Raw genomic sequence first — 144,179 nt, forward strand, 5'->3', positions numbered from 1 at the left:
AGCTGGGTGATTTTTTTAATATATGTAAAAAATAGACGTGAAAGGTTTTTTTTAATGAAAGGAATCATGTTTTGTATTGTTTACCTCCTTGGTCTTCATTTAAAATGCCTGCCCTGAGCGTTTCAGTTCAAACTACTGAGATCAAACTGCAGATCAAACCTGCCCCTCTTGCAAATGCATATACTGACTTCAATACCTCAAATTACTCACAAATTTACTCTCAATCCAAGAAATAAAAGGACTGGCACAAACATCCAAAAGATTCCTCCCAACCCGAAATGTATAGTCTCACACAGAGTATCTATGGTGGGACACATGAAAAGGTTATTTTTAAATTAATTAATTAATCTTTTCTGTAGAAACATTCGCATTTTGACCCCTGCACCGGATTATTAAACCTCCCCCTCTTACTGAGTAAGTGGATTTTTATCATTCTGCATTCTTTATAGTTGACTAATGTTCCTTGAAGACAGTCACCAGTTGCAACTATCAGTTGAGTATTTGCATTACATTGCAAAAATATACCTGCCTCCCCCACAGACACATAGACACACTCACACAAACAGCTCCCCTGAAGTTGAACTCATCAATTCGAGTCATCCGTTGATAAGCTACGTTTGCATATTAACCAGCTAATCACAGCCCTGGTGCTACACGCAGTGTACTTTGACATTTGCTACATTTCGGTTTCATCTGTAAAAACTCAAAGCTGTACTATGATATCACACACACACACTCGCACACACACACACGCACACGCACAACAAATAGGAATTTGGGGAATCAATGGACACACATGTAATTATTCATTATTTGTACATACAGGGGTGTCAAATGGGGAGGGAGTTGGGATGATTCAATGAAATTGTCTTATCCCACACCAGCAAGTCCTGCTGGTCCACAGAGTACCCAAAATGTCTTCCTGTGACTGGTGTGCACGTGTGTGTGTGAGAGAAAGAGAGAGAGGGAGAGAGAGAGAGAGAGAGAACCTGACTTCACCTGTGGCCCTGTAGACTTCCAATGACCAAAGCATCGATGTGAGCATGATCAGACACTGTGACATCGGAGAGGAAAAAGTGCAAAGAGTACAAAAAATTAATCGAATTTCCTTCCTACTTCCTACTGATCGACTTCTGAACTGTGCTTTTATTTTGGCGTTCTCTTTTCTCCCGTACTGTCGGAATAGATGCAGGTCTTTCCCTGGCTGTCTACGGTGAGTCGGCATTTTCTCTAAGCACAGACTTTCCGGTAGGTCCTTCGGGGTGACGTGCGGACAGGCATTCCCTGGTACGTGTTGGTTTAATGAAGGAAGGGGTCAAGGTTCACGCTGGTCCCGGCCTACTGATGAAGATATCTTGCGCATTCCGCCACAGTCTTTACGACTCTGTCGGGATGCGTCCAACTCACCCGGGGTCCACAGGAACGGGGTCAAACTCCTGAAAGGCTTACGAAGCAGCTTCTACGTCATTTGTTGTTAAATGTGTTCGCGGCTGTCTTTGGCCGGGTCTACTTTGAAAATGACACAAATTTCAATGTTTGTTTTTTTTTTTCTTCTTCTTTCTGAGACAGTAAAGGTCGTGTAAACAGAGCACTGGAAGCTAGGCTGTCGCCAGGGCCGGCGTAAATTCAAACATTTTTGTTTATAGCGCGAAGCCTTATCGCCGAACATCGCCAGAACTAATCAATGAGTCGTCCGAGGAATTTCGACGAATCACGGCGTAGTGCCCTCTTGGAATCTGCCAGCGCACAGTCTGTGCGTAACTGTGCAGAGGGGGTAGAACAGCCCCGGGAAAACTCCCCCCCCCCGAGCGTCCTCATTGCTCGCACGGTCGTCTGCCTGGTTGCACAACCTGCGCAGCGTCTGCAAACGTTTAACAAACAGTACAGGAAGGTGGGCAGACACTTCCGGCCCCCCTGCAATTTAGGACCTCAGTTGGGGCCGGATAAAAGGCCATGTGTTTGGTTGTAAGGTGCGCATATAACATCCATAAGGAATACTTGTTATAGTTGGTTTTGCTTTGGTCAGCTACTGGATACGAAATGGTCCTATCTACCTTTGAAGACTTTGTCGTTATGACGTCGGTCGTGCCAACGTACTGTTATTTGACGAGTACGGTTGACACGTACTTGAGATAAGTTACGAGTCATGGACATCCTGCGGTGTCACTGTTGGGAGGGCTCTTCCTGCTAAAAGCCTAAAGGATTAGCCCGTGTCAGGCATCGAGTCGCGCCCGCGGCAGTGCCGAATCCAGGCGCGGCAGTGCCGAATCCAGGCGCGGCAGTGCCGAATCCAGGCGCGGCCTTTGTCCGTCGGAGTGCAGCCTGCACTGGGGCACAATACCGGGATTACAACCGCCAAGTCCACTCAGATAAAATCTGAATTCATTTATGTGGCGCATTTCACAAGGAACTGTCACTATACGATTTACAGATAACCCTGGCCTAACCCCCCACAGGAGCAAGCCCAAGGCAAACAGTGGCATGCGCTCTGTGTGCGTGTGTGTGTGTTTGTGTGTGTGCGTGTGCGTGTGCGTGTGTGTGTGTTTGTGTGTGTGTGTGTGTGTGTGTGTGTGTGTGTGTGTGTGTGTTTGTGTGTGTGTGTGTGTGTGTGTGTGTGTGTGTGTGTTGTGTGTGTTTGTGTGTGTGTGTGTGTGTGTGTGTGTGTGTGAGTGTGTGTGTGTGAGTGTGTTTGTGTCTGTGTGTGTGTGTGCAGGGGATATAGTCATGGTCTCCCATCACAGAATTTAAACTCTTTTTTTGGATGGTTTCTTCGGTGAAGGCATAACATCCCTCTGACAGAGAAAGGAAGAAATAAAGTCCAGTGTGACTGCAGCCAGTCCTAACCCAAGCTCACCTGGTTGTTTCCCAGGAAATGCTCCAGACACTGCCCTTAGAGAAATCTGTCCATTTCTGACTCGTCTGTCAAAAGTTTCTGTTTCACCGGGAAACTCAACACAGAGGCTGCGGCAAATGAGGTGACGTAGTTCTTAATGGCCAGTAGCAGAAGTGGCTGGCCGTCGTTTCAAGCCATGGTCTAAACCTCATGCGAGCTTTTCAGCAATTCTCACGGAACGCATGTACGGATAAGATCAACGTTGTAATTAATGTTACAATCGCATCAGAGACATCCACAGTTATGCAACCAGAGGCAGCCTCACTGATTTTGTCCCCTTTACATTCAAGAGCCTAATGTGGAAAATACTTTTTTTTTTTGTACAAGGCCGCGGTTCAGTGGAATACACTTCCCTCTGAACTGAAATCACGTGCATCAGAGAATAATTTTAAGTTATCCTTAAAAAGATGGATGTTAAATTCTGTGTAATCATCATTGTTTTTATAATATAATCTGCTAATCTACCAGTATGCTGCTGTCGTGCGGTGAATGTATTGTTCTGTCATATCTGTTTGTATTGCATTAACCATATTGTATTGGATGTTTTGTCATGTCTATGTTTGAATGTTAGAGGACCACAAAGCCTGCTGGCTTTCTTGTGTTTCTATCCTCGACAATTCTTAAAGGATTGCTGTCTGCTATGCAATCTTACGGAATTTATTTTTTTAATAGTCAAATAAATTAATTAATTCATTAAATTATTAAGCAAAACAAAATGTTTTGTGTCTATGTGTTCCGTGGCACTGTTGAATGTCTTCAATATTCGTAAATGAGAAAATAAGTACATAGACGCTAAGATACATAGGATGCTCCATAGTGCTTTTAACATGATACGTAAGAAGTCTTCTGGAATTAGGGAATGAACAGTTCGTAGCCGAAACCGTTAGGGTGTAATTATGATATTTCTCGATGTCCAGAAAGAAGTACGGAGGAAATTTCGGCTTCATTACTACGAGGCGCCTGCCACCTAGTGTGCGATCAGCGTCACTGCTGTCTGATGGCGGCGTTTAGCGTCAGACGGCTGAAAAACCTTGAATTAAAAAGGAAGAAAATCTACGCATGACTTTTAGACTTGTGCCAAGTTTCAAGTATATGAAGACAATAAACAGTTTATGTTATGGAAGAAAATGTGCGGTTGACATGGTAACTTGGCGAATTTACTTTCCACGCAACGGACTGTTTGAAAACATGAGGAGAGCGAGGACTGTCGGAATGAAACGCTTGTAGCCTACTGTGTTTGCTGTGTATCCTAGATTTAAAAATACTGGGCGTTACGAAATCATTTAAAAAGTGAAATGTCTCCATTTCAAAACTTAAAATACCGAGTTACACTTCCTGGAAAAATCAAACAAATTTGGGGACAATTTGGGAATTAATGGAATCGATGGACACACACACGCACGCATGTACACACACACACACGCATGCACACACGCACGCACACACACACACACACAGCATATTGCCTATTAAAAGCCATATTGTATAATAGACTAGGCTACACGTTGAAAATTGCATATTGGAATCAAATGTATGCTTAGCAATTATTTTTTATTGGAAAAATAATTTGTAAATGGGTCTTTACCTTTATTAACCCTCCTGTTATGTTGCGGGTCAAATTGACCCTTTTTAAAGTTTGAAATCTAGGAAAAACTTAAATATTTTTCAGTATGAAATTCTTTACTGGCCTAATGTGTAATCAACATTTAATGAAATGTTCATTCATGTATTTGCAACCCCTGTATGGATTGACCGGAACATTTTGCTGTACTAAATGAACGAACAGGAGGTTAACCTAATGTATAAGGTTTACTATGAGCATGCATAAATATTATGACCAATTTTAACAACTGACATATTATGTGGATGAAGAGCATAGGACATAAGCATTATGACACTAAAGACATAATACATGCCACATTTTATGAGCACATTTGGTGTATATTTAAGTATCCTTGTGAGTGTGCATTATTTTGCACAGGTACAATTATTATGAACGAGGCTCTCTTCAGATACATCTGGCGTACATTTAAATGCCTTCGCGCAGTCGCAGTGTTCTGGAATGAATAGCTTATGAAATTGACGCTGTTTAGGGTAAATTGTGCGCAATGTTGCCCGTGCGAAATGGTTTTTTTTTCATTTAGACAGATTAAGTTTAATGTGGTAATCCAAAAGAAGAAAGAAAAAAAAAACATCAATTCAGGCTATTCCTGATTACGCCTAACGCGTCAACGTATAATCATCTTAAATAAGTGAAAGATTGACCACGATTTGGCGGTTAGTTATGCGCTGCCGCGAGGCTCTGTGGGTCCAGGTGTTGTTCAGCTGTGCGTGACTTTCATACTTTCTCCTGTTTAATATTTTTCTTCAACTGATCGGACGAATTTCCTCTTTCGCCAAAGCTTGGAATTCTCCGCCCACACAGCGAGATTGACAGGCAGACGGTCTAATCTTCACGAAGTCTAACGGGATTGGCAGAGATTCTACACCAGTGTCGGGAGAATCCCCGTTATTTTTTTAATTACCCTCGTCTGAACTCCTGTGCGTTTTGTTGGGTCCTGCCTTGTTCTTTTCATTTCGCTTCATAAACTTTTTTCTTCCCCCTCCCCGTTATCCGCTACACGTAGCTAGGTTTCTTTTAGCGTCTTCGTTTCCACCGAGATTTTTTTCTTCCAGAAAACAATGGAGTCCATACGCCCACAACGTCTTCAGCCTGGCATCGGATTTGGAGCCGGATCGACTGGGACGCTTCGGTCTTCTCTCCGACCGGGGGTTACCGTCCCCACCGCTCCGCCGCAGCCGCCGTCGGCCTGTCTGTCCGCCTCGTCGGGGCCGCCGCCGCCCCCGCCGCCGCTTCAGCTGCACAGCCTCGGGGTCGGCGTGATGGGAAACGCCGGGATGGGGACCGCGGGGATGGCCGGGCTCGGGCTGTGTAATCCGGGGAATCCGACGGTGCTGCGCGAGGCGGTGGAGGCTGTCGTGAGGAGCTTCGCGAAGCATACCCAGGGATATGGCAGAGGTAAGCTAAACGGTACAATCCAATCCAAGTTGTTAGTCCCGTCACAAGACATTCTGTTGTCTTTTTCCCTACGCTTAGATTTTTAATGTTGCAAAATATTTTGACAATAGGCGAGAATGCTCAACTTGTTTCCCCACAACCACAAAGGTAATTCTTTAGCTAGTCAGTTCGCAGTAGCCTATCAAAATGAACGTAGCCTACTGTAAACGCACATTGTTTATCAGCTATTGTACATTTCACCGTTGCATGTTTTGCAGTTTACATTACAAACAGTGTATCCTTAACTAATGCGCACACATTGTTATTGTCCAGGTTGTTTGGCAGACGGGTGTCAAACAGCGTTTTACGAGCCACGCGAAGGCGTGGCGTGCGTTATTGATTTGAAAAGTTTGCAGATGTGCAGATGAGGTAATAAAAACAAAAAGGAGCTTAAAACAAGCGTCGCTGATTTGTTTCTAACGCCTATGCAACACATGGTCTATAGCAACAATATTAGTAATAATAATATTAATTATATAGCTAGAAATAATCATTCGATCGCAAAAGGCCCATAATCTGCAGAAATAAATAATAGTTTATCTTAAAAGGGGAACAACGTCTTGAGCGCATGCGGTGTCATCTTTCATAGACTGCTCAACACAGCCATAGGAAGACGGTGCTATTTTGGGTGGTCTCCCCTTCCCCTCTCTTAATGGCATTTCAAAAAAACGTCTCACAAATGTCTACGACCCCAAATACAGGAAAACAACGCGTGGCTTTGTTTGCGTTAACATGCGTGGATTTGGCTGTAACGCGACTCGCTAAATCCTGCGGGTTTTCAGCTCGCGCAGATCTGCTTCTGGCGCGAGGAACAAGGACACCGATTGTGAATTCATTGCTCTCAGCATTCGCCCGGTCTATTAACATGAAACTGGCACGTGGACCATGACAAGTTTGCTAAGCATTTAAATAATGATGTTGAAATCAAGTACATTGAACGTAAACATTGTTGTAAATAAGTGAAAACGCCAGAGGAGTCTTTTCTTATTAACAAAGGCCCTCATCTCCAACTACATTAATGTAATGCATCATTAAAACACTGAGCTTGTGATGTAGTGTTGTCCAATGTTGGAGAACGTGGAGACAGCAGTTTTGCCTTAAACGTTTAGTGCCTGGAAACTGTTTGCCATCGCATTTTGACTTTTAAAAATATTTTTTAACTACGTGAATTTTTATATTCGGTGGAGGAGCGACAGTTTCCATTTCTCTGGCGACCGTCAAATGAAGAGACTTTCCTCACCTGCTGTCAGTGTTCACCGAAGTGGCGATTAGAGGCCAAAAAGGCTGACTGAGTGACCACTGCGGTGGCGGGGGCCAGGGCGAACGCCCCGATTCAGCAGAGCAATCACGGGGTGTCCCGACAAAATGAGAACCGTTTTGGCCGTTTGACTGGAACACCCTTAACAAGTTTTACTGAGGGGTTGGGGGGCAGGGAAAGGGGGTTGGGGTGGGGGGGCCACATGCCACTGTTACTGAAAACTGTGAGCAGGGACGGCGGTCGGCCAAAAGTGTGTGTGTGTGTGTGTGTGTGTGTGTGTGTGTGTGGGGAGTTTATCTGAAACAAAATGGCCACCGTGCTGCCCCAGGTGGGTGCCACATATGGGCGGTGGCTGGGGCGGGGGAGGGTCATCCCCCGTCGTGAAGTTCCATGAACGGCTGGCGCTGCAGAACCCCCAGCCCCTGATTATCAAATTATCCCGCCTCCCGCAGCACAGTGTCCCCAAAACTCCATGTTATTAGGTCATCAGTGTCTAGTACAGTGTGTGGGTAACTTTTTCCCTCCCCAGTCTTTTTCAAACCCCCTGTCTGTACCTTTCTGTAACTTGACCTGTGCCTTCTCATTGTCAATAAGCTACCCTGGTGGACCACCACCCTGGGACCATCTCTGTCTCTCTCTCTCTCTCTGTCTTCCTCTCTGTCTATCTCTCTGTCTCTGTTGCTGTGGTTACAGCAGTCTCATCGCCGCGGCGATGAAGCTGACTTTTTTTTTGCCCAACTGGTCATTGTGGCTTGTGGGTTCGAAAAAAAACATCCGGCCATTTTAAACGTTTTGCCTGCCCACGTTACCTTTTCACAAATAAGACACGACCTGATTGGTTAACTGCCAACGTGGCTTCTAGGGTGGCCAATTTTACCGGCCGCAGTCAACACTTTGCCAGCGTTTGGCTGGTGGCTGGTGTTGATGTCACACCCTGGCAGGCCAACATCTTCATCATCATCTTCATCACGGTGGTGACGTGGTTCTTCTCCGTCCTCCCCGGGGTGGGGGTCTCGGTGGGGCAGTGAACGTGGTGGAGGCGCTGCAGGAGTTCTGGCAGATGAAACAGTCCCGGGGGGCGGACCTTCGAAACGGCGCGCTGGTGGTGTACGAGATGGTGCCCTCCAACAACCCCCCCTACGTCTGCTACGTCAGCCTGCCCGGGGGCAGCTGCTTCGGGAGCTTCCAGGTGAGCCCCGCCCCCGGCCACGCCCCCTCAGCCATTTCACCGAGCACCTTACTTAACTTAACCTGGCAAGTGAACCGTTATTTTTTGCCAGTTAAAAGATCAGAGCTCATTAGTATTTTTAAGTCAAAGTCAGACTTTATTGTTCCATCTGAGGAAATTTGGTTTAAGAACAACACGTATTCTAGCTTAGACGGCATCACACGACACAAGCACAAGATAAATTGCAAAAGATAAGTTGTTCAGGTCAGGCCAACTGGGTTTGGTCTTAATTGGGGTTGCTGTAAACAAGCATGCGTGTTCAGTCAACCTACCCTGTATAAATAAAGGTTAATAATAAAGACTAAAATAATTCATTAAAACAGAAAAAATCCAAACCTAACTGTTGAGGACCGAAGAGCAGCATTCTGGGTAAATAGGTCGTGGTTAACTTCTAGAGAGGTCTGTAGCAAAATGAGAGAGAGACAAAGAGAGAGAGAGAGAGGGGGTGAGAGAGTGAGAGAGAGAACGGGAGAGAGAGGGAGAGCGGGAGAGGGAGGGAGAGAGAGAGAGAGGATTCTAGGTATTTCTGGCACAAGCTTGGGTACACCAGGCTACCCGCAGCTTGTGAATGAGAGGAGAGATTTGGCTCACCGTACAAACCGCAAAAAAACAATTCTCTTTTGGGGGGGGGGGGGGGGATTTTTGCAGGTTTGGGATTGGTGGGTTAGGGAGACAGGGGGAGGGGTTCTTTATTTTGGCGCGTGGCTCCCTGGTGATGAATGCTTTTTCAGGGAGCAGACCCAGCTAGCGGCTGCTGGCTGCAGGAAGGCCTGAGCCCCCCCCCCACCCCCAAATCCTCCCCAATCACCCCCCCCCCCCGTCCCCCAGGTTTCAGTCGGGGGGGGGGTTGCGGTTATGTCTGGAAGTCATCGGGAAAGAGCGAGGGGGGAGACAGCCAGCAGGGAGGGGCAGGGGGTGGGGGACGAGGGGCGAGGGAGGGGGGTACATACGGGGACCTGTTTTCAGCCAGTCGAGCTGGGATATCAAACTCCAGTCCTGCTGGGTTTACAGTGTCTGCAGCTCTGCTTTGCTGTTTCAGTTCAGTCACCAACGGCCAGTGTATCAATAAATCAGTCAGTCAATCAGACACTCAGTCAGTCAGTCAGTCAGTCAGTCAATTAGTCAGTCAATCAGTTAGTCAGTCAGTCAGTCCGTCAATCAATAAATCATTCAGCCGATCAATCAGTCTGTCAGTCAGTAAATCAGTCAATCAGTCAATCAATCAATCAATGCAGTGCCCAATCATGTGCCATGAAGGGCTGAGGGTACGCAGGTCTTCATTCCAACCAATCACTTCACCTGCTGATTTCACTAATTCCCTCCTCTCTGATGGAAGGTGTGTTAATTAGGGAAATGAACAGGTGAAGTGATTAGGCACCACTGCAATATAGTCTAGCTTTTAAGGAACTGGTCTTGTGATGTTTTGGGTTTAAATCCCATGTGGGGAACTGTCATTGCACACTTGGACAAAGGGACTGAACCTGCATCAGCTGCTATAGCAAAAAATATCCAGCAGTAGGAATGGATTATAGTTAGCTCTGTGATAAGCGTAGGTGATGAGCTGGTTAATGTGATAATGGATATGATGGATTATGTAACAATGGATGTGCTAGATTATGTGATAATGGATATGCTAGATAATGTGATAATGGATAAGATGGATAATGTGATAATGGATGCACTGGATAGTGTGATAATGGATAAGCCGTATAATGTGATAATGGATATGGTAGATAATGTGATAATGGATACACTGGATAGTGGGATACTGGATAAGCTGGATAATTTGATAATGGATAAACAGGATAATGTGATAATGGATAAGCAGGATAATGTGATAATGGATATGCTGGATAATGTGATAATAGATAAGCTGGATAATGTGATAATGGGCAAGTTGGATAATGTGATAATACATGTGCTGGATAATGTGATAATGGGCAAGCTGGATAATGCGATAATGCATGTGCTGGATAATGTGATAATGGGCAAGCTGGATAATGTGATAATGCATGTGCTGGATAATGTGATAATGGATATGCTGTTGCATTCCTCTTGGCTGGTTACGGGATCTGTGTTGCTTGTTATGTTTACATTTTATCCGTTTAACAGACATCCTTGTCCAGAGTGCCCTTTCGCATGCAAACCGCTGGATTTTTTACTGAAGCAGTTTAGGTGAAGTACCTTAATCAAGGGTACAATGGCAATGCCCCAACTGGGAATCAAACCTGCAAGCCCAATTCCCTAACCGTGCTGCACTGCAGTGCTACACTGCTTCCCTCTTAGATGGAAAAGGGCTGTGCAGCTGGGCTGTCCCGTGGGACGATATGAATAAATGTCTGGGCCCCACGGTCGTCCTTTCCAAAGCCGTCATTATTTGGTTGCTAGGCTGCGTCCCTCCGTTGTGCAGTGCATACGGAACAAATCAGCAATCTTCTGCATCCTGTCTTCCTTCCAGAAAGACCAAAGAAAGAGGATGAAATAGCACACAGAGCAAAGAATCTCCTGTTTCCTTCACATGTTGAAAGGACATTTTTTCCACCGTGCTTTCCAGAAAGCCACCCCTTCTGTGTTACACTTCAGATCGAGGTGTGTGTGTGTGTGTGTGTGAGAGAGTGTGTGTGAGTGTGAGTGTGTCTGTGTGAGGGTGTGTGTGTGTGTGCACGTGTGTGTTTGTTTGTGTGCGAGTGTGTGTGTGTCTGTGTGTGCGTTTGTGTGCGTGTGTGTGTGTCTGTGTGAGTGTGTGGGTCTATGTGTGTGTGTGTGCACGTGTATGTGTGTGTGTGTGTGTGTGTGTGTTTGTGTGCGAGTGTGTGTTTGGTGCAGAAGTGAATACCTGAATGACCCAGAGCCTGGCTGCTTTAGACACAACGTCCTGGGACGCTTCCGACAGGGTGTTGGATGGGATTGGGTTTATTCCAGTGCCATCATGAGAAGTGTATTCTTTATGATGTAAAACAAAGTACCTCTTTGAATGGAATCTGAACATCTTCCTGGCAGTTTTCCTGTGTTGACCACTGTGTGTATATTTCTGTGTATGCATGTGTGTATGTATGTGTGTGTGTGTGTGAGTGTGAAAGATAGATTTTAGTGTGTATGTGTTTGTGTTTTCTTTGTTTCCATGTAGTCCTCACTTTTTTGGAACCAAGTACTTTTGTAAAGAAAAGATGTAAAAATAAATAGATTATTTTCATAATAGCTTGAATTGGCATGACACGCTGAGCGCACTGCGGTTGTAAATTCATATGGTGGCTCTTCTGTTTGTGATTAGAGTTCAAATGGAAGAGACGGGTCTGCCAACAACCTCATTCCCCCCCCCCCCCCCAAAAAAATTAAACATAACAAAACAGCGTTTTTTTTCTCATCTACTGTGTGTTCACAAGGAATGGTTTTTATGATCGAATGTGGTTGTCACATCATGAGAGGCAAGGGCAATTCCACACTTATAATTGGCTGAATGAAGACCCGCCGCACTCTAATTGGCTGAATAAAGACCCGCCCCTCTCCTCCTCAGCCTATGAGATGAGAGTATTCTGGTAGGAAACGTGTAAGTGCAGTCAAGGTTGAGCGTGCGAGGCCTAAAAGAAAAGGCCTTCGAAACTTTCAGTGGTTTCAATGTGGAAATTCAGTGGTAAATTTTTAACCGAAAATTATGAACACAGTCCATTATTATTTTTATTGTTGTCGCTATAGTTACTGGGAGCTTTGTGGTTGGGGCGTGTCTATCTCCTTCACTGTAAAATGCTGTGTTATTGTTGTATTCTGTTGTTGTTGTGACTATTGTAATAAGCTAGATGTGAAAAGATACGACTATGGCATTGAGTTCGGTGAGAGACGGGATCATTGTTTTGGGGGGAGGGGGTTGTTTCGTGTGCCACTGTCCTCGTCTGACGGGACGTCCCCCTGTTTCTTCGGCGCAGTTCTGCCCCACGAAGGCAGAGGCGAGGCGGAGCGCGGCCAAAATCGCCCTGATGAACTCGGTCTTCAACGAGCACCCGTCACGCCGCATCACCGACGAGTTCATCGAGAAGAGCGTGAGCGAGGCGCTGGCCTCCTTCAACGTGAGCTCTCCGCCTCCTCCTCTTCCTCCTCTTCGCAGCTTCTCACTGGCTCTATAACCTGATGATGAAAGTGATGGTGAAGGTGGTGATGATGGTGATGATGATGAGGATCATAGTGGTAATGATATTGATGGTGATGATGATGATGATGGTGATAGTGGTGATGATGATTAGGCTGACGATGACGATAGTGAGAATGATGATGGTGGAAGTGGTGATGATACTGATGATTGTTATGGAGGTATTGGTGATTATGAAATTGATGATGATGATATTGATGATGTTGATGATGGTGGTGGTAGTGGTGATGAGGATGATAGTGGTGATGGTATTGATGATGATGATGATGAGGATGATAGTGGTGGTAGTGGTGGTGATGATATTGATGATGATGATGATGATAGTGGTAGTGGTGATGATGATGATGAGGATGAAAGTGGTGATGATGTTTATGATGATGAGCTCATGAATGTTTGTAGAGACATGAGAGGAGAGCGGATAACTGACAGGATCGGGGCTCGATGTCAGTGGAACAATAGAGGGGAAACCATGCATGGAGTTTCAGGCTGCCCTCACTGGATCCAAAGAACCATCTAGTCGACTGCCCACACCAGTCCCGACACCAGACCTCCCTGCCCCACACCGTCCCGACACCAGACCTCCCTGCCCCACACTCCCACACCAGACCTCCCTGCCCCACACGTATCCCAACACCAGACCTCCCTGCCCCACACTATCCCAACACCAGACCTCCCTGCACCACACCGTCCCGACACCAGACCTCCCTGCCCCACACCGTCCCGACACCAGACCTCCCTGCCCCACACTATCCCAACACCAGACCTCCCTGCCCCACACTATCCCAACACCAGACCTCCCTGCCCCACACTCCCAACACCAGACCTCCCTGCCCACACTATCCAACACCAGACTCCCTGCCCCACACTCCACACCAGACATCCCTGCCCCACACTATCCCACAACCGGACTCCCTGCCCACACCGTCCCACACCAGACTCCCTGCCCCACACCGTCCCAACACCAGACATCCCTGCCCACACTCCCGACACCGGACATCCCTGCCCCACACTGTCCCAACACCGGACATCCCTGCCCCACACCGTCCCAACACCAGACATCCCTGCCCCACACCGTCCCAACACCAGACCTCCCTGCCCCACACCGTCCCAACACCAGACCTCCCTGCACCACACCGTCCTGACACCGGACATCCCTGCCCCACACTATCCCAACACCGGACCTCCCTGCACCACACCGTCCCAACACCAGACTCCCTGCCCCACACCGTCCCAACACCAGACCTCCCTGCACCACACCGTCCTGACACCGGACATCCCTGCCCCACACTATCCCAACACCGGACATCCCTGCCCCACACCGTCCCAACACCAGACATCCCTGCCCCACACCGTCCCAACACCGGACATCCCTGCACCACACCGTCCTGACACCGGACATCCCTGCCCCACACTATCCCAACACCAGACCTCCCTGCCCCACACTGTCCCGACGCCGGACCTCCCTGCCCCACACCGTCCCAACACCAGACCTCCCTGCACCACACCGTCCCGACGCCGGACCTCCCTGCCCCACACTATCCCAACACCAGACCTCCCTGCACCACACCGTCCCAACACCAGACCTCCCTGCCCCACACCGTCCCAACACCAGACCTCCCTGCACCACACCGTCCCGACGCCGGACATCTCGTTCAGGAACGAGCCTGGTTTCTGATTGGCTGCCTCTTTCAGGAGCTGATGACGGTCTTCCAGCTGCTGCACTGGAACGGCAGCCTGAAGGCGATGAGGGAACGCCAGTGCTCCCGCCAGGTGAGGTCCCGCCACACAGGTACCGCGGGCGGCCTGCCGCGCACCTCCGCCGTTCAGCTCGTCGCTGAAGACACAGTCCGCGGGAGCCTGATCCTGGACCTGCTCTCCCTCTGTGAGACGCTCCAAAAAACATGGGCTCTGATCTGAGACCAGTTCAGCCTTTCAGCTCGTGACGGTCACGGCTGGGAGGCGGTCGAGGGACAGCTGATCCCACATCAGCGCTCTGAGGTGCTTTATGAAAACAGGCCCCTATCAACAGTCGGTTTTTGGGCTTCTAGCTTTTCAGCTCTAAAAAATTTGACAGGAAGGCAGGCGCATGCAAAATGGCGGTGAAGTATCCTTTGACCGTCCAAAAAATGGTTTGATCTCAGGCATTGCCGGCCGCTTGAGGACAGTGTTGATGGTTAGGTGGCCCCTCCCTGCCGGCCTCTAACTGTACCCCCAGCCGGCAGAACGGCCATATTGGGGGACGGGTGACGCTGATCCAGGAAATAGCAGAAGTCTGGATTAATGAATCATGGGAGGGGTTGGCTGCATTTCAAAATCGGGAAATAAACCCTGAACTGAAAACCCTGTTCCATAGCCAGTGGAAAAGCTAATGTTCCCACCCTAAATGAGTCTTTTCAGAAGAGTCTGTTTTATGATTTCCATTGATCCAATATAGTGAATTAATTTACTGGGTTATTGTATATACTATATGCTGAGAATTATCTTTTTTTTTTGGACTAAGTGACTCCCAGAAATCTGCCAAAATAGTCCTTCCTATTATTTCTGGATGAAAAATATAACTTATTTGGCTAAAATGGATCATATTTAATTTGAACTGGTTGAGGTTTAAAAAAGAAATACTGTAGAAGATCTGCTAGGGCTGGATGAGAAGTGTTGTTGCTGTGTTGCGGGAATATGTTAGTCATGATTTGTTGCCATGGTGAGGGAACGTGCCAGTCATGAGTTTGGTTGTGCACTCTCAGGAAGGATGCCCTAATATCCAACACACTTTTTGTGTTACTACTTTTGTGATACTTTCAACACGTTTTGTGTCCAAGTTACAAGTTTTGTGGTACAAATGTGCAATGTATGCGCTACTGAGGGAGCCTTTTTTTTTTATTTTGAACACTTGTGTTTTGAGAGTGTTTTTAGGCGTGAGCTGTTTCAGATGAGAGCCGCGCTTGAAGCGCAGAGAAGCCTTCGTTACCCGCCCCTCCTTTCACGACCGCGAAGAATTATCGCGCTCGGCGCGAGGCTAGCAGCAGCATTCTGTAAACGTACTGGAGTATCTTTTGCCGTAACTATGGACTGAAGCACGTACGGCTTGTGATGCAACCGTGTATAATAAGGAAATCACAGGATCGTCTGGAGCTCTGCGTGGGATTCGATACAGCGTCAAGCTTTTTATTTTGAACACCACATGATGGTTTCAAGATTTTTTTTTCCCCCAGCTGGTCGAAAAGTTCAGCCTGGTGTTTACTGGCGTGTGCTTGTTCGCTCCGCGTCTGCATGGCACCGCGTCCAAAAGCTTTTTTTTTTTCAATCGACACGTGACGGACTGCAGATTGCGAGTCAACATACGTGACTGTTTAGTTTTGACTTCATAACTTGACAATTTTGGTCAGGCGTTTTGGGTGGATGCCCAAATTGGGCTAAGCACCCGATCATTCACAGGAATTGTATATCTAAGGAGAGGACAGTGTTTTTTTCTTTTCTTGCTATTTTCTTTGCCAGAACAGACAGGTTCAGCCTCGGTTTGGAGATCTTTTTCTCTCTGTTTTTTTTCAGTTGTTTGTTTTAGTTTTGATGTTATGTTGTTTTGCAGAACTGTCAGAGAGCTGTCATTAACACCCAGTCTGATTAGCTACTTGCTTTCATGTGGCCCGTTAGCTTCCATCTGTAATTGGTTGGGGAGGGCTGGCAGCCCGATCAGAGCCCTCTGGGGTAGAGGGGGGAGGAGCTTAGAACTTTACATTCTGCGGTCCCCAGAATGCCCCAACATAGACACACAGACCTAATTCCGTCACCTGGGTTCGAAGTTTTTTTCTTTTTTAGCTTCTCGTTCAAAACCTCCGTTGGGCTGAGAAGGAAAATGACACCCTTGTCTCATGATAGAGCGGCAATGCAAATCAGGAAAACACTTCACACTAGATCCGGTTATAAGGGTCTTTATTTCTGCAGATAGAGTTTTCCTGCTGACTGAGACACCACCATACTAAAAAAAAAAAAGTATGATTTACAGTGATCCTTTGTACCCTGTAAGAGAGGCTGTGCGACTGTGCGTGTGTCAGTACCAAGGACAACCGTCTCGTAATGTAAAAAAAAAAGAATGTAAAACTACATTTCCCACCATTCAGCTGCAACCGCCCTTCTTGCTTTTTGCTGACGGCCTGTAGGATTTGAGCATTGGGCCCTGGCCTGTGATATATTCGTGTCTGACTCACACTGTCACTCAGTCGTCCCTCGTCGTATTGAAGATAACAAGTAATGGTTACTAGGACGGGATGCATTGTTTTATATAACCTGTAATACTAAAATATATTGACATCTTGGATGCAAATGCCCTGCGATAGATTGGCGGCCTGACCAGGGTGTATTCCTGCCTCTCGCCCAATGCATGCTGGGATAGGCTCCACCACCCCCCGCAATCCTGCCCAGGATAAGCGGGTATAAATAATGGATGGATGGATGCAAACATGTTAACCCTTCACTTGAAAACTGCTGTAGTCATCAGGCTCTGTGAAATGCTGAAAGTCGACTTAAGTGGTGCAACACAAATGCTTGATTGTTTCGTTTTTATTTCTTTTCTTTTTTTTCTCGAATCAGGAAGTCCTGGCTCACTACTCGCACCGGGCGCTGGACGACGACATGCGCACCCAGATGGCGGCCGATTGGGTGAACCGGGAGCAGGGCGTGGCCGGGACCATCTCGCGGGAGCTGGCGGCGACCGAGCGGGAGCTGGAGCAGGCCAGGATGGCGGGAAGGGAGCTCCGCTTCCACAAGGAGAAGAAGGACATCCTGATGCTGGCCGTGGGGCAGCTGGGGAACGCCAACGCCGCCACCCTGCCCTCCAGCTGCTAGGCCCGCGGTGGGGGTGGGGGTGGGGGGCGGAGCTAAGGGAGGGTGGGCAGCGGCTGTGGGAGGAGCCTCGCACTGGCTCCGCCCTCAATTCACGATTGTACGGGACATCGCTGCAGCGATTAAGCCGATCCACAACACCAGAGGTCATGCTTAAAAAAACGACCGTCACAGGGTTCGCTAGTGTCTGAAAACCTAAAGAAAAAAGAACAAAAATGTATGTGTTATTTTGCTTCTTTAAAAAATGAAAAAAAAAAAGAATTCTGACCTTTCAGATCCACTGACTGTACGTCTTTTTGGGTTCTATGGAGGTTCCCGCCTATGTGGAAAATGGGCTGATGGGAAGGCGTGTAAAAGCTTATCTCAAATGCTGTATCTCTCAAATGCTGTTTTCTGTCTCAGAATTAAATGCCTGCCTTAGATCTAAAGGGATCCAGACTTAACCGCACCAAACTCAGGTGGGCGTCACAGAGACTAGCCACGCCCCCTTTTTTCTCTCAGCAGGGTACAGGAAGTGCTGTGTTAATTCGGGTGGAATTAATGCAGCTCAATGCCTTTCATTTTTTTTAAAACACCCACCAGGAACCTCCAGCAGGTCTGACTGCCTGCCTGCCTCTGCATTTTCCTGCCCCCCCTCCCTACCTCCCCTCCCCCACCCCCCCCCACGGAACTGCCAGCCACAAATCTAATGAAATCCATTCATAAAAATGTACCGCCGGCAAAAGAACAGTTGACGTATTTTCCAAATGAGGCCTCAATCTGGCACACAACTGGAAAGAGCAAAAAGACAAAAAGAGAGCCGCCCCCCCACCCCCACTCACCACAAAATCCCACCTCCAAGTCCTGTATTCACAGGGCCTTTAGGGCTCAACCAAATAAAAACAAGACAAAAGAACACTAATCTCCCCCTGAAGCAGGAACTTGCAGCCTTTTGTAAGATGTTTTCAACCAGTCGAGTATAATCGCTATGAAACTTAAAAAAAAAAAAATAAATAAAATAAAAAAACGTTCCGGCAGCCTCATGGAAAGGTATTGTGTGTAAAAATGTAAAATCCAAAATTCAAGGGGTATATCTTGCATATGTATTGAACTGTACTCCATACATGTGAAATATGTCATAGCCCTTATGATAAACTTATATTAGGAAAATGCTTCAGTTATTGCCTTTTTATATCTGTAGGAGTAGGTGTTGTATATTGCACAACTGCACCATTGCAATGTACAGGACATATGTAAGTTTACAATGTACAATGTATGTACTTTTAATGCATAATTTAGTATTATGTCTATATGCATAACATTGTATATGTGAAAGTGGCAATCCATATATTTTGTAGTTATATGCATTGTGCATAGATATGTATTTGGATAATATTCCTCATGTTTTGGATCTTGTATTCAAATGGGCCGTGTGTTGGAATGTACTTTTTCTTCGTGAAGGAACATTTGACTGGTTTCTGGGATTTTATTTTCAGAGAATCATTTTGTCAACCGATAACCAATGTGACTTTCAAAATGGTTTTAATCTTTACTATCTCCTCTCTCTCTCTCTCCATTTGTCTTTCGCTCTATCTTTCTATTATTTGACTTTGAAAACATGATGCGTTAACAGAATTACAAAACGGTATGACTATGAAATTAATTGTAACTGTTTAAGGGTTGGGATAAGGATGGAAGCTGCCTTGGTATGTTTCTGCAACTGTTATTACCAAGCAGTTCATGAGGCCAGACAATGAATGGATGGATGTCATCCTATTGTCTCTATACCATGTGATACAAAGAAAACGGATGGATGGATGTCATCCTGATGTCTCTATGCCATGTGATACAAAGAAAATGGATGGATGGATGTCATCCTGTTGTCTCTGTACCATGTGATTCAAAGAAAATGGATGGATGGATGGATGTCATTCTGCTCTCTCTGTGCCATGTGATACAAAAAGCCATATTGACAAAGTGCAATCAGTAGTGTAGATTTTAGCCTGGGAGAGTACAGCCTGGTATCAGGCTCTTTTTTTACACACATGTATGATTTTGTAATTGCTATCTTTATTATGATTAGTATGTTATGTTAAGTGTATAATTATGACAATGTACTTACTATGTACTTAATATTTTTTTGTATTTTTATTTCAGTACCTTTTTAATGCATTCCCCTGGTCCGACACATGAAAGGTTTTTTGGTGCGCAGTTTTTTAGCACTTGAGTTTTCGTAGGAAATACTCTTTTTACGATTCAAAATACACGTTTTTCAGTTGTGCAGCATGCTTTTATAAGCCGCACACCTTAATCGTTTGTACAAACACAGTTTGTCATCAGGTTCTTTTATCCCCAAAATAATGATTTATGAACTAACAATCCATGCTTAACTGAGTAAAATGCATTTTTATGAAAGTTCTACAGTATATACCGCAGAATGTTTTTTTGTTTTGTTTTTGTTTTATACATTTGTTATATGTATTTTCTATGACCGATTTTTAAGTATTACTTTTTTTTTTTACTCAACATAGGTTTGTATTTCAATTTTTAAAAAATGAAAATAAAACGGTGATAAGGTTTGTGGAGTTGTGGTTTCCTTTGGCTATGGGACACGTCGACAGTGTTCGACTGGCTATGTATATGATCTTCTTTACTTTCCGTAACAAACCCCTTGTTGGGTTTTATGCCATATGATAGGAACACATATTTTTAATATAATATCAGTCCTGGTGAAATGCAGCCATACATAGGGTGCATGGGACCTAGGTCTCTGTGTATCAGGGTTCTCCAAAATGCCATGCAGAAGTGTCTCTTTCTGTTAAAACCAGGTCAATGCCTCAATCAGCGCACTTGGCTACTATTGGGCATACAAGTTGTATACAACTTGGATATGTAATCAATCAGTCATCTTTATTGTCCCCTTTGGGAAATCCGGTTTGCAGCCAGGTACAAATACAACACCAATGATTCACACTCACCGTAAATGAAACAATGCAATAAATATGACCATTTAAAACTATACCTAAGACCAATGTACCTAAAAGACATATAAAACAAATGTCAGAGACACAATAATAAAAGAGTAGGCAAGTGTGGACGTAGCTTATGTGTTTATAGGAATAGATGAAATACAGAAGAAAAAAATTCAAATTTTTTGATCTACACATCTTAAAGAGATATTTCAGGTTGAACTTTGATTGGGCATGGTGACAAACATTGATTATTTCTGCACATTTCAGAAGGGTGTTGCTAAACTGTTTGCAGTATCTAGAAAAAAATGGTAAATATTTGTACTTGAAACACTATCAGATTATCTTGATGCAGAAATTTCTAAATATATATTCATATAAAATATTCAGCCACAAACGCCTGGTTACGTTTGAGTGACGGGCCGAGTCATTGAGATGTCGTAGCCCTCCGGGGCTGTCTGTGGCAGTATAGCACGGTGTTAGCACATTTATTTAGATTCCGATAGGCCTATTTCACAAGATGGCGACCAAAACCGGACGTAGGGATACTTTGTTTTCGGTTACCGTTGCTACGGACGCAAGTCCATTTCTGACAGCGAAAAATTGAGCCTAAACAGCGACGTGTGTTCTCACAGTCCCTGATAGCTCTGCCAAAGTTCACTGTCCGATGTTATCCGCATTGTCGAAGCATTGCCAGTGAACGTTAAGCGGTCTAAAGTGGACAAGGGCTATAAATTCTTTTTTGAGAAGTTTATATTCGGTTATGAAGGTAAGTATAACGTTAGCTCTGGTTCACAAGAAAGCTAAATAGCTAGCTTGCTAACCACATCAAGTTAGCCGATTAAAGAGATGTTTCACTTCGACATAACAAATTATTTTCTGGAGGCGACTCCATTGTGTTTTCGTAGCGTGAAGCAACATCTTCTGTCCGTTAACAGCGTCTCTGTTCCTCTTGGTTGTCCCGAAAATGAATGAATAGGGAGCCTGACAACTGTGAGGAAAAGCGATTCTGTTAACATTGACGGTCAACAGGGGAGGCAAATGCTATGTACAATGTTAGGCTCCACAAAATTACTTGTTATTATACCGAAGTGAAATATCTCTGAACTAAGTTTTGTACTACCGTTACTATTTTGTGACATGTTGTTTGTGCTGTACTTGTTCTAATAAAGATTTATATTGCTTGTCAGATCGCCTGTGTAATGGTGTTCAGTTCACTACCGAGCTGTTTGTTTTCATCGCTGATAAAAACTACCCACACATTTTTAAATCAGCTGATATATCTTAAGTAGGCTTGTCGCGATGTCCGTCAATACATTTTGTAATTACAATTAACAACTAAAATAAACGTGCATCTGCAGTTTCAACATTGAATATCCAAATGTGCTTGCTAACAAGCTATCTGTCTAAAATGTAATTTGCTAATCATAACAAACATATAGCTCGCTAACTGATTTTATGACATTCCAAGTTCCAGCGCACACCAAACTACGGAGGAAGAGGTCTGCATGCTATTTCGCCGAGGCTCTCAACCAGGCGAACGTTTCCTGCTCCTGTTTACAACCTGAGCACTTCTCCAAAGCGCGCAAAGAGTACAGATGAGCTGCTTAAACTCTGAATAACTCGCGATGTCGGTGTTTGAGGTGCTTGGCTAAGTTAGCTAGCTAGATGCGTTTCCTCTTTCAGTTTGAAATGAGCAATGACAGTGTTTCCAAACGCGTTTTTGACAATGTTGTCTTGATTATATAACCATTTCTGAATATATAAATTCAATCGATTTATACAATTCCCCGTATATATTAATATTACAATTTTCCTTCTGAATATATAACATTGATATATAATTCAATTCTGGATATATAAGTACAATTCCCGAATATATAATTCAATTCGAATATATAACTTCAATTCTGGATATATAAGTACAACGATATATAATTCAATTCGAATATTTCAATTCTGAATATATAAATTACAATTCTGATATATAATAATTCCGAATATATAATCAATTCGAATATATAATTCAATTCTGATTATATTAATTCGAATATATAAATTCACAATATCTCACTGGATATATAAGTACAATTCCCGAATATATAAATTCAATTTCCGAATATATAACTTCAATTCTGAATATATAAATTACAATTCTGAATATATAAATTCAATTCTGGATATATAAGTACAATTCCCGAATATATAAATTCAATTTCCGAATATATAACTTCAATTCTGGATATATAATTACAATTCCCGAATATATATAAATTCAATTTCCGAATATATAACTTCAATTCTGGATATATAAGTACAATTCCCGAATATATATAAATTCAATTTCCGAATATATAACTTCAATTCTGAATATATAAATTACAATTCTGAATATATAAATTCAATTCTGGATATATAAGTACAATTCCCGAATATATAAATTCAATTTCCGAATATATAACTTCAATTCTGAATATATAAATTACAATTCCGAATATATATATAACTCGGTTTATAATCAGGCATATCACAAGACAGCCGTTTTTACTTTTTGGATAATTTCTTTTTTTTTCTTCATGGGCTACTGAGTGAGAAAAACAAGTTTAACATTAGCTTCAGTAAAATTTGACAGTACAATCAAGGATAAGCAAACAAAAACGTTAAATAATTAAAATTTGAATGAGGCAATAATTCGGACTTCATTAAGGGGTCCTTATTTTCTTGGTATTAGGACCTTTCAAGTAGGGGCACCAAATTTCACAGGGAATGGCCCAAAGAGCTAGAGAAATAGAAAATAATCTCTTAACCAGCGAGAGTTTCATAGAAACTCTTGCTGCAGCATGCGACAGAATACCGTGTTATGGCTCAATGGCAAGCTCCAGCGCACACCAAACTACGGAGGAAGAGGTCTGCACGCTATTTCGCCGAGGCTCTCAACCAGGCGAACGTTTCCCTGCTCCTGTTTACAACCTGAGGCAATTCTCCAAACCGCGCAAAGAGTACAAAGTACAAATCAAAATCAAACAGGCCTAGTGATTGTAACAGTTCTAGTTTTTTCCATTTTCGTACCGCACTCTAGTCTGAGTTGGCCTGCTTGAGAACGGCTAAAAACAGGTAAAGATGGCTAGCGGCAGTGCGCCTGCCATGACAGTTCCACCAAACATAGGCCCTACCACTCTTTGAGAAACAAAAAAATTATAATTCATGTGTATGAATAGTTTGCCCTTGGTTATATAATCAAGACAACATTGTCAAAAACGCGTTTGGAAACACTCATTGCTCATTTCAAACTGAATGAGGAAACGCATCTAGCTAGCTAACTTAGCCAAGCACCTCAAACACCGACATCGCGAGTTATTCAGAGTTTAAGCAGCTCATCTGTCCTCTTTGCGCGGTTTGGAGAAGTGTCTCAGGTTGTAAACAGGAGCAGGGAAACGTTCGCCTGGTTGAGAGCCTCGGCGAAATAGCATGCAGACCTCTTCCTCCGTAGTTTGGTGTGCGCTGGAACTTGGAATGTCATAAAATCAGTTAGCGAGCTATATGTTATGTTATGATTAGCAAATTACGTTTTAGCCAGCTAGCTTGTTAGCAAGCACATATCTGGATATTCAATGTTGAAACTGCAGATGCACGTTTATTTTAGTTGTTAATTGTAATTACAAAATGTATTGACGGACATCGCGACAAGCCTACTTAAGATATATCAGCTGATTTAAAAATGTGTGGGTAGTTTTTATCAGCGATGAAAACAAACAGCTCGGTAGTGAACTGAACACCATTACACAGGCGATCTGACAAGCAATATAAATCTTTATTAGAACAAGTACAGCACAAACAACATGTCACAAAATAGTAACGGTAGTACAAAACTTAGTTCAGAGATATTTCACTTCGGTATAATAACAAGTAATTTTGTGGAGCCTGACATTGTACTTACATAGCATTTGCCTCCCCTGTTGACCGTCAATGTTAACAGAATCACTTTTCCTCACAGTTGTCAGGCTCCCTATTCATTCATTTTCGGGACAACCAAGAGGAACAGAGACGCTGTTAACGGACAGCAGATGTTGCTTCACGCTACGAAAACACAATGGAGTCGCCTCTAGAAAAGAATTTGTTATGTCGAAGTTAAACATCTCTTTAATCGGCTAACTTGATGTGGTTAGCAAGCTAGCTATTTAGCTTTCTGGTGAACCAGAGCTAACGTTATACTTACCTTCATAACCGAATATAAACTTCTCAAAAAAGAATTTATAGCCCTTGTCCAGTTTAGACCGCTTAACGTTCACTGGCAATGCTTCGACAATGCGGATAACATCGGACAGTGAAAGTTGGCAGAGCTATCAGGGACTGTGAGAACACACGTCGCTGTTTAGGCTCAATTTTTCGCTGTCAGAAATGGACTTGCGTCCGTAGCAACGGTAACCGAAAACAAAGTATCCCTACATCCGGTTTTGGTCGCCATCTTGTGAAATAGGCCTATAGAAAAAGAAATGCTTCTACAATATCCCATAATTCCTCGAATTTCTACGCAAACCAGCGAACCAACAACACAAGGCGGACATCATGGCGGACGTACTGGACCTACACGAAGCGGGAGGCGAGGATTTTCCTATGGATGAGGATGGTGATGGTAAACTTTAATATGGGTGTTACTGATCGTGGTGGTGGGATTCCGTTGATTTGCTTTGCTATGCCCTGCGCCGTTTTGAACCGTTCTGTTTGTCTTTGTAAAGCACGTTCTTTGGCCTGTAAATGGAAGCTATGCTAACCCATCCTAGCTAGCCTATCTGATGTGACTCACTTGTTATGAATGGAACGTCATTATCAAAGCAAAGTTCTGTGTATCAAACGTTAGTATGGATGTTATATTTGTGGCGTTTACTGGTAAAGTTTATAAATATGGGTAGTTATTCCAAACTCGTTAAATTTTGCCATGCTAGCTCGTTAGCTCAGTGTCTGGAAAGCACCGGTAGCTTGCTAGTCATGTAGCCCAGCAAACTATCGTTAGTCCAATTTTCCATTCGTCGAATGTTCGTTTTAAATAACGTTAGCCTGTGTGCATAATAAAAGTTTGCTAGCCTATTGAGCTGATGGTTTAGATAACAGCAAGTCTTTTGATGTTGAGAGTTTGAGCGTCGTCATACGCGTAGACCGATGGCAAACTTGCCTTGCTAACTTTAACCAACAGGTTTGCCATTGTTAGCTTGTGGCTAACGTTTCACTCTTTAACGTCCCCTTTTTTTAACTCTGCTCTCTGTCTTGCAGAGAGCATCCACAAATTGAAAGAAAAGGCAAAGCGGAGAAAGGGACGAGGATTTGGATCGGGTAAGTCTGAATTTTGTTCGCACCCACTGACTGTAGACTGACAGACTAACTGACTGAAGTAATTTAACGTTTTTGGTGGGCTTTTCCCTAGACGACGCGGCCCGGTCACGAGTGCGTGAGGATTACGACACAGTAGAACAGGACGGCGATGAGCCTGGGCCACAGCGATGTGAGTATCAACGGTTTCGGCTGATATACTGTATATAATGTCTTGATGTGATGTATTGCCTGAAACTCGTCCACATATCACAGCAGCAAGGAAAGTAATTGTTGCATTAAGGAGAGCAGTCACTGGGAATTAAACGAGAGTGTAAATGAGAATTGGAAACCTGGACTGAAGTAGGATGGATTCCTACAGCCTAGCTTCCTGTTTTCTCATTTTCTGTTGTTATGGCAGCGGTGGAGGGCTGGATCCTCTTTGTGACCGGGGTGCACGAGGAGGCCACTGAAGAGGACATCCATGACAAATTTGCAGAGTTCGGGGAGATCAAGAACCTGCACCTGAACCTGGACCGGAGAACAGGCTACCTGAAGGTCAGACCCCCCCCCCCACATCTGAATGACAGGACCCTATCGGTCATGAGCACAGCTGGAAGGTCCAGGGGTGAGAAAGTAGGAGTCCTGCCATGTGTGTCTCCCGCCCACGAACTCAGCCAGCTTATTTCACAGATGAGCTGAAGAATTCTGCTAATTAGCAAACCCAGGTAATTGGGACAAAATACTGGGGAGGACTTTCACTTTCTGTACCTGGATTTCCCACCTCTGATCATAAAACCATTTAAATAATCCCTGCTGCAGTTGTGCCGACTGACTTTGTGGTTCAGGTGCGTAATGAGAATGAATAAAGAAGACTGTAAATAATCTTGTCGCTTAATGGAGATGGAAATACATGGTGTTTCCTCCAGGCAAGTCTTCCTGCTGGCTTGTACTGGTTTGCTCCAGTTTGTTCTGGTTCTGGCCGGTTTGTGCTGAGCGCGTTATGTCTTCTCAGGGATACGCGCTGGTGGAGTACGAGACCTACAAGGAGGCCCAGGCGGCCATGGAGGGGCTGAATGGACAGGACATGATGGGGCAGCCAATCAGCGTGGACTGGGGCTTTGTTAGGGGCCCGCCCAAGAGCAAGAGGAGGTGAGCGCCGTGACCTACGACCCCTTTCCCCCCGAGACGTGGACCAACCGCGGCTTCCCATTGGTGAAGAAGCCGTGATTGGTGAAGCCTTGGGGAATGGTCACTATTTTTGTGTGTCTGGAAAAAGGTCCTGCATGCAGTCTTGCATAATATGTGTTTTGAGTCCTAAACTCTATAAATGTTGTGTCTGAGGTGATCTTCAAGCTATTTCTTCTGTCAGGATGGGACTGTTCTTCCAGACAGTGCTGGTTTGTTGTAAAATTGACTTCTTTTTTTTTTTTAGCAGATTATCTTAAGATTTATGATCTCCAAAAGTGTGTGCAGTTCTGCTTTTTGCCCCTGATGCGTTCATGTTCTGAAATGCTGCTGAACTGCATGCAGTGTTGAAATGTTTTGTTTGAACGGTTGCCGTTTTCATGTGCGTTTTTCTCCCATGACTAGGGGTGGGCGGAGACGCAGCAGAAGCCCTGACAGGAGGCGGCGCTGATTCCCGCCATCCGCTCTGCTATTGGCCGAAACAGTGTCGCTGAACCCTTCCTCATCCAATCGGAGAGAGCGACACAACCAATTTTGCATTTTTAAGTCGACGATTGTGAATTCACCACTTAACAGTGAAATTTGGCGTTTTCATGCCTTTCATTTTTTTTTCTTTATTGTTTTTCTAGATCTTACCGATATGTAGCATGTCATACACCTTTTTTTAATGTTCCATTTCTAAAGCGGATATACCGTGCTTCGTGTACCTAGCAGAGCTGTGTGAGTACCTCGTCCTCTATACTCAATACTGAAGAGCAGTATATAAGTATATATCACAGTGGGTCTAACTGGTGTGTGTGCTGTATGCCATCTTTCCTCAAACCAACATGACAGTAGTTTGTTTTGGACCAAAGCGACAAGTACCTGAATTTATCCAAAAAGAAAAACAAGTCAGCTTTTGTACGAGGAAAACAATGGGGGGAAGTGTAGGATTTGTAGTTCCTTTGTTTATTCCCATTTGTAGGCCACTTGTTAACAGTGGCTGTTTCTGTGTAACTTAGCTGAATTTTGTTTTGAGGCTGAACTTTTTTTTTTTTTTCCGCAAGTCTGTAAGTTTTGTAAGTGTAAGTAAATGGTTTTGTTTAACTTTTGACATGCTGAATTAAATGTCCTTGAAATCCACAAGCTTCCTTTGTCTTTGCAGCTGCTGTTTATGTCTTTTGGCGTAATGTATTCCGCCCGCGTTTTTGCATCGCAGAAATCATAAGACCTTGAAGGAGCGATGACTGAAAATGGTGACGCCATTGACTTTATCCCCTTGTCACAACAAAATGTTGTGTATTGATTTTTATGGCAGTGCATCCAATAATTTCATATGTGAAAGAGAAAGAGGTCATTGACCTTTCCCTGGGGCTGCACTGGGGTTGTTTCTGCTCATATTCTTTAACCTTTTGGGGTGTAGGTTTTTTGGAATGTTTTTCCAGATTTTTATGTCAAGTTCTGCTTTCTGTTACAAGTAGTGATTGTTACATCAGCATTAGCATATTCAGTTACAGAACATTCTAATCACGTATTTGTGATCTCACACATTTGTGTTAATGGGTGCTGGAGGCAAAAGTATTGCTTTTTATATAGAGTGTTTGCACACAAGGTCCCACCGCAATGCCCATCCATCCATTCTCTGTGCACTCATCCTGGGCAGGGTCGCGGTGGTGCTGGAGCTTATCCCAGTGTGCACTGGGCAAGAGGCAGGAACATTCCCTGGACAGGCTGCCAATCTATCACAGGGCACACACACCATTCACTCACACGCTCATACTTATGGGCAATTTCAAGTCTCCAGTTAGCCTAACCTGCATGTCTTTGGACTGTGGGAGGAAACTGGAGTTTCCAGGACCTTCTTGCTGTGAGGCGACAGTGCTACCCACTGCACCACCATGCCGCCCGCCTGCAAATATGGAGGGAAGGCCAGGGAGCGTGGGAGCTACTCCGGAACTTTATGAGGACACGGCTTGAACAATGCATGCTGGGACAAATGACAGTCTGGACCATGATAATTGCCTGGTAAAGAAAGGGGTTTTTACAGGGTCGTTTACAAAATGGATGACCCTTGATGCTTCAGTCACAGGATTCCCAGGGTAGCAAAATAACTTGCTGTCAGAGGTGTAAAGTCTAGGGGTCAGAAAGTTTAGTCCTGCCATGTTTTTCTTCCATCCATGAACTCAGCCAGCTGATTTCAATAATTCTAACTCCTGTCAGAAGAAGTGTGTTAATTAGCATATCCAGGTGATTTGGAACAAAATACAGGTGAGGACTTCTTTCAGAACCTGGACTTCTCCACCTCTGGTTACTGTTAAAATCTATCATAATCGTAGTACTGAAACTACACCCTTTTTTTACTTGTCCAACAGGGGGCGCCTGCGTCCATTTGTATTCATACCAATGCGCGTTTATTACTAAGGTGTTAAATACCAGGAGCGCTAAAGATGTACTCATTCAGTGGCTTAGCGCTTATTGACAGGTAGTCCATATAGAGCGCCCAATTCTTTAGACACGCTAGGCACACTTACATAATGCATATGACACTTGTGACAACACCAAGAACAATAGTGGACTTGGATTGAAATGGCGTTCACAAGACAATCCTAATTCCTAATAAGTAAATACATTTTTGAAACGAACCACGAACGGGGAGATGTATTGATTGGACCAGAGACGCTTGTACGATTTGCAGCCGACAAAGAAATTATGTGTAGTTGTGTTGCGGTTTTACAAAATTGACTTGAACTTGACTAGAATTGGAAAACAGTATCGGAAACAAGCTGCTCACATGCCGATATTTCAAGCAATCCATGTTTTAATTTTACGATATATTAGGCTGATATTGCGGTTTTTCTACCTACTGCGGCGACTCGTAAATAATGCTCACTAAAACAGCTTGCTCGCCCAAACACCCTGTCCTATGGAAGGCCTTCCATACTGTCCACTGTCCTGGTAGTGACATCATCCTCTTACAAGAAGCTTTCGCACAAAATGTCACTCAAGCGCACAGTCTAGCGACTGGGTTCTGGAATCCACGATTACGTCATTGTGTGTTTGTAGCCAATTGCTGTATTAAAGTGTAACCACTCTTCCACTGCGATTGGATGATTTTTTTATTTGGGAAGGTCAAGTAGACTTCAAATTCAACGCCTACCCATATCGCTTCATTGTTATTGGTCTAGAACTGTCCCATGTACTGTGTAGACCAAAGGGGGTTGTGAACGTTGAGTAACCGCTTAAAAAATTCTCGCGTACCTTGTCATCGACCTCGTCCCAACCAATTCACTGCCCATCAGCTAGACATGATTCTAGGATTGGATACTTTTTAGTCAGTAGGCTACCAATCCGTAAACGCAAAGCTCACCTGTGCTCAAGGACTATTGGCACATCCCTATGGCAGTCAGGTCTTTGCGTTGATTGGTGAACGAGAAACGGTTGGGTCCCTTCAGGTGGGCGGGCCTAAGTAGCGCCTGGTTGACATTGTTGTTGTTATGAGTAAGTGAGAAGCTCATATTAGGATTGAATTTTCTTTTCCCCACGCTTTTTGTATATTAGCGGCGATCGGAACTGGTGATCTCTAAAGTGTGGACGTTACAACTGAGAGACAAACTGCTGGAAAAACGGTCTAGGGGAGATGAGAGACCGAGGCCGCTCAGGGTAAGCATCGGTGTCTATACTCACATTATCTTTAGAGTTGTGTCAGTTTTCTAATGTGGCCTATATTAAACACCAAAATTGTTGCCGATACGGACTTCTGGTCTTTTACATCGCAGTTCCTAAAATAAACCGAACGGGTTGTTTGGATATGCCTGTAATACATCGATGTTTGCCCCTTCAGGATATGTTAGCTGGCTTGCTAGGTAGCTAGACGGTGCAAAGTGACTGATTGTAATGGGCTCGATTAGCTGGTTAGCCGTGCTGTTGCTGGTTAGCTAGCTTGCAACTTAGCAATGGATCTGTTCCTTGTACAAGCTAGCTGGAGCTTTCGTGGTCTTCAGACGATTATTTTGTTTTACACAAGTAAAAATATAAATTGGAACAATTTGTGGGTTAGTTGCACGGATTTTTGAACGGCCAGCCACAAAAGTAACGCTGATATTAAACAGCTTGCTAAGTTAGCCAACGAACTTTTTTTATTTTTTTTTTCTACAGATATAATTTGTAGGTCAATTTTCCCCTTACTGGCTTGCGTTAGTTTGTTAGTCAACTTTCAGTAAGTTGTTAGCCCGGGTGACAAAAGTCATTCTATGAAAATTAGGAAAACTGGTACGCGGGTGGGGGACTTGGTGTTCAGGCTTGCTAGAAAGCCATCTCGGCTTTGTGCCTTATCATTCTGGTCCGGGTCTCTCGAAGTGGATATGTATTTGGCATTATCCAGACAGCAAGCAAGTCTGTTTAGAAAAGATGTAATTATTGTGTAATACTAACTACCCTAGCTCTGCTTATCTGCTGATTTTGATAGCCAGCGTTAGTCAGACTTCGGCTGTGATATTCTTAGCTGGTTAGTCAGGTAAAATAACGTCCCAGTTATGCGTATGCAGTATGAGATGGTCTCTGTCGGATATTGGGTCTGTTTATTCATGTGATGTCTGAGTAAACAGCTAACATTTGGCTGATGGCGTAAAGTCACACGATTCATTCTTGTCAGCGAAAGTGCTGCAGAGCCTGCAATTGATTGCTAGCCGAAGTTAACCAGATTGTTAGCATATCCCTTCTCTCTTTAACAGTGGCTACCGGTATGCTCCCCGATCTACTGCAAGTTATTCAGCTGTGAAAAGCGTCTTCAGTATGCGTAACCTGGAGAAATCACAACACAGATCAGGACAAAGTCGTTGTTTGCTTTGTAACTGCAGAAAGAACAATCTGTATGCTTGTAAAGGGACGGTGCCATACGCGTACTTGCTGGGTTTGCATTTTTCACTTGTACAACTTAATACTTTGACGTGTTCCTGTGAAGATGGACACATGCGTTTTAGTTCATAAATGTTCATTTGTAACCTAACAAGAAGTGAGTGACGAATCAGGACTAGCTAGACACGATGGGCTTTTGTTCTGAATAATTTCGTGCGGAGTATCTTTGGATCGGAGGCTGACGGTGTTGTCTGGCCTCTTGTTCGTCTTCCTTCTCTTCCAATCAACTTGACAAAAACTGGTATTTATATTATCACGATATATAAATACAGTTAAGGCTTAAAAGTGTAGAGTTTATGTCAAGAAGGATAAGTGTTTTTCAGTTGCTTATGGAAGACTCGGGCGTAATGTTACCCCGTGACAAAGATACATTTTTACCGGAGCATGTGATTACGTATCGTCGGGGAAATGAATTATTCTGGAATTTCGTTATCCAGATCACGCCTATGTCCGTAATGCGATGTTCTTAGCTGCAACATATTTTCAGACAATCAAAGAAATTAAACTCGGTGTTCATTAAGGGAGTTATCACCCTGTGTCTGACAGTTGAGTTTAAATGCTTGCAGTGGAGCTGAATACGAATGCTAGCTTTTTACCCATTTATACCTTTGCAGGCAACAGTTTTATAGTTTTATAGTTTAATGCACATGTTATATTTGGAAAAGAGATGACGCTGAGGTAATTGCAGGGGAAGTGTTTCTGCCGGAGAAAGTATACACTGTAAGTTACCGTGAATCAACAGAAGGACAGCCAAAACCACAGCAATGCTGGTGCTCTGAATCTGGAAAACATGAAGTGCATGTACGTGCACACTCACACACACACACACACACACACACACTCACGTACACACTCACACACACACACACACACACACACACTCTCGCGTACACACTCACACACGTACACACACACACACCCTCAAACATGCAGAAGCCGCCTCTTTACACTTCCCCATGCCCAGGACGAGGGTCAGGGGTGTTGGGTCAGTTAACTGCTCAATTATTAAACCCTGTCGTCAGCTGGGCTTTTGTTAACCCGGGAGCGCACGCTGTCAGCCATTCTGAAAGGAGAAACTGGGTCCGAAAACTGAGCTCTTCAATGACTGCCCGCTTTCTGTGTGTGTGTGTAGGTGTGTAGGTGTGTAGGTGTGTAGGTGGGTGCGTGAAAATGAGGGAGAGACTACAAATGAGCGTCGTGTGTGTGAGAGACAGACAGAAAGTTTTGAGTGTGTCTTGGAGATAATTGTGTGTGTATTTGTGTGAGAGTGTCTTCAAGAGTATTTTGTGTGTGTGTGTGTGTGTTTGAGAGAGACAGAGTACTGGGCGTGTGTTTGTCAGGGAGAGGGAGAATCGGGTATGCGTGTGAGAGACGGTCCGTGTTGTCCAGTAACCATGCCTACACAAATGGGAGTTTTGAGTGATTCACGTGTTTGCCGCGGATGACCTCGTAACGTCCTGCCCCAGTTCAGCTCGGGGAAGAGCTGCCCTGGGCACAGTGTGGCTGGGAGTGCCTCTGCGGACAGAAGGCACCGATGCAGCACCATAAAACCATAAAACCATAAAACCCGCTCAGGAAGCTGCAGACCGCGGCAGCGCGGTTTCAGAGTCCCGAGTGCCCGAGCTTAACGGACCCGGTGAGCGCCCCGGTCCGAAACGCGCCAGCGAGGACCGGACTGAGCGCGCTCTCCGATCCCGAGTGACTCGCGCAGCTCGCGTTTTTGACCGGGCACTCTGGTTTCCTCCCACACCGAAAGCAAAGACGTGCGTGCCATGTTAGGTACACTCCTGCCGTTGCCTGTGACCAAGGCACCGGCCTCAGAACTGGAGCTGGTCCCCGGGCGCTGCACTGTGGCTGCCCACTGCTCCTAAGTAACTAGGATGGGTCACATGCAGAGGACAAATTACCCCACGGGGTTCAGATAAGATAAGATAAGAGAAGTGCATCTTATCTTATCTTGTGGCTCTGTCCTGTGCAGGAAACGGCCACTGCATCATCCTCTGAGTGACAGAACCGGAGTACTGCTGTCGCTAGAGCGGGCCTCCAGCTGCTTTAGCTGTTCCCACTGTTCCTGCTTCTCCCACTGCTTCAGCTGTTCCCACTGTTCCCGCTGTTCCCACTTCTTCAGCTGTTCCCACTATTCCCGCTGTTCCCACTGCTTCAGCTGTTCCCGCTGTTCCCACTGCTTCAGCTGTTCCCACTATTCCCGCTGTTCCCACTGCTTCAGCTGTTCCCACTGTTCCTGCTGCTCCCACTGCTTCAGCTGTTCCCACTGTTCCTGCTGCTCCCACTGGTTCAGCTGTTCCCACTGTTCCTGCTGCTCCCACTGCTTCAGCTGTTCCCGCTGTTCCCACTGCTTCAGCTGTTCCTGCTATTCCCGCTGTTCCCACTGTTCCCAGTGTTCCCAATAATCCCGCTGTTCCCGCTGCTCCCACTGCTTCAGCTGTTCCTGCTATTTCCGCTATTCCCACTGTTCCTGCCATTCCCGATGTTCCCGCTGCTCCCACTGCTTCAGCTGTTCCTGCTATTTCCGCTATTCCCACTGTTCCTGCCATTCCCGATGTTCCCGCTATTCCCGACCTGCTGTCTGCCGAGGCTCCCGCGCCATCTTTATTAGCCGCTAGCGGAGCGAGGCCACGGCGCTTTCCGCCTGGTCTCTCTCGCGGGCCAGGTTCTCCAGGGTTGGGCAGCCCTGCTCTAGCTGCTGAATGAGGCGTGCTTTATTAGGTGTGGAGTGAAGACCTACAGGACAGTAGATCTCCAGGAACAGGGTTGGGCAGGCCTGATGTAAGGCATCTCAGATCCAGGATCAGTCTTGCTTACTGAGCGATAGTGGACAGTGCTCAGATGTAAACAGGGTGAATCTGACCCTAGATCAGCAGGCCCATTCAGAGACTCTGGGTCTGTGCAAGAGTACATTTTGGGTGCACTGTTTCAGGCCTGTGCCCCCATTTATTTTACCCTAAAATGTATGTATTTACACGCAACCCACGGCAACGGAATTAACTCTGACACGAGCGCGTTTTACGCCGAGAGCGAGCGCGCACGGGGTTCTGTCCAGGGCGTCTCCGCGGCGACGCAAAAAGGGCTCGGGCGCCGCTAATTAGCCTAGCCGTCTCTCGCTGCGGCTTTCAGCAGGAACGGGGCCGGGCAGAGCTGGGGTGCACAGACATGGGCGAGCGCCCCGGACCGGGGATCTCGAACCCCAGTCCTGGTGAGGACCCCCCTGCCCGTGGGTGTCCGTTTCGGTGCCGGTTTGTTTAAGCCGTTCGGTTCGTCCACAGATCAACTGAAGAGTCCGTGCGTGTGTAACCTGTTCCCAAGCGCCTAAAATAATTGCTCTTTGAAAGGAAAACACCAAAAAAAAAAAAAAAACCTGCAGACGCTGGTGCACTCATACTTTGGCAGTATGTATCTATGTACCTCGCGTCAATAAAGCTAATTTGAATTTGAATTTGAGATGGAGAGAGACAAAGTCAGACTGAAAAAAAGAAAGAAAAAGAGCGAGACTGGCTGATAGAGTGACTGGAGGGAGAGAGAGAGAGAGAGAGAGCAGTACAAAAGCCAGCAGTGTTTTGTTGACGTCAAATTTTTTGAGCAGTAAAAACAAACTCTGTGTGGAATTTAATTAACATGTGACGGGATCCTCCCCTTTTTTTCCGGCTTCCGTGACAACAAGAGCTGCAGTTCGGTGTCAGGAAGGAATGTTGTTGACGAAAATGGCCAACCACCGCCCTCAAACCATTTCAGCATCTCCAGTCCCCCCCCCCTTCAGCCCTGAATGTTATAATTCCTCGTGATAACTGCTCCTCAAGCTGGGGGGGTGGGGGCAGGTGGGCTTTTATCAGTCCTCTGTTGGGTAGGGCTGCAGTGAGCTGTCACTCAGTGACCTTTCTGAGCCAATCAGAGTCGTTTGTACTGGAATCCCTCTGCTGTGATTGGCCTTTCGTGCGAGTTCCTGCATCACAAGCTTTAATTAGACTGAGCTGTGCGTGTGGAAGCGCGTCTAAATTGTGATGTCACTGCATTGGGGGGTCTGTACTAGGCATGCAGATTTTCAGTGCAATTTAAATACATTTATCAACTGGCATGACCAAAACACTACCGTTGTTGCGTAAAACCTACCAAACTTGGTTTTATCTGATAGTTCATAAAGACAATTTATCTAGAAATGTAAGCAAAATGTTCTTGAAAGGGGAAGGACTTTTGTTTTGTTCGTTTCGCTCGCTAGTCTTTTGAAAATTCCGCAAAGATGTCTCGGGTGGTCCTCGAACCCCAGTTTGGATGCCCCTTTTATTTATTTTCTGTCGTTGTGTTTACTTGTTCCACAAACAATATTTTAGAATTTTGGACGTTTCCAGTTCAAGCTGGAAGGGTGCCGTTGGAGAGCGAAGTGAGAAAACGCTGACTAATGGGTCACACGCCCTCGCTACCAGAACCTCCCGTCTCCTTCAAAAAATTCTGCCCCTCCCTCTTCCCCCGCGGTGTCCAGGTCCCATGCAGTGTGACCACAGAGAGCCCAGCCCCGGAGGGGCTGGCCAGGGATGACATCACAATCGCCGCTGTCAATCCCCTTGGTTACCTGGCAACGAGCACGTGGAGATTCCCGTGCGCTGGGGGGTGCGTGGCCCTTTAAGAATAAGAAGCAACATTTAAATCTTTAAAAAATATATATATGCAAGCTAGTATGCATAGAATCACAACATTTAAAAAAAAGGTTTTTAAGCCGTTTCTGTTTTTAAATGATATATTTAAAAAAATGAACACTGAAGAAATAATAGTTAAGTAATGAGCGTGAATGGCTGGAAAGGGCAGTAGCCAGGATGCTGACAGAATTGAAAGGCACTGAATTTAGAGCGAAGACAGTCCTGAAATGCCTCGTGATCTGGGCATTCAGGGCTGTGCAGATGCCATGGATGTTTTCAGGCTTTTTGTTACATAATTGTTCAGCCTGTATAAACTGTTTTCGGAGCGCATCTGAGAAATGATTTGCAGCAACGCGAATTGCATTAACTTTCATTTTCACACTGGAAATTGGATCTGAGAAGTATTTTTATTTTATAGAAGGCTGTCCTTCATGCTTATTGATGAGATGGAAGCCTTTGATTTTTCTCTTTTTTAACTGACGAGTGATCTAATTTTCTGACACCTCCAGTACCTTTTAACCCTGTTCCAACTCCTCCTGCATCCCATAACACCCCTGTTCTGACTCCTCCTGCATCCCATAATACCCCTGTTCCGACTCCTCCAGTTTCTCAGAACCCTTGTCCTGACTGTTCTCCCACGACACACCCAGTCAAACCCCCGACACTCCCTTTTAGTCATGCAAAATGAGCAATTATCATCTTATAGTGCTGGGCGATATATCACAATGATAATTATCACGTGCAATAATGGTAATAACGCATTGCCTTTCTTCTAATTAAAGGAGACGAAAAGAAAGCCATTACACGACATTGTGGCGATGGCGGGTATTGCATGCGGTGCTTAATATCGCGATATATCGCCCAGCTCTGGTCCCCTGTTGTTCTGGAATTATGGTTGGTTGGACGCTGGACAGAGCAGTGTTTGTAGTTCCTGTGTCATTGCGTATTGTGCTTCTGGCGGATGGCAAGAAGGGTCAGCCGAGACCTGATGGCATCGCCTTGACGACGGCGGTGGAGCGTCGCCGCGGTCGGCAGCCGGGCTCCTGACGCCACGCCCGGGCGCGGTGTCCGCGTGTGAGGACTGCTTTTCCCGCGAACGCGCCGGGGAGGTTGCCTGAGGCCTGGCAGGGCCTCGGGTGACAGCATCGCGCCCGGTTTAGGGCGTTAACAGCCCGCCCCCGTCAAACCGGTCCGACTGGGTCTCCCTGCCCCGCCGCCGTTTGAGGCTGGCATCAGGACTGCTGACTCGGCTTCTTTGCGTCTGCTGCATGAAACTGCACAACGCGCGTTTGTGTGGAACGTGTGTGCGGGCGGAGTTGGAGCCTGTGCGTTTGTAGGTGGAGCCTGTGCGGGTGGAGGTGGAGTGTGTGCGTTTGTAGGTGGAGGCTGTGCGGGTGGAGGTGGAGTGTGTGCATTTGTAGGTGGAGCCTGTGCGGGTGGAGGTGGAGTGTGTGCATTTGTAGGTGGAGCCTGTGCGGGTGGAGTGGAGCCTGTGCGTTTGTAGGTGGAGCCTGTGCGGGTGGAAGTGGAGTGTGTGCGTTTGTAGGTGGAGCCTGTGCGGGTGGAGGTGGAGCTGTGCATTTGTAGGTGGAGCCTGTGCGGGTGGAGTGGAGTGTGTGCATTTGTAGGTGGAGCCTGTGCGGGTGGAGGTGGAGTGTGTGCATTTGTAGGTGGAGCCTGTGCGGGTGGAGGTGGAGCCTGTGCGTTTGTAGGTGGAGCCTGTGCGGGTGGAAGTGGAGTGTGTGCGTTTGTAGGTGGAGCCTGTGCGTTTGTAGGTGGAGCCTGTGGAGGTGGAGCCTGTGCGTTTGTAGGTGGAGCCTGTGCGGGTGGAGGTGGAGCCTGTGCATTTGTAGGTGGAGCCTGTGCGGGTGGAGGTGGAGCCTGTGAGTTTGTAAGTGGAGCCTGTGCGTTTGTAGGTGGAGCCTGTGCGGGTGGAGGTGGAGCCTGTGCGTTTGTAGGTGGAGCCTGTGCGGGTGGAAGTGGAGTGTGTGCGTTTGTAGGTGGAGCCTGTGTGGGTGGAGGTGGAGCCTGTGCGGGTGGAGGTGGAGTGTGTGCATTTGTAGGTGGAGCCTGTGCGGGTGGAGGTGGAGTGTGTGCGTTTGTAGGTGGAGCCTGTGCGGGTGGAGGTGGAGTGTGTGTGCGTTTGTAGGTGGAGCCTGTGCGGGTGGAGGTGGAGCCTGTGCGTTTGTAGGTGGAGCCTGTGCGGGTGGAGGTGGAGCCTGTGCGTTTGTAGGTGGAGCCTGTGCGGGTGGAGGTGGAGCCTGTGCGTTTGTAGGTGGAGCCTGTGCGGGTGGAGGTGGAGCCTGTGCGTTTGTAGGTGGAGCCTGTGCGGGTGGAGTGGAGTGTGCGTTTGTAGGTGGAGCCTGTGCGGGTGGAGGTGGAGCCTGTGCGTTTCTGTGAGCCCGGTCTGGAAAGCTGATGGTTGCTTCTGTGAAGGCATTCATTCCCATAGGGCATTTTGATTGGTTCCCATTCACTCCTATAGGGCATTTTGATTGGTTCCCATTCATTCCCATAGGGCCGTTTGATTGACGGCTCCTCCTCAGCCCCGTGTCGTACAGGAACTGCAGCCTGCGTCCAAGCGCTCGATCGGCGCTCCCCCTCCAGGGCTCTACAGTGCCCCCATTTTAGGAGAATATGCTCCTTAAAATTGATGTGTACTACTGGAAAAATAATTTAGGAGCACATCTAATTGGGATACATTAGTGTGCTCCTAAATATTTCAACTTAGGAACAAATGTGCTCCTCTGGGAAAATGTTAGCACAGGGCCCTGCCCTCCGCCCCGCTTGTCATCACAACAAACTGGCTGTGTGGCCACAACACACCCGATCGGTCCCGCCCACGCGCAGGGGTGCGGACGACGTGGTGCGGAACGGGCTCCTGGGGTGAAACCGCAGTTTTGGGAGGTTCAGGTGTGTAAGCCAGGTGCGGTGTTTCACTTGTGATGGAGTACGCCGTTTCAGAACGTTCTGGTTCAGGTGTGTAAAGCAGGTGTGACGTTTCACCTGTGACAGACCGCGGTTCCAGAACGTTCTGGTTCAGGACTCCTCTTTTTGTAGACGTCTGAAATATTCATGGCAGGCTTCTCTGAAGGGTTCCCCCCTCTCGCCTGGTTGCCGTGACGATTTGTCGACAGATATCCGGTGTCAGGTACTGGCCTTTAATGGCACCGAGGTGGACACCCCCACCTTCGTATGCTCCGCCTGGGGCTGAGTCATCTTTTCTTTTTTTCTCTTTTTCATTTCGCTTTGTCTTGCCTCGACAGGCTCTGCCCGTGACTGTTCACCCCGGGAGCCTTATTTTTGGCCTTCTCGAGGCAGTCGTGAGATGTGCCAGGCAAGGTGGATTTGTTTTTTTGTTTTTCTCACTCCTCACTGAGCTTGTGGTTGGGTGGATGTCATGGTGCCATGGGAAGGTACTTATTCATGCGCCCAGTGCATTGTGGGTAAAGATCTGGCAAGCTTCACTGCCTCCACTGTGTAGCAGTTGCTCTGGGAGATGGCTGAAATATTTCCCCCTCCACCCCACACATAAACGGGTGCCTACACAGGCTTCGTCTCAGGACGTTTTTAACAGAAATACTGCAAGTGAAAGTTCTAGAAACCACCAAAGGCAAACTTCCTTTAGCAGTATTTAGCATTGTCTTTTAATTCTTCCTGAATCACACATTTATGTTTGCTGTCCCCGAAAGGCCTCTCAGCTAGACGAAGAGGCAACAAGCTGTTGCCCCGGGAACCGACAGCTTGGCTGTTAAACGCACAGCTGAACACATCAGCGGGCCTTCCAGGTGGACTTCTGGTGGAGCCAAAGGCACATGGCGTCTCGCAGAGCAGTGTGGCCTTTGTGCGCAACTCATTGACTCATTGGGGCCCTGGGCAGCGGAGCAATGCTGTTTCAGTGGAATGCGGTACAGGCCTTTGCGCAGGTGCAGAAAACGAGAGGCGCGAACATTTCGGCTCTCCCCTGAGTCGCCTCTTGCGTGACCGCTAAGCCCCGCCCTCACGGCGAAGCTGTCATTCCTTTCCCTTTCACGTCGTGTCTTTGTGAAATGTGCAGAAGTGCAAATGCAAATGCAAATCCCCAAGCGCCTGTAGGACTGTAGGCATGCTACACCACCACAACTTGGCTCGTGGCCATTTCCTTTGGCTTTGGGCTCCACAAATGGTTTAGTGTCTGTGGCCAGGTGTCCACCCTTCCAGCGGTTCGGGACCCCACCGATGTCACCACTCAGTCTATAATTCGATCATTCAACATGTGTAATATCTGCCTGAAGAAATTGGTAGGCACACAAACCATCACAGACCATGAGAGGGTTATGATTTAGTTGTCCTGGGCTAGGCATGTGGGCCATTAAATCTTCATGACATCTGCTTCTGACCTAATGTGGTTTAAGAGGGTAAGTCGTCTTTCGGCAGGCCCTGAGAGTGTTCATTTAAGCACGACTGACAGCTCATTACAGTTCAGAGGTTTGCGATTATGGTCAGAGAATGGAAACCAACATGCAGAAGAAGGCCTGTGATGTGGATGGACCTGTCCACACAAGTTCTAACCTAAGTTCTTAATTTAAGTTCTTGGTTTACGTCACTGGTTGGCGAAGGTATCTGCACATGTTCCTTGTTTTTACAAGGTCTAAATTGTCTGCAGATTGGAAGGAGAACTGCAGGGTATCGTGTAGATGATGCCGGCTCTCCTTGGCTGGAGCTGGAGACTGCTGATTTGGAGAAAGGCGATGTGTTAACCAGCTGAAGAATTGCCTGTTTACAGCAGTCGTAAAACCAGGAATGAGGCGTTTTCTGTGGACCGCCGTGGGAAGGGTTGCGAGGGCGATAATGAGGTCTATTTATCACCCATTACATCAGAGATCCTTTATTTAAATGTTGGCCCGAGTTTAGCAGTGATGTCAGCCCCTTTCAAGCGTAAATTTAGCACCCATGGTCTTGCCTAAGTGCAATATAAAGTAATAATTCCACGGTTAACTTGCACTAAAAATCTATGTTATGTAATGATATTCTTTGCACGTCAGGTGATAGGTGCCGAGAGTGACACACCCGGAATCTTTCCCTCCGGCACCTTCCGAAATAACATCTCTGTAAACCCTGGAGTTATTCTCACAGTGTTTTGGGTGGGGGGGGATGGGTTGCAGGAAACGCTTAATGTTATGAAGGGGAATCTGATTGGTTGAAGGCGTGTTCTCGGTGACCCCCGGCTCTTACCAGCGTTGTCCTATGAGCTCAGGGTTTTGGTTGGCACTCGTCTGGGATCCTCAGACATGTTAAACTGGTTTCTTGCTGCCAACCAAAACACATCCCACAGCATGCTCCTTCCGTAGGCCTGCAGAAATATTCCATCAGTACTGCAGCTATACTCTTTTGGTACATCACAGGAAGTGTGCTGGTACTTCATGGGGCTGGACTTCACAGGAAGTGGGCCTTTAGGTTTGTGGTCAGAACTCCACAGGAAGTGAGCCTGTTGGTTAAGAGTCAGGGCGTCACAGGAAGTGGGCTTGTACGGTAGTGATCAGGGCATCACAGGAAGTGTGTCTGTAGGTTTGACGTTAGCAGGCTACAGGAAGTGGCCCTGTAGGTCAGGGGTCGGCACTCCACAGGAAGTTGGCCTGTAGGTCAGAGGTCAGGAGAGTGGTCCCTGGAAGAAGAGTGTGGCCTCTGTGCAGGCAGGGGACCCAGTTTCCTACCATCTGAGCTCTTTCATCCTCTTCCTCCTCCTCCTCTTCTCACACACTTAACCTTGTTATCTCTGAATCGATCCTCGGCACTGCTCTTAGTCACCAGCTCACTGCCCTCGAAGGATGACCTCATGGGATGATGTCAACCCCCCCTGCAAGACACACCCATGTCAGGCTGGTGTTCTCAGAAAACGCTTTTAGAATAGGAGTTATTGATGAGCAGTCGTACCGAAACACTTGCTTGAGCGTGCACACACACACACACACACACACACACACACACACACACACACCCCGTACAACCTCGCACTGTAGTCCAGGCCATTTCCTAGGGCGTGTGTGATGGTCTCCAGGGCTGGCTCAGTGTGTTTACGCAGTGCTGTGTTCATGACATGATGTCCCGCACAGAAAAGATGCACTTCCTGTCGACGCTAGCTGACAGAAGAGCGTTCAGCGCTGACGTGACGCGTCAGATTATCTCAATGTACGCGTTGGCATACGTGGATTTCGGTTCGTTGTTTGAAAAAAAATTGATTGTTGAAATAAATGAACCTAACGGAAACTCTGAAGACAGCCAGCGTTTTCTTTCCTTCTCTTGGGTTGTGTTTCAAGTTGTTGCTGCTTTCATGTTGTAATCACCTTCATGTTGTAATCATGCACTTGGGTCTGTGTGTCCAGTGTTCTGTATTGTCTTACACTGTCGTAGTTAGTTGTCTGTGTTTGTCTTGCGCTACCATGATTGGTTGTGTTTGTCTTGCGCTGTAATAAAACGTGTAATGGCGAGAGAAATCGACTCGCTGGTGTGTTCTGGGTGTGGTCAGTTGGAGGAGGTTTGTGTCACAGAATGTTAGATAGTGCCGATGTCGTCTGACGATTCTGCAATCGCAGGTTAACACACATTTTTGTTGTCCGGGTAACCTTTGTCTGGCTGTTGGTGTTACAAAATGTGATAGCATAGTTTTGGCCATTGGTTTTGGTCATTGTAGCAGAACTTGGTGGAGACTGGCGGCGCCTGTTATTGTGATTGGCTGCGCTGCCCTGTGGGCGCTGTCAACAGCTGCACGTGTCGGCGCAGCGCAGTGCTCAGGGAACTGGGCTTCCGATTCAGGGGCTGCGGGTTTGATTCCCCGATGGGGGCGCTGCCTTTGTCCCCTGATGTTGAAGCCGTCCTGTGGGTTGTCATTTATAAGCCTATTTTTACATGCATTGTTCTGGTCCTGGTGGTAGTAATTTATGGTCCAGCCTTGTTTTGTTTCCTGTTGCACCTGGCTTCAGTTTATGGAATTAGATAAGAGTGGGAGGGGCCAGTTTCCATACAGGTGTGTCAGGTGAGGCATGCTGCTTTAAGTTGGAAAATGAGGCCCAGCTCAGTAATGTGTGTTCAGTGGAGCCAGGATGGCGGACATTTCATTTGAACCGCATCTGTTGAATGGAATATTGGAATACTGATCATCTTTTGTGATCTGCTTCTGTATTTTTTATTTTTTTTATTTTTCTATTACTGGCTTGTTCATTTTGAATTGAAAAATAAATACCTTTCAGTTCAGTTCGAAGGTTTGTATCAGAAGTTTCACCTGGGCTTTACCAAAAGCTAAAGCAAAGGAAAGTTGCAACACTTGAGACATACAGCTGTATAAATTAATTGCATATTATTGCAAAAATATATATATAAGCTCTCTAAGTCACTGTGGATAGGTATTTTGCTAAGTACCTCAGAGTTTGTATTTTTATTTGAGTACAAACAGAAGTGCCGTTGATTGGCGAGATAAACGACGAGGTATTCAGGCGTCTGGACCCGCCCAGGAAGTTGACTCTGAGATTAAGTACGGCTTTCGCTGGGGCGTGTTGACCCAAGGAGGAGTGTTCATTACACCACAGGGGAGGACTGTGAGCGTTGCTGTTTCGGCTTAAAAAGGGTAAACGGAAAAAGGTGACATCATTTCCTCCTCCCTGTCTGTGCAAGACTCCTACTCTAAAGTCAACATCAGCCAGGGCTGAAAATATCCACAGTCTGTGTATGGTATGTGTGTTCAGTGACCAGTTCTTGACCTTTGCTTACCAGTAACGAGTTCATGACTTTAGCTTACCATTGGCCTGTTAATGACCTTAGCTTACCGTTGGCCTGTTAATGACCTTAGCTTACCATTGGCCAGGTTCTGACCTTAGTTTTCTGTTGGCTGGTTCATGACCTTACTTTTCTGTTGGCAGGTTCATGACCTTAACTTTCTATTGGCCCGGTTCCTAGCCTTCGCTTACCGTTGACCTGTTCTTGACCTTAGCTTATGTATTTTCTCTAACATCTCATGGATGAGATTTCAGGAGTCAAAGTACTTTTCATCCATTAAGTCAGAACATTTGGAAATACCCGAAGAACCTTGAATTATTTTCTCCCTCTGCAACATCTGAAGTTGTCTGCATAAAGGGGGGAGTGGTGTGACCCAAACGGCTCCCAAACCTTACCTTCCTCGCAGTCCTTTGGCCCATCAAAACACTTCTTCAAAGTCGTAGGCTGACTTCTCTGAGTGAAGCCATTTTAAGGCACTGGTGTCTCAGACTGTCTCCTGCACCTGTATGTGTGCAGGGGATCTTCCTGTACGTGCTGGAAATTGGAAAAGATGACCCTTGACCCTTGACTGTCTTGAATTTCCAGAAATATCAAGCTGTATATCAAGTGATGAAGGTCAGTGGTCAACCAAAAGGTGTAAATCCTAGTTAATCTCCCTTGTAGGATAGCAGTATTTCTGCCGTGCCTTGTCAAGCCTGGAAGTGCGTACTCCATGTCCTTCAGATGTTCACTTGAGGGCTCATTTTAGGTCGGCTCCTGCTTTCTTTCCAAAACATTTCAGGTGCCTGTGCTCATGGACTTCACTTGATTTGTTGAGTCATCTGAGGATTATAATTGAAGCTGGTGATTGCAGGCCGGTGAGACTTCTGGGACTTCTGTGTGTGTGTGTATTGTGTGTGTGTGTCTATTGATAACCGTTCCCATGTATAATCAGGCACCAGATATGCTCTGTAATTCAGTAGTAGTGCTTGCTGCGTAAAACAAGGCCACCTCCAATTTGCTTTTCATCTTAATTAATTTGTTCTCTCTACCTCTTCTCCCTCTCTCTATTTCTCCCTCACTTCTCCCCCTTCTGTCTCTTTCTTTCTCTCCCCCTCTCTTTCTCTCCCTATCTCTCTTTCTCTCCCCCAGTTGTGGCTGTGAGTGTTGACCCTTGCAGAGCAGAAGAAAGGTCCCACCCTGCCCTGCCCTGCCCCGCCCACTGCCTCGCCCCTCCCCCCCTCCCACAGTCCATTTGGGGGGGGGAGTCCGGTTCCCCGGCCTTGCTCCGCACCGACACCCCTACCCACCACCGCGTGACTTCATGATCACATGACTGTGGACATGGACGCTGTCCTGTCCGACTTCGTCCGCTCCACGGGGGCGGAGCCAGGGCTGGCCCGGGACTTGCTGGAAGGTGAGGGGTGAGGGGTTAGGATCTGGGTCTGGGTTCCGGTGAAGAGGAGAGGGATAACAGACTTTTTACTGACCACCTTTACTGAAACATTTTAATCGATAAGTAATTCAGACAGTCAAATTTTACTTAAGTGTTCTTACTTTAAGAGTTCTTAAACAGTTTAAGAAAAGAACTTAGAGTTCTTTTACTCTTAAATCTTTTACTCTTTTACTCTCAACTGAAGCTGTCATCTCTGGAACTTGTGTAAGCATATGCTGTAATAGTAATTTGGTGGCATTAACTAATCAATCACTTGGCAGTCAAGCGAATGATCGGTCGCAGCAGTGCAGAGGGAGGTGGGGAGGGGGTCGGAGAGAGAATAAAGCCCGGTGATGTAATGCTGTATGAGAGCTATGTATACAGTTTAGTCGCCGATGACATCACGCTTTCGCGCCGCAGGTAAGAACTGGGACCTGACGGCGGCCCTGAGCGACTTCGAGCAGCTGCGGCAGGTGCATGCCGGGAACCTGTCCTACGTTTTAGGGGGGGAGCGGGGGTTCCGCCCCCCCCAGGAGAGGGAGGCGGCCAGGGCGGGCCGGCCCATGCTCCAACGGCAGGACGACGTCGTGCAAGGTGAGGGCGGGGCTAACTCTGGCCCCTCCTACAAACCCTGCCTCCATTACTCCGCCCCTACCCCTATTCATAACTCCTAGCCCCTCTCGTCCCTCTATACCCTTTATTACAACTCCGCCTCACCCATTCTAACTCCCCTATACCCGCTTTATGTCTAATCCCTAACCCCTTCTTACAACTCCACCTCTATACCCTCCTTGTACTGACTCACCTAACTTTTACTATCTCCACTCCATACTTATTTCCAAATCGCCTTCACCCTCATTTCCCTAACCCCGCCCATATACCCCCTCTTATGTACTAAACTCCGCCTCTACACCTCCCGCCTCTTCGTCAACCTAACCCCGCCCCACTCGCCTTCTCCTCTGGCTGTATGAGCTCTAAACCCCCCCCCCCCCCTTGTCCCGCAGAGAAGCGCCTCTCCAGGGGCATATCCCACGCCAGCTCCACCATCGTCTCCCTGGCCCGCTCGCACGTGTCCGCGCCCGGGGGCGGGGCCAGCAGCGAGGCCCTCCTGGACACGCCCCTCTGCACCTTCCAGCTGCCCGACCTCACCGTGTACCCCGAGGACTTCCGCGGCTTCGTCGAGCGCGACCTCATCGAGCAGTCCATGCTGGTGGCCCTGGAGCAAGCCGGTAGGCCGGCAGGCCCGCTCCCGGGCTGGGACCATTTCCATCACTGCGGCCCCTCTGCTTGGTCCCTGTAGCCGCTCTCATGCTACACATGTACCTTCTTTGCCACTTCCATGTTGCATGCACCTCCATCCTGCACTTATATAGCACTTTTTCAGGATAATTTGTGGAAAAATTAGTTTCAGTACCACCTTAAATGCTTCTGAAGCATGCTGAAAATCATATTGCGGTCCCAAACGCACCCCAAAAGAGAATTTTACAGTGATGCAGGAGCGCTCTTTCTCGTTTAATTTGAAAATCACTAGGAGCCTGTGAGTCCCAAAGCTTCTTCAGTCTTCAGTGCTTGAATGATATTTGTCCCCTTATTTGCCAATTCTGTATTTTGATGTGTCATTAGTTTTGCGCAAGACTGTCCTGTCTGGACCTGCCGGTTTAATTGCAGCCTTCCGAAACACTGGGCTGTGTAAATTACTGTACGGCACGACGGTCACAACGATCAGCCCGGAGGGATTTAGCTTAGTGTTCGTCGTGAATTATTACTGGCCCTGATCGCTTGGCGTTCCGTATAGTTGAAGCGTGTCCAGACTTGTCGAGCCAGGGCGTGAGCTTGCATTTGCGGTGACTGATTTCTGTTTTATTTACCCTAGAAATCGCAACAAAGCAATTATTTAGAAATTAATCCAATTGTGCTAATATCTTCATTTCTTTAATTGCAACTGTTATACTTCCCCAGTCAAATAGCTGTGTGTGTGTGTGTGTGTGTGTGTGTGTCAGTCAGTCAGTCTGTCAGTGGTCCACGTGCGTGACGCTCAGCTGTTACCTGGCTCTCCCTCTCTCCCCTGTGTGTGTGTCCGTGTGTGTGCGTGTGTATAGGTGTGTGTGTGTGTGTCAGTCAGTCAGTCGGTCAGTGGTCCACTTGCGTGACGCTCAGCTGTTACCTGGCTCTCCCTCTCTCTCCTGTGTGTGTGTCCGTGTGTATGGGTGTGTGTGTATATAGGTGTGTGTGTGTGTGCGTGTGTATAGTGTGAGTGTGTGCGTATCAGTCAGTCAGTCAGTCAGTGGTCCACGTGCGTGACGCTCAGCTGTTACCTGGCTCTCCCTCTCTCCCCGCCCCTCCCGCAGGTCGCCTGAACTGGTGGACGCGCGTGGGGGCCAGCTGCCAGAGCCTGTTGCCCCTGGCGACCAGCGGGGACGGAAACTGCCTGCTGCACGCTGCCTCCCTGGGTGAGTGCGCGACCTGCCCGTCACCCACCGCTGCCACGTTTCATTGGCTGATGTGCGTCCAGACTGTGTTTGATTGGCTGAAGTTTCCCCCGGCTGAGGTTTGACTGGGTGACGTGTCCCAGCTGTGTTAATGGGCTCAAGTGTTTTGATTTGCCGACGTGTTCCTTGGCTGAGTTTTGATTTGCTGACGTGTGCTTCAGCTGTGTTTGGATTGGCTAACGTGTGCCCTGGCTGTGTTTTGATTGGCTGGCACATGCCTTGTTGTGTTTTGATTGGCTGATGTGTGTCCAGGCTGAGCTTTGATTGGCTGAATTGTGCCCTGGCTGCGTTTTGATTGGCTGATGTGTGTCCTGGCTGTGTTCATTGGCTGACGCAGGGATGTGGGGGTTCCATGATCGGGACCTGATGCTGCGGAAGGCCCTGTACGCCCTCATGGACCACGGCGAGGAGAGGGACGCACTGCAGCGCCGGTGGAGGTGGCAACAGACGCAGCAGAACAAGGAGGTAAGCCCCGCCCTCACCGCCACCAGCCGGCCAATCACGTGGGCTAAAAACACAACACCCTTCCAATCACAGTAATAATGAGTCGTATGTTTATGTGGTGTGCTAGTGTCACACGGTGCAACATACTGAAAAGTCCACACAATTCTGCTTGATTTGAGACTTTGATTGGATGTCAGCATGCCTACCATTATGGTAAAGAAAGTGTATTTGTAATTTAGACTGGGGATTTTATTACTCTTTCTCTGTGTGTTTGTGTTTGTGTGTGTGTGTGTGTGTGTGTGTATACGTGTACAGTCGGGCCTAGTCTACACAGAAGACGAGTGGCAGAAGGAGTGGAACGAGCTTCTGAAGCTGGCCTCCAGTGAGCCACGGATACACTTCAGCACCAATGGCAGCAGCAGCAGCAACTGCACGGGGTAGGCTCCCAGCTTGCACTGCCCCCTGCAGGAGGGGAGGGGAACTGCAGCTGATTATGTGAAACTAGGTGAAATTAGGGAAGGGTTTCAACGATGGTGGTGTGCTCTGACACATAAACGCAGAGTGAATAGCTGCCCACTTTCATAAGATAATTATTTTTAAAATCATATGCATATTTTTAAAATCGGTGGATTCAATTAAAATGGAAAATGTATGCATAAGAAGAGATGTTAGAATGAGTCTTCCTGTACCCAGTTATGGGTGGAGCTACACTGACCTGTCAGTCATCGACTTTCAACTATTATATACCAGTTTTAGGTTTTACAGCGATGATGGGTAACGTGGTAAAGTTTAAAATAATTAAAAAGCTGCATTACTAAACAAAAAAAAACATCTATGTCACAGTCTATAGAAAACCATACCATGCTGTGACCATACAATCCCTATGAACCCATACAATCTCAGAAACACAAAAGTAGAAAATAAAAACATACAGTAGCAAAAAGAAAAACATTCTGTAGTTCACACAGGCGATCTGTATCACACACGTGATGCTGTGAAGCGGTCCTGTGTGCAGGAAAGGTGTGTAATGTTGAATATCATGGGTTCGACGTAGCGGCCTGTGTTGGGCCTGGCCAGGGTTTGCCTTTTATTTGGGTTGGGGGAGACGAGGAGGTGGGAGGTGTAGGGGCGGAGTCTGGTATATAAGAGGGGTATAGGGCGGAGTTAGGGAAATGAGTGGTGGTGTAGGGTGTAGTAATTGTGGCTTTGGGCGTGGTCAGGGCGGAGTCGTCGGAGGAGCCCGTCTACGAGAGCCTGGAGGAGCTGCACGTTTTCGTCCTGGCCCACGTGCTGAGGAGGCCCATCGTGGTGGTGGCCGACACCATGCTGAGGGATTCTGGGGGAGAGGGTGAGTCCCGCCCCCAACTGGGTCTCTGTGCACCCCCCCCCCCTTCACTTCTGCTCTCCTCCAGTCTGGACAACGCTGCGCCCTTCCAGCTGGCTTCATTTCTCTCTCTCTCTCTCTCTCTCTGTCTCTCTCTGTCTCTCTCTGCGTGTCTCTCTCCCTTTCTCTCTTTTTCACTCGCTCTCGCTCTCTCACACACGCACACACACACACACAGCCAGTACCATATGTGTGTACAGAGCAAGTGAGAGTCTGCATTGCAGCAGGACGAGACGGGTGTCTCTCAACAGGAAATGAGTAATTAGGGGCCTTTATTCTACCAGGGTGGGACGTCTTGCGACACTTCTGCAGTACCGTTGAGAAATAGTGTGGAGGGTTTTTTCTGGCATACTGCCCATTGTGTAACATGAAATACGCACTAAACAATAGGCAGTATGTACTGTTCAGTAGACCGTGTATATTTTAGGGACTCAGTAGTTAGGAGGCTGTTTCAGACATGGGCTTTATGTTTCCCCTCTTCAGTTCTGCACAGATCACGCCCAGTGCTCTCACCTGTGGCATGCTGGGATATTGGCAGCCTCGTTGCATTCATAACGTTCAGCAGGCGCACTGTACCTTATAGCGTGATGTCATGGGCCCGCCCCCTAAAACCTCCGCCCCCCTCCCTCCCCTCCAGCGTTCGCGCCCATCCCGTTCGGCGGGATCTACCTGCCCCTGGAGGTGCCGGCCGCCAAGTGCCACCGCTCGCCGCTGGTCCTGGGGTACGACCAGGCCCACTTCTCCGCCCTGGTCTCCATGGAGAGGCAGGACAGCGCCAAAGTGCAAGGTCTGTGTCGTCGTCGCCTCCGGTCGCAGTCTACGTTAGCGCCCGTCTTAGTCCCGATCTCAGTGTCTCAGTCAGTCTCTGCCACAGCCTGGGAAGGTCTGTGTCACAGTCTGGCAGAGTCCAACACAATCTGTCAGTAAGTGTATATCAATACCTGGTGTAGTCCACATTACTGTCTTCCTTATAGTCTGCAGAAGTCTACATCAGTCTATGTTATAGTCTACATCACTTCCTGCTGTTGTCTGTAGCACAATCTATATCAGTCCCTGTTGCAGTCTACATCAGTCTCTGCTGTAATCAGTATCACAGTGTATATCAGTCCATGTTGTAGTCTACAGCACAGTCTATATCAGTCCCTGTGTAGTATAACAGTCTACAGTTTGCGAACAGTAGCACAGTGTATATCAGTCCTTTGTAGCTTCAGTTACTCTCTGTAGTCGAGCCCTGCCCACTGTGCTGTACGAGTCCCCGGTCTGTAGCAGTCCGCTGTAGTCTGCAGTCTCTGGTGGCTCAGGCTGTGTTTCTCCCCTGTAGCGGTCATCCCGTTGCTGGACTCGGAGCACAGGCTGCTGCCGCTGCACTTCGCCGTGGACCCCGGGAGGGGCTGGGAGTGGGGCAAGGACGACGGCGACAACGTCAAGCTGGCCAGGTACGGCTCGGCTCGGCTCGGCCTGGCTCGGCTCGGCCTGGCTCGGCTCGGCTCGGCCTGGCTCGGCTCAGCTCGGCCTGGCTCGGCTCGGCTCGGCTCGGCTCGGCCTGGCTCGGCTCGGCTCAGCTCGGCCTGGCTCGGCCTGGCTCGGCTCGGCTCGGCTCGGCTCGGCTCGGCTCGGCTCGGCTCGGCCTGGCTCGGCTCGGCCTGGCTCGGCTCGGCTGGGCACACAGCTCACGGCGTTTGTGCTGCTGACCGCAGTAGGACCGGGTGTCAGCGGTCAGGATTAAGCGGTTCTGGGGATTGGCGGTACAGGAGTGGGATAGAGAGGCGGGATTATCGTTAACTGAGCTATGAATGGAGCCCCTGGCTAAATATAACCCAGCCTGGGGGTGTGGAAAGGATCTGGGCAGAAACAGCGCGATCGTCAGCTTTGTGGGGTCATATACTTTTCAATTCAGTTGGTTCAGAAAAAATTATTTTGAAATTCTGGCAATGAGTTGGAAATTGGCTGGAATGCTCCAAGATTTTTCAGTGAATTGAATTTCAGTCAATTTTCTGAAATTGAATTTTCCCCTCCCCTTTGTATGATAGTGGGTGTATCTGCTACGCACCTTGCTCCTTTAACTGAAAATACACGCTCTGCTTAATGTGACACGGTTTTAGGAAAAGAAACCCTCCCCTCAACGAAAGCCACGATGCTAGTCGTGATAGTTTGCAAAATCGGCAAACTGTCAAGACTAAATGAAATAAATAAATAAACAAACAGGCCCAGACCAAAGCTGGCAACAGTGACCAGGCAGCTGGCTGTGATGTCATAATGGCCTCTGTGACCCCTCCCCCACAGTGTCACCTTGTCCCTGGAGGCGAAACTCCACCTACTGCACAGCTACATGACCGTCACCTGGCTGCCCTTGCCCTGTGACACGCAGGTGAGTGTGTGTGTGTGTGTTTCTTTTTTTTTTTTTTTTTGCCGTTTTCTCCCATTTTCTCCCCAATTTAGTCGTTATACCAATTCCCCGTGTGTATCACGGTCCTGGTCGATGCGCTATCCTCTGTCGGTCTGGGGAGGGTGTAGACTACCACATGCCTCCTCCGATACATGTGGAGTCGCCAGCCGCTTCTTTTCACCTGACAGCGAGGAGTTTCACTGGGAGAGCGTAACGCGTGCGGAGGTTCACGCTATCTCCCCCAGATCCCCTCCCTGCTGAACAGGCGCCCCAACCAACCAGTAGGAGTCGCTAATGCAACGATCAGGACTCATACCCTCACCGGCTTCCCACCCGCGAACCCAATTGTGTTCGTAGGAACGTCTAAGAACAAACCAGCACCGGGTCACCTGTAGATAAGACCACAGTGAAACGCTCCACATGGAGACGGAACACAACAGCAGTCTCCGGCTGTCAGTCATGTCAGATCTGGCTGCTGATTGGGCTGTCATGTCAGATCTGGCTGCTGATTGGGCTGATTAAATAAAGAGTGGAAACATATTCCTCTGCTGCGTTCAGCCTTTTATTGAAATGTGAGAAAGTGATTTATGAACACGTCAACTGCCGCCTTACTGACTCATTGATGTAGAATGCTTTTGGGTTTGATGACGGCACGCTTAAAGATGGAATCTGCGTGTAGGACTTTAATTAACGATACCCCAAAGTTCTGTGCAGTATGGTGTGTGGGCAGTTGGTTTAATATTTTTAATCGCCTTCTTAAATTTGTAAATTTGTCCCGGTCATGTAATGCTTATGATTTTTCTTTGTTGTGACATAAGTGAAAATGACTGGGTTGTATCGACTGAGCATTGCAGTTAAAGTTAAGTCATTACTGATGTAACATTAATGGACCAATAAAGGTTTTATTAAGACATAAATACTCCCTGCCCCTCCCCCCCTCTCTCTCTTGCCCCCCCCCCAGGCCCCGCTGGCTCAGCCCGAGTCTCCCGCAGCCTCTCCGGGGGACGACGCTCGCTCTCCTCCCGACTCGGGCGAGTCCGACAAGGAGTCCGTGTGCAGCAGCTCCAACGGCAACGGCGGCGGCGTGGCCAGCATCGCCGGGGGCGGAGTCAACGGGAGCGGGGCGGAAGCCAAGGCGGGCGGGGCCGGAGGCGGAGGAGAAGGCGGGGGATCGTCCAGCTCCTCCTCCAGCACCTCCTCCAGCTCCTCGAGTTCCAGCTTCGGGGGAGTGGGCGCGGGTTCGAGCGGGAAGGACAAGGCCAAGGACAAGGACAAGAGGAAGGCGGACTCGGTGGCCAACAAGCTGGGCAGCTTCGGGAAGAGCCTGGGCAGCAAGCTGAAGAAGAACGTGGGCGGGCTGATGCCGGGGAAGGCGGCGGCCGGAGGCGGGGCCAAGACGGCGGGGGGGGAGGGGCAGGAGAAGAAGACGAAGAAGGGCTCGCTGAAGGTGCGGGCGGACACCCAGGACGGGTCCCCGAGCGACGGCGGCCGGGGGGGCGGCTGCGGCTCGGGGGGGTCAGGGAAGGGCTCACCGTCGCCGGGCGGCGAGCGGCGGAAGGGGGCGGAGCCCTGCCGCTACGGCTCGGAAGTGAAGCTGAGCCTGAGCGCCATGCGGGCCGCCATGCAGGGCGACAGGAAGTTCGTCTTCGCCGCCATGCTCGCCGCCAGCGGCCGCCAGCCCTTCCAGGAGGAGATGATCCAGCGCTACCTGGCCGACGCCCAGGACCGCTTCCGCGCCGAGCAGGAGCAGCGGCGGGGGGGCGGGGCCTCGGTGGGCGGGGCCCCGCCGCCGGCCGCCAACGGGACGGCGTCCAGGAAGGAGGTGGCCGTGTACCGTTGCCATGACTTCAAGCCCGAGGACCCGCCCGAGGCGCCCGCCCCCTCCCTCGCCCACCTGAAACCCTACACCATCCCCCGTCCCACCCTCATAGCCCCCGCCCCCGCCGCCAGCCCCGCCCACAACCCCGCCCGCCTCCCCCCTCCCAGCTACCTGGAGACGCGGCGGCTGCAGGCCGGGGGGGCCCCCTCCTCGTACCCGGGGCTGCCCTCCTACGCCACCCTCCCCCGCCACTGCCCCCTGCAGCACCCGCGGTACCGCATCCCCGCCTCGTCCCTGCCCCCCGGCCCCGCCCCGGCCCCGCCCCCGGACCGCGACCCCCCCGACTACCTGTCGTCGGGCGCGCCCACCGTCCGCCACTTCTCGCTGGGCAGCGCGGGGGGGCTGGCGGGGCTGCAGTCTCGCTGCAGGATGCCCGCCTGCAACTTCTACGGGCACCCGGAGACGGGCAACTACTGCTCCTGCTGCTACCGCGAAGCACGGAGGAGGGGCGGGGCCGAAACCCCCGTGCACAGGTTCTGAAACGGGACGACCCCCCACCCCCACCCCCACCCCATCCTCAGCCCCCCTTTTATGTTTTCTTTTTATGTAAGCCCCACCCCATCTGACACAGAGACGAGCGGACCGCGGCCTGCTTTTTTTAACGAGGGTGAGGTGAGTCGAGCAATAACGACTTAGAGTAACGACTGGCCTGGTTTTTAGCCGTGGGACTGAAAGAGGGCGTTTGGGTTGTGGGGGGGAGGTTTACAAACCTGTTTCTCTCCAAAATGGCTTACAAGATTGATTTATTGAAGTAAATTTATTTGGTTTATAATTCCACCTTCGTACCCCTCGATTTCCCCAGCCAATCAGAGTCTCCAGGCCCTTCTTCCTCCAGTGTGCTGGGCTGGACACCTGCATGTGGCTCCCCACTGCTGCCACCCAGTGGACAAAAAGCTCAACAGCAGCAGAATGTTCAGAATTCAAAGTGTGGCAGGGGTTGGCTGCTGTTGATCAGTCCTGGCACCCAGAATTGGCTTGAATGACAGATCGGAGGGATCATCAGAGATGTGTATCGGTTCAGGCTAATGATTTTGAACGACATCATGCGGATGGATGGGCGGACGAGGGGGCGGGGGGGGGGTAGCTTTCAGCCTGTTCTCAAAAGCAAATTTGTGCTTCAGAGCAGTTGATGGGACAGGTCCTCAACCCTGGTGCTAACAGAGCTGCAGTGTGTCGTTTCTGTTTCGTTGTTATTCAGCTCTTGTTTGATTCTTGTACAACCTGCTGGTTACACGCGGGACTGACCTCTTCTGGCCTCTCTGGTCTGAACGGGTTTGTGGGAAACTCAAACCGAAGCAGACCCAGCGGCTCTCCAGGGCCAGGATTGAGGACCGCTCTGCTGGAACGTTTGATTGGCACAACGGATCATAATGGTGAAGTGCGTGTAACATCCAGCATGCTTCTGTTTGACCTGTGCGTTGAGGTTGAGCCTTGTGTTCCACTGGGCTAAATTCCCCAGCAAGAATGACAGGGTTCGTTTTGGGTTCGTTAACTGTCTCCGAAATGGAACGTGCCGTCCTTGTTCCCTCCCCCTTCAAGTTGGATGTGATGCCAACCTTGTCCCCTCCCTCATCAGTTAGATGTTGTGTAGCCCCGCCCCTTGGCGGTCTTTAACGTCTCCCCATTGGTAGTCGCCACACCATCCAGTCTGATGACGCAAGTTTCCGAGTGATGGATAAGCTGGAGCTCCACCCCCCACCTCCCCTCTCTTTTTTAATTATTATTATTATTATTTTTTTTATCTCTGTCTGCACAAAGCAAGCACTTTCGTAAGGACTCAAACGATATGCGGAGATATTTTTGTCACGAAGCTGTGGACTCATTTACCGAATTGTGTGTTTGAAATTTTGGTTCGAGCTGGAATAAGAAGGGGAGGATCTGCAACTCATGAACGGCCGCAGTGCGTCAGCTCTCTCCTGTGGCTGTTTGCGGAACTGCAGTTCCCGTTGAGGCACTCCGGGGACCTGTTTAAATCTCTGCCTAGCCAGCTCCGCGCTGACTGTGAAGGGTGGCTAAGCGAACCATAAAAATCGGTTGGACACTAGGTGAACCAATCACAGGACAAGTCGATGATTGACGGCACATGGCAACTCCGCCCACCATTTATGTCTCTCGTACATAATTTGAAGTATGCAAGAATCATCGTTGGGTGGGAGATTTCGTTTAGTGGCTTTGACCTCACTTAAAAGCAATAGAAAAATGGCGTGGTCATGCGGAAAGGGGTCGTCTTTGCGGTGGTGGGTAGAGGATTCGGGACGTTTTTGAAGGGGAGGAAAACCCAGAAAATATTCCCTCATTTCTGAAACGGAGGTCAGATTTGATCGACTCTCAACACTCCCTGCTTGCTTTAAGAGCACGGGAGAAACCCAAAAACCCAAAGAAGTCATTTTGTCGCAAAAAACAAAGTTGACTTGAAATGCAGTGTGTTCTGAAAGATATATTTTCTTAAAATGGATTTAGGTTGTCCCGACGAGTGTGAGTTTTTTTCCGCTGATATGCATAATCCGGGGAAGTCAGCACACCTCTACAACATTGCTACACGCATTCAGTTTTTCTCTTTTTAAATTAATTCAGTGTTTTCTGTGTGTGTGTGTGTTTTTATTTTGCCGTCGCTATGTGTTCATCCATGTGAACTCCCATGAATTGCAAAAATATACCATTGGCAAAACCATGAAGTCAAGAAATTAAATCCGAAGACTCAAATAGAGTGGGGGAACAAAAAACAATGTCCCTCTCAATTATTTTGCTGGTTGGTCCTAAAATCTGTGCTGAGCTCTGTTAATTTCAAGCACACAGACAGGCATCCATTGCGATATACGGTTCGCCGTTTAGTCAACAGTCGCCACACTTGTGTTACTGTGCACCTATGATGTTTCTGAATGACAGATTCGCAAAAACAACACACAAACCATTTTCTGGACACAGTTTCGCACGAGACGCGAGGCAGTTCAAACCTGTTACCTGGCAACTGTGAAGTAATCACCTGAAAGTGGTCCTGCTTGGGTAGTGAGGGCTCCTGAAATGGCGGGCCTCGTATTGAGCCCTCCTGGTCAGTAGGGAACTCGCTCTCGTGGTTCTGTGCATTTTCATGGTTTTGTGCGTTCGTTTGTCGAACATCCACTCGACGGAAAATGCGGGAGTGTTTCAAAAAGTATACATTTATCCAAATGCAGTGGTTAAAACGGATGGGAAATCAAAAGTGTGATGATGGTACCTTTATTATTTCTTTGTGTGTGTCTGTGTTCTTTTTTATTTTCATTTTTATTGTAGCTAGCAGCATCACGTTCTTCATCTACTCCAAACATGGATAACATTTTTAAAAAATGTTTCATAGCTTTGGGACTCCTACGAGACTGCAAACAGGTGTTTTTTTTTTTGTATTTAAAAATGGAGAGAGGTTGTACAAATCTGTATCTTTGAGTTATTTTTTTAAATCTAAAGCTACGTTTTGCAATGTTTTTAAATTACGATCAGAATGTATGTTGCTGGACATTTTAAAACAAAGGACGCTAAAAACAAACTTGTGTTCAAGAGCCTGGACTTGTGAAGGAAATTCTGTCATTCGACTGGATTCTCTTGCTGAAAAACTTGTACTTTAAGACAGTCAACACAGGGGTTTCTGGTGAACAAATGCAGCCGCTCATATACACAATATACTGACAGTACAAACTGGTTTGAGAGTATATATTTATAGTCAGAATTTTCAAAATATTCTGTTGGGAATGTTCAGTTTAACGAGGGTGTTCTTTCCTGTGCTGGTCATTGTCAAACAGATTTTCTTTTATATAATTATTTATTTACTTTCGCTCCATTTTAATTTTAAGATAGTCACGGTAATTTCACCTGCAATGCATAAATATGTTGGGGTTCAACAGAAAAAAAGGTATATCTATCCACCCATATCTGTGGAATGGATTGGGTTTTTTTTTTTTATTAGTTTGAATGGTTTTATTTCTATATTCGATTAATTTATGAAACATGTTATGCTCTGTTGTGGCCAATGGATGTCTTCTCAGCATGGGAAGATGTCTTGTTTTTGCTACGCGCAACCTACGATAATTGGAAACCGTAGCGATTGGAGTGGCCGTTTAAAGAACCGCCAAATCGCCAAAACAATCGTATTTTGAACTACGCGTTTAAAATCGCACGTTTGACTCACTCGCTGGGTGGCAATGTATTCGGCTGGAAAGAACACCTATTTTATGTCCTCAAAGTGTTTTTGCACCGTTTGAATAAATCCTTGTTTTATTTCAGTTTTGCTGCAAGCGTTGTTCTTTTTTCACAAGACTTTTCTTTAAATCCGTGTGTCCATTTTAAGCACCTGCGCAACTACACTCACACATACCAACAGACAGATGGTACTTCCGAAGTCAGCCTCTTTAAACATCACCGTAGATTAGTTTATTCACACATAAAAGTCAGATTAAAAATGACAAAATCAATGAATATGCCGGCATGTCCATAAAAAGGACTTGTCTGTGGGACTTCCAAAGTTGGAAAATGAGTCTATTTATTTCATATTCATCGTTGTTCCCGTGGAGTTGAAAATCTGTAGTCAGTGACGTCAGGGTCACGGGGGTGTTGGAGCATATCCCAGCATGCATTGGACAGGCTGCCAATCTATCACAGGGCACACACACTATTCACTAACATACTCACCCCTATGGGCAATTTACAGTCTCCAATTAGCCTACCTGCATGTCTTTGGCCTGTGGGAGGAAACCGGAGTACCCGGAGGAAACCCATGTGGACACGGGGAGAACACGCAAACTCCACACAGAAAGGCCCCAAGACGAGATTCGAACCCACAACCTTCTTGCTGTGAGGGCGACAGTGCTACCCACTGCACCACCGTGCCCGGGGTCGAGCAGTGGCGGGCAAATGGAGCCTTTGCTCGGCTTAAAATGGCGAGAGCCCGACCTTTGAGACCGGCGGCCTTGGGGGGGGGGGTCATCGTGGGTCTGGACTGTTTAAATATTCACGCTAGCGCTAGCATGCGCTCGGAGTGCGTCCCTGGGTTCGTTTCGGCTCGGCTCAGCAAAGCCTCCCTGTCCCAACATTCGTAAGCTGGGTCGTTGGACTTGCAGCTGCGTAAGTCCAGAGTACAGCCATTATTAATGCAGCCTCACCTCAGGAAGTGTTGGGCACTTTTCCCATCGGCTGGTCTCGGAGGCTGGACACGATGCTCAGAGGTAGTCGTCTGTTGATGGACAAGACGACTGGTCGGCCTGGTCAGTCTCCAGGAGAAGTAGAAGCTGCCCTGGAAAAAAAACAACAACAGCAGCCATTTGGAGCAACACCTGAGCAAGGCCATTGAAGCAAACTTCTTTAGAAAATTACAATGTGTAATGTGTACACGCACACACACACACATCCAGCTGTAGACCAGGTTTACCTTTTTAAGAAAAATACTACATTTATTTAGAATTGGTGTAGTTTTTTGTTTAATTGATGGGACAGTCAGGATTCTGCCGTTCTAATTATGAGGAAGTGACATACTGTAAGTAATTAAAAGTATTTTATACGCTGTATATAAATATGTAATAGATACACACACACACAAAATGCCTCCAGTAGAGCTTCCCTAAGCTTCCGCAGCTTGAAACGAGAGTGAAAAAGTGCAGATTGTCTTTGGCGAGGACACACAAGCTATGCTTTCTCCATCGGCCGCCAGTATAATTTTCACATGAAACATTAATGGCGACGGAGCTGGAAGGCTCAGCAAATATATATTTAATCATCGTCCCATGAACCTGTGATTCACGCCAAATACCTGTGTGAAAAAGAACAACTATACACACGCATGCACGTACACATACGCACATACATACACACGCAAGGACACACACACACACACAGACATGCACACACCCTCTATCACACACGCAGACACACACACACAGACATGCACACACCCTCTATCACACACACAGACACACACACACACACGCACACAGTGGAGAAGATGAAACCACACAGGATCTCCCATCAGGAAACGCAGACGTGACATCATCACGGTCAGGGCGAGATGCAGGCGGTGTTTGGTTTCTTTGGATTTCCTTTTGGGATAATGCTATAGTCATACCTGTGTAAAGGTAAGTTGTTGGTCTTGTGCTGTTTACTTGCGTTACAGTACATATTACTCTTTCTTAGTTTCACATTACATAATATTACAGGCGTTTAGCCGACGCTCTTATCCAGAACGACTTGCTCAACTTTTTACACAGCATTTACATTGCGTCCATTCATACAGCTGGACATGTACTGAAGCAATGCAGGTTAAGTACCTTGCCCAAAGGGTACAACTGCAGTGTTCTAGACAGGAATCGTCTGCTGGACCCCTTGGTCAATTACATTCGAAGCTCGTTTAGAGCTGCCCTGCGACGCTTGTTATTTATTCATATATCTTTTAGCCCGATGCACGTGTGCATTTAGCAGCCCGTGAACTGTGGCGCTTCGGGTTAGTTACCTGTGCTCGTGGACGCAATGGTAGTGGCCCCTGCCTGGGACTTGAACCTCGTAGGAGAGTTATAAGCCCAGGTCCCGAACTTTAATACTGCGCTGCTGCCCGTGCTCCTCGGCTCTGAATCTGCCGGGGGGTGGGGGCCCGGGGCAGAAGGGCAGGATCAGGACGGGGGTGTCGGAGGAGGGGGTGGGGGTGGGGGGCAGCGGGGGGGTGGGGATCATGTTTTTGAAACCGGCACGCTGTGCGCCGTGTCCGGTTGCCATGGCGAGGGCAGGTGATGAGCAATGGAAACCGCGGGGAGCCTCCGGCCCCACCCCCTCGCCCCCGGAAGTTTCCTGGCCGTCTCATAAGTGCTTGGGTTTCTCTCTCTCTCCCTCCCTCCTTCTCTTTTTCTCTTCCTCTCTCTCACTTTGCCTTCCCCCTCTCTTTGTCTCTTCCTCTCTCTCCCTCCCCCATATCTTTTGCTTTCTCTCTCCCTCCTTTTCACTGTTTCTCTCCCTCTCTCCCTCCCTCTCTCCCCCTCTCCATTTCTCTTTCTCTCTCTTCCTCCCTCATTTTCTGTTCCCTCCCTCTCTCTCACTCTGGCCTACTCTCACTTTTCTGTGTGTCAGCCCCCTCCACCTCCTCTCTTTCTCTCCATCTCTTTCTCTCAGACTTGCTTTTACTCACTCTTCCTCTTTCCACTCCTCCTTTTGTGTTGATTAAACATTCATTAATATTTCATATTTCTGTATGAGTCTTTTTACATTTTTTTCTGATTTTTTCCCTGGTTTTCTCCCGGTTTTGTGGGCGGCTGTACCCTGGCACTATTCAGCTCCCTGTGTGCCGCTGAGAATTCACCCAGTCACTCACTCATTCATTCACTCACTCACTCATTCAATCACTCAATCACTCACTCGCCCAGTCACTCACTCATTCATTCACTCACTGACTCACTCAATCACTCAATCACTCACTCGCCCAGTCACTCATTCATTCACTCACTCACTCACTCACTTACTCACTCACTCACTCACTCACTTAGTCAAAGCATTCCAACTCACTCAAAAGATTCAGTCTCACTAACTCACTCACCCGCCATTCGGTCAAACGTTCGTTCACTCTGACTCACGACTCACTCCCCTCATCTTGCCTCTCATGGGGAAGAGGCAACATGGCGACCATGTTGGGGTGTGAGCATCGTCTCTTCTCTCTCTCCTTTCCCTCCTCTTAGCCCTCATTATCTGATTTAGTCCCCAGCGATCTCCAGTCCTTAAGCAAAAGGAGTTCCTGAATTCAGTCCTGCATTGTCAGTGTTTGAATTCTGTAACTTAATCCAGTCGATTTGGCCAGAAAAGCCCTTTTATTAACATCTAGCTATTGGGACTAAATAGGATCCAATGGAACCCACTGAGATCCAATGGGATCCACTGGGGGCGGGGCTAGGAGAAGACTGGAGCAGAATCTGTTGGCCTGGGAGTAACCCCGCCTCCCGCCTGCAGGGATTGGGTTACAGCGTCACAGAGAAGGAAAGTGGGAGTGGGGCTAGGGCAGATCTGTGGCCTGGAGAACCCGCCTCCGCCTGCAGGATTGGTTACAGCGTCGCAGAGAGGAAGTGGGAGTGAGCCTGGCTGTGTACATCGCCTCGATGCGAAGAGCAAGCCTCGCCAAGGAGAAGAAGAGGGGGAAATGGGTGCCTTTGGAGCGGCCAATGGCTGGGTAGGTGATAGTCCCACAGGGGGATTTTGGGAAACTGAGTTTTTTTTTGTTGTTGTTGCCTACTTGTGCCTACTTGTGCGGTTGATTACTTTAGATTTACTTTAGACTTTATTGTACATTCCTGAGGGAAATTTGATCTGGTCTTGTATATAATCAGAATTAAAAAATAATACATAGGGCAATATAACTCTAAAATACATTACAGGCATTTAGCAGGTGCTCTTATCCAGATTGACTTTTTGCATTTTTTTTTAGTGTCCATTTATACAGCTGAATACATAATGCAGTAATTTAGGTTAAGTACTTTGTTCATGGGTGCAACTGCAGTGTCCCGCCTGGGAATTGAACCTGCAACCTGTGGGTTACACGGCCAGTTCCCTACCCATTTATACTACACTGCCACCGACCCACGCTCAGGAGGGGCAGTGCTGTGGGGACAGAGGAGGTTCTCTGTATGCAGGGGGTGTGATGGACGTGCTGGTTTTGGAGTGGAGGGAGGGAGGGTTTGCGAATCCCCGTCTGAAGCGTAAGGGGTCACAGTGGATGGTGTAAAAGGACGCCGTGTTCTTGAAACGCCACTGAAATGTTGTTTGGTGTTACGCTGATGACCGTGTGTTGCGCTGAAAACAGCGAACGCGACGCTGTGTTGGGCTCTTAGCGAGTTCCTCCGTCAGTCTCTGCACAGCCTCTGTGCTCCCATTGGATGGAGGTGAGTGACAAGGCGCCTGGGGGTGTGTCTGTCTCCCTTCTGCCCCCTACAGGACAGGATACTGAACTACAGGACACTGAACACCGGGGACAAAGACATGGTCGGCCTGGACTGTCTGCCAGGTCAGTGTGTGTGTGTGTGTGTGTGTGTGTGTGTGTGTAAATATGTTTACTGCAGCTTGTAGCAAAGTCCAATAAATGTGAATTTGAAATAAATGTGCACCTGCCCTGGACAAGGCTCACAGAATTAAAAAAAGAACCTTTTTTTGAATTGGTGAACTAAAAGCAGAGTAAAGGAAACATGATAACTCAGTTCTTTTTGTTTTACAAGAGTCAGCTGATGATTTTTTTCATCTGTGTCTTTGTGCTCATTTTTAATTGACAAACAGCTTCACTTTCCCTATTTGTTATTCGTCAATAAATTGGCAAAGCAGAACATTTCTCGTTTAATTCCCTTTTCTATCGGTCAGAACTGAGAGCATCTGCACATATCCGTGGCAAACTAATTTAATCTAACTTTGGGTATCTTTTTGTAAGACAAAAAAATGTATAGGCTCCTTTGTTAAATCCTGTACTTTCATTTCTACTGTTCGAATACAAAGCCTTGAATTCTTCAGAAGAGCTGGACATTGGTAAAGTCCATGCCAAATCAATATGACAGGAAGATCAAAATAAACAAGAAAACAGAAATTAAATCTGACTATATTATACACAGTCAGATTTAAAAGAAGACTTTCCACTCAGTGTTCTTTCTTCCTCTTTTTTCATCTTTTCATCTGTCACTCAGAGGCTCCAGCCGAACCTTCGCCCCATTCTCGTGTGACGCTCGGACGCACCGATCTGGTGAAACCGAATCGGCCCTGCCTGTGGGGGGGTACGGGGGGGGGGGGGCATGTCTCGATATCTCAGCGCAGACGGCGATGGACGGACAGGTCGTGCACCTTTTGTACAGGGCAGACGCGGACACAAAGCCGGCGGCCGTGCTCGATGCTATCCCATACGTACCTGTTACCTATACCTGATACCGTGGATATCACCGCGCGACACGGCTGTGACCGCTGGCTCTGTAACGCGAGAGGGCAGGACCAGGGGCCCCCACCAGAGCTTTCACTCAAATAAAGACACTTAAAAAGAGCCAGGTTTTGAAATGGGAGGGGTGGGGGGGTAATGTAATATTTATAAAACTGTGGTTTCCGCTAATTTCGACAATAACTTTCTGGCTGCTATCGGTTAACGCTCACAGAGAACCAGGAAGCACAGTCAGAAAGAATCCTCCAGTCACCACCGCCTGCTATTCTGTTGGTTTGGTGATGTCATAATGGGTTGACCTAGGTCATAATGGGTTGACTGATGCGTACATCACAGATGTGACTCCTATTGTCTCGGATGGAACCCGGTTGCCGTCGGTGATGCCTCCCTGACCCCCCCCCCCCCCCCTCTGTTGCCCAGGGGAACGGGTGGTGCAGAGGGCGGTGCTGGTCAGGAAGAAGCTGAGCACCTCGGAGGGGGGCGGCTGGCTGGCGGGCACCCTCTTCTGCACCTACTTCAGGCTGGCGTTCGTGCCCCAGGACGCCCCGAGGCGGAAGGTGAGTGCCACGCCCATCGCCCCCCCTCCCTGCCGCTGCCGCCATGAGGGGATGTGGCGAGACCGTTCCGTCAGCCAATCAGACGGTGTTACGGCAGGACTGCGGTGATAACAAGCTCAGAACAGAGCTTGGATGATACAGGGAAATCACACAAATATATATAAGTGTTTATATGTGTTTTTGTTGTGTGGTGTTTTTGTCAAGTTCTGTCTTATCTCTTTGAACAATGTCCCAATAAAGGGGGTTTTAAAATCAAATCTCTCTCTCTATCTCTCTCACTCTCTCTCTCATCTCTCTCTCTCCCCTCTCTCTCTCTCTCTCTCTCTCACTCTCTCTCTCTCCCCTCTCTCTTTCTCTCTCTCTCTCTCTCTCTCTGTTGCCAGGACGATGGCGATCCTGTCCTCCTTGGGGATCATGACGTAGCCCTCACCTCCATAGAGAAGGTGGTGGCCGGTGAGCTCAGTCTAATAAAGGCATGAATGTCCTCATCGTAAATGCTCTCACAGGTGTAAACCCTGGACCTGGCTTTGGGCGGCAGTGTAGTATAGTGGGTAAGGGGCTGGTACCTAACCTGCCTTGCTTCAGGTCTAAACCCACTGTGCTACTGATATACCTCTTACGGTAAACACACTGCCAGCATATAACTGTGCTCTATAATTAACAGAGAGTTAAGTGAAAAGGACAGGCCTGTCAGCCCATCTCCTGATCTTACCTAAACACTGCCTTTCAGCCAGAGGTTATTTACATCGCCTGGTCCTGTGTAAAGACTAGCCTTAAATCGACCAATCATTTGCAACCAGACATTGTGCACCATTAAGTCTGCATTCTGAGGCACCACGACTCACTGACATTGACCAATCACAGTCCTTTGGTCGGTGATTGGCGGCGTGCAGTATCTCCGCCCATCGTGGGGGTTCGGCAATGGCCTCGCCGTCCCTCCCGGGCCCTTTCGCCCCCCTAACCCGCCTCCCCTGCGTCCGCTGTCCCGCAGTGGGGCCGTCCCGAGCCAAGCACGTCACCCCCAGCTCCTCCCTCCGGTCCGCCCCCGAGCAGCTGGTCCTGTACTGCCGGGACATGAGGGTCCTGTGCTTCCTGTTCGACCGCCTCACGCCCCCGGCCCAGGTCATGCAGGTGAGCGCACCCTGGTGGCGAGGGAGGGTAGTTTCCCCCTCATCACTGTGAAGCACTTTGAATGAAAAGCGCTATATTTATAGCTCTATAAGCATTGTCATTGTTATTATTATTATTATTATTATTATTATTATTATTGCTGTCGTTCCTGCAGATGACCTACACCCTTGCCAGGGCATATCAGCCGCTGAGCCCCAGGGCCGTGTGCTCCTTTCAGAACGCCGCCCTGGGAAACACAGGCAATGGAAACATTGGTTCCTTTTCCCCTGAGTTGATTGAACTAAAATATATTAACAAGATCAGAAAAAAATATTTCAACATATGGCAATATATGAGCAAACAATTATTTGCACCTTCAGATATTGTAGAATATTACGTACCCTGGATGGCCAGTATTACATTGTACATAATTGTAATTGCATTCCCATTTCTGCATGTTGAAACCACTCAATAGACCACAGAAAACAATGCTCTTGATCCTCTGATTTTTCAAATCTTTCCTTTGAGATGTATCAGTGATTTGGTTCAATGCTACCTCTAAGAATGCCATGTGAGCTACTTACACTCTTGGGCCAATACTGTTTGTATTGGGCCAATAGATAGTGTATGAATCAATAGAGTATAAATAAATACACTGTTGATTCATGGAGCATTCCCCTCATTTTTTGAATACTTTGAGATGAAAGGTCACATGTCTCCATTGCTGTGTTGCTATTCCCCCCCCCCAGAGATGAAGCAGTTACTTAGCAACCGGAGACGAGACCCTGACATGAACTGGTTTGAGGGCGTGGCCGACTGGGAGGCGGAGCTGGAGCGGACGGGGGCCGTGGGCTGGAGGGTCAGCAGCGTGAATGACCGCTTTGAGATGGCTCCCAGGTACCAGCTCACAGTGCCCCCTACAGCAGTGGAGGGCTACTGCAGGCCTCACTGTCTGCGGCTAGTTCGAAACAGCGCACTTGTCTACTATTGATTATATAAGTTGAGTACTCTGGATGAGAAAGTTGGTAATAGGTGAAATTTTCTCAGTACTTTACAATCCGTGGTTTCGCTGAGTTTATTCAGAAGCAAAATATTCAGGACTTGGTGGCGTTCTGCTCTTTGAAGAGTTAGCCTGCCTGAGACTTGATGTTCAGATACTAAATTAGTTTTTTACTCTTTTTCCTGCTACTCTGTAAAGTGTCTTTGTGACGTTTTTTCATAAAAAGCGCTATACAAATAAAAAAGTGATATTTGAATTTGTGCTATCAGCTGAGCTGGTTTTTAAAAAACATTCGTTGACGATAAAGATGAAAAAGGAGTCTCTTGTCTGTCTTAGGTGTTATTGTTTGAGAGTGCTGCCTCTTCCCAATGTCTGAGCCTGTGCTGATGTCTCACTGGAGTCTTCTCTGTACGGCGGGCTCGGTTGCTTTCTGCTCTTTGAAGAGTTGACCTGCCTTTCCTGTCAGCCTGCCCAGGTACAACGTGGTCCCGCACAGGGTCCTGGACACCGAGCTGAAGAGAACCTTCGCGCACTTCCACGAGGGACGCATCCCCGTGCGTGAGACCGCCTCTCGCGTTACGTTTCCTAGGAGACGGGCCCGCGCTCCCGTCTGACGGTACACGTTGACGTATAGCGCCTGGAACACTGCGGTAATGATGTAACTGTGCTCTCGTCCAATAGCGATGGTGCTGGCGTCACCCGGCGGGCAGCGACCTCCTGAGAACAGCTGGCTTCCAGAACAACATCTACCACGAGAAGGACGACATCAGGTGGGCATTGGGTCAGAACCCATGGGTGGCCTGGGCTTCACCCAGTTCAGCGCTGGTGTAGGCAGCAACTCTGACCACTCCCGCATCAAAATCATCGTCTGCCTTGGGTGTGGCCTAACGTGCTGATGACATCTGTTTCTCTCCCCTCCCCCTCTCTGCTCTCCTCCTGTCCCTTGCTCTCTCTCCCACCCCTCTCCTCTCATTCCCTCCTCTCTTACTCTCCGTTTCCCCTTACTTTCTCTCACCTCTTCCTCCTTCTCACTCTCCCCTATCTTCCACTCTCATCTTTCCTTCTCTCCATCTTCCTCTCCCCTTACCCCTTCCCTTCTCCTTTCTTTTCCCTCCCTCTCTCTTTTCCCCTCCATCTTTGCTCTACATCTCTCCTTCTCTCACCCCTCTCCCTCTCCTTCTCTCTCCCTTCTCCCTTCCATCTCTCTCCCTCCTCTCTCTCTCCTCTCTCCCCCTATCCTCTCTTTCCCTCCCCCCCCCCTCTCTGTCTCCTCCCTCTCCCCTCCGGCTCTCCCCCCCCTCCTGGATCAGGAACCTGGAGAGCCTGTTATTCGGGGGGCAGCAGCGGTGTGTGGTCGTGGAGCTGGGGGAGGAGATGCCCACGTTGGGGGAGGTCCAGCTGGCACACACGCGCCTGCGAGCTCTCTGCCTGGGGGGTAAGACAACCCCCCCCCCACACCCTCCCAGTACACCCTGCCTGGCCCTGCTGACTCAGAGGGATCAAGTCCACTTTGTTTCAGTCAAATCAGGAAACATGTGAAATGAACTCTTAAGAATTCTGAAATTAAGGAATTGGGTTTCAGTCCATGTCCTGAATTGACTGAAATGAAAGCAGATTTGGCCTTCCTAACAGAACTCTTCAGGGCCACCATCTCATCTTCAGTTTGGACATGCTCTCCGGTGTGTGAATCATGTCGGCGATGACTCTAGTTTGGCGGGGGTTTTTAATTTTGTGCTGTAACAATGCTGGACATCGGTTGCAGATATCTCTTCAACGCTCTCTGTGCCTGATGAAAAATGGCTGTCTTCACTGGAGGCCACGCGGTGGCTAGACCATGTCAGGTAAAGAGCCCGCACATCTGCTTACCTGTGCTTACCTGCTCTCACCTGTGCTTAACTCTGCTCACCTGTGCTAAGCCTCCACTCGGTCCTTTAAGGGTTAGGGTTATGGAACAAATGTGAATGGTAAATGGACTGCATTTATATAGCGCTTTTATCCAAAGCGCTTTACAATTGATGCCTCGCATTCACCAGAGCAATTAGGGGTTAGGTGTCTTGCTCAGGGACACTTCGACATGCCCCGGGCAGGGGGGATCGAACCGGCAACCCTCCGACTGCCAGACAAGCGCTCTTACCTCCTGAGCTATGTTGCCATGTACCACATAGAGTGAATGGCTCACCATTGTGAAACTGCAGTCTGTCGGTGAGTACCGTGTTCTGTAACAGAAGGGGTTTATGGGATACTACCATGTGACTCCAGGTGCTGCCTGAAGAAAGCCGCAGAGGTGGCCTGTCTGCTCAGAGATGGTCACCTGACTGTGATCCTGCAGGGTGAGTCACATGACCAGGAAGGGTGGAGTCACATGACCGGCATAGCCACCATCTTCGCTTTTGAAAACGCACGCTTGCATATTGTACTGACTCACTGGACACTCAGGTCCTGTGTTCCTCCTGTCTAAACTATAGGGGATTTCCAGTGCTTTAATTCAGCAAAGAATGTCCATTAGCTCAGTACTATACTTGCTCACGCCTCCTTCATGAATATTCAGGAGATGCTGCAAAATTATGAAGGTTTCAACAGAAGAGAGACAGAACTTATAAATGTTAAGAAGAAGGAGCTGAGTACCTCTTGTCAGTTGGCAGTTGGTGGAATCGGTCTTCCAGATGCAGTTTGGATAGAGGCGGCTCACTTCCACTTTTTACCACTGGGTGACAGTGTTTCTTACTATTATATATTAGCCTGACATAAACCTTGTACCATGGACTTGTACATGGGCAGTAGTGCATGTCTTTAAAGACAATAAAAAATATCCCCGTTTCATGCTGTGACCATGCTGTGATTTAGACTGTACTGTGATCATGCTGTAATTTGGACTGTGACTGTGCCGTGATTTGGACTGTGACTGTGATATGATCATTCTGTAATTTGCACTGTGAGTGGACTGTGACTATGCTATGATTTGGACTGTGACTGTACTGTAACCAGGCTGTGATTTAGACGGTGACTGTACTGTGACCATGCTGTGGTTTAGACTGTGACTGTGCTGTGACCATGCTGTGGTTTAGACGGTGACTGTACTGTGACCATGCTGTGGTTTAGACTGTGACTGTACTGTGACCATGCTGTGGTTTAGACTGTGACTGTACTGTGACCACGCTGTGATTTTGACTGTGACTGTACTGTGACCACGTTGTGATTTTGACTGTGACTGTACTGTGACCACACTGTGATTTTGACTGTGACCACACCGTGATTTTGACTGTGACCATGCTGTGATTTTGACTGTGACTGTACTGTGACCACACTGTGATTTAGACTGTGACTGTACTGTGATTTTGACCACGCTGTGATTTGGACTGTGACTGTACTGTGATTTTGACCACGCTGTGATTTGGACTGTGACTGTACTGTGATTTTGACCACGCTGTGATTTGCACTGTGACCACACTGTGATTTTGACCACGCTGTGATTTGCACTGTGACCACACTGTGATTTTGACTGTGACCACACTGTGATTTAGACTGTGACTGTACTGTGATTTTGACCATGCTGTGATTTGCACTGTGACCACACTGTGATTTTGACTGTGACCACACTGTGATTTAGACTGTGACTGTACTGTGATTTTGACCAGGCTGTGATTTGCACTGTGACCACACTGTGATTTTGACTGTGACCACGCTGTGATTTAGACTGTGACTGTACTGTGATTTTGACCACGCTGTGATTTGCACTGTGACCACACTGTGATTTTGACCACGCTGTGATTTGCACTGTGCCCTGTGCGTCTGCAGAGCCTGAGGACCGGGACATGAACTGTGTGGTGTGCAGCCTGGTCCAGGTCATGAGCGACCCGCACTGCCGCACGCGGCAGGGCCTCCAGGGGCTGGTGCAGAAGGAGTGGGTGGCGGCTGGACACCCCTTCCTCAGCCGGGGAAACTGTTACCGCCACCGTGACCGCGAACGGGAGGAGGTGAGCGCTGCACGCTGAGATTCCTGCATGAGTGTGTGTGTGTGTGTGTGTGTGTGTGTGTGTGCATCTGTGTGTGTGAGTAATGAATGTGTGTAGTGAGCAATGAATGTGTGTGGTGAGTGTGTGTGTGTGTGTGTGTGTGTAGTGAGTGTGTAGTTTGCGTGTGTGTGTGTCAGTGTGTGTAGTGAGTGTGTGTGTGTGTAGCGAGTGTGTAGGTGTGTGTGTATCAGTGTGTGTAGTGAGTGTGTAAGTCCTCTGTATATGTAGTGAGTGTGTAAGTCCCCTGTATATGTAGTGAGTGTGTAAGTCCCCTGTATATGTAGTGAGTGTGTAAGTCCCCTGTATATGTAGTGAGTGTGTAAGTCCCCTGTTAGTATGGTGTTAGTCCCTGTATATGTAGTGAGTGTGTAAGTCCCCTGTATTTAGGTCAGTTTTGTAAGTCCCTGTTGTTTCCCAGGCTCCCTTTCCGCTGTTCTGGGACTGTGTGTGAGCAGCTGTGGCCACGTATCCCTCCTCCTTCCAGCTGACTGAGGAGTACCTGCTGGTCCTGCAGGACAGCACACACCTGCCACTGTACTGCACCTACCTGCATGATTGCCAGAGAGAGAGGAGTCGCCGCTCACAGGTAACACACACGCTCGCTCACACGCACACACACATACATACACACACACACGCACACATATACACAGACAGGCATTTGCACTCTTTTTCCCTGATTCCCTGCCCCCCATGTGTGAAAATGTCACTGGTATCTCCCTCAGCACCTGCCCCAGAGCTACACGCCCATAAATGGCTGGAGGGAGGGGCTGGCTGGCGACTCTTACCCTATGGACCCACCCTTCCCCCCTGTGTGGGATTGGGCCCTGTGGTACAGTCCTGAGAGGCGGGAACGTTTCACACATCCTGTGGCCATGCACACCGTGCCCCTTCCTGTACTGAATGGGGACCTCATTGTGAGCCAGGTAAGAGCAGAGAGACAGTCTGAGCCATTCTGAGAGTCTGAGAGAATCTAAGAGAGTCTGGGCCAGTCTGAGCCAGTCTGAGAAAGTCTGACCCAGTCTGAGACATTCTGAAAGAGTCTGAGCCAGTCTGAGACATTCCAAGTGAGTCTGAGACATTCCGAAAATATACATGTATAATCAGCTAGTTCTGTGCATCTCTCTCCTCCTTTTCCCCTCCATTCTCTCTCTGTGTTCCCCTCCCAACCCACCCCTCCTCTCTCAATACGCTTTCCTCCCTCTATTATCTTGGCCCTCACTCTCTCCCTCTTTCTCTCTCTCTCTCCCTCCCTCCCTCTTTCTCTCTTTCTCTCAGAGTGATGGGGCCCCGGGACGTGTATTCCTCCTGTCCCGGGGTGGATTCTCCTCCCCCTCCTTCCTCCTGCCCTGGCGTGGCGGCGGGGGCGGGGTCATGGGCGGAGCCAGTTCGGTCCCCGCCCGAAGGAACCACCGCCTGGCCCCGCCCCCGGAGAGCTCTGCGGGACTGGAGCGGCTTCTGACGGGCGTGGCCACGCCCCCCTCCGGCCCCCAGGAGCCTCTTTTGCCCCTCCTCTTCAGCCCCTGCGTGGGGATATGGAGGGCCTGCTACCTGCGGGGGGCGCTCCAGGCACAGGTGCACACAAAATCCCAACCACTGATCACAAACCGCAAAGATTACTGGAAAATGACTCTGAAACCACGGCTGAAACCGCACGTTACAAACTGTACCTAACATGGGCATCAGTGAAGTATAAGCTTAGTACACTGACTTTTTTCATTAGACACAACAACAGGGAAAACATTAGGATATTACATCACAATCGCTCAGCAGAAGCATTAATCCAGAGTGACGATTCCTTTCTAGAACACTGCCACTGTACCCTTGAGCAAGGTGCTTAACCTTCATTGCTTCAGTATATATATCCGGCTGTATAAATGAATGCCATCCATGCAAGTATGTAAAATGCCATCCATCCATGTAAAAATGGATAAGTCGCTCTGGATAAGAATGTCTGCAAAATTCCTGTAATATAATGCGCCTACGTACAACTTCTTTATAAATTTGTGTTATTATGGCTGAACGTCAGTAGAAATTAGGTTCTATCGTCAAAAAGACCAAAATTGAAAAAAATTTTTGGCCACACGCACCAGCGGTGGGTTCGGTGTCAGAAGAAGGACATCGTACCCACGGTGAAAGATGCTGGTGGACGTTTGATGTTAAGGGGCTGTGCCTTGGTCCCCTACGTGGTGTAATTTAGGGTTTGGTCAGTGTGTTCGGTAAGTGTGTTTGGGACAGTGTGTATTTCCGTCCCCAGGCCTTCTCCCACCCCCCACCCTTGCCTGGCCACCCGGTGGAGATTTTGGCGAGGGAGGTGGAGCAGCTCAGAGAACGGCTGGCGTCGGCTGGAAGGGTTTCCGGGGAGCTGGAGACACCCGAACGGGAAGTCGGCCTCGACCAAAAAGACAACAACGGCGCTCTCTTCCTCGGCCCCGAGTCGCAGAGCTCAGTCTTCACCCTCCTGGACTCCCTGCAGAACTCCGACCTGGCTGAACTCGAAAGCACCGTCCTCTTCAGCGCCACCTAACCTGCAGCACAAGCACTGCACCCCCCCCCCCCCCACCAAACTCCACCCCAGCTAAATAGGTAGTCTAGTACTGACCCATGGTGAACGCCCACTCCGTTAGCCAAAGTTCCCACCCACTGCTGCTCCTTACCCCAGAGTATGGAGAACAGTTGTGGAGCAATCCGCCCCCCCTCCCAGCCCCCATAATTTTACATATTCTTAATTCTTCATGAGTTATTATGCCACCTACTTTTCCTTATGAATGTACATCACTAACCATTTATCGCACTGTGTTTCTTTTGGAGACCTGGGACTGTGCTTAAAATGTATAAATAAAGCCCATAGGACATAACCCTGCTTTCACTCCTGCTCAGTATTGCAGTTGATTGCCTTCTATTACCATTTGTCTCGCCGGGAACATCTAATGGTAAGTCTTTCCATTTCTCAATTAACCAGTGTAGATACCTGAGGTTGGTGTTCTTTTAGCTACACCTGTACACGTTTCGCTTACAAGCTTTAAGTATGTTTTCCCGATGGACTGCTTAAACAAAAGCACATCTTTACCAGTTTATTTGTTCCGTGCTATTTTATTGATGATTTTATTTATCACACAATAACATCTGACATATCAGTTTCCCTGAAGAGACGAACACGCCCTGCTACACTGAAGAAAGTACCTGCCTGCTTCTAAGGGGGAAAGGGAAAGACAGATAACTGGCTATACGACGATTGTTCTACCCAGAGACTGTAAAAAATAGGTTCTACCTAAGCCCTGCAGATCCGAAAATACATCTGACTTCCGACTCACTGTGTTACCAAACGGAGGGAGTAGCACGCCCAAGATCTACAGTGTCTGTGTACGCCAACCATTTTATTCATTTCGTAAAGGAGATCCGGTCGCAGTGTTGAAGTTCCGGTACATCGATGGATGGAGCGCGACCACTGAACTCTCTTTGGAATACAGGGTATACTTACTCCAATACCTCGATCCTTAGTGGTTTGTGGAGTTTTAATGACTTGACTATGAATGTATCCTTAGGTGATGTACGTTGTACAGTCATTGATTTTACTTTAAAATTTAAATATATGAAAATCTGAAAACAATCGTGTCCTCATGTGCTCTCAAGTTATGCAACAACCTGTCTCGATCACGAGTGAAGAATTGTGACCTGTACATACTCACACACAATGCTGCGAAAATAAACGACACTGTGATTTTAAAAAGACGATTACTGGATAAATATGCCCATTCTTGTCATAACAAACTTAAATGAAAAACAACATCACGTATCTGGTGATATCCACATTCTTACGAAAGCAAAAAAAGAATGTACTTTTTCCACTTCAATATGTTTAGATTTATAATTGGTGAAATTCACCGTCAATCTGGAGTTAAATAGCACAATTTGTATTTCTATTGGAGCACTGTTCCGTCACTCAACGCTGGCAAGCCTGATTGTGTCATATCATCTGTAGAGCACCCACCCTTACAGATAGGGTTTCTTTTTGGCCAATGAGAGTGTGTCTTAGATCTGAATGGTAGTATACGTTGTCCATCTTCAAATGTTTTTCCAGCTATTGGACGACACCGGCATTTGGGGGAGGATTGCGGTGAACAATATATTTCCTTGTGCGAGTCAGATGGAAGACGGTCTGGAGAACACGATTGAAATACGGGAATAATCGAACCGAATTGCCCACAAGCATTACACAGTTGTCAATAAATGTGCTCTTTTATTTAATGCACATGTTCGTTTCGGGCATATGAACACTTACTCGATGTGATTGGGGCAAGCGATTTGAGTTTCTGTCTGGTTTGTGATCTTGGCTATACTGCTAACTCCCGGCGTGGCTATGACGGAGTTGCTGTCTGATTTGGATAGTCGTTTCTTCGCTGATAACCTTTTGACCAGCGAGGACTGGGGTGAGTATCCTGGCAGTTAGAAAACTAAAAATCTTTAAGAATGAATGTCGATTTAACTGCCTTTTCGGGGTGAATCGTATTTGCGAGTGAAATGTGTTTTAGCTGACCAGCGACCTCAGTGGGTTGGTGTGTCGTACAAAGCATAATATAGCTAGTACCAGGCTAAATATATGTGATGTAGCTCTAACGAGAATTCGCTGGGTGCATATACACATTTTTTTTTAAATCTACCTGTCTGATAAGTGGTTTTTACCTTGGATTTTGGAATTGAAAAAGATTTTCAGTGCTATATCGAAAGATGATGCTGTTCTGATGTACATTTGCTGTCGCTGAGAGTAGGCTATGTGGCTAACCGGAAATGTTGACTCAGTGTAAGTTAACGTTACGACGTGAAGCCTTCACGCTGTCCAGTCAACATTCACATGGGAGCATTCTAGTTTTATGATTTAAAATAACGGACCGTGAAGCTAATTGTAATTTGAAACGTTTGTCCATCTAAAATTAATAACGAGCTCGGCTGGTTGTTTACTTTCAACAAGGTGGAAAGCTTAAAAATGAATTGGCTTCATTAATGGTTAAGGCTGCGTCCAAGTGCAAGTTCCTGCATCTCTGCTATGTATTTCTGTCAGTATTACTATTATTAGACTATTATATACAAACGTGCACTTGGCTGCTCAAAATGTTCGTATTTCATATTTTAACACTGAACTGTGAAATGGAGGCCCTGTCGGTCATTATTAATTTATATCTATATACGGAAGCATCGCGTACATTATTTCCTGACATGGTTCTTTAGTTCCTGTCACCATATTCCGGCGGCTAACGTTACAAGTGACTGCTTGCAAACGAGTAGTTTGTCAGAACATTAGCAAGCATTCTGGTGTATGGGCTATTAATAATTTTGCATGTAGTGTATTATTCCTACCCATTACTTAATTTGGCCGTTTATGATTAGCAATATGTCTTATTCTGCTCGAGGCAGCGGCTACTAATATTATCTGAATTTTTTTAATCTACCAGGAAGCTTTTCTAGAAGATCTTTAACGAATTATTCTTTCTTCTTTATTGTGGCGATGGGTATGAGGCGCTATTGAATGACTCCATGAAATGAAACCCGGATTTAGACACCTGTCCTCCTCAATCGTAGCTTCATAATAATTCTATAATAAAACTTGCAACAATTCTTTTCTCTGGCAACTGATGTCATAATTGGATTGGCAGTCCTGAAATTTCTTCCCCGTCATCTTTAGGTTTTGGCCGGAAGGAATTTAATTGTATTTCACGCTATTTATGTGTACGGTAATTCCACATTTAGATATGATTCCAAAAACGGCTGGAGATTTCCAGTCGGCCAATTGCAGTGTACTCATGGTACTGTTTGTTCCTGAAGCCTCTGAAGCCCCGCCCACCTCCTTCGGTTGTGCATCTTTTGCCAGATGTAGGCCTAGTTCCTCGTCACTTATTGATTTTTCTAGGAGTTTCTTGGGATGGCTCTCCTGTGTCAGTAGTTCAGGTTTCAGGAGCTCTGATTGGGTGTTCCCCCCGCCTGCCGATCACGGTACGCCCAGAGGTGATGCTTCACCCGGTTTCAGATGCCTTTGTTGTCATGGTGTGCTGGAAACGCAGTGTGATTCACAACGACAGCCTCCAGCCGTGTGGAGAAGGAACTGAACATTAGTGCGTGGGAGGGTTCAAAAAGGGAGATCGATCCCTTCCGCTGGGGAAACTGGTTCACTTTTTCCAAAATACACTGCAAGGTAATGTGAAGTGACAGGTGCTGCCCAACCCCCCCCCCCCCGTGCCCGCCCCGCCCCCCCCCCCAGTTCCCGCTGTGTCCAAGGCCTTTCCAGCCCCGGACTTGAATCTAATCGCGCTAATGGCGTTTGAAGGTTAGGAATGTTTTGAGAACGCCGGGCTCTGGCGCGTTGAGATTAGGCCAGGTGCGGCATTTTCTGAGAAATTAGTCCCTTTGCGTTCCCCCCCCCCCCAAGGCGATGGGGGGGCCTAAGGCGTTCTGCCTGTTTTTCGGAGCAGTGATCTGTCACCTGGAGGGAGGTGCCAGGTAGGTTCCAGGTGCGGTGAGAGCAGGGTTGATACCCAGGGCGTGGTGACAGCCGGGTGGTGTCTAAACAAACCGGTGTCTGGTGATCAGCCTCTGTGTCGTTCTCTCTCTACCGTGTCTGTCTGTGTGTCTCCCTTCTTCTGTCTCTCCCTCTCTCTCTGTCCACCCGTCTCTCTCTCTCTCCCTCTGTCTCTCTGTCCATCTGTCCGTATTGCAGATGCCTGCCTGTACCAGTGCGAGAGCATGGAGGAGGGGGAGGAGGCGGAGTTCACCAAACAGCTGGCATACGACACCGTGGTGAGGACCGCGAAACCACAGATCGCCCTCTGGCTCCGCCCCCTTTTACAGTGCACCGGGTGGGGGGCGGCCATTTTGTGTTGTCTCAGCTGGGCTTCCTCCCTGCCGCTGACCGTGTTGCATAATAAACTTTGTTTATTTTGTAATAAACTTTATTTGTAAAGCGCCTTTCGTACACTCAATGTGCTGTACAATTTAGCAATTTAACCTGTCCACTTTATTGCCTGTAGAAGTTAGACCTGGGTCAAATACCTATTTGTTTTGGATTCAAATACTTTTCTGTGCTCTTGTCTGGCGTAATTGAGCCTGCCAGTATGACCAGAAGGCGGGGTTTGCAATTTTTGAGAGCATTTCATCAGTTCCAGTATGACAGACAGGATCAGTAATGCATAGAAAAGTATTTGAATCCAAAGCAAATACGTACAGTATTTGACCCAGGTCTTGTGGAAGTGGTAAAACACTTAAATCGGACATCGTGCCGATGTGACAGAAATGTGGTACATAGAATAAGAAGGGACGCTATATGAATTCTCGTGCGATTTAATGTATCGTATAGTAATGGTGCCATACTGTAGAGACGGTTCCTAATGTTGAAAACATTGAGTTGCTTTGCGGGTGCCATGCTGTGTTTGGACGAGGAACCTCTGTCCTGCCGACCGATCTCACCGTCTCACCCCCCCCCCCCCGTATCGCTCCTCGTTCCTTCCCGCCCCAACAGTTCAACAACGACCTCACCACGTGCCTCGATCCCCACGACCCCGCGTTGCCATGGAAACAGCCCAGCGACGACGACGACCTTCTCACAGGTAGAGAGCGGGCGGGGGTGGGGCGCGATTGGAAAAAGGCCCTGCACACCTGATCTGCTGCGTGAAGTTAACTTGTTCCTTTCCTGTTGCGTTGAACGAGGGCATACGTTTGGCTCAGTAGTAACGTTTCCCTGACAAAGGCGTACCAGCCAAAAAAATGAAATAAAAATAAGCACTTAGTTCAGTATGTGAGGGTGTTTTTCACACGTTATCCTCCCGTAGGTGAATTTGCCAGGTGTGCAGAGATTCTCAGCTGAGTATTTCTTTTTAAATGGACGGCAGTTTAGTTTGTTGTTGTGTGTTTGAGTTTCCCTCGGTTCAGTGTGAGCGTGAGCGTGAGTGAAGGGGAAAGAGCTTCTGAAGCGCAGCAAAGCTGTGCTGCTTTGCCCTGCTGACCTATGGCCCTCATGAGGAAATGGCTTTCTGATAGGTCTGTGATATTGGCCTGATATCAGCGCTTACTGCAGACTGATATCAGCACACTCTCTGTCTCTCTCTGTCTCTCTCTGTTTTTCCCACTCTCCCTCTCTCCCTGACTCTCTTTCTGTCTCCCTCTCTCCGTCTCTCTCTCTGCTTCTCTCTCTGTCTGTCTGTCTCTTTGTGTCTGACTCTCTCTCTGTCTGTCTGTCTCTTTGTGTCTGACTCTCTCTGTCTGTCTGCCTCTCTCTTTCTCTCTCCCTCTCTGTCTGTCTGTCTCTTTGTGTCTGACTCTCTCTGTCTGTCTGTCTCTCTCTCTCTCTCTCTCTCTGTCTGTCTGTCTGTCTCTCTCTTTGTGTCTGACTCTCTCTCTGTCTGTCGGTCTCTCTCTCTCTCTGTGTCTGACTCTCTGTCTGTCTCTCTCTCTCTTTCAAGGTGACATTCCTGTTTTAAAGGAGGATAGGACCATCGTTCAGTCCCTGCCTGTTGACATGCGTAAGTGCCATTCCTCGCTTTGCGAGTGTGTAGTGAATGTGAATGCGTGTATATGTGTGAGTCTGTGTGCGCATGTGTGTGTGTGTGTGTGTGTGTGTGTTTTCTCTGACCTTGGCCTACCCCCTCTCCCCTCCTTCACTCATGATAAAATATTAAGCTGAACGACGGAGGTCAGAACTGCGGTTTTAGGTGGCTGGCTTGTGACCCAGGGTTGTGGGTTTCCGACCCAGATGAAGTTCAGAACCTTTGCACACTGTCGTTCTGTGAACACTGTGAAGTGATCCTCTTAGGACTGAACTGTCAGGAAAGTCTTCATGGTGCCTACATCTCCCATGGTGCATTGTGTTCGCCACCACGTTGCTTGTTTGTTTAGAACACCCCCCCCCCCCACAAGTTCAGTGGAATATTTACTGAACCAGTTCAGGTTAAGGACCTTTGCTCTTGCTTAGGACAGCAACACCCTAAAGCTCAAACAGCACTCTGATGGCTCTCCAAGTCCAGCTGTCTAACAGCCTGTCGCATGTCTGTGTGCCATAAAGTGTAGGAAGAAATACGGGCAAAATGGCTGTGACGTCACCCGTTGGCTTTCCACGGGCTTGGTGAAAAGCGCTTTGGAGTCTGGGAAGTGTAGTTTGCGATCTATGCCATGTTGTACCAATTGGAGCCAGAGACTGTGCAGCAGGGACTTGAAGTCCGGTCGTCTACTAAGTGAGATGCAGTGACCCCTGATTCGTCCACAAAATATCTTGTCCAAATAGCACAATAACTTAACAAATTAGCACATGGGGAGATATTAGACAAAGAATAAAACACCTAATGCATTGACTTTGGGTTTTGACTAACTGTATAGTTACCATGTAAACGGGTGGCTGAAACACCTCTGCTGGAGCCAACCGCACTGGCGCTAGTGAGCAGTGTCTCTCAACAAGACCAGGAAGTGAGCTTCAGAAAAGTAGCCTGTTTTTGGCTGCCAGTTAATGTGTGCACAGCTGAGCCAACCCTCGGCACTGGCGTGACCCCTGTTCCCATGGCGATGACACCAGCTGTGTTCTTGTGTTGCAGTGTTCCAAGTGAAGGCGGAGCCTCTGTCCCCAGCCTCCTCATTGGCTTCTGACTGCTCCCTCCCGGAGGTACAGGTCAGTCCTGCTGCACTGTTACCAGACGAAGGGGGTGGGGGGAGGAGCGGGGGGGGGCCCTTGGGCCAGACACAGCTGTGTGCAGATCAGGGAGGGTTCAGCAGAAATTAAATTACTTTCCTGGCCAGTCAGAGTAAATTATGTATTTATTTTTTTTAATGTGCAAACTGTGTTAACCCTCTCTCTCAGTGCAGTGTTAATGTACTGTAGTGTCCAGTCAGTGTGTATGTACTGTATTAACCCTCTCAGTGCAGTGTTAATGTACTGTAGTGTCCAGTCAGTGTGTATATACTGCATTAACCCTCTCTCTCAGAGCAGTGTTAATGTACTGTAGTGTCCAGTCAGTGTGTATGTACTGTATTAACCCTCTCTCTCAGTGCAGTGTTAATGTACTGTAGTGTCCAGTCAGTGTGTATATACTGTATTAACCCTCTCTCAGTGCAGTGTTAATGTACTGTAGTGTTCAGTCAGTGTGTATATACTGTATTAATCCTCTCTCTCAGTGCAGTGTTAATGTACTGTAGTGTGCAGTCAGTCTGTATATACTGTATTAACCCTCTCTCTCAGTGCAGTATTAATGTACTGTAGTGTGCAGTCAGTGTGTATGTACTGTATTAACCCTCTCTCTCAGTGCAGTGTTAATGTACTGTAGTGTGCAGTCAGTGTGTATGTACTGTATTAACCCTCTCAGTGCAGTGTTAATGTACTGTAGTGTCCAGTCAGTGTGTATATACTGCATTAACCCTGTCTTAGTGCAGTGTTAATGCACTGTATAGTATTAACCCTCTCTTGCTCTCTCTGTAATTGTGTTAAATTCTCTCTCCTGTTCTCTTTCAGGTGACAGTTAAAGGGGAAAACCCTCCGACCCCCCCTTACATGTTTGGGGACGTCCTGTCCCCGCCCTTGGGAACGGTCCAAGTCACCGTCACCCCCTCTCCACAACCGCAACCACGGCAACCACAACCGCAACCACAGGAACACCAATCGCACAACGGCGTTGAGAAGAAGCCCCCTGCCACAGGTAGTCTTGCGTTTCCAACGCTGAAGTCGATGGTATCCCTGTGGCTCACAAATGCTAATTTTTACGCTGCATAGTTTAACCAGGGAAAATCTCGTGTCATTTTTCATTGATGGAAATTATAGTTTTTGCCTGGGGACAGACTAAGATTTAGTTGAGCTGTCTGAGGTTTGAAGTTGTCCTTGCTCACCTCCACCTTCCTCTCCCTCGCCTTCCTCCCAGTCCTGCCTTCTCCTTCCACCCTGAAGGCCAACTCGATACTCAGCAGCAAGCTGCCCATCCAGCCCCGCCCAGTGGGTGTGGCCGCTATGCCAGTCACTCCAAGCCCCGCCCCTGCTAAGGCCCTCCTCCTGCAGAGCCTGCCCTCCATGGACCAGAAGCGGCCAGGTTTGTGCACTGCTGCTCCCTGCTGGCCACTGGCTGGAAGTGCGCTTTCTGCTCTATGTGTATACTGCGCGTGCGTGTATTGTGTGTGTGTGTGCGCGCTGCGTAAGTGTCTGTGTGGACACTGTGGGCGTGCGTGCGTGTGTGGGTGTATTATTTGTGCGTGTGTGTGTGTGGGTGTATTATTTGTGCGTGTGTGTGTGGTTGTATTATTTGTGCGTGTGTGTGTGTGTGTGTGGGTGTATTATTTGTGCGTGTGTGCGTGTGGTTGTATTATTTGTGCGTGTGTGTGGGTGTATTTGTGCGTGTGTGTGTGTGGGTGTATTATTTGTGCGTGTGTGTGTGTGTGGTTGTATTATTTGTGCGTGAGTGTGTGTGTGTGTGTGGGTGTATTATTTGTGCGTGTGTGTGTGTCTGTGGGTGTATTATTTGTGCGTGCGTGTGTGTGTGTGTGTGTGTGTGTGTGTGGGTGTATTATTTGTGCGTGTGTGTGTGTGGGTGTATTATTTGTGCGTGTGTGTGTGGTTGTATTATTTGTGCGTGTGTGTGTGTGTGTGTGGGTGTATTATTTGTGCGTGTCTGTGTGTGTGTGTGTGTGTGTGTGTGAGAGTACTGTGCGTGCGTGCGTGTATTATTTGTGCGTGCGTGTCTCTCTCTCACTCTCTCCGTTTCCATGGCAGTGGTCCTCTCTCAGTCCGTCTGTCTGGGCTCCGCCCCCGCCGCCATCGTGAAGGTGGAGCCCGTGTCTCCCAGCATGCATCACTGCGCCAGCCCGGCCGCTCCGCCGCCTGCCAAGCCCATTATCCCAGCATCCCCTCTGCCTGGGGGCAGCTGCGGTGACATTGATGTGAGTGACTGTTAGACTGACTGTGTTGCACTGTGAACTCAAAGCCAGAGTCCGCTGCATATAGGGCTCTGTTTCTCTCTCACTCTCTTCCTCCATCTCTCTCCTGCCTTTCTCTCTCTCTCTCTCTCGCTCTCTCCCCCTCTTTCTCCCCTACAATCCCCCCTCTCTCTCTCAGTTCAATTCAATTCAAAAATGCTTCATTGGCATGATAACATACAACTTATGTTGCCAAAAGCACAGAAAAGAACATATAAAGAACATACACCTCCCCCCTTCTTTCTCTACCTCTGTCTCCCCCAAATCCCCCCTCCCTCTTTCCCTCTTGCTTTCTTTCTGTCTCTCTTTTTGCTCTCTTTCTCTCTCTCTTTTGATCTCTCTACATCTCTTCCCCCCCCTCCCGCTGTCTCTCAAATTCAAGTCCAAATGCTACCTAGGTGTTGCTACCTAGTAGTGATACTAATGCTGATAAGCAGCAGTAATCTTAAAAAGGTAAAAATGTAAGCAACATACTATTAAACATGTTAGGGTCTATGTTCCCTGTGCTAGGGACACTGTCATGGTGGAGGTTCCTGCTCACTGTCTCTCAGGCTGTGGCACTCTGCCACCTACTGAGCAGCTTGTGGCGCTGTGGGTCCCTCCCCCAGCAACGCTGGTGATCTGTCAGTCTTTTCTCTGAATTTAGGGAGAGACGTTTTAAATTTAAAAGTTACGTATTTATTTTTCTGTTGGTTGTGTATGCTTTTGGCAGTTGAACCCTGACCCTCTTTCTCTCCCCCCCCCCCCCCCCCCCAGATGAAGGTTCTGAAGCGGCAGCAGAGGATGATAAAGAACAGGGAGTCGGCCTGTCAGTCGCGCCGGAAGAAGAAGGAGTACCTGCAGAGCCTGGAGGCGCAGCTGAGGGAGGCGCAGCGGGAGAACGAGCGCCTCCGCAGGGAGAACCAGGCGTTGCGCCAACGGCTGGCCGGGACCGAGGTACGGCGGGGCGGGGCGGGGCGGGGCGGGGGGGGCGGGGGGGCAGGGCTGGCCGGGACCGAGGAGGTCGGCGGGGCGGGGCGGGGCGGGGCAGGGTATGGCGGGAGGCGGGAGTTACCAGAGTGCTGTTACCGTGGTTCCTGATTGTGGTGATCACGTATGGTGTGATACGTCTGCTTAAATGCCATCTCAATATAAAACGGTCATGATAGTATTTTGACAGTCTCTCTCTCTCCCTCTGTCTCTCTCCCTCTGTCTCGTTCTCCCTTTCTCCCTCTCCCCCTCCCTCTCTCTCTTTCTCCCTCCCTTCCTCCCCCTCTCCCTCTCTCTCTGTCTGTCTCTCTCTCTCTCTCCCCCTCCCTCCCTCCCTCCCTCCCTCCCTCTCTCTCTCCCTCCCTCTCTCTCTCTCAGGGGGGTGACTCCAGCAATAGTAAGAGGGTGTTCTGCATCATGGTGGTTCTGCTGTTCATCACCTTCAGTTTTGGCCCCGTCAGGTAAAGAATGAGCTACCCGTTCACCTGCTTTTTATCGTTCCATCCGTCTGTCACTTCACCCCTTCACCTGCTTTATCGTTCCATCCGTCTGTCAATTCTTCCATTCATCTGATCTCCATTTGACCTGGCACACAAAATTACACTGCAGAATGACTTGAGTGTAAATATGTTTCTGGGAAAAAAAACATGGAGACAAACCTGTTTGCGTGCAACATTTTAGATATGCACTGATTAGGCACGAACATGCTCTGATTGGGTAGTGTTGACATGGTCTAATTGGGCAGTGCAGACGCACCCTGATTGGGTAGTGTGTACGCACTCTGATTGGGCAGTGTAGACATGCTCTGATTGGGCAGTGTAGACGCACCCTGATTGGGTAGTCTAGACATGCTCTAATTGGGCAGTGTGGACACACTGATTGGGTAGTCTAGGCATCCTCTGCTTGGGCAGTGTGGACGCACTCTGATTGGGCAGTGTGACGCACTCTGATTGGGCAGTGTAGACGCAGTCTGATTGGGTAGTGTAGACATGCTGTGATTGGGTAGTCTAGACATGCTCTGATAGGGCTAATTGTACGCATTTTGATTGGATGATGCGAGGCTAAAGCGCGAGGAATTACACGTCTTCTCCCCGTTTGCCTCCAGCATCACGGACAGGAAGCTGGAGACTGGGTTACAGGAAGGGGCGGTCCCTCACACGGGAAGGCACCTGCTGCAGCTGCCCCAGGAGAGCAGGAGCCGGGAAGGGAGCGAGGGAGTGGAGGAGGAGAGGCCGGAGAGTGAGGAGGAGGGGGAGGAGAGAGACTCCCCTGTCTCCTTCCAGTTCAGGTCAGTTTCCACTTTCCACGACGGCAACGCGTAGCAACAGTCAGAACGCCATGGCTGGTGTTCCTTGGCTACCCTTTTTATGGGTTAAGTGTTCAGGAAGTTTGTCGGCGTGAATCGAACCCTGCCAGACTTGTGTGTTCAGTGATGCGCTTGTGTGTTCACTGATGTGCTTGTGCATTCACTGATGTGCTTGCGTGTTCAGTGATATGCTTGCGTCTTCAGTGATGAGCTTGCGTGTTCAGTGATGTGCTTGTGCATTCACTGATGTGCTTGTGTGTTCACTGATGTGCTTGCGTGTTCAGTGATGTGCTTGTGTGTTCAGTGATGTGCTCGTGTATTAATTGCCTCTTGATCCTGCTGTATCCGCAGGAACCAGAGCAGCGTGTTCAGCGACGTCAAGGACCTGGTTCTGCAGGACATTGACCGGTACTTCAGTGCCACGGACTGTAGGCAGTTCAACCGCTCTGAGTCTCTCAGGTCAGAGACCACGTTGTGTGTGCGCGCGCGTGTGTGTGTGTGTGTGTGTGTGTGTGCGTGTGTGTGTGTGTGTGTGTGTGTGCGTCTGTGTGTGTGTGTGTGTGTGTGTGTATGTGTGTCTGTGTGTGTGTGTGTGTGCGCGCGTTTGTAAGGTTATTTTGGAGGGGCTCTGTTTAAGTCTATTTTGGCATGTGTGTGTGTGTTTTGGGGTGTGAGAGTGTATTTTGGGATGTGTGATTGTATTTTGGGGTACTGTGCCTGTTTGTGTATTTTGGGGTGTATAACTGCATTTGGGGTGATGTGTGTGTTTATGTGTATTTTGGGGTGCTGTGTGTGTTTGTGTATTTTGGGGTGTGTGAGGGTATTTTGGGGTGCTGTGTGTGTTTGTGTATTTTGGGGTGCTCTGTGTGTTTGTGTATTTTGGGGATGCTGTGTGTGTTTGTGTATTTTGGGGTGTATAACTGTATTTTGGGGTGCTGTGTGTGTTCATGTGTATTTTGGGGTGTATAACTGTATTTTGGGGTGCTGTGTGTGTTCATGTGTATTTTGGGGTGTGTGAGGGTATTTTTGGGTGCTGTGTGTGTTTGTGTATTTTGGGGTGCTCTGTGTGTTTGTGTATTTTGGGGATGCTGTGTGTGTTTATGTGTATTTTGGGGTGTATAACTGTATTTTGGGGTGCTGTGTGTGTTTATGTGTATTTTGGGGTGTATAACTGTATTTTGGGGTGCTGTGTGTGTTTATGTGTATTTTGGGGTGCTGTGTGGATATTTTGGGGGTGCTGTGTGTGTTTGTGTATTTTGGGGTGTGTGAGGGTATTTTGGGGTGCTGTGTGTGTTTACGTGTATTTTGGGGTGCTCTGTGTGTTTATGTGTATTTTGGGGTGCTCTGCTCACGCAGGCTGGCAGATGAGTTGAGGGGCTGGGTTCACAGGCACCAGATCGACAGGAAGAAGTCGGGGGGGAAGCCCAAGATTGCCAAGAAAGCTAAAATCGCTCAGGTACAGAAATGGCACCTCCTGCTGCGTGTTTTACCTACCGTGTGATGCTACACCTCACTCAGGCAGTAATAAATCATTTATAAACGGAAATCTTACCTTCAGTGTAATGCCATTGTTACAACACCTCCTCCACACAAGAACCTTTATAAAGCATTTATTATACGTTTATTAGCACTTTATAAAGCTGTTATAGGTGTGTAGGTGCATTCGTATTGTTTCTGTGCAAAGATCCATTTGTTCTCTTCTCAGAAGGCACAGCTGAGAAAGGCAAACTTCTCCAGGTATCTGCCCATCCAGGCCCATCGTGCCATTGAAAGGTGAGATGACTACATTTCCCATCAGCCTTTACTACTACCATAGACTGTTTTTTGTGCCTCCCTCAATTTTTGTGTCCCTGAAATTTTAATCACGTTAAATGTGCACGTACACAGTAACAATAATAACAGTGATTACGCAAGGGCAGCTATGATAAAAAATACATAAATATAAGAATAAATTTCACATTGCGTTCAAAAGTTATTAGCATGTTTCTGATAAGCTATGTCCGCATCAATATTTATTGGCTCCTTATTCGTCCATATTTTAACATATCAAAATTATGTGTAAAATTGTAATGGAACTTAGTCTGTGGAGGCTGTACACCAAATTGTGTGCAGATCCGTCCATTTTTGTAGGAGAAGTAAAGATATTTTTCAAAAATTTGCAAAAAAAATCCAACATAACAGACATCATGGGTCCCTGAGGCTAATTTGTTTGCCATGAGCCAGGGAATCTGAGGGTAAAGAAAGACTTTTGACAGTTGGGCAAACGGTTCAGAAGTTATAGCTCAAGAAGTTAACTTATTCCTGTAGTGCCACCATCAGGCTAATCAAAGGCCAGGTTTTCTTACCTGAGTGGCAGGTAGGAATGGGAACCTGCTGAATTTGACTGCTCTATGATGTACAATTTTTTCAGTGCAAACTTTTAGGACAGAATTTCTCATTTCTTTTTTAAATTGGAACAATAACAATAGGGTTCCAGAACTTCTTGCTTGGACCCCCTAATAATCTTCCTCATGCCCCCCCCCCCCCCTCCCTCTCTCAGTCAACTGCAGGTGTTACCAGGGCCAGAGGTCAGCTACAGTGACTTCCTGGACGCCATCGACAGACGCGAGGACACCTTCTACGTGGTCTCCTTCAGACGGGTGAGAGCCCAGCCGGGGAGTGGGGGGGGGGGGCGTGCGGGGACCTGTCCGCGACCTTTGAACTCTGAGGGCTGTCATTTGTTACCAACACGGAGGAGTTTCCCAGAGTTCATTGCTGTAACGTACTGTACCGATGCTCCTTCCGCCTGTAGGATCACCTGCTGCTGCCAGCAATCAGCCACAACAAAACCACCCGTCCCAAAATGTCCCTGGTGATGCCGGCCATGTCTGTCAACGGTAATCCTCGCCTCTTTGTTGGTTTTCCCCTCTGTAATATGTGCGAACATGTTTCATATCTGGAAATAATTCAGGGAGCAAAGTGCAGTACATTTAGGTGTTAAAATTGATAAGCAAGTGGACTTCAGGACAAAAACATGAGTTTAATAATTCTGTCTTCAGCTTTTACTACTCTCTATGACCCTCTGTCACTATATCTCTAACTCTTTCTGTCTTTCTCTCTCTCTCTCTCTCTCTCTCTCTCTCTCTCTCTCAGAGAGCCTGTATAACTCCTCTCAGGGGTATGAGATGATGATGCAGGTGGACTGTGAGGTCATGGACACGCGCATCATCCCCATCAAGGCCTCCGCCGTTCCGCCGTCGCTACGGGACCCGCCCCCGGCTCCGCCCCCGCACCATCACCACGGCAACCACACCTCCCTCCGTGGCCGCCACGCCCACGGCCACACCCACCCCGGGGCGGCTGGGTCTCCACGGCAACCCTTGCCCGGGAGGGGGAGGGGGACGGAGCTCTACATCACTCAAGAGGGGGGGATATGAGATGAGGGGGGGTGTGGGGGGGGTGGGTGCGAGGGATTTAGAGCAGAGAGCGAAATTATGATAAAGAGAGAGCATGGGGTAGACGAGCGAACGGGAATAGCTGCACTGCGTCCATGGTAACACGACGCTCGTCGCCATGGCAGTTCCATCATGAGGACTTTCCATGTTTTCCGTTATAGGGTTTTGTTTTTTGTTTTTTTGTTTTTTTGGTAGGTTTTAACCCTTACTGCCTGTCCTCCCCATCCAAATTCGCTTCCACTTGCAGATACAGAAATGTCATTTATGTCCAACGTGTCTTAAAAGCCAGGACAGAAATTTAAATACTTCAAAGAAATAAGAATAATAAAATACCATCCTTTCGGGTTTGTTTTGCTTATAGTGAACGCTCAACCGCGATGGTGTCCTTGGGCTGAACAGAACGTCCAGATTGGAGTTGTTCGGGGGTTTTTAACGGCTTGGATTGGACTTCCTGATTGGTTGTGGTTCGGATGATTTTGTGGACCTGTATGAGGGTAGGTTACACTTTAAAAAGGAGGGGGGGGATGGGGAATCTTTCTTTTAATCTCGTTTGTATATAACCTGTTCTACCCAGGGCCACCGGTAGTCTGATCATGACAAATATCACAAACGACCCGGTAAGAGCTTTAAACAGGTGTGAAGTCAACTCAGTTTTCTGTTGTAAATACCAGTAGAAGATATTTAGTGCTTTTCTCGAGCACGTGAAATACAATAACGCTTCCGTTGTCACCGGGGTTCCACACAGACTTGGCTTGGCGTGTGAATGCAACGTGTTAGAGGTGTTCCGTCATGTTTCATTAGTTTTCTGTGCTCTTTTTAACGTTTTCTAAAAAAAAATCTCATTGATGTGGTCATAGCATATTGTGTTCCCTACAGCAAGAAATGGTCTATTTCTAGATGGTTCTGTCACACTGGCCCAGCTTGCAATGTCGCTGGTCATTTGAAGCCTTGCTGCAGCTCTCCTGTACTGCAGGGGGCAGTGCAGAGATTCCTCTTGAATGCGGAGACGGAATCACCATAGAAGAAGCAATAAGCTAGAATGCCAGCTGTGGACTGATTTTTTGCACACGCCACAAACTGCTCTGTTTGCATTGCATTAAACCAGTGGCTGGTTGCTTCTTGTGCAGAATCACCATCTTGTGTTGGGGGGGGGGCTTGAACTGGAGGCAGCGGTTCATACCACTATGGTGTCTTTTTTTTTTTTTGGAGGGGGGGGATTTGTGCAGGCATGCTGAGATTCCATTGTTATATGAAATTATAACACAATATCTCATAACCTTATTAATATGACCGGTAACCTCCAGGCATTATGTAAAGTCCGTATAGCAATGAGGGAACACTTTCTATGTCCTAGGATCTTTTCTGTATATATTATCTTTGCCCTGGATGAAGACTACAATGACGATATTCGCTTATGTAAATGGTTGTCTTTTTTATTTTTTTATTTTTGTATATAGTTGTGATTTCTGTCCGTTGTAGATACCAGCATTGCGTAAAAGCATAACTATTTTATCTTTTGTTTTGTCAGCACTGAGAAAGATGATGTTTTTACGTTGTCTTTGTTGAAAGGAGAAGACCACATCGTGAGCAACCATTTTGTAATTTTACCCCAACTTGGTTAACTCGCTTGACGGGCCACGATTGTGGGCGGAGTCGTCATCCTGCATCCCTGAAGCTCGATCATTGCAGTGCTGTGGTGGGATCATCCTGTAAATAAGCCTGTGTTTTCAGTGATCCGGTTTTGTCAGACCACGTCCTCTGGAGTCTAATGAGATCTCCCTATTTTACAGTTCTCATTCTTAATAAACGCCTCCCTCAAGTTACCGATGCAATTCAGCAGTAAAAAAAACCAGGCTTTCACTGATAATGGAGAATATTTTTACTCATTTTTTTAGTCTGCGTTTCGCGTCTTAAGTTTTGCCGTATATTCCGTCCCGGACAGACGGACGGACGTAGCTAAGATTCCACGCGGCGTACGTCCTTCCCTCGCTTCCTGGTCAAACTGGACGAACGGCCACTTCAGTTACGTTGGGTTTGTAGAAACCAGAATTATTGCCGAAAAGTAGAAAGTTACCCTTTTTCTGGCGATTGAGTGAGCCCTTTGTATATTTTATTGTATGATTTTTTTTTTTTTTTTTTACCTCCCAACTACGTACAAAATAAGAACAAGAAGATGTTTATATAAAACATGGATAAAACGGAGATAGCTGGTGATTTAGTCTGAAGTTCCTGTCGGCATTCACCCACTCACCCTTGCATATGACGCTCGCTTGTTTAAGCTGTGACGCAGTCATGCAACTGTACGTGACCACAACATATTGCGTACGGGAGACACGATCACACTCGCCTACGAAACATACCATTGAGTGCAAACACTGTCAGTCAGACATCAAACTACTAATGTCTGTCTAGTCTAACATAGTGATGTAAATACTGTCAAAGCTATCAATTTTATAAATTTATTTAAGTTTTTTATTTAAATTTTCATTGGAGGAAAAAGAAATTAAGTTTCCCTGTGCCCTTGACAAAGAAATTGTGTGAACTTCCACATTTGCATTTGTAGATGACCAAGATGAATTTGATAAATAAAAGTATTATTTAAAAAAAGAATTTGTGGGTGAGGCTGTTTTTACATTTGCCAGATTTTATGTGTTAGACACCAGAAAAAAAAGTTGGTATTGCTGGACAACCTAAAATACTGACAGGAGAAAAAATACTTGGCATATTGATGAATGTACGTTAAACTGCTTTATAAAACTCCCACCAACAGGGGGAGCCAGAGTTGTGTGTCTCACAGCGGTGTGATGACAGTGGGCATGTGTAAAATTGAGAATGGCAATTACCTCTAAAAACTTAGTTGGGAAGTTTGACTTTGTCATAATAGGATCATAATTTAGCATAATAGAAAACTGCATGTTTTCATGCACAGATACTGTAACTTCAATGCATTGTATTTTAACAAGAATGTTAACATCCAAAGATTACATAGCATTGCATCCAGTGCATAAGGCAATCAAACTTTATTTATGTAGCACCTTTCACACAAGCAAATGCTGTTCAAAATGCTTTCCATACAAACGCAAATGGCATCGACAACAAGGAATGTACGACAAGAATAAAAATGTAAAACAATAAAACAATGGGGACAAGTGCCCATCAAAATGTAAAATAAAATTTTTTAAAAATGCTAAAATAAATGGATAGATAAAGTAATGAAAGTTCCCATATACAAAACAGAAAATCTGAAAATAGCCACGCTAACAAGGTAAGTTTTGAGCTCATGTTTAAAAATATCAAGACATTCAGCTGCTCTTTGGTCTTCAGGGAGGCTATTCCTGCAACTGTGAGCATAACATCTAACTGCTGCCTCGCCAGAGGTTTTCGTTCTGTAGTTTGGGACAGTTAAAAGGTTGCTTCAAGAGGACCTGTGGAGTATTCCTGATTCATAAATTACTATTACTATTATAGGAATCGAAGCTCAATTCAGAATCTAACATAAGTCCCAGTGAATTTAATTGTGAAGCCAATTTCTCTCTCTGGGCCTTTGCCCCAGTTACTTCTACCTCTGTTTTATCCTGGTTAAGCTGTCAAAAGTTTTCTGCTGTCTAGACAGTATCTAAAATACTTGTCACCAGGAGACACGGCAGCATAAAACTGCGTATCATCAGCATAGCTGTGAAAGGAAATTTCTGATGATACTGCTCAAGGGAAGCATATCGAGATCAAAAAGCAGTGGCCCTAAAATTGATCCTTGAGGAACACCACAGATTAACTCTGATTAATCTGTGTTAATACATGTTAATACATCTGATGAATACATTAGTATTTGCGGATCATTATATTTAAAGACATTGTTTACATACGCAGTTGATTAAAAGACACGATTTAAATACACAGGTAATGATTAAACTGTGTTTATCTCCATCTGTAATAATTGTAAGATAAGAAAATAAAACATCAGTCAAGTATTTTACTCTCCAACAAATAAGAAAGAAATGATCTTGTGAGTTACAAGCAACAACTTGCAAACTAGCTTTATTTCTCCGTGAAACATTGCGATGGTCATGGCATCCATTTCTATGAAAGAACTACTGAAATTAAACACATTTGCTTTTAAATGAATAATAAAAAAACATTTTTAATTGCGTTTAACTATTGTTTTATAAAATCAGTAAGGCACAGGGGTTATTGGAATGTCATGAATATCAGAAAGCCTGGGCAGGTAATATGGCCGTGTTCATTATGCATGTGTTTATAATGAGCTGCTTTAGCTGTACGCTACCTGGAGAAGATGTGAGAAACAGTAAACAGGAAGTCAATCACCAGGAAAGCAGCTTTGTCAATCATTCTGAAATTTGAGTTGGATTTTTAATTCAACGTTTATATTTAATTGAAAAATCAAAACACTTCTTGATTATGTCAACGGTTGTTTCTGCATCTAATTCATTTGCTCCAGGATGTCCTCCACCTGCAGCTCTGGGCTGTGGTTCAGCTCTGCTGAGGCTTCCGTCTAATTCATCTGGTTCAGAATTACATTACATTACAGGCATTTAGCAGACGCTCTTATCCAGAGCGACTTACACAACTTTTACATAGCATTTTACATTGTATCCATTTATACAGCTGGATATATACTGAAGCAATTTCGGTTAAGTACCTTGCTCAAGGGTACAACAGCAGTGTCCTTACCCGGGAATCGAACCTGCGACCTTTCATTTACAAACAAAGTTCCTTATCCACTGTGCTGCTACACTCCATTCCACAGCTCTGGGCTGTGGTTCAGCTCTGCCGGGGTTTCTGTCTAATTCATCTGGTTCAGGATCTCCTCCACCTGCAGCTCCGAGCAGTGGTTCAGCTCTGCCGAGGTTTCTGTCTAATTCATATGGTTCAGGATCTCCTCCACCTGCAGCTCTGGGCTGTGGTTCAGCTCTGCCGAGGTTTCTGTCTAATTCATCTGGTCCAGGATCTCCTCCACCTGCAGCTCTGGACTGTGGTTCAGCTCTGCCAGGGCTTCCGTCTAATTCATATTTTAAATTGAAATCAAAACACTTCTTGATTATGTCAACGGTTGTTTCTGCATCTAATTCATCTGGTCCAGGATGTCCTCCACCTGCAGCTCCAGGCTGTGATTCCGCTCTTCTCAACTTTTCCTCACACTGTGCATGTCTCCTCTCCGAGCACGTCTTTGCATACTTCCTTGCAAACTCCTCTCTGTCTTCCTCCAGCTGTGACATGTACATCTCCTCGTACCGATCTGCATCGCTTCGGCAGCAGCAAACCAAGTACGGGCTGATGAAATACAACACCACAAAAGCACCAACCGCAGTCAATCCCCATATCTGTGTGAGAGGGAGGAACCAGGACAGAAATCATTTAAAATGAGGTAAGTCCAGAGCTGTTTTTTTTAATCAGCTATGCCCTGTGTAATCATAAATAAATATCACTGCCAGGACAGCCCCCAAAAGTGCTGTGAGAATCATAGCACTTGGGATTTGAACTGCTGTAGAAGGAGTATTGAGAAATTCTGCTTCAGAATTCAGTCTATCTGCATGTTAATACAGGTTTCACAGTGTGCAAAAAGGGAAACAAATTCAGATGGTGTTGTGCTTCCACAGGACCAATCTTAATCAAAACATACATTTGGAAATAAAAGTACGATGAAAAGGTTACAGGTTTCAGTAAAGGAAAGGGGCTGCTGTTGATACATACCTTGGATCTCATCATGCCGTGCACCATTTCCGGATCCGTCGTGTTCACCTTCGTCATTGTACTGTTGCATTTGCTGTACAGTGCACAGCCCGCATACTTTCCATCAATCAGAAGAATCACGCCCCAGCAAAAGGCTGGGTACAGTGTCTTGCAGAAAGAGACAATATCTTTGCGACAACGGGAATTTATACACTTTTTACAGCAGCCTGTAGCATTATTATCCCCACTGTTCCATCCACAGCCCTTGCAGAGCTCCATAAAGATGTCGCTCTGCTTGAGGGACCAGGCAAACGTGCTGAAGGCAAAAGCTGGTACTGTGAAGTACATGACGACAAAACAAACCCTGTACTCATTACATTCGCAGATAAAAACTGGTTCCATCAGCAGCTCAGTAATCTGGAGCAGAATCGCCATGGTGAGGTTCTGGACTAAATACATGAACTTCACACCGAGTTTGAAGAAGGCCCAATCCATCTTTATCTTTTTGTTTCAGTTTCCTCTGTATAGCGAATGTTCTGTGTAGTGGATAATCTTTCCTGTGCGTCTGTCTGCCAGCTCAATGCCAGTAAATCTAAACAAACCCATGAGCCTTTTATTTGCTTTAATGTTCTTATGTGGGGGTGTGTCGGAGCAGGGAAAAATTTCCTCAGACACGCCTTCACACAGAAATACATTTTTGTGGCTCCCTCTCTCCAGTATCAGAAGATACTGGCACCTCCTCAAAAAACTGGAAAAGGTCACTGCTCTATGACACCGCCCCCTGTTGGGCTATCCCTCCTCTGCCAACAAGATGTGAGGGTCTGTCTGAGCAAAGACTCAGTAGGCAGTTTTCTTTAGAGAAAAATAGGTTTTATTTACCCAAAGTGTGATATTTACTAAATTAAATTCAGCTCACATGTATCGAGACAAAAATCTAAAAAAAAATCTAAATAACAAGCTAAATTCAAAATAACAAAATTCGAAATGATTTGTCTGCAAAGTGCAAATGATGTCATTGCAAATGTTATGCATTTTACATGTCCATTTTCAGTAAAGCAATTTTGTATTCAATTTGGTTTTTTAATATAATTCCATTAATGTAGGGTTCCTAAACATCAGTTTGCACTCTCATTCTACTGCAAGCATGGAATTAAAAGTTTTCAGTAAATAGCTTAGCCAAATGTTGTTAATTCTAAAACAGATTTCTTATGCATGAGCAGGCATCAGCCCAAAGCACATAAATACATGGCCCAGCCAACACCATGGGGATGAAGATTTCAATTTCTGAAATCATGTAGCATGCAGTCCTTTATTGATCCAAATTTCCCCTGCATGTTTGTTTACAGCCTTTGGGTGAGATTAAGTATTTATCAAATGTAATTAAATAATAATACCTGACTTGAGCTAGATCTATTTGTGCAGTTAATCTACAGCGGAATAGGCCTACACGAAAATGCAGTGTAAGTGTAATTATAACACTATTTATTAACTCCTTAAACCACCAATTTGTGTCATAAAACAGACCCTTAAATCTCCGTTGGATAACTCTTATTTCTGAATGTAGGATCATTTATTTTTGTTATATAGCAAGTCTGTACTTGCCACTCTTAAATGTGTACAACGTTTTCCGTAAAACTGCAACTTCTTGCCATACTTCATTCCAATGACGGTGAAAGTGAAAGTGCGCTTACTGGGAATTCTAAAGGTATTTCCATGCAGGGACACGTGCAACTGAGGACAAAGTGAGACGTAAATCGACGTGAATAGTGCTATTCTAACATGTTACGTGTTGTTTTTAATGTTCGTGTAACAAAATAGAAACGTTTCTATTTATATATTCTACGATGTTATAACTGTTGGAATGCAACCGTTGTTTTACAACCAATACAAAACCGACAGTTATTCCCAAACTGCGTTTGATACATCGGAGTTCATGACACTTTGGTAGGCTGTTTGTCACCTGCTTTAATAGCTTGTAGCCTGATCAGTCAGATCATGGCAAAAAATAAAATTAGTTATATGCATAGTTATTTATTAACGTATTACGTTTCATCTTATAGTTATATATAATGTTAATTTACTTTTATAATTTATTAATGCTAAACATAATAATTTATTGTTTTAATTGGTTGCAATGTCATCAAATTAAAAGAAAACAATTTAATTTGACCATTTCAGTTCTCTGAGCATAATCCCACCAAGTACTCTGCTGATACTGTATTTTTATACAATGCAAAGCAATGGTATTTCCTGTTGACATGGCTCTGTGATGTGGTTACACCATACAACCTATGCTTGCAGTTTAAGATGATATACCTGAACTGACACTTTTGGTTTTGGAGACATACTCAAGTGAACACATTTATTTAGTAAGCAAAAATTATAGGGCATTGCAGCTAATCCATATTTCATGCAAGCCTAAGCTTGACCTTTGACATGACATGTGACGTGGGTTATCTATTGGATATACCTGTTCAACTGGTAAAAAAACAAAAAACAAAACTGTGGGTCAAAGAAAAAATGTCAAAATCACATAAGAGCTTAAAGAGTTAATGGCTTTAGCCAACTTGAGCCTGATTAAAATGTGGAACCAAACACATTCAATTCACCTTGCTTGCTGGTTGAATTAACAATAGTAGATCCTACACATCTTAGTTAATTTTTTTGAACTATCTATCTTATCTGTCTATCTTTCTCTATGACATATTCTCAGATAAAGTTAAAAAAAAATGCTTTGATAGATTCCATATGTGTCACTATGGATGAGGATATGGATGGGCAGAGGTGTGGAGGGGAGATGGTGTATACAACAGCGCCTCCTGCTGGACTATTCCTCCACTGCCACCAAGTTGTGAGGCTGTGTCTGAGCAGAGAAGACTCAGTTTTCTTTAGGAAAAAAATGGTTTATTTACGCAAAGTGTAACTATTTACAGAATTAAGAAACGTCCAGAACACATTTAAGAATAACAAACACAGGCAAAGGTGTACAAATTCAGTGAAGATACATAAAGACTGAGATTGCCAGTGCATCATAGATATGCTATAGCATGATTATATTATACTATTTTCAAGTAAGAAATCCTGCATAGTATCCCTACATCGTCTGTCTGACAGTTTAGGCCTACACAGACATGTGCAATGGGAAACAAGTAACGTGAGACTGGATATTGTCATTTCATGAAAATAAAATATATTTTGTGTAGATTGCATTAAATTTTTAAAATATAAAATGATAATGACATTTTAATACAATATTTTTAAATAATGAAATATCATTGTCAGTGGTGGCTGGTGAGAATTGTCATAGTCTGGCCTGTTCACATGGAATGATATAGCAGGGAGATGAATGGGTGGAAGAGAAAAACAACATAGTCTGTTTCAATGACTTCTGAAGGGAGGTAGTCTCTATAAAATGGATTTTGATGGTTCTGAAGTCTTAATACAGATCATAATTATTTTCCAAATGGCACAATCAGCACTTGATATGAAAGTGGACTACGGCTCATTCACAACAAATATTCATAATTGTTTTATTTAGGTATATAGGTATATGCACCTGCCTTTTGAAAGTGCAAAGAACAATATACACAGTTTAAAAGAACATTATTATTTGACTTGAGCAAATGTGAAAATAAATTGCTTGCTTCTGTGGCCAATGTGGGTTGAAAAGTGGAAGCAAAGAACAATATACAATGTAAATACACAATATAAAAAAACACTAATATTGATAGCACAAAAATATTAATATTCTTATAGAATATTAAGTTATACATACTCTTATCTGGAAATGCAGTACTGTCTGGGCATATTAAACAGCAATGTATGTATAGTGTTTTTACACATCTCTCCTGAGATGCATTTTTTTCAGTTCAGCTCAAGACTGCTCACTCTCGCCGGAGTTAGTTGACAGTTGCCTGTCTTTCAGGAAACTGTAATTGGGTATACAGTACATATCAAATGCTATTTGAATTGTAACCCAGTGGTATTGTTCTGTTTTATGAGAGTGTCTCCATATATCCTCAGGTGGTATTACAGCGTATTTCAGTGAGAACGAAATTTTATAGTAATTTAATGGACAAAATCAGTACTCAAATGTAACGGATCTTCTCAGTGGCTATTGTGCTACATCGAAATTGGCGTCCTCCGAAAATACCTGTCGCTAGAGGTCGCTGTTAACCAATTTAAGCGATTCGCCGTTGAGAACGAGCATATAACATCGCTTTCACTTTGACAGCTCACTCTTGATGAAATGTACGCTATACGAGCTCACGGAAAGATGGAACTTGGAGCGTGGTAAAATGACACTTTTTTTAACATGGATTAGCAAAAAATAACAGGACCACTGTATATTATGTATAGGACACAAAGGACGCAAATGTATTGCAGTTAGATGTCTGTTTAGAAATATTCATGATAGCATGATTTGAATGGCAAAGTAAATGTCAAAACAACGTCACCGCCATGGGATTGTCATAAGAATGTATGTCGTATAAGTTTTTTTTTTTGTGCCATTTCCAAACACTATACGGACATGAAGCATTCTGTTTCATTTTCATGTGACTTGGTAAATGGTAAATGGACTGCATTTATGTAGCGCTTTTATCCAAAGCACTTTACAATTGATGCCTTGCATTCACCAGAGCAATTAGGCATTAGGTGTCTTGCTCAAGGACACTTCGACACGCCCAGGGTGGGGGATCGAACCGGCAACCCTCCGACTGCCAGACAACCGGTAACCCTCCGACTGCCAGACAACCGGCAACCCTCCAACTGCCAGACAACAGCTCTTACCTCCTGAGCTATGTCGCCCCTGTCGTGAGTCTTGTGAGACTTCCACAAGACTCACACACTCACCAGCCTCACATAAAAAAATGGTCAAATATTGGTTGTCATTATAAAATTATGAGAATGATCATCTCTTGTTATTTCAGTGCTCCCAGATAACCATGATTAACCTGTCCTTAATTATTTTGAATTAATTTAATTAAGATACGCTTTTTAAAAATTGTACACACTAGGAGGAAATGTATGGCCATGGAGTTCAGGGCTGTTTTTTTTTTCTTCTTTTTTTCCGTTTATTTAATCAGTAAAGGCAAATGGAGGATTGAGCTATCTTTTATAACGGTGTCCTGAATTTACAGAAACAGTAGGGGGATAAAAGCAGTTATATATCATTTACGCATCTAAAAGGCATGATTAATTACAAAAATGTCTAATAATAATAATAATAATAATAATAACCCCAGTTTTAAATGGCAGTTTAAATCCCAGACGGTTATGTAAAACCCATGGAGATATGATCATGTGATCAGGAAATATATATATATGGTTTTGCTCTGTGTTGCATCTGGCTGAGGCCCATAGAGAAAACACAATTAGAATTTTTTTGAATTGAGAATTTTTCAACATGCATCCTGTACTACAAATTTTCGCCTAACCTAATAACGAAATAACACTTAGTACAGTTTATACCAAGTTAAAGACCGACGAAAGCACTTTGACCGGCAAAAAATCTTCCTGTAATTTATTTAAAGCTAGACTGAGGGTGCGGATACATAAATGTCAGTGTAATCTACATAATAAAGAACAGAGCTATTAGTAACTGATGAGCCAAGATAATTTATGGGCAGTGTGAATAACAATGGGCCAAGATTGAGCCTTGGGGAATGCTCTTCATAACATCAATAAAAGCATTTTCATCAAAACCAACGGGCGTCGACCTAAAATAATTTTGTGGTCTACCGTATCAAAGACTTTATTAACAATTCAAGGCAGCGTTCTTTTATATCCAGGAAATAGACAATAGCCACATTTACATGCAGACAATTGAATCATTCCGAATACATTAATTCTGATTGAAGACTCCGAATGGACGGTTTACCCGCATGTCCATGTGATTAAGGTGTGCACTTACACGCACCAGCATGCAGCCGGATAAAAAAAAATCTTTATTTGACATGCCCAGAAACTCTGGCTAACTTGATCTGGCATTCAGGTACGCAACACAAATTTCTATAGATATCTCCACTCCACACATCGTATGGTGTGTACAATACTTGTATTGATGGTGTTCTTACACTGGCTATCAGGCAGAAATGGCAATAGAATACAATTATTCTGTAGTTATTAAACAGGAGTCAATAATCTGGTGGAGTCCATCCATCCATCCATCCATCCATTATCTATACCCACTTATTCCTGAGCGGGGGGGGTTAGGGTGCTGGAGCCTATCCCAGCGTGCATTGGGCGAGAGGCAGGACTACACCCTGGACAGGCCACCAAACTATTGCAGGGCTTCTGTGGACTCCACTTTCCTTCCTAAATTTTTCACACACTTGCTTGAACGACTCATTGTTCAGCGATTAAAAGGTAAAGTGAGTCGTCCTCGAGCCAGTCGTGTCTTCGTCCACGTCACTGAGAATTTATTTCAGTCAAATGGACGTATTCCAGTTGTTCCACCCCTTTTAAACCAAATGAAATTTCAATCGGAATGCGATAGTCTATTCCGACCGAGGTGGTCACATGGGACTTGTTTATTCTGATTGGGTTGTTAATCCGATTATACATGGAATATGAGGCTCCAGGTAAACGTTGTGTGAATAGACAAGGCAAGGCAGTGTTCCTTTATATCCAGGCAAAGGACAGTGTCATGCACTACTTCCCAGGCTGTGGACAAAGTGCACTGGCCTGGCCTGAAACTGGGCTGGTGGAAATTTTAAACCCTATGATAAGACCGACTTGCAAGTCTGTGTCGATAATCATAAATTGATTAAACATGTCTCTGTTGGTGCTAAATGCCACCTTATCCAATTTGCATTCTCTTCCTGTTAAAACTGGTCAAACACACTGTTCTGGCAGGTCACATAAGAGATTTTGGTTTGGGTGACTCTTTTTTTCTGTAGGTACAGTCAGGGCACTTTTTTTTATTGCTGCCAAATATCAATTAAACAAAAATGGTGACTGTATGGCGTTGTCTGCCTGCTGAAACTAGTCAAGCCTGCTTTGCTGTGTTGGGAGTGCACAGGGTCCAAACATTTTAGTCTGGAACAATGCCACGGCTCATGTGGTATTTTTACATTGTACATCTGAAGAGACAAGCCAAAGGCGGTGAAGGCCAAAGCTGGTATTAGGAAGTACATCCAGACAAAATGAACCATGAACTTGTTACATTGGCAGGTAAAGACTGATTCCATCTGCTGCTCTAAAATCTGGAGCAGAATCACCACGTAGATTTTCTGGAATAAAACGGTGATGTTCTTGGTGAATGATAATAACCTCCAATCCATCTTGATATTTATATTGTAATCTCCTCTGTACGGCTGACGATCTGTGTGCTGCGTCTGACTGTCTGCTGGCTCGGCTTACTGATAATAAAAAAACAACCCAATGAGCCTTTTCTGTGGTTTACCTGTTTTCATAATACAGCATTCTGCCATAGGTCACAGCTACATGTTTATATGTGGTAACGTGACACTGACTGATACAGCTGTTTGGAATCGATCGCACATTGTGTTAGATCATTTCACAATAAATTGATGGAAAAATCAACATAAATCCATGAATGAATGTTTTTGTATCTCTTGTTTCAGCATATGGCGCATATTCTTCATAAAATGTAATATAAACAAAGCAACGTGAGATTATCAGATGAGAATCATCAAGCCCAACATAAGCAGTAGTCAGCAGTGTAGTATGTAATGTAACATAATGTATGTAAGCCGCTCTGGATAAGAGAATTTGCAAAATGGCTGTAGTGTAATGTAGCTTCATTTCAGAAAACGGAACAATACAAAAAAACGATGTCTTTATTACATTATCGTAAAAAAAAAAGATAAAGAAAAAGATAAAGAAAAGAAAGAATTAACTCCCAATCATTTGAGCTCCCGGAAGCTTTCATCGGGGTGTGGTTAAAAACACAAAGCAAATCAATTAACATTCTTTAAGTGCTTCAAAAACCACATCTGTAATAGAGCCCCAGAATACCTTTGAGTGGAGTAAGACTATGAGCCAGGCCTAATCGCCCAATCAGTGCTCGTCCTCACTAATGCTCTTGAGCCTGAATGGAGGCGAATTCCCACAGCCACGTTCAGAAATCTAGTGGAAAAGCCTTCCCAGAAGAGTGGAGGTTGTTACATTACATTACATTCATTTGGCAGACGCTTTTATCCAAAGCGACGTACAAAAAAAAAAAAATCGTAGAGCGTATTCGTTTAAAATCTGTTTACCATGCAGTCGGCCACACAGCAGCAGCCTTCTGACATTTTCAAAACTGCAGTGTCTTTAATATGTTACACTATATTTTGTCCTAATTTACAGACTCATAATTTCTCTCGCTGGAGCGAGTCTTCAACCCTCTGGGAATCGTAGAGCGTATTCGTTTTCAAAAGGGAAATCTAATTCCTCGTTTATGATTTTCGCGATATTTTCAGCATGTAATTTGTCACGTTTTTGGTTCGCTGCGCCTCTGGCTCCGTGCTCCGGTGCAGGTTCGCTGGGATTCTCCTCTAATTCCAGACGTAGAAGATCTCCTCCACTTGCAGCTTCAAGGTATGATTTAGCTTCTCTCCTCAGCTTTGCCTCGCGGCAGCAACAGTCCGCCGCTCTGTCTTCCTCCAGCTGTGGCGTGTACGTTTCCTCGTGCCAATCTGCAAGTGATCGGCAGCTGCGACGCCAGCACAGGGAGAGGAAGTAACCCGCAGCAAACACAGCCGCTAGAAGGCATCCGCATACCTGTGCAAGAGGGAGGAGTCAGGTCAGAAATCATTTTAAATGCGGTCCAGCAAGTCCAGAGCTGGATGTTTTTCTCAGCTTTTACCCTGTGTAACCATGGATAATTAAGCCCTTAAAAAATCATGAAGGTTTTTGACGATGTTATTTTATTATTATTATTTTTTTAAAGAAGTTATTTATAATTTTATATAGATATCAGACAAAATAAAGAGCTAGGAGCATCTTGGCATAAGGGTTTCAAGATGCTCTAGATAGAAATTATGCTTCTAATTGTAGTCTACCTGTACATTAATACAAGTTTTACAGTGGATAAAAAGTAACACAGATGAGAATAATATAGTGTTAACACAGGAATAATCACAATCATAATCACAAGCAGAATAATAATAATAATAATAATGAAAAGGTCACAGGTTTCAGCCCTGGGTTTACATGTTTATATAAGTATTTGCATGCAAAAGTGTGATAAAAATAATATTTAATCCTTTAAAAATAAAAAGCACAACGCAATTACTTATATATTCCTACACATTTTTCCTAATATTTGAAATGAATTTGGAATACAATCCCTGAAATACTATTTCAAATACAATTTGAACAATTTGAAATACCTGACCTACAACTTGGTCAAATAACAATACCTGAGCTAAAAATGATTTATTATTAAATATTCAGTGTTATTAAGTGTTCACTTTGAAATTATTGTAGGTTTTAGTCCCTGGTTATGTATTAACCATGTACTAATCAGAGGTGCGCTCAAATTCAGCGAACAGAGGCGAACGGTTAAATTTGAACGGCTTTTTAAGAACGTTCCAAATTGTTTGCGTTAAACATAAACAGACATGTCGACGAGAGCGTGTGTACTCACAGCCGCTTCTGTGATATCGATGATTTAGAAAATAAATAAATAAATAAATAAATATAAATAAATAAATAAATAAATCAAAAGCTAGCTAGCGAACAATAATAACATTGGCTAGCATTAGCAATAATATTATTGAAAAAACTGATCACACTTACCGGCATCTTCAATTGAAATACCCATCTGGGAACATTTCCCTCAGTCCACCGTCCATTTTTGTTGGCCGCAAACTACCTTTTCAGACCGTTCGCTCCTGTTTGCAATCGTATGCCGCAAACAAAGCTAACGGAAAAAAGTTTGAAATCGTTGCAAACATTCGCCTTGTTCGCTGAATTTGAACGCACCTCAGATAAAGAATTATGGGTGTTACTGGATAAAATACTTTTTGCTTAGAAAAGTAGGGATTGCCCCTGTTTTGTTCAGTTCAGGCTTGTCCATCTTGTTGCATGTAGGTTCCGGACTCTTTCTGCAGTAATAAATCCTATTTCGTATATATGGTTATATCTCGTTGTGCTTGGTTATGCTAAGGGGAGAATTTTCTCTGCTCAACACATATTTAATCAACCTAATTAAACTGTACTTAACCTTCTAATGTTGAAATGCATGGATCAAATACCTCACAAACGTTCAGTTTTTAGACGTATAACTAAATGTATACATGATAAATGTGCAGTAATTGCATTTTACACAGACTGTGGGGTGCCGATTAAGAATGCCAAAGGAACAAGAAGAAGAGCTGAAGAAGAGCAGAGTTGAAGAAGAGCTGCTCTACACCTCAACACCACCTCTCCACTCCACCACCTCTCTAACCATCCATACCCTCTACTGACACATATGGAATCTATCAAAGCATTTTTTGTACATTATCTGAGAATATTACAGAGAAAGACAGGAAAGATAAGATAGTTCAAAACATTAACTAAAATACGTAGGGTCTACTATTGTTAATTAAATCAACTGGCAAGGTGAATTCAATATGTTTGGTTCCACATTTTAATCAGCCTCAAGTTGGCTGAAGCCATTAATGAGCCTTTATGTGATTATGACGTTTTTTCACGACCCAAAGTTTTTTCGTTCACATAACCTATCAGGACACGTGAAGCTTAGGCCTAGATGAAATAATGATTAACTGCAACGCACTATAATAGGAGGAAAAATTATTTTGTACTTACTAAAAAATATTTTTTCAAAAACCAAAAGTGCCAGTTCAGGTATATCATCTTACATTGCAAGCATAAGTTGTATGGTGTAACCACATCATGGAGCCATGTCAACAGGAAATACCATTGCTTTGCATTGTATAACAGTACAGTGTCAGCAGAGTACTTGGTGGATTTATGAACTGAAATGATTAAATTAAATTGTTTTCTTTTAATTTGATGACACTGCAACCAATTAAAACAATAAATCACTATGTTTAACATTAATAAATTATAAAAATAAAAGTAAATTAACATTATATATAACTATAAGTTAAAACGTAATACCTTTATAAATAACTATGCATATAACTACGTCGCTCTGGATAAGAGCGCCTGCTAAATGCCTGTAATGTAATGTAATGTAACTACTAATTATATTTTTTGCCGTGAACTGACCGATCAGACTACAAGCTATTAAAGTTGGTGACAAACAGCCTACCAAAGCGTCATGAACCCCGATGTATCAAACGCAGTTTGAGAATAACTGTCGGTTTTGTATTGTCTGTAAAACAATGGTTGCATTCCAATAGTTATAGCATAGTAGAACATATAAATAGAAACGTTTCTATTTTGTTGCAGGAACATTACAGTTTTTTTTGATTGCTAAGACACATTTAAGGAAACAATTCCCCTTTTTCTCAGAACTATTAACACAATCCCAAAACTACACATCAATCAGCACAAACCTCAAACATCCATGCCAAACTCAAATTATCTTCTCAAAAACATATATTCTTCCATCAAAATTAAACTTTGCCTTCAAATGGCACACACAAGCCATCGAAAACACAGACAATGTAGATTACACATAACACACCAGTGAGATAAATTCAAAGCACTACTGCAAAAAACTTTTATAGCAGTGCGTCAGGAGTTATTTTCTCCTGGTTATTCTACTTATTTTATGGTTTTCAGATTTTGATCTTTGCAATGTTGCACTACTAACAAATGAGGGAGTGTGCAAATTTCCAAATATTTTATCTGTAGTACTGAAAAGTGATGCTTAGTGAAAAGTACTGTACAGTAACCACAACACAGTTGAAGGAACAAAAAAATGTAGTATTTTCAAAGGAGAGTAGCATTCATAAAAGGAACTCAGCATATGCAGCACTATAAACAAAAACAGCAATAAAATCTAAAGAACATATCGTCTGTAAATACACTTCAACATTACATAGACAGCATATCCTCTCACAGTAGTACAGCAGATACAATATGTAACATTACAGTAAATTATAGTACCTGTTTTCTTGTCTGAAAGTATGGACAATGGATGCCACTGTGAAACGATTCAAGTTTGGCTGAACTCTCTGTCCAGCTTCCCTCATCATCATACCATGCACCAGCACATGGTCAAGGTGGCACGTATTTCGTCTGGGACAAATTGTCTCCTGCCTCTTCGTCTCCTTTGTCTTCCTGATCTTTGGACAGCTTGTCCATTTTGAGGATCCATTGTTCAAAAGCACACAGATGCAAACTGTGGCCCTATTTACTGATCCAGAGATTGTGACCGGTGTGTAAACAATGTTGCTGCCAAGTGTTTGCACCTAGAGAAAGGTGTGTTACCTGAGTTTAGGTTGTGATGACTTGAGTTAACTGTTTTGACTACTAGTGTTTGTTGCATGAGCACAGTGTGTAACCAGTGATTCATGAGAGCATTTGTTTGTAGAGATTTGCAGAAAAAGTTTAACAATTTGCAGCATGTGTTAAAACAAGTGAAAAGTGTTTATAGTTTTGAGAGATGTGTTGGTCCTCTGAGAACTGAAGTAATAATTTGGGAGTTTTTGCTAAAAGAACCAGTTTTAGTGTGTTAGCAATCGATAAAAACTGTAAAAACAACACGTAACATGTTAGAATATTGCTATTCACGTCGATTTAGGCGTCACTTTGTCCTCAGTTGCACTTGTCCCTGCATGGAAATACCCTCCCCAGTAAGCGCAGTTTCACTTTCACCGTCATTGGATTTACTAAATAAATGAAATTGTTGGACTTGCTTAATAAAATTATAGACATGTTGCATGCAGTTAATTATAATTGCATCTTAATTAGTTTGTCTTAACCTACTTAGTAATATTGCCATACTTCATTCCAATGATGAAGGTTACGATTCAGAAAGTGGAAGTGCACTTTATGGGGATTCTAAGCGTATTTCCATACAGGAGGACGTGCAAATGAGGACAAAGTGAGACTTAATTTGATTACCAAATAATCCACGCTCGGCTGACACCTTCTGTGTGAGGGCGTGCCTGGGTGGAGCCTACTCAGACAAGCCCTCAACACAAACAAACGAACATTAAAGGACATAAAAACCTTACTGGGTTATGTAAATTTACAGGCATTGAGCGGCAGACAGAGACGCAGCAAACAGATCATCCGCTACCAAGAGATTAAAATAAAAACATGAAGATGGATTGGTCTTTCTTAAAACAATCGAAGAACATCATCTACTTGCTCCAGAACATCACCGTGTTTATTTTTCTCCAGATTACAGAGCAGCTCATGGAACCAATCTTTATCTGCCAATGCAACGTGTACGAGATGTGTTTTGTCATCATGTACTTCATAATACCAGCAGCTGCCTTCTCTGCATTTGCCTGCTTTCTTCAGCAGGGCAACATCATTAGGGTTCACGGTTCCTGCCTCCAACGGTTTAAAGAAAAGTGTTGCTCCTGCAGAAAGTGTGAGGACACCTGTGGATTTTTTCTCTCCTTGTTTAAGACACTGTATCCAGCCTTGTGCTGGTTTGCGATTCTTCTGATTGACGGAAAGTATCTGGCCTGTGGACTGTACAGCAAATGCGACAGTAACATGAGCGCAGTGAACATGAAGGATCTGGAAATGGTGCACGGCATGGTAGTATCTAAAGTACGTATCAATATCAGCTCCCTCCCTTTATAGAAACCTGGCAGACCTGTGTCGAAATACTATATTATTTCAATTACTTTTAGCCAAACGCATGTAAAGGCCAAAGAAAATGGTCATTTGAAAAATTTGTATTTCAATGTATTTTGGTATTTGTATTTCAATTTGTATTTGCAAGTATTGGAAATGACTACAAATAGATCCTGTTTCAAGTGTTTCAAACACAGAATCTTTAGTGAATGGATTTAAATTTGGAAAATAGTTTTTTGAAATAGTTTCTAGTTCCTTGCTGCAATCAGTCCAGCGCTCTCATTTAACTTTTTTAATTGGATTCGATTCACAGTAAACTTTCAATGTGTGAAAAGTGGGCATTATTTCGTTGATATTTGACGTTTGTACATCACTGAGGGGAACATTTCGCATACTGCAGTTTAAGACCAACAGTGTTTTCCAAAATGGTTGGACAATGAACTGCGGTTTAGCCTGCAAGACGCTCTACTGCAGCAGAGGCTGCAGGAACAAGCAAGTACTTCCTCGGAAAAGTAAATCCTCTGCTGTCTGCCTTCCAGATTTAAACAGTGGATCAGGAGATGGTGGGAGATGTTGAGTTCTGAGGTACACTTCCACACTACTCTAGTGTGTAATGTTCTAATGTTTGGGGCTTTAGATATGGCTTTGTTGAGGCTATCAGTTGATTTCAGGCCATCTTTACTGGATTTGTTTTGGAAATTTTTAAATGGTACAATGTTTCCTCATATACGCTCACAATGTGATCTCCAGTATGGTGCGCACCAGTATAACGCAACGCAGACTCCAAGTCTTCCAGTAAAAAGTAGAAAATGCCCCCTGATTCTCAGGTGGGACATAGACAGAGGATGCAGACTTGAGAGACATGAGGTTGTTCTAGATCTTCTCTCTTTGGCTGATTAGACTGTTGCCTTACATGGTCCTTCAAGCTGGCATAGAGTCGCTTGGACCCAAACTTTCATAGAACTTCTGGAACTAGACTTGTAACCGAAAGGTCGCAGGTTCGATTCCCGGGTAGGACACTGCCGTTGTACCCTTGAGCAAGGTACTTAACCGAAATTGCTTCAGTATATATCCAGCTGTATAAATGGATACAGTGTAAAATGCTATGTAAAAGGTGTGTAAGTCGCTCTGGATAAGAGCGTCTGCTAAATGCCTGTAATGTAGTGTAATGTAACGTAGAACTTTCCAAAAGACTGGTCGGTATCATATGTTCAGCGATGACATTAGGGAAGAGACTGGTACTGTTCGTTTGACAAGGGTGTGTAGAGTTGTATTTTCTTATAGCAGACGGCTCCTGTTTTGACGTGAAAAACAGTTGGTATTTATTATTATTATTATTATTATTATTATTATTATTATTTTATTATGTGAAGTACTGCTTTAAACATAAATGGAAAGTGAGTGAGTCATGTAAGTCAGGTGAACCCATATACCATATTAGGGTGTGGTTTGGACTCATATAGTCCTCATATTATTTTCACACTATCCTCAAATAAACTGAACTGGTCATGATATTCTAAAGATTCAGGGGCCCGAATAGGCCCCAAAATGTTTGATGTTTTGAGGGGCAAAACTTTTGTGCGAGTGTACTTTAGGCAATTTTGTCACTTGGCAATGCGCTTGATTGATCAACTGATAATGCCATAATGGAAGTAGTAGGGCTGAGATCATTAAACCAAGTGCCTCCTTTCTCGTGATATCAAGAAATCAACCAAACACATCGTTAGGATATCGCCAAGTAATTAAATGCAGGGTGCGGTGTTGTATCTACAAAAAAAGAACAACCTTGGACAGTGGCTACAATATTACTAAGTAGGTTAAGACAAACTAATTAAGATGCAGTTATAATTAACTGCATGCAACATGTCCATAATTTTATTAAGCAAATCCAACAATTTAATTTATTTAGTAAATCCAACGATTTATTTTTAACTCTATTTAATAACATTGCATACAACCACCAGCCAACATTTTTCTGTGTGAAGAGCTCTACTGTATATCTAGTGGTGGGCAGCGCTACTAGCCTACGTTTTCCAGGGCCATGTATGTGGTGTCTATTTCTAAAATCAGGTACAATCGAAGGCTAGCGGTATTGGCATAAAAGTAAAATTGTTGACCTGCATAATATCTGGACAAAGAAAAATCCTAGTTTACGTCCAAAACAACATTACACATTGGATATTAAAAACGAAACCTAAAATGGAGCAGATCGTGTCCACCACGACTGCCGTGCGCCAAATGCATTGGCGAAGTTTGTTACTAACATGTAAAAATATAAGTAAATTGTATAGAACATCATTAGACCGTATCATATCTGGATAATACCCCAGCGTTCAGGTTCACACTATTATTCGTCGCATATTGAAAGCAAAATCCCCTGCCTAAAATGGACACGGTTTATCGTGTCACCACAACTGCTCTGTCCCATATAAAGCTATCATGTTGCTGTCACTTGATATTGGACATTTACGTAACCAAACCACAAAATTTTAAGTGCGCAATTGTGCGCAACAGAGTTCCCAACAGCAGCAAATTCGCCACATTTCAGGTCAATCCAGTATACCTGTCTGTCAGGTAGAAGCCGCAGGGAAGAGGGATGAACACTGATACATTTTTTTAAATGACACGACAATCTACTAGAATGGCCTCTGTGATCAACTGGTCGATCGCAATTGACGTATTGGCAACCACTGATATAGGTAATATTGTTATAATCAATCTGTTGTTGGTTGCAAACGATTTTGCAACCTGCATCACCTAACTTGCATTTTATTTTTAAATTCAGGCTAAATGCTGCGCAAACATCTGTGAAAATTAGCATATGGGGTATTTCTTTAAACAAATCCCAATGAATACAGTCTAGCAGACTGTTATTTTGCTTGTCCTTAGATGCCAATGAACAACTGCATTGTCCTTAATTATATAATATGAACAGATCATAGCAGTTCAAAAAGACTTATTTACAATTGACATTAAGCAATTAAATGATGTTGTACTTAACTGCAAGTCTTAATGTAAACAACAACAAATCAAGAGAAATATAAATATATATGATTATAAAATATGGATCAAATCAGAGTTGAAAATATAACAAAGGTAGTCTATTGCAAGATCAACTAACTAGAAATTACAGTCAAATAATAATACGAATAAAGAATAAGAATAATTTAAATAAATACATAAATAGGAAAATAAACTAAATTAAAATACAAAACCCCTATGGGACTTCAGTTGGTTACACTAACAAATGTAGGCTACCTAGTCTATATATTTTACATACTGAGTAATTAGCAAATTGGCATTTAAGAAGACCAGCTGTCAAACTTTTTATGCAACTATACATAGCTGGGACCTCATCAGTCATCACCACTGATAGCCTTTCATTCAAGCTTCATACTGTAGCTACCGGTTAGCACCGCCTACTTTCCCAGAGTCCTGGGTGGCACAGAAAGATTAAGACTGATGTTGCAGAATCAATGTTGTTACAGTCACTAAGTGTTGTAGTTATAAACTGTGCTTAGCAGTAGCTTCAGTTTAGATGCGAGAGCTGGCTGTGTGGGAAAGACGTTGTCGCTGACTGTAGCTGTTAAACTTGCTTGGTAAAGAGCACACCTTCTGATAAAAAGGAAGCATGATCTAAGCGAGAGAAAAGAAATACAGTCGCTCCGAAATGTTATGGTCATGAGCACCTACATTTTGCCCAGAACTGTAAGTGTATAATTTGAGTTAGAGCCTGAGAGGCAGGACTAAAAACTTCTATATTCGGCAAGTGTTTTATTAATGGTCAAGTATGCACCGACAGCTAATTGGGATGGCAGTTACGCCTTGGCGGGGGCATGCCCCATACCTATACAGCACCGAGAGTTTGGCACTTTTCAGTGTTCCCCACAGAAATAACCACAACAGCCACAGACACTCAGCCCTTAAAAACATTAAATTCTGTACATTCTGACCCCATTTCAACAGACAGAATTCATAAACTTCACATGTCCACACAATAAAGCCCCAAACTAAGGGGATTTTGCGTTTTCTCCTTCTTCTTCTTCTTCTTCTTCTTCTCTTTCTTCTTCTTCTTCTTCTTCTCATTCAGGGCCAAGTGACTTGAAAGAATTGAGGAAATTTTGGGTAGCATTGCTTTGGAATACATGTTATTAAATTTCGGTGAGGCAAGATAGCCTATATTGTTTGTAGTACCGTAACTTGTCGTCATTTTGATACAAATACTTTTAATGGCAGGCCTGGATTTTGGCAGTCTGAATGAATGAGTTATTGACGGTGTATGTGTTGTATGTGTGAGTAACTTGGCATTTTTGTACGTTGAAAACGTGTTTTTTTATGAGATTAGAGAGTCTATGTCCAGAGATAGCAAGGCGCATTTTACGGTTGTTGGTGTAGGCTAGACCATGATGGAATTGGTCATAACGATAAAAGGCGCTAATTCAAAGTTCACGGCCTGCCATTTTATGAATCAATATAGCCCAGCTATTAATGGGATTATTAAGGAAGTTCTGTAACAAAACCAGCTTCACACGCAGTCCTGGATTTAGCAACCTGAAAAAGTGTAGCCTATCCCCGGGTTGAGTCTGACAGTTGTAAGCAGCACAAACTGGCATTTTGCCAAAATAGCTTGCATATCATAAATGTACTAATACTTACCAATGTTAATGGAATAATTCTGACACGCCACAGCTTCTTAACCAGTAGATGCATTACCTTGCCCTATCCGAATATTATGTTATAGCATTGAAACGAGGATAGTTAGCAAACTAACAACCAGCCCACAGATTACACACATTCCATAAGGCGCTGCTCAGAACAAAACCAAGTAATCGATCAAAAAAGATTGCCCAATCAGGTCCAGCGCCGCTAGTTTGGATTGACTGGAAGTCTTACCATTTTGAAAAGTGTCATTATGAAATGAAAACGGGCGTTTGTTTATAAAAACACCATTAGGAAATAAGTCAATCGGAAAAGTGTCATTACAAAATGAAAAAATCAATTCGGAAATACAACATGTTATTATGAAATGAAATATGGTAACTTTATTGTGAAAAGAACTATCATGAGCTGTGATTTATTTAATTATTTCAAGATAAAATGAAGTATTTATTTAATTACTGACCAGTTTAATAATTTATTTATATCATTCCATATTTATAAATTTAATTATTTCATTTTGGCACATTTAGTCCTCCATAAATAACAGCCTCATAATCGTTCATGCGTGGGTGTGCTCCGTGCTCGTCAAAGCAGTTAAAACCATGCGGACCAAATTGGAATTATATAAATCTTATATCTTCTTCTGTGGGACTCAGAAACAAAATCGGTGCCTGGAGAGTAATTAGTTCAGTGTGAAGAAATTTTAGAGAAAAAAATAATCATTTAATTTGGCCAGGGTAAATTCGTAGTTTTGAATGGACTTCAATGGGGAACTTAGCTTTGGCAACCACAATACCTCGAGTGACTGCAGATTCTGAGCTTCACGGACAATGGCAATCCTTCGTCCCCTGCTTGGCCACGAGGCAAAGAAAAACAAAGCTTCCTGTTTCCTGTGTGCAATGCCAATGTCAAGTTAAAAGTATCTAGGATGCACCAAATATACATAACACAAATTGAATAAACTGAGAGGGTGTAACACCAATGTAAACACAATATCATCCCCGTCTGTGAAACTTATTGCCCACTGCAAAACTGGTATTAACATGCAAGTACACAAAAATCAGAAACATAATTTCTCAAAAGAAACCTGAGATGCACCTAACACTTAGGCTATTATAATACAAATAATATTATAATATTATAATTTAAATATTTGCTGAATTAGCCATTATATTTATTGGTGATTGCACGGGACAATGCTGATTAAAACAAACAGCTCTGGACTTTTGCTCTGGACCTCATTTTAAATTATTTCTGTCCTGATTCCTCCCTCTCACACAGGTATGGGGATTGACTGTGGTTGGAGGATTTGTGCTGTTATATTTCATCTACCTGTTCTTGGACTATTTCTGCAAATCACCTGAACATTGGTATGAGAAGATGTACATGTCAAAGCTGGAGAAAGCTAGAGTGGAAGCTGCAAAAAGTTTTGCAGATATGTGCTTGGACTACAGAGCTAAACGGTGCAAAGAGAAGCTAGAGAATGAACTTGAGTCTACAGCTGCAAGAACCTTCCAAACACAAGAAATTGTGAAAATCATAGGAGAGGAATTTAATTCTCCACAACACAGGGATGGTTATCAGAGCGTCAGAAGGTCATCTCCGGCTATCGAGTTGGAAAACATTCCCATTCCAACCACATAAAGACAGCACTCCAGTCCTATTCGGTTTATTATAACAAAATACTTCTGTTGGTAGTTAGGAGACAACAATTCAGTATCATTTATTGACATTAAAATAAAATTGCATTGATAGCTAATGTGATCAGCGATGGGTCCCTATTCACAACGGTGACAGACGCAGGATTGTTCTGCCCTTGCTGGCCCCGCCCATATCCCCCCGCCTTTGCTTATGATGTGTTACATGCCATGGATCTATCCAAAAGATTCTGTGACATCACTCTCAACAAACGGCTGCCATATTGTATGAATCCATGAGCACATTAGCAGGATAGACCATCATTTCAAGGGATCTGCTATTAATTCAGTAGGTTCTACAGAGAGGAGATTATGTACATAACTCAAATAGATCATTCCTTTTTTATTTTTGGTAATTCATAGATCAGTTTAATAGATTCCCTTTAAATACCCTTCTAACTGAAGTCTCCGCTAATTTTTCTGACATGAGACAGAAATTTCCCTCTGCCTTTGTCATTGTGGGTGGTGATTTTAATGAAGCATGTGACCTTGTAGCTGATAGATTTCTAGTTATCAACAATTTCTCTATGGCTCTAAATGTTATTGATGCTTAAAATATGTAAATCCAGACTCTACCATGTTTATCTGGTTTTGGACTGATATGGCTCAGAAATCCCTTACAGATTTGTGGCTCATTTCCAATTGCTTAGTCCCTTATGCTATGCTATAGCTGGAATATATTTTCCTTTAACAGATCATGCTTTTATTGATTGAGCTCTAAGAGATACTAAATCAAAACAAATAAGAAAACCGGGATACTGGAAATTAAATTGTTAATTTTCATTGATGGACTCTTACTGTAGCACTGTACAAGATAAAGGATCTATGACTAATTATTCAGCCATTTCTACATGGTAATTGCTTAAATTAGAGTATTACATGATTTTGCTGGACCGATAAATTGATGGTTTTGTGGGTATGCTTTAATCGTATGGATGCATATGTGTGTGGGTATATGGAACTCTGTATGCTGGGATATTTTCAGATATCTATGTACGTGCAGGCTATGTATATATCTATATATGGTGGAGGATATAGTATACATTATACAGGTGATTAGTTGTTTTGCTGTTTTTGTTTATTTGTGGCCAGGACTTAGCCTGGCCTTCTCTGATTAGGTTCAGCTGCTGTTAGACTTAATGATATACAGTCTGTCCTTTCTGGACCTTTACACATTCTGATGAAGACCTGACAATAGGGCTGAAACATCAATGTTCATATAGAGACGGAGTAAATAAAATCTGTGTACGATTTATGGTTTGATAAAATACCTTCCTTTGCCCCAAAGATAACTGCCCACAGCAAAGATGTATGTGAGAAATTCTCTCTATGGACAAATTAGTTTTAAAGAAAGCTCTGATTAACAAAAGCCCTGGCCCAGGCAGTCTGCCATTTGAAATGCACAAGGTATTGTGGGACTCCATTAAAGATTTGGTTTTTGAAGCACTTAAAGAATGTGAATGATCCACTTCCTGTTTTTAACCACACCCTGATGAAGGCTCAGGTGAGCTAAAATGCATTTGTGTTTTACACTTTTTTGCCATAATGGAATAAAGGCTTATATCTTTCATTTTGTGCAATTTATTTTGGCTATTTTGCATTATTTTTATTTTATTTATCTAGGTTCAGTGTGTAGATGTCAGATTGTTTTTAGTAATACACTGTTTCTTTCTGAAAATACACGTACATCAACATCTATCTACACTAACTTTAAAAAATTATCCATTATATTAACTAGCCAGCAATCTTCAATGTACTTGGTTCCACATTTTAATCAGCCCCAAATTGGCTAAAGCCATTAACTCTTTGAATCAACCCTAAGCTGATTGACGTTTTGTTATGTTCTGAGTAAGGACCCACACGCAGACCAGGGAAATCCAAAAAACGTTGTCTTTAATCAGTCCGAGGTTCGAAGCCAGGTAATCAGAGAGAGGACGGTGCCGAATCGAGTTTCCAAAAGAATAGTGAAAAGACAGGCAAAAAATCAAAAACCAGGAGATCAGAATGGCGGAGGTACAAAGGGACAGGCAAAAGAGAAGTCAAGGCAAAGCGAAGGTCGAACCAGAAGCAAACAAAACCAAAAGGGGCAGGCAAACTCGAAGTCGGGCAAAGGGGTGTCGCAGGAATCTCGATAGACAAAGGCTTACAAATAATCGGCACAATGAATACGATCAACGTTCTGACTCTGAGCTGGTGGAAAAGACTGACATTTATACACTGGGGAAGGTAACAATCAAGGAGGGGCTAAGTGAGTGAGGGAGGAGTAACAAACAACATCCAGGTGAAGAACATTAGGAAAACTAATTCAATGACAGGGGACTGACAAAACGCGGACTGGAATCACATAGACAACAATGATAATAGACGGCCTGGGTGAAGCAGGTAAAACACGTGCAGAGAGAGAGAGGTGCAGTCAGAGCAAGAGACAGGTGCAGGCAATTGCAGAACTCAGCGTTAGAGCAGGCTAGAAAGAAAAGGGGCGGAGCTACAGCGCAGCATGGAAAAGGGGAGACTGGTTAATGTATTAGTATAGTGATCTAAACTATCAAAAACCCAAAACTAGTGTGTGTTAGTCCATTAGTAATATTCACATGTTAGTATATTAGTGAGGTTAGTACTTTACAATCTATAAGTTAGTAGGGATTAGTAGAAATTAGTAAAACTAGAAATAAGCAGGAAGTAAAGCGAGACTGGAAAGAAGGGGGGAAACCACGAAAACCCGGAACCACCCGAATAGTGAAATCACACAAGTACAGGGGAGTGAAGCAGCTCAGGGAACACAGACACAGAGACAGTACTGGGGAGACAAGTGACCGGGAATACAGACTACAACAGTACCCCCCCCCCCTAGGAAACGCCTCTTGGCGTTTTCACCGGTGGCACAGGGTGTTTGACATGAAAGTCCTTAATAATCTGCTTATCCAAAATGAAGCGAGAGGGGATCCAGCTTCTTTCCTCGGGGCCGTAGCCTTCCCAGTTCACCAGGTACTGAAGGCCGCGACCCCGACGACGAACATCCAACAGTTTGTTCACGGATTCACCACCATCAATGAGTCGGGGGGGAGGGGGGGGCTCAGGGGCAGGGCAGAGGGGATGGGTAACAACAGGTTTTAAGCGGGAAACATGAAAAGTGGGGTGAATTCTGCGCATGGTGGAGGGTAACTTTAATATAACAGCAGTGGGGCTGAGGATTTTAACAATAGGGAAGGGGCCAATAAAACGAGGAGCTAACTTCTGGGACTCAACACGTAGGGGAATGTCTCTGGTGGTGAGCCAAACACGCTGTCCAACTCTGTAGGAGGGGGCTTTAGAGCGGCGGCGATCGGCCGTCACCTTCATCCTGGCGCTGGCTCGAAGCAAGTTGAGGCGAGCGGTCTTCCATGTCCTTCTGCAGCGCCGGATGAAGGCTTCAGCTGAGGGGACCCCCACCTCCTCCTCCTGACTAGGGAACAGAGGCGGCTGGTACCCTAGGCAGCACTCGAATGGAGAAAGTTTGGAAGAGGAGGTGTGTGAGTTTATGGCATACTCTGCCCAGGGTAGCTGATAAGACCATGAGGAGGGGTTCTTGGAGCAGAGGCATCTAAGGACATTTTCGATGACTTGATTGGCCCGCTCGGTCTGGCCATTGGTCTGGGGGTGAAATCCTGAGGAAAGACTAATGGAGGAACCCAACAGTGAGCAGAAAGCTTTCCAGAAACGTGCAGTGAACTGGGGGCCTCTATCGGAAACTATGTTAGTGGGGATGCCGTGTAGTCTAATAACGTGATGAATGAGTAAGTTGGCGGTTTCTTTAGCAGAGGGAAGCTTAGTGAGGGGAACAAAGTGAACAGCCTTAGAGAACCTATCAACTATGGTGAGGATAGTGGTGAAAGTGTTGGATGGGGGTAAGCCTGTGATGAAATCTAACGCTATGTGAGACCAGGGGCGGTGTGGGATGGGGAGGGGTTGTAACAGACCTGAGGGTGGGTGGTGAGAGGGTTTGTTCTGGGCACAGACCAAGCAGGCAGCCACAAAGTCCAAGATCTCTTGTTTCATGGAGGGCCACCAAAAACGTCTCTGAATAAATGTCCTGGTTCTGGTGGCCCCCGGGTGGCATGAGAGTTGCGAAGCGTGGCCCCAAAGGAGAACTTGAGAGCGAACTTGGGCAGGAACGTAGAGACGATCCGCTGGGCAATTACTTGGACCAGCCTCATTCTCCTGGGCCTTACGAACCATCTCCTCGATGTCCAAGTGAATGGCATTGATGAAACAGCTCTGCGGGAGGATGGTGTCAGGTGAAGGATCCTTGGTGGGTGGTTCAAACCGGCGGGAGAGGGCGTCAGGCTTGGTATTCTTCGACCCGGGGCGGTAAGCAAGGGTAAAGTCAAATCTGGAGAAGAATAGTGCCCATCGGGCCTGGCGAGAGTTGAGGCGTTTGGCTGTGTGAAGGTACTCCAGGTTCTTGTGATCAGTCCACACCAGAAAAGGTGTTTGAGAACCCTCCAGCCAATGGCGCCATTCTCCCAAAGCCATCCTCACCGCCAACAGCTCACGGTTCCCAATGTCGTAGTTCTGTTCCGTGGGTGTCAGGCGGTGAGAAAAGTAGGCACAGGGATGGATCTTATTGTCCCTGGGTGAACGCTGAGAGAGAACGGCTCCCACCCCAATGTTGGAGGCATCAACCTCTACGATGAACTGAGCTGCAGAATCAGGATGAACAAGGATGGGTGCAGAGGTGAAGTGGTTCTTGAGGGCTCGGAAGGCTGTTTCAGCCTGGGCGTTCCACTGGAATCGGGTCTTAATGGATGTGAGGGCGGTGAGTGGGGCTGCCAAAGAACTGTAATTACGGATGAAACGGCGGTAAAAATTGGCGAAGCCCAGGAAACGTTGCAGTTCCCGACGACAGTCTGGCTGAGGCCATTCCACAACCGCCCGGATCTTCTGGGGGTCCATCTGAATGCTGCCGGCGGAGATGATGTATCCCAGGAAAGAAGTGGTGTTACAACTAAATTCACATTTCTCCGCCTTGACGAATAAGCGGTTCTCCAACAGTCTCTGGAGCACCTTGCGGACCTGGATGATATGTTCCTCCTTAGTTTTGGAAAAGATCAGGATATCATCCAGGTATACGAAAACGAACTTATTTATCCAGTCCCTCAGAACATCATTAACCAGAGTCTGGAAAATAGCTGGTGCGTTTGTGAGCCCGAAGGGCATCACCAAATACTCCCAGTGTCCGGTAGGAGTGTTGAAGGCTGTCTTCCATTCGTTGCCCTCTCGAATGCGCACCAGGTGATAGGCGTTGAGCAGGTCTAGCTTGGTAAATATCGTGGCTCCTTGCAGGAGTTCAAAGGCGGAGGCCATGAGGGGAAGTGGGTAACGGTTCTTGACCGTAATGTCATTGAGGGCTCGGTAGTCGACGCACGGCCGGAGTGAGCCATCCTTCTTCCCCCGAATTTTCTCAATATTTTTCATCTCTTTCATGCGGGTTGCTCAGAAGTCAGCACCTAGTTTCTCAATTAGACACACACACACCTGCAGAGAGACAGCAAGTGACAGTTTCCCTTAACACTAATTGAAGTGAAAAAATGAGCTGACCCTTTCTGAAGATAATTAAATTAGTCCAATGGCCGACATAGCCGACATCAATCCCTTCTTCTAATCAATTCTGACACTTGGCAGGATAAATTCATGTAATTTCTTTCCCATTATATCTTTCAGTATCAGTTCACTCAAATTCTGTCCATAACTGTTCCCTTAATCCCTTTTCAAACCAATTTTCAAATTCAATCTCTATTTTCAATATCTATTTTACCTCAATTAAATTAACGCCCATCCCCTAAATTAAGTAGTGTCTGTATTAAACTGACATACAGTAGATAATACTAAGTGAAAATTATATATATACAATAAATATATAAAGTAAGTGCAAGTGATAAATGACTGACAACAGAATGATTAAACATTCAATATTTTATTTCTGTATGATTTTCTATGTTATGCTCAATAATACAATTTTATCAGCAAAAAAAAGTGAAATTATTGTTAGGATTATAATGAATAATCAGTAAAATCAATTTGAACAGTCTCTGAAACTAATGCAAACCAAAATGATATATTCGCAGAGGTACAAGTTTAGCCTATATGAAACAAAATAAACTGCTACAGAAGAGCCTGCTTACCATTACCCAAGGATTACAACAACAGAGGAATGAAAGGGTTTATGTAGTCTTAATTATACTGTATTATAAGGTCTGGAACAGAACATTTAATTGCCGATCCGTACTTGTAGTACTCTCACATACATTCCATAGTCTGTCGAGAAAATACGGACAAAGTGACTGTGATGTTTGTAATTAATAAAAGCTGTTGAGCAATGGAGAATCAAAATATTGGTCCCTTAAATGACAATGTTTTTTATTTTATTTTATTTATTAAAATGATGCAAGTAAATTCTTAGTTACTGCAAAACCAATGCATGTTACACACAGCCGGTCGTTCAAATGAATGTGGTGATATTTAAATTGCATATTTATTAAAAAGTAGTATAGTTTTTAACATACAATTTTTAGCAATTCATAGAAGCGGAATTCTGAATTTAGCCAAGGAGAGCTCTTTTTGTTGAACGAGACCGTGTACTGTGTATAGCTATTTGTTAAATTCTGTTTTCAATGCAACACCAGCAGGTTTACAGTGTATGTTACTTACATACTACGAGTTAGAGGGCTGGTTATTTTGTTACAGTAATTGCACTCTTTCTTTATCTTGATGCAACTGTACTCCACTCTCAGGGGTATGCTGCAAACAGGCCATAATCTTCTTGCACAGAAAAGGTTAATTTTTAATAAGAAAATGTTTCTCTATTATATTCACAATTGTTTTTGGATCTAATTCACCTAGTTCACCTCCACCTGCAGCTCCAGGCTGTGATTCAGCTCTTTCCAGTAATTGCAAGCTTTCTCCACCTGCAGCTCCAGGCTGTGATTCAGCTCTTTCCAGTAATTCCAAGCCTTCTCCACCTGCAGCTCCAGGTGATGTTCGGTTCCCAGCTCCAGGCTGTGATTGAGTTTCCTTCAGCTGTTTTTCACACGATTCAGCTCTCCTCTCAGAGCACGTCTTTGCATACTTCTTCGCAAACTCCTCTCTGTTTTTCTCCAGCTGTGAACTGTACATCTCCATGTACCGATCTTCAGGTGACTGGCTCAGGCGCAGGCGCAGGTAGATGAAATAGAACACCGCAAATAAAGCTATGAGAGAAAGTCCCGATATCTGTGTGAGAGGGAAAAATCACTTAAAATGAGGTAAGGCCAGAGCTGTTGGTTTTTATCAGCTGTGCCCTGTGTGACCATCAGTACATATCATGGCTGATTCAGTCCTCATTTTATCCCAAAAGCATTTTTCTCAATGTTTTTTTTTCTTTTAAATTGTCATTTGTAATTTCCTGTAAACATCAGACAAAGGTTGTTTTTGATTTTAGCCTACCTGCATGTTAATACAAGTTGCAATCAAAGCAAAAAATGTATTTACACATTTTTTTACTTATGACCGAGATCAGGTTACATTTGTATAAAGGAAAGGGGCTGCTGTTGATACATACCTTGGATCTCATCATGCCGTGCACCATTTCCAGATCCTTTGTGTCCACAATCGTCATTGTACTGTTGCATTTGCTGTACAGTGCACAGGCCACATACTTTCCATCAATCAGAAGAATCACAACCCAGCAAAAGGCTGGGTACAGTGTCTTGCAGAAAGAGAGAAAACGATTGCAACAGGAATTTATACACTTTCTATTGCAGCCTGTAGCATTATTATCCCCACACTTACATTTACAATTCTTGCACAAAGCGAGAATAAATTGGCAACAACAGGAATTTATACACTTTTTACAGCAGCCTGTAGCATTATTATCCCCACTGTTCCATCCACAGCCCTTGCAGATCTCCATAAAGATGTTGCCCTGCCTGAGGGAACAGGCAAACGCGCTGAAGGCAATAGCTGGTGTTATGAAATACATGACGACAAAACAAACCCTGTGCTCGTTACATTGGCAGATAAAAACTGGTTCCATCAGCAGCTCGGTAATCTGGAGCAGAATCACCACGGTGATGTTCTGGACGAAATACTTGGTCTGTTCACGGAGTTTTAAGAAGGACCAATCCATCTTTATCTTTTTGTTTCAGTTTCCTCTGTATAGCGGATGATCTGTGACCTGTGTGTCTGTCTGCCAGCTCAATGCCAGTAAATCTAAACAACCCGATCGGCAGCTGCAACCCCAGGACAGGGAGAGGAAGTAACCCGCAGCAAACACAGCCGCTAGAAGGCATCAGCATACCTGTGCGAGAGGGAGGAGTCAGGTCAGAAATCATTTAAAATGCGGTCCAGCAAGTCCAGAGCTGGATGTTTTTCTCAGCTTTTACCCTGTGTAACCATGGATAATTAAGCCTTTAAAAAATCATGAAGGTTTTTGACGATGTTATTTTATTATTATTATTTTTTTTTAAAGTTATTTATAATTTTATATAGATATCAGACAAAATAAAGAGCTAGGAGCATCTTGGCATAAGGGTTTCAAGCTGCTCTAGATAGAAATTATGCTTCTAATTGTAGTCTACCTGTACATTAATACAAGTTTTACAGTGGATAAAAAGTAACACAGATGAGAATAATATAGTGTTAACACAGGAATAATCACAATCGTAATCACAAGCAAAATAATAATAATAATAATAATAATGAAAAGGTCACAGGTTTCAGCCCTGGGTTTACATGTTTATTTAAGTATTTGCATGCAAAAGTGTGATAAAAATTCTATTTAATCCTTTAAAAAAAAAGCACAATGCAATTACTTATATATTCCTACTTGAAATTAAAAACACATTTTTCCTAATATTTGAAATGAATTTGGAATACAATCCCTGAAATACTATTTCAAATACAATTTGAACAATTTGAAATACCTGACCTACAACTTTGTCAAATAACAATACCTGAGCTAAAAATGATTTATTATTAAATATTCAGTGTTATTAAGTGTTCACTTTGAAATTATTGTAGGTTTTAGTCCCTGGTTATGTATTAACCATGTACTAATCAGAGGTGCGCTCAAATTCAGCGAACAGAGGCGAACGGTTAAATTTGAACGGCTTTTTAAGAACGTTCCAAATTGTTTGCGTTAAACATAAACAGACATGTCGACGAGAGCGTGTGTACTCACAGCCGCTTCTGTGATATCGATGATTTAGAAAATAAATAAATAAATAAATAAATATAAATAAATAAATAAATAAATCAAAAGCTAGCTAGCGAACAATAATAACATTGGCTAGCATTAGCAATAATATTATTGAAAAAACTGATCACACTTACCGGCATCTTCAATTGAAATACCCATCTGGGAACATTTCCCTCAGTCCACCGTCCATTTTTGTTGGCCGCAAACTACCTTTTCAGACCGTTCGCTCCTGTTTGCAATCGTATGCCGCAAACAAAGCTAACGGAAAAAAGTTTGAAATCGTTGCAAACATTCGCCTTGTTCGCTGAATTTGAACGCACCTCAGATAAAGAATTATGGGTGTTACTGGATAAAATACTTTTTGCTTAGAAAAGTAGGGATTGCCCCTGTTTTGTTCAGTTCAGGCTTGTCCATCTTGTTGCATGTAGGTTCCGGACTCTTTCTGCAGTAATAAATCCTATTTCGTATATATGGTTATATCTCGTTGTGCTTGGTTATGCTAAGGGGAGAATTTTCTCTGCTCAACACATATTTAATCAACCTAATTAAACTGTACTTAACCTTCTAATGTTGAAATGCATGGATCAAATACCTCACAAACGTTCAGTTTTTAGACGTATAACTAAATGTATACATGATAAATGTGCAGTAATTGCATTTTACACAGACTGTGGGGTGCCGATTAAGAATGCCAAAGGAACAAGAAGAAGAGCTGAAGAAGAGCAGAGTTGAAGAAGAGCTGCTCTACACCTCAACACCACCTCTCCACTCCACCACCTCTCTAACCATCCATACCCTCTACTGACACATATGGAATCTATCAAAGCATTTTTTGTACATTATCTGAGAATATTACAGAGAAAGACAGGAAAGATAAGATAGTTCAAAACATTAACTAAAATACGTAGGGTCTACTATTGTTAATTAAATCAACTGGCAAGGTGAATTCAATGTGTTTGGTTCCACATTTTAATCAGCCTCAAGTTGGCTGAAGCCATTAATGAGCCTTTATTTGATTATGACGTTTTTTCACGACCCAAAGTTTTTTCGTTCACATAACCTATCAGGACACGTGAAGCTTAGGCCTAGATGAAATAATGATTAACTGCAACGCACTATAATAGGAGGAAAAATTATTTTGTACTTACTAAAATTTCTTTTTTCAAAAACCAAAAGTGTCAGTTCAGGTATATCATCTTAAACTGCAAGCATAGGTTGTATGGTGTAACCACATCACAGAGCCATGTCAACAGGAAATACCATTGCTTTGCATTGTATAACAATACAGTATCAGCAGAGTACTTGGTGGAATTATGCTCAGAGAACTGAAATGATTAAATTAAATTGTTTTCTTTTAATTTGATGACACTGCAACCAATTAAAACAATAAATTACTATGTTTAACATTAATAAATTATAAGAATAAAAGTAAATTAACATTATATATAACTATAAGATAAAACGTAATACCTTTATGAATAACAATGCATATAACTACTAATAATATTTTTTGCCATGATCTGACTGATCAGGCTACCAGCTATTAAAGTAGGTGACAAACAGCCCACCAAAGTGTCATGAACTCCGATGTATCAAACGCAGTTTGAGAATAACTGTCGGTTTTGTATTGTCTGTAAAACAATGGTTGCATTCCAATAGTTATAGCATAGTATAATATATAAATAGAAACGTTTCTATTTTGTTACACGAACATTACAGTTTTTTTTTTTGATTGCTAAGACACATTTAATGAAACAATTCCCCTTTTTCTCAGAACTATTAACACAATCCCAAAACTACACATCAATCAGCACAAACCTCAAACATCCATGCCAAACTCAAATTATCTTCTCAAAAACATATACTCTTCCATCAAAATTAAACTTTGCCTACAAATGGCACACACAAGCCATCGAAAACACAGACAATGTAGATTACACATAACACACCAGTGAGATAAATTCAAAGCACTACTGCAAAAACCTTTTATAGCAGTGTGTAAGGAGTTATTTTCTCCTGGTTATTCTACTTATTTTATGGTTTTCAGATTTTGATCTTTGCAATGTTGCACTACTAACAAATGAGGGAGAGCAAATTTCCAAATATTTTATCTGTAGTACTGAAAAGTGATGCTGAGTGAAAAGTACTGTACAGTACCCACAACACAGTTGAAGGAACAAAAAAATGTAGTATTTTCAAAGGAGAGTAGCATTCATAAAAGGAACTCAGTATATGCAGCACTATAAACAGCAATAAAATCTAAAGAACATATCGTCTGTAAATACACTTCAACATTACATAGACAGCATATCCTCTCACAGTAGTACAGCAGATACAATATGTAACATTACAGTAAATTATAGTACCTGTTTTCTTGTCTGAAAGTATGGACAATGGATGCCACTGTCAAACGATTCAAGTTTGGCTGAACTCTCTGTCCAGCTTCCCTCATCATCATACCATGCACCAGCACATGGTCAAGGTGGCAAGTATTTTGTCTGGGACAAATTGTCTCCTGCCTCTTCGTCTCCTTTGTCTTCCTGATCTTTGGACAGCTTGTCCATTTTGAGGATCCATTGTTCAAAAGCACACAGACGTAAACTGTGGCCCTATTTACTGATCCAGAGACTGTGACCGGTGTGTAAACAATTTTGCTGCCAAGTGTTTGCACCTAGAGAAAGGTGTGTTACCTGAGTTTAGGTTGTGATGACTTGAGTTAACTGTTTTGATTACTAGTGTTTGTTGCATGAGCACAGTGTGTCACCAGTGATTCATGAGAGCATTTGTTTGTAGAGATTTGCAGAAAAATTTAACAATTTGCAACATGTGTTAAAACAAGTGAAAAGTGTTTATAGTTTTGAGAGATGTGTTGGTCCTCTGAGAACTGAAGTAATAATTTGGGAGTTTTTGCTAAACGAACCAGTTTTAGTGTGTTAGCAATCGATAAAAACTGTAAAAACAACACGTAACATGTTAGAATATTGCTATTCACGTCGATTTAGGCGTCACTTTGTCCTCAGTTGCACTTGTCCCTGCATGGAAATACCCTCCCCAGTAAGCGCAGTTTCACTTTCACCGTCATTGGATTTACTAAATAAATGAAATTGTTGGACTTGCTTAATAAAATTATAGACATGTTGCATGCAGTTAATTATAATTGCATCTTAATTAGTTTGTCTTAACCTACTTAGTAATATTGCCATACTTCATTCCAATGATGAAGGTTACGATTCAGAAAGTGGAAGTGCACTTTATGGGGATTCTAAGCGTATTTCCATACAGGAGGACGTGCAAATGAGGACAAAGTGAGACTTAATTTGATTACCAAATAATCCACGCTCGGTTGACACCTTCTGTGTGAGGGCGTGTCTGGGTGGAGCCTATTCAGACAAGCCCTCAACACAAACAAACGAACATTAAAGGACATAAAAACCTTACTGGGTTACGTAAATTTACAGGCATTGAGCGGCAGACAGAGACGCAGCAAACAGATCATCCGCTACCAAGAGATTAAAATAAAGACAGGAAGATGGATTGGTCTTTCTTAAAACGTTCGAAGAACATCATCTACTTGTGTCGTGTCTAGGAACCAACAGACTTCAACGTCCAATCGCCAATCTGTAGAAAACAATTTCACAAGGGAAAAGACACCACAGCAACAAGCTCTTCAGAAAAGTTAGACTTTATTGCACAGGTGCACAAAGCCGGATCAATTCAGCCGAATTGAACCTCGATTGTCAGTTTCACCTACATTTTATACACAAATGTACCCCACAACTCCCCTTAACACATTTCTAAAAATACCAGCCATCTGGTCTTCTTGGCACCACAATGATTTTAATTTCCTGCTCTTGGGTCAACCTGACCTTCTTGGTACCACAATGATTTTTTGTTCTTAAGTGATATCATCATTCTGGAAAGTTACCTCAACTTTCCCTTAGAAAAATATCAGTCTTATCTCTGTAATTTTCCATTATGCATACAAGTCACAGCCTTCTGTAATTTTCCATTAAGCATACAAGTTACAGAGTTATAGTCTCCTGTACTTTTCTACTGTATTCAGTTTACATAAGGGTCACTGTAAAAATGTTTTCTTCTAGTACTTCAATAGTGTTGTGTTAGTTTTGGAAAAGCATCTTTTCTAGCATCTTTACTTGGCAATAAAGTAGTGTTAGTTTTCTGCTGAGTCAGTATGGGTTTTTTAAGCCTTCTGCGTTTGCTTTTTTCTACAGTGGATACTGTGGTTTCCATAAGCTTAGCTGCAACTACTGATATAGGTTTATTGGATTACATATTGATTATATTAGTATATAGTTATACATGTGATATATTCTTATCATGCAGCATCGAGAGTTTGGAGGAAACAGTCTGATCAACATTGATGGGAATACCTTAACTAACATGTGACGTCATCTCATTCATGGGGAGTCTCAAAATTTTCCTACACTTGCTCCAGAACATCACCGTGCTTATTTTTCTCCAGTTTACAGAGAAGCTCATGGAACCAAGCTTTATCTGCCAATGCAATGTGTACAGGATGTGTTTTGTCATCATGTACTTCATAATACCAGCAGCTGCCTTCTCTGTATTTGCCTGCTCTCTTCAGCAGGGCAACATCATTAGGGTTCACGGTTCCTGCCTCAAACGGTTTAAAGAAAAGTGTTGCTCCTGCAGAAATAAGTGTGAGGACACCTGTGGATTTTTTCTCTCCTTGTTTAAGACACTGTATCCAGCCTTGTGCTGGTTTGTGATTCTTCTGATCAACGGAACGTATCTGGCCTGTGGACTGTACAGCAAATGCTACAGTAACATGAGCACAGTGAACATGAAGGATCTGGAAATGGTGCATGGCATGTTAGCATCTAAAGTACGTATCAATATCAGCTCCCTCCCTTTATAGAAACCTGGCAGACCTGTGTCGAAATACTATATTATTTCAATTACTTTTAGCCGAACGCATGTAAAGGCCAAAGAAAATGGTCATTTGAAAAATTTGTATTTCAATGTATTTTGGTATTTGTATTTCAATTTGTATTTGCAAGTATTGGAAATGACTACAAATAGATCTTTTTTCAAGTGTTTCAAACACAGAATCTTTAGTGAATGGATTTAAATTTGGAAAATAGTTTTTTAAAATAGTTTCTAGTTCCTTGCTGCAATCAGTCCACCGCTCTCATTTAACTTTTTTAATTGGATTCGATTCACAGTAAACTTTCAATGTGTGAAAAGTGGGCATTATTTCGTTGATATTTGACGTTTGTACGTCACTGAGGGGAACATTTCGCGTACTGCAGTTTAAGACCAACAGTGTTTTCAAAATGGTTGGACAATGAACTGCGGTTTAGCCTGCAAGACGCTCTACTGCAGCAGAGGCTGCAGGAACAAGCAAGTACTTCCTCGGAAAAGTAAATCCTCTGCTGTCTGCCTTCCAGATTTAAACAGTGGATCAGGAGATGGTGGGAGATGTTGAGTTCTGAGGTACACTTCCATTTCTCTAGTGTGTAATGTTCTAATGTTTGGGGCTTTAGATATGGCTTTGTTGAGGCCATCAGTTGATTTCAGGCCATCTTTACTGGATTTGTTTTGGAAATTTTGAAATGGTACAATGTTTCCTCATATACGCTCACAATGTGATCTCCAGTATGGTGCGCACCAGCATAACGCAACGCAGACTCCAAGTCTTCCAGTAGAAAGTAGAAAATGCCCCCTGATTCTCAGGTGGGACATAGACAGAGGATGCAGACTTGAGAGACATGAGGTTGTTCTAGATCTTCTCTCTTTGGCTGATTAGACTGTTGCCTTACATGGTCCTTCAAGCTGGCATAGAGTCGCTTGGACCCAAACTTTCATAGAACTTCTGGAACTAGACTTGTAACCGAAAGGTCGCAGGTTCGATTCCCGGGTAGGACACTGCCGTTGTACCCTTGAGCAAGGTACTTAACCGAAATTGCTTCAGTATATATCCAGCTGTATAAATGGATACAGTGTAAAATGCTATGTAAAAGGTGTGTAAGTCGCTCTGGATAAGAGCGTCTGCTAAATGCCTGTAATGTAGTGTAATGTAACGTAGAACTTTCCAAAAGACTGGTCGGTATCATATGTTCAGCGATGACATTAGGGAAGAGACTGGTACTGTTCGTTTGACAAGGGTGTGTAGAGTTGTATTTTCTTATAGCAGACGGCTCCTGTTTTGACATGTGAAAAACAGTTGGTATTTATTATTATTATTATTATTATTATTATTATTATTATTATTTTATTATGTGAAGTACTGCTTTAAACATAAATGGAAAGTGAGTGAGTCATGTAAGTCAGGTGAACCCATATACCATATTAGGGTGTGGTTTGGACTCATATAGTCCTCATATTGTTTTCACACTATCCTCAAATAAACTGAACTGGTCATGATATTCTAAAGATTCAGGGGCCCGAATAGGCCCCAAAATGTTTGATGTTTTGAGGGGCAAAACTTTTGTGCGAGTGTACTTTAGGCAATTTTGTCACTTGGCAATGCGCTTGATTGATCAGCTGATAATGCCATAATGGAAGTAGTAGGGCTGAGATCATTAAACCAAGTGCCTGCTTTCTCGTGATATCAAGAAATCAACCAAACATATCGTTAGGATATCGCCAAGTAATTAAATGCAGGATGCGGTGTTGTATCTACAAAAAAAGAACAACCTTGGACAGTGGCTACAATATTACTAAGTAGGTTAAGACAAACTAATTAAGATGCAGTTATAATTAACTGCATGCAACATGCCTATAATTTTATTAAGCAAGTCCAACAATTTCATTTATTTAGTAAATCCAACGATTTATTTTTAACTCAGTTTAATAACATTGCATACAACCACCAGCCAACATTTTCCTGTGTGAAGAGCTCTACTGTATATCTAGTGTTGGGCAGCGCTACTAGCCTACGTTTTCCAGGGCCATGTATGTGGTGTCTATTTCTAAAATCAGGTACAATCGAAGGCTAGCGGTATTGGCATAAAAGTAAAATTGTTGACCTGCATAATATCTGGACAAAGAAAAATCCTAGTTTACGTCCAAAACAACATTACACATTGGATATTAAAAACGAAACCTAAAATGGAGCAGATCGTGTCCACCACGACTGCCGTGCGCCAAAAGTGCGCAATTGTGCGCAACAGAGTTCTCAACAGCAGCAAATCCATTCAAAACTACGAATTTACCCTACCCTTTATAATCATTTAATTTGGCCAGGGTAAATTCGTAGTTTTGAATGGACTTCAATGGGGAACTTAGCTTGGGCGACCGCAATACCTCGAGTGACTGCAGTTTCTGAGCTTCACGGATAATGGCAATCCTTCGTCCCCTGCTTGGCCACGAGGTAAAGAAAAACAAAGCTTCCTGTTTCCTGTGTGCAATACCAATGTCAAGTTAAAAGTATCTAGGATGCACCAAATATACATAACACAAATTGAATAAACTGAGAGAGTGTAACACCAATGTAAACACAATATCATCCCCGTCTGTGAAACTTATTGCCCACTGCAAAACTGGTATTAACATGCAGGTACACTAAAATCAGAAACATAATTTCTCAAAAGAAACCTGAGATGCACCTAACACTTAGGCTATTATAATAAAAATAATATTATAATATTATAATTTAAATATTTGCTGAATTAGCCATTATATTTATTGGTGATTCCCCGGGACAATGCTGATTAAAACAAACAGCTCTGGACTTACCTCATTTTAAATTATTTCTGTCCTGATTCCTCCCTCTCACACGAGTATGGGGATTGACTGTGGTTGGTGGTTTTGTGCTGTTATATTTCATCTACCTGTTCTTGGACTATTTCTGCCAATCACCTGAACATTGGTACAAGAAGATGTACATGTCAAAGCTGGAGAAAGCTAGTGTGGAAGCTGCAAAAAGTTTTGCAGATATGTGCTTGGACTACAGAGCTGAACGGTGCAAAGAGAAGCTAAAGAATGAACTTGAGTCTACAGCTGCAAGAACCTTCCATACACAAGAAATTGTGAAAATCATAAGAGAGGAATTTAATTCTCCACAACACAGGGATGGTTATCAGAACGTGACATCTCAGAGTACCGAGTTGGATAATTTTGCCACTCCAACCACATAAAGACAGCACTCCAGTCCTATTCGGTTTATTATAACAAAATACTTCTGTTGGTAGTTAGGAGACAACAATTCAGTATCATTTATTGACATTAAAATAAAATTGCATTGATAGCTAGTGTGATCAGCGATGGGTCCCTATTCACAACAGTGACAGACACAGGATTGTTCTGCCCTTGCTGGCCCCGCCCATATCCCCCGCCTTTGCTTATGATGTGTTACATGCCATAGATCTATCCAAAAGATTCTGTGACATCACTCTCAACAAACGGCTGCCATATTGTATGAATCCATGAGCACATTAGCAGGATAGACCATAATTTCAAGGGATCTGCTATTAATTCAGTAGGTTCTACAGAGAGGAGATTCTGTACATAACTCAAATAGATCATTCCTTTTTTATTTTTGGTAATTCATAGATCAGTTTAATAGATTCCCTTTAAATACTCCCCTTCTAACTGAAGTCTCCTCTAATATTTCTGACAAGAGACAGAAATTAATGAAGCATGTGACCTTGTAGCTGATAGATTTCTGACAATATCAATCTAGTTATCAACAATTTCTCTATGGCTCTAAATGTTATTGATGCTTAAAATATGTAAATCCAGACTCTGCCATGTTTATCTGGTTTTGGACTGATATGGCTCAGAAATCCCTTACAGATTTGTGGCTCATTTCCAATTGCTTAGTCCCTTATGCTATGCTATAGCTGGAATATATTTTCCTTTAACAGATCATGCTTTTATTGATTGAGCTCTAAGAGATACCAAATCAAAACAAATAAGAAAACCGGGATACTGGAAATTAAATTGTTAATTTTCGTTGATGGACTCTTACTGTAGCACTGTACAAGATAAAGGATCTATGACTAATTATACAGCCATTTCTACATGGTAATTGCTTAAATTTGAGTATTACATGATTTTTCTGGACCGATAAATTGATGGTTTCGTGGGTATGCTTTAATCGTATGGATGCATATGTGTGTGGGTATATGGAACTGTGTATGCTGGGATATTTTCAGATATGTATGTATGTGCAGGCTATGTATATATCTATATATGGTGGAGGATATAGTATACATTATACAGGTGATTAGTTGTTTTGTTGTTTTTGTTTATTTGTGGCCAGGACTTAGTCTGGCCTTCTCTGATTAGGTTCAGCTGCTGTTAGACTTAATGATATACAGTCTGTCATTTCTGGACCTTTACACATTCTGATGAAGACCTGACAATAGGGCTGAAACATCAATGTTCATATAGAGACGGAGTAAATAAAATCTGTGTACGATTTATGGTTTGATAAAATACCTTCCTTTGCCCCAAAGATAACTGCCCACAGCAAAGATGTATGTGAGAAATTTCTCTCTGTGGACGAATTCGTTTTAAAGAAAGCTCTGATTAACAAAAGCCCTGGCCCAGGCAGTCTGCCATTTGAAATTCACAAGGTATTGTGGGACTCCATTAAAGATTTGGTTTTTGAAGCACTTAAAGAATGTGAATGATCCACTTCCTGTTTTTAACCACACCCTGATGAAGGCTCAGGTGAGCTAAAATGCATTTGTGTTTTACACTTTTTTGCCATAATGGAATAAAGGCTTATATCTTTCATTTTATGCAATTTTTTTTTGGCTATTTTGCATTATTTTTATTTTATTTATCTAGGTTCAGTGTGTAGATGTCAGATTGTTTTTAGTAATACACTGTTTCTTTCTGAAAATACACGTACATCAACATCTATCAACACTAACTTAAAAAAATTATCCATTATATTAACTAGCCAGCAAGCTTCAATGTACTTGGTTCCACATTTTAATCAGCCCCAAATTGGCTAAAGCCATTAACTCTTTGAATCAACCCTAAGCTGATTGACATTTTACCATTAACCTCTGTTTTTTTTACCAATTGAACAGGGTTATCCAATAGACGTAACTCCTAATTTTGGAAACGCCAAGCTTGGATTATTTGGTAATCAAATTAAGTCTCACTTTGTCCTCATTTGCACGTCCTCCTGTATGGAAATAGAATCCCCAAAAAGTGCACTTCCACTTTCTGAATCGTAACCTTCATCACTGGAATGAAGTATGGCAAGACAAGCAGTTCTACCGATAATGTATTTTTTCTGAGGCATGTTCCTGAAATGTTACAACTACAGTGCAGCGTGCTCGGTGCTCCGCGTGTGTGTTTTCAGCAGCTACTACGGTTGGTGGACATAAAAAGTCCAATAAAATACACACAATAAACTGTTTAAATGAAGAAGAAAAAACTTAATACATGTACATTTCGTTAGGGTGGATTCAGCAAATATGGGACCGTTTTTGGTAAATTCAGTAGGAGACTATCAAAAACTTTTTTACTTGCACCAGTGATGTTTCTATGAATTGTTTTAAGTCTTCTCAACATCTATGTGTATTTTTGTAGAGAAAAAAAAAAAACACCCTTAAACATAGCATGGCACCCTCTTTCACTCAGTCGGAGTATTCAGGTAAAGTGGGACAGTCATTCAGACCTACAGTTCCCCCTGTGGTGAAAATTAGAATAGCATTCATTTGAAAGTATTGGCAGATTAAAATCAAACAACAATATTCAAGGAAATAAAAGTAAATTAATTCACTATATCACAAAAATATGATAATTTATTTAGTGGGCGTCACATTTATACAGTATGTCTCCAGGTAATACAAGTTTTTAGAGTTTTGTTCACTCATTCAGAGATCCAGTGCAGATATCTAGGGCCAGCAGCTCAATATTTTATTTGATCTTTATTTTTATTCTTATTTTATCTTGGGTTGGTTCTTGACTCTTACTCTTACCTGTACCTCTCCTGTGTCTCATTCTCACTGCTGTTGCTGCTATGACACCTGAATAAAAAATGATGCTCTGAGCAGGGCTTGAACCCACAAGCAAGTCATTACTGTCATGGTTCTGTGTTTCTGTCTCTGTTTTTCCTTGTTGGGCCGCCAGATGACGGCACTTCTGTTTTGTGTCCTGCTCGTTCCCCTGTTAATTGTATTATTGCTTTCAATTAGTTTATTAGTGTTTCTGATTGTGTCTCGTTGTTCCCACCCTGTCCTGGTTCTTGTCCCAAGAATTTCCAAGAACCTAAAAGGTGGTAGGGCTTTCTCCTACAGGGCCCCACTACTGTGGAACCAGCTTCCAATATTTATAAAGGAGTCAGACACAGTCTCAATATTTAAATCTAGATTAAATACGCACCTCTATGCTCAAGCTTACAATCAGTTATAGTCTGGAGACAGGGTGGGAGAAGCCTGTAGTCATAGAGCTTTCTAGGTGGCAATACTTTCCTTACTGTCACCTGTCAATCAGCTGTGACCCGACTTTACATGGGCTGGCTCTTGATAGGCGGGTATGGTTGTCTACCCCTCATGACTGCATGGGCTCTCCATCCCTGTCCTAGTAGATATGCAGCCATATTCTACTCCTGGCGGGGTCCCACAATACATACCACTGGCACTTACTCACTGTCTGCTATATTGCAAATTCCTTAACTGCTGTTTCCACCCTCTTCCCCACGCTGCCGGCGGGGCTCTTGCCCCAACCCTCGAGAGTGCTTCGAGAGTCGTCTGGTCTCCCCCACCTCTGCGGTCCAGCCCCTCCTTCGTCATTGCCTCCACCCTGCCCACATCTGCCGCCACCTGCTGTTCCCCATCACCGCCACCCGGCCCCACCCATCATCTGAGCCACATCACTTATCATATCTTCTGCATAAACTGGCTGACATGCTGGTCACCAGTCGGCACCCTGAGCCGACCAGAGGAGGATGGGTTTCCCCCTTGAGCCTGGTTCCTTCCAAGGTTTCTCCCCATCTGCCACAGGGAGTTTTTCCTTGCCACTATTGCTTTAGGCTTGCTCCTGTGGGGGTTTAGGCTAGGGCTGTCTGTAAAGCGTATTGTGACAACTGTTGTAAAATACGCTATATAAATAAAATTTGATTGATTGATTGATTGAATTGTGCCCTCCTGTGTCTTGTTGGTTTTCAGTCTATTTAAGTTCTTTGTCCCCTTGGGTGCTGGTTCCTTGTGTTTGTTTCAGACTTATGTTTGTTCTGACCGTATGTACCTGCCTGTATTTTTGACCTGCTTGTGCTTCTGCCTTTTGTTTTCTGTTCTTGTGAATTTCAGTTTTTTGTGTTCTTTTAGTTTTGTTATATGCTCCTTGTGGCTCTTCGTTTGTTCTGTTTTTTTTTTGTTGTTGTTGTTGTTAGTAAAATCTTATTTGTATCTACATTTTTTGAGTTTTGTGTTTGTTCCCACTCTGCGCCTGGGTTCTAGCCCCTGTAACGTGACAATTACACACTAGGTGCCTCTACTCATTACGCCATCCGCATCATGATGATATTCATTCATTCAGATTATATAGGCTAAAGTCTGTCGACAAACAGTAAGATGTGAAGTAGGCTACTGACAGACACCAAATAATCACCAGTATGGTTTAAACTAGCATGTAAGTGTATAAAACTGTGGTATATTTTAGGTTTATTACACCAGGACTGATTAAAACGTTTCCCCACTTCACCTGAAGAACACTGTCCACTTTATCTAACAGGTTCAGCAGAAGTGGGACAGTGCAAAACCCCCCTTAATCATAAAAACTAAAGATAATACGAAAAAAACAACATTTGCATTTTGACCAGTGTCTTAGCCACTACATTGCAGATCAAAAGAGGATGTTTTTGACTAATAAACTTATCATTCATAAGTGTCATTTCACATGCCAGTCCACTTGCAATGATCAGTCTACACCCACTGTAAAGACGGCAGTCCTATAAAAACAATTGTTGAATGACAGTAACTATTGTAGCAACAATTCAAGAATGTTTTTTTTTTTTGACTGGCTGTTGATTCGTACATAGAGTAATGCAAAGCTTAAGTGTCCCACTTCTGCTGATGTCCCACATTTGCTGAATCCACCCTATATGAATACAGCCTCTTTTATAATAAAATATAAAACTTTTACTCCAGGAACACCCTTGAAATTCCCACACCGCGACCATTAAGTGCAATGGCACCAACGTCGCTTCACAACTGCTTGTTCACTGGTTTTAATCTGCCTTCATACCTGCGATGATACTAAAACACTACATGTTCAAGAAAAAAATATGAGACTGGATATTCTCATTTCATAAAAAGAAAATCTATTTTGTGCAGATTGCATTACATTTAAAAAATATAATATGATAATTACATTTTAATGCAATATTTTAAAATAATGAAATATTATTGTCAGTGGTGGCCGGTGAGAATTGTCATAGTTGGGCCTGTTCACATAGAATGATACAGCGGGGAGAGGAACGGGTGGAAGAGAAAAACAACTTTTGAATAGTCTGTTCTGATTTCTGAAGGAAGGTAGTTATCATTGATCATAATTATTTTCCAAATGGCAAAATCAGCACTTGATATGAAAGTGGAGGCTCATTCACAACAAATAGTCATAATTGTTTTATTTAGGTTTTTAGGTCCCCTGCACCTGCCGTTTGAAAGTCCAAAGAACAATATACACAGTGTAAAAGAGCATTATTATTTGACTTGAGCAAATGTGAAAATAAATTGCTTGCTTCTGTGGCCAATGTGGGTTGAAAAGTGGAAGCAAAGAACAATATACAATGTAAATACACAATATAAAAAAACACTAATATTGATAGCACAAAAATATTAATATTCTTATAGAATATTAAGTTATACATACTCTTATCTGGAAGCGCAGTACTGTCTGGGCATATTAAACAGCAATGTATGTATAGTGTTTTTACACATCTCTCCTGAGATGCATTTTTTTCAGTTCAGCTCAAGACTGCTCACTCTCGCCGGAGTTAGTTGACAGTTGCCTGTCTTTCAGGAAACTGTAATTGGGTATACAGTACATATCAAATGCTATTTGAATTGTAACCCATTGGTATTGTTCTGTTTTATGAGAGTGTCTCCATATATCCTCAGGTGGTATTACAGCGTATTTCAGTGAGAACGAAATTTTATAGTAATTTAATGGACAAAATCAGTACTCAAATGTAACGGATCTTCTCAGTGGCTATTGTGCTACATCGAAATTGGCGTCCTCCGAAAATACATGTCGCTAGAGGTCGCTGTTAACCAATTTAAGCGATTCGCCGTTGAGAACGAGCATATAACATCGCTTTCACTTTGACAGCTCACTCTTGATGAAATGTACGCTACACGAGCTCACGGAAAGATGGAACGTGGAGCGTGGTAAAATGACACTTTTTTTTACGTGGATTAGCAATAAATAACAGGACCACTGTATATTATTTATAGGACACAAAGGACGCAAATGTATTGCAGTTAGATGTTTGTTTAGAAATATTCATGATAGCATGATTTGAATGGCAAAGTAAATGTCAAAACAACGTCACCGCCATGGGATTGTCATAAGAATGTATGTCGTATAAGTTTTTTTTTTTGGTGATATTTACAAACACTATACGGATATGAAGCATTCTGTTTCATTTTCATGTGACTTGGTAAATGGTAAATGGACTGCATTTATGTAGTGCTTTTATCCAAAAGCGCTTTACAATTGATGCCTTGCATTCACCAGAGCAGTTAGGCGTTAGGTGTCTTGCTCAGGGACACTTTGACGTACCCAGGGTGGGGGATCGAACCGGTAACTCTCCGACTGCCAGACAACCGCTCTTACCTCCTGTCGTGAGTCTTGTGAGACTTCCACAAGACTCACACACTCACCAGCCTCACATAAAAAAATGGCCAAATATTGGTTGCCATTATAAAATCTTGTTATTTCAGTGCTCCCAGATAACCATGATTAACCTGTCCTTAATTATTTTGAATTAATTTAATTAAGATACGCTTTTTAAAAATTGTACACACTGGGAGGAAATGTATGGCCATGAAGTTCAGGACTTTTTTTCTTCTTTTTCCCCTTTATTTAATCAGGGAAGGCAAATGGAGGATTGAGCTATCTTTTATAACGGTGTCCTGAATTCACAGAAACGGCAGGGGGATAAAAGCAGTTATATATCATTTACACATCTAAAAGACATGATTAATTACAAAAATGTCTAATAACTGTCTGCCAGCTCAATGCCAGTAAATGTAAACAATGCGATGAGCTTTTTATGTGCTTACATATATATATATATATATATATATATATCGTTTGAAGACATGCCTAAGCAGACTCTGCTGGGACATGCTATCAAACATCAAGCACTTTTGCGGCTGTGTTGTGGCCTCTCTTCAGTATCGAAAGATACTGGCCCCTCCTCCTCTCATGCCTCCAAAAATGCTCTTCAACAGCGTCTCCTGCTGGACTATCCCTCCACTGGCAAGTTGTGAGGCTGTTTGAGCAGAGAAGACTCAGTAAAACAGTAATATATGCTTTTAGTTTCAAATGGCTTTTTTCAGTGTTCAGTTTGGATTTATATTATAATTCCATCTGGCACTAGGAGAGTAGCTTGAACTCAAGGACTAATGAGAAAGTGTGCGTGTGTGTGTGTTTGTCTGTGTGTATGTCTCTCTGTGTTTGTTCTCACCTCTCCCACTTGACAATGTCTTTCTCCTTCTCTTTTTCTCATCTTTTACTATAATATTTTTTAATCATATTAATCCCAGGAAGTAACAAGTACACACAAGCAATTACAGGTAATTCTCTCTACACCCCCTTGTCAATTTTCACTTCTCTCTTTCTCTTCCTCTTCCTGTAAGTTCAGGTACATGTGGAAAGAGGTGTGTGTGTAAGTGCAGGTACATGTGGAAACAGGTGTGTGTGTAAGTGCAGGTACATGTGGAAACAGGTGTGTGTGTAAGTGCAGGTACATGTGGAAACAGGTGTGTGTGTAAGTGCAGGTACATGTGGAAACAGGTGTGGAGCCACTGATGAACAGTGGAGAGTGATCAGCCGGCATCCTCCTGAAGTCAACAACCAGGACATCATATCGGGGGTCAGAGATCCTGCATGCCTACATGTCTAACATCTCCCTTTCCCATTTCCTCCAAGTTTGAATGCAATCTTTAGGTAGGCCAGTCATTGTCATAAATTAGTCCTCTCTTTTCTCCTGCACCTTAACTCGGCATCACCCAATCGAGGAAAACATCCTCAAACCATGCTGGGTAAGGTATTTAAGATTTCCACAGGATAAAGGTTGTGTTGCTGTTGGTTTCAAAGCCTTGAAGCTTTTTATTTTGGTGGTGGTTCCTTGATTGTGTGTTTTTAGCTGGTTTCTTTTCATCCTGTGGTGCTTAAACTGGAAGTGGGTGATACTTTGGCAAGGTCTGGCTTTTCCAGCTTTCTCTTTCTTTTATGGTATCTCTAAATCAATTGTTTAATGTTTTTTTTTTGAAGTAGTAAGCCTGCATTCAATAAAGAATTGTATGATTTCAATTCATTAAACTATCATGTAGTGTATTTTACTCCACTCTCACTCTCCCAATAGCTATAGGTTTTGAACATGATACTCATTATTCACATTGGTCAACCCCAGAAAGGTAGGTTCTCCTTGGATTAAACTAGGCGTGATTCAATGGTAGCTTGACAGATGGGTAGTAGGGATGGTGCCGAATATAAATACCATATTCAGCAACACTTGAATAATGCTTTCTCCCCAAATATTTTCTCCTCCCGAATTTTCTCAGTATTTTTCGGATTCGGATCTATCCTATCTCTTTCATGCGGGTCGCTCAGAAGTCAGCACATAGTTTCTCAATTAGACACACACACACCTGCAGAGAGACAGCAAGTGACAGTTTCCCTTAACACTAGTTGAAGTGAAAAAATGAGCTGACCCTTTCTGAAGATAATTAAATTAGTCCAATGGCCGACATAGCCGACATCAATCCCTTCTTCTAATCAATTCTGACACTTGGCAGGATAAATTCATGTAATTTCTTTTCCAATATATCTTTCAGTATCAGTTCACTCAAATTCTGTCCATAACCCTTAGTGTAGTCCCTTCTCAAATCCAATTCCTGAATTCAATCTCTTTTCAATATCAATTTTCTCAATTAAACGCCCATCCCCTAAATTAAGTAGTGTCTGTATTAAACTGACATACAGTAGATAATACTAAGTGAAAATTATATATATACAATAAATATATAAAGTAAGTGCAAGTGATAAATGACTGACAACAGAATGATTAAACATTCAATATTTTATTTCTGTATGATTTTCTATGTTATGCTCAATAATACAATTTTATCAGCAAAAAAAGTGAAATTATTGTTAGGATTATAATGAATAATCAGTAAAATCAATTTTAACAGTCTCTGAAACTAATGCAAACCAAAATGGTATATTCGCAGAGGTACAAGTTTAGCCTATATGAAACAAAATAAACTGCTACAGAAGAGCCTGCTTACCATTACCAAAGGATTATAACAACAGAGGAATTATAGGGTTTATGTAGTCTTAATTATACTGTATTATAAGGTCTGGAACAGAACATTTAATTGCCGATCCGTACTTGTAGTACTCTCACATACATTCCATAGTCTGTAGAGAAAATACGGACAAAGTGACTGTGATGTTTATAATTAATAAAAGCTGTCGAGCAATGGAAAATCAAAATATTGGTCCCTTAAATGACAATGTTTTTTATTTTATTTTTTTAAATGATGCAAGTAAATTCTTAGTTACTGCAAAACCAATGCATGTTACACACAGCCATTCGTTCAAATGAATGTGGTGATATTTAAATTGCATATTTATTAAAAAGTAGTATAGTTTTTAACATACAATTTTTAGCAATTCATAGAAGCGGAATTCTGAATTTAGCCAAGGAGAGCTCTTTTTGTTGAACGAGACCGTGTACTGTGTATAGCTATTTGTTAAATTCTGTTTTCAATGCAACACCAGCAGGTTTACAGTGTATGTTACTTACATACTACGAGTTAGAGGGCTGGTTATTTTGTTACAGTAATTGCACTCTTTCTTTATCTTGATGCAACTGTACTCCACACTCAGGGGTATGCTGCAAACAGGCCATAATCTTCTTGCACAGAAAAGGTTAATTTTTCATAAGAAAATGTTTCTCTATTATATTCACAATTGTTTTTGGATCTAATTCACCTAGTTCACTTCCACCTGCAGCTCCAAGCTGTGATTCAGCTCTTCCCAGTAATTGCAAGCTTTCTCCACCTGCAGCTCCAGGCTGTGATTCAGCTCTTCCCAGTAATTGCAAGCTTTCTCCACCTGCAGCTCCAGGCTGTGATTCAGCTCTTCCCAGTAATTGCAAGCTTACTCCACCTGCAGCTCGAGGTGGTGTTCGGTTCCCAGCTCCAGTCTGTGATTGAGCTTCCTTCAACTGTTTTTCACATGATTCAGCTCTCCTCTCCAAGCATGACTTTGCATACGTCTTCGCAAACACCTCTCTGTTTTTCTCCAGCCGTGAACTGTATATCTCCATGTACCGATCTTCAGGTGACTGGCACAGGCGCAGGCACAGGTTGATGAAATAGGCCACCACAAATAAAGCTATGAGAGAAAGTCCCGATATCTGTGTGAGAGGGAAAAATCACTTAAAATGAGGTAAGGCCAGAGCTGTTGGTTTTTATCAGCTGTGCCCTGTGTGACCATCAGTACATATCATGGCTGATTCAGCCCCCATTTTATCCCAAAAGCATTTTTCTCAATGTTTTCTTTTCTTTTAAATTGTCATTTGTAATTTCCTGTAAACATCAGACAAAGGTTGTTTTTGATTTTAGCCTACCTGCGTGTTAATACAAGTTGCAATCAAAGCAAAAAATGCATTTACACATCAGGTTGTGTAACCGAGATCAGGTTACATTTGTATAAAGGAAAGGGGCTGCTATTGATACATACCTTGGATCTCATCATGCCGTGCACCATTTCCAGATCCTTTGTGTCCACAATCGTCATTGTACTGTTGCATTTGCTGTACAGTGCACAGGCCACATACTTTCCATCAATCAGAAGAATCACAACCCAGCAAAAGGCTGGGTACAGTGTCTTGCAGAAAGAGAGAAGAAGTCGACATGTCGTCCGGCAACAATGGGACTTTATACACTTTTTACAGCAGTCTTTCTCATTATTGTCCCCAGCATTTTTGTTTGCACCTGTATTCTCTGGAGGTTTAGGGTTAGGGTTCCCTTCACAGCCCTTGCAGATCTCCATAAAGATGTTTCCCTGCCTGAGGGAACAGGCAAACGCGCTGAAGGCAGAAGCTGGTGTTATGAAATACATGACGACAAAACAAACCCTGTGCTCGTTACATTGGCAGATAAAAACTGGTTCCATCAGCAGCTCGGTAATCTGGAGCAGAATCACCACGGTGATGTTCTGGACTAAATACATGAACTTCACGCCGAATTTTAAGAAGGACCAATCCATCTTTATCTTTTTGTTTCAGTTTCCTCTGTATAGCGGATGTTCTGTCCTGTGTTTCTGTCTGCCAGCTCAATGCCAGTAAATCTAAACAAACCGATGAGCCTTTTATTTGCTTTAATGTTCTTATGTGGGGGTGTGTCGGAGCAGGGAAACATTTCCTCAGACACACCTTCACACACAAATACATTTTTGTGGCTCCCTCTCTCCAGTATCAGAAGATACTGGCACCTCCTCCTCAGGTCCCTCAAAAAACTGGAAAAGGTCACTGCTCTATGACACCGCCCCCTGTTGGGCTGTCCCTCCTCTGCCAACAAGACGTGAGGGTCTGTCTGGGCAAAGACTCAGTAGGCAGTTTTCTTTAGAGAAAAATAGGTTTTATTTACCCAAAGTGTGACTATTTACTCAATTAAATTCAGCTCACATGGATCAAGATAAAAATCTAAAAAAAGTCAAAATAACAAAATTCGAAATGATTTGTCTGCAAAGTGCAAATGATGTCATTGCAAATGTTATGCATTTTACATGTCCATTTTCAGTAAAGCAATTTTGTATTCAATTTGGTTTTTTAATATAATTCCATTAATGTAAGGTTCCTAGACATCAGTTTGCACTCTCATTCTACTTCAAGCATGGACTTAAATGTTTGTCAGTAAACAGCTTAGTCAAATGTTGTTAATTCTAAAACAGGTTTCTTATGCATGAGCAGGCACCAGCCCAAAGCACATAAATACATGGCCCAGCCAACACCATATATGCACGGCGTCGATTGTGGGGATGAAGATTTCGATTTCTGAAATCATGTAGCATGCAGTCCTTTATTGATCCAAATTTCCCCTGCATGTTTGTCTACAGCCTTTGGGTGAGATTAAGTATTTATCAAATGTAATTAAATAATAATACTCTATTGAGCTAGATCTATTTGTGCAGTTAATCTACAGCAGAATAGGCCTACACGAAAATGCAGTGTAAGTGTAATTATAACATTATTTATTAACTCCTTAAACCACCAATTTGTGTCATAAAACAGACCCTTAAATCTCCGTTGGATAACTCTTATTTCTGAATGTAGGATCATTTCTTTTTGTTATATAGCAAGTCTGTACTTGCCACTCTTAAATGTGTACAATTGAAAGACAACAAAAAGCAGTAAAACCAGGTTTACGTTACATTTTGCTACATTGTGGCTGTTTTTTCACCAACGGTAGTCACTGTTGGAAACACTGAAATGGGGCACAGAGCACGCTGGGTACTGTAGTTGTAATATTTCAAACGTTATCCGTAAAACTGCAACTTCTTGCCATACTTCATTCCAATGACGGTGAAAGTGAAAGTGCGCTTACTGGGAATTCTAAAGGTATTTCCATGCAGGGACACGTGCAACTGAGGACAAAGTGAGACGTAAATCGACGTGAATAGTGCTA

General features: G+C 44.4%; 4 protein-coding genes and 1 pseudogene across 6 annotated transcripts; all 5 read left to right on the top strand.

Moving 5' to 3' along the window:
* Positions 1-4,973: 4,973 nt before the first annotated feature.
* lix1l (limb and CNS expressed 1 like) lies at positions 4,974-19,972 on the top strand. Its single transcript, XM_064345635.1, has 7 exons — positions 4,974-5,912; positions 8,235-8,398; positions 12,358-12,546; positions 12,673-12,937; positions 13,514-13,836; positions 13,974-14,348; positions 17,163-19,972. The coding sequence occupies exons 1-7, from the start codon at positions 5,576-5,578 to the stop codon at positions 17,415-17,417; spliced, it is 1,908 nt and encodes a 635-aa protein (XP_064201705.1). The 5' UTR covers positions 4,974-5,575; the 3' UTR covers positions 17,418-19,972.
* Positions 19,973-24,828: 4,856 nt separating this feature from the next.
* LOC135262109 (RNA-binding protein 8A-like) lies at positions 24,829-27,979 on the top strand. 2 transcript variants are annotated; one of them, XM_064348961.1, is made up of 6 exons: positions 24,829-24,989; positions 25,631-25,690; positions 25,782-25,859; positions 26,088-26,224; positions 26,682-26,818; positions 27,260-27,979. In XM_064348961.1, the coding sequence occupies exons 1-6, from the start codon at positions 24,929-24,931 to the stop codon at positions 27,303-27,305; spliced, it is 519 nt and encodes a 172-aa protein (XP_064205031.1). In that variant the 5' UTR covers positions 24,829-24,928; the 3' UTR covers positions 27,306-27,979. The 2 variants fall into 2 exon arrangements, with proteins under 2 accessions (XP_064205031.1, XP_064205030.1); XM_064348960.1 differs by having other exon boundaries at positions 24,839-24,995.
* Positions 27,980-30,256: 2,277 nt separating this feature from the next.
* Positions 30,257-58,391, top strand: LOC135262110 (OTU domain-containing protein 7B-like). Its single transcript, XM_064348962.1, has 12 exons — positions 30,257-30,493; positions 45,274-45,538; positions 45,977-46,150; positions 46,561-46,785; positions 47,905-48,006; positions 48,383-48,510; positions 48,805-48,926; positions 49,710-49,837; positions 50,511-50,660; positions 51,195-51,309; positions 52,157-52,241; positions 53,221-58,391. Exons 2-12 carry the CDS (start codon positions 45,454-45,456, stop codon positions 54,616-54,618), a joined length of 2,712 nt encoding a protein of 903 aa, XP_064205032.1. The 5' UTR covers positions 30,257-30,493; positions 45,274-45,453; the 3' UTR covers positions 54,619-58,391.
* A 3,881-nt stretch (positions 58,392-62,272) lies between these two features.
* On the top strand, positions 62,273-73,422 carry LOC135260421 (myotubularin-related protein 11-like; annotated as a pseudogene).
* Positions 73,423-74,820: 1,398 nt separating this feature from the next.
* On the top strand, positions 74,821-90,966 carry atf6b (activating transcription factor 6 beta). Of its 2 annotated transcripts, none has more exons than XM_064348963.1 (17): positions 74,821-75,149; positions 77,429-77,508; positions 78,227-78,314; positions 79,167-79,226; positions 80,289-80,362; positions 81,200-81,383; positions 81,603-81,767; positions 82,445-82,611; positions 83,404-83,583; positions 83,995-84,077; positions 84,722-84,904; positions 85,274-85,381; positions 86,279-86,378; positions 86,628-86,695; positions 87,462-87,561; positions 87,714-87,798; positions 88,055-90,966. In XM_064348963.1, exons 1-17 carry the CDS (start codon positions 75,080-75,082, stop codon positions 88,336-88,338), a joined length of 2,079 nt encoding a protein of 692 aa, XP_064205033.1. In that variant the 5' UTR covers positions 74,821-75,079; the 3' UTR covers positions 88,339-90,966. The 2 variants fall into 2 exon arrangements, with proteins under 2 accessions (XP_064205033.1, XP_064205034.1); XM_064348964.1 differs by having other exon boundaries at positions 80,289-80,356.
* The last annotated feature ends 53,213 nt before the right edge of the window (positions 90,967-144,179 follow it).

The sequence above is a fragment of the Anguilla rostrata genome, chromosome 8, assembly GCF_018555375.3.
Source record: "Anguilla rostrata isolate EN2019 chromosome 8, ASM1855537v3, whole genome shotgun sequence".
Taxonomy (NCBI): Eukaryota; Metazoa; Chordata; class Actinopteri; order Anguilliformes; family Anguillidae; genus Anguilla; species Anguilla rostrata.

Bases quoted from the DNA above. Each gene is read 5' to 3' on its own strand.
- LOC135262110 (XM_064348962.1), top strand. From the start codon at position 45,454: ATGACTGTGGACATGGACGCTGTCCTGTCCGACTTCGTCCGCTCCACG. The intron at 46,151-46,560 runs GTGAGGGCGGGG...CTTGTCCCGCAG, and splicing joins GCAGGACGACGTCGTGCAAG to AGAAGCGCCTCTCCAGGGGC. The intron at 46,786-47,904 runs GTAGGCCGGCAG...CCCCTCCCGCAG, and splicing joins GGTGGCCCTGGAGCAAGCCG to GTCGCCTGAACTGGTGGACG.
- LOC135262109 (XM_064348960.1), top strand. From the start codon at position 24,929: ATGGCGGACGTACTGGACCTACACGAAGCGGGAGGCGAGGATTTTCCT. The intron at 25,860-26,087 runs GTGAGTATCAAC...TTGTTATGGCAG, and splicing joins TGAGCCTGGGCCACAGCGAT to CGGTGGAGGGCTGGATCCTC. The intron at 26,819-27,259 runs GTGAGCGCCGTG...TCCCATGACTAG, and splicing joins CCGCCCAAGAGCAAGAGGAG to GGGTGGGCGGAGACGCAGCA.
- lix1l (XM_064345635.1), top strand. From the start codon at position 5,576: ATGGAGTCCATACGCCCACAACGTCTTCAGCCTGGCATCGGATTTGGA. The intron at 5,913-8,234 runs GTAAGCTAAACG...TCGGTGGGGCAG, and splicing joins TACCCAGGGATATGGCAGAG to TGAACGTGGTGGAGGCGCTG. The intron at 13,837-13,973 runs GTCCTGACACCG...TCCTGACACCGG, and splicing joins AGACCTCCCTGCACCACACC to ACATCCCTGCCCCACACTAT.
- atf6b (XM_064348963.1), top strand. From the start codon at position 75,080: ATGACGGAGTTGCTGTCTGATTTGGATAGTCGTTTCTTCGCTGATAAC. The intron at 81,768-82,444 runs GTTTGTGCACTG...TTTCCATGGCAG, and splicing joins CATGGACCAGAAGCGGCCAG to TGGTCCTCTCTCAGTCCGTC. The intron at 84,078-84,721 runs GTAAAGAATGAG...GTTTGCCTCCAG, and splicing joins TTCAGTTTTGGCCCCGTCAG to CATCACGGACAGGAAGCTGG.